The 113,114-nt window shown below is 59.5% G+C and overlaps 5 protein-coding genes across 19 annotated transcripts; 3 read left to right on the forward strand and 2 right to left on the reverse strand.

The window, feature by feature from the left end:
* The first annotated feature begins 296 nt into the window (after window positions 1-296).
* Window positions 297-37,901, forward strand: NFYC (nuclear transcription factor Y subunit gamma). 10 transcript variants are annotated; one of them, XM_076357519.1, is made up of 13 exons: window positions 4,720-4,842; window positions 7,354-7,462; window positions 8,115-8,368; window positions 9,094-9,140; window positions 19,207-19,319; window positions 23,052-23,123; window positions 24,663-24,776; window positions 27,179-27,274; window positions 31,281-31,454; window positions 31,776-31,934; window positions 35,540-35,647; window positions 36,391-36,450; window positions 36,995-37,901. In XM_076357519.1, exons 5-13 carry the CDS (start codon window positions 19,215-19,217, stop codon window positions 37,112-37,114), a joined length of 1,008 nt encoding a protein of 335 aa, XP_076213634.1. In that variant the 5' UTR covers window positions 4,720-4,842; window positions 7,354-7,462; window positions 8,115-8,368; window positions 9,094-9,140; window positions 19,207-19,214; the 3' UTR covers window positions 37,115-37,901. The 10 variants fall into 10 exon arrangements, with proteins under 10 accessions (XP_076213641.1, XP_076213636.1, XP_076213631.1 ...); XM_076357521.1 differs by lacking the exons at window positions 4,720-4,842; window positions 7,354-7,462; window positions 8,115-8,368 and adding an exon at window positions 298-442; XM_076357518.1 differs by lacking the exons at window positions 4,720-4,842; window positions 8,115-8,368 and having other exon boundaries at window positions 7,171-7,462.
* Window positions 37,902-44,136: 6,235 nt separating this feature from the next.
* Window positions 44,137-62,863, forward strand: KCNQ4 (potassium voltage-gated channel subfamily Q member 4). The gene is made up of 15 exons (XM_076357662.1): window positions 44,137-44,357; window positions 54,532-54,622; window positions 55,359-55,485; window positions 55,594-55,769; window positions 55,843-55,968; window positions 56,052-56,189; window positions 56,349-56,444; window positions 56,697-56,785; window positions 58,116-58,271; window positions 59,433-59,477; window positions 61,330-61,547; window positions 61,667-61,769; window positions 62,062-62,193; window positions 62,383-62,518; window positions 62,645-62,863. The coding sequence occupies exons 1-15, from the start codon at window positions 44,137-44,139 to the stop codon at window positions 62,861-62,863; spliced, it is 2,073 nt and encodes a 690-aa protein (XP_076213777.1).
* Window positions 62,864-67,947: 5,084 nt separating this feature from the next.
* On the forward strand, window positions 67,948-76,609 carry TINAGL1 (tubulointerstitial nephritis antigen like 1). The gene is made up of 12 exons (XM_076357364.1): window positions 67,948-67,992; window positions 68,603-68,934; window positions 69,794-69,857; window positions 71,750-71,842; window positions 71,937-72,051; window positions 73,071-73,194; window positions 73,320-73,470; window positions 73,739-73,922; window positions 74,223-74,268; window positions 74,759-74,882; window positions 75,397-75,442; window positions 75,601-76,609. Exons 2-12 carry the CDS (start codon window positions 68,634-68,636, stop codon window positions 75,739-75,741), a joined length of 1,389 nt encoding a protein of 462 aa, XP_076213479.1. The 5' UTR covers window positions 67,948-67,992; window positions 68,603-68,633; the 3' UTR covers window positions 75,742-76,609.
* A 3,857-nt stretch (window positions 76,610-80,466) lies between these two features.
* Window positions 80,467-83,900, reverse strand: PEF1 (penta-EF-hand domain containing 1). Its single transcript, XM_076357363.1, has 5 exons — window positions 83,844-83,900; window positions 83,470-83,668; window positions 82,722-82,877; window positions 82,055-82,198; window positions 80,467-81,468 (listed from the first exon to the last, which is right to left on the reverse strand). The coding sequence occupies exons 1-5, from the start codon at window positions 83,862-83,864 to the stop codon at window positions 81,239-81,241; spliced, it is 750 nt and encodes a 249-aa protein (XP_076213478.1). The 5' UTR covers window positions 83,865-83,900; the 3' UTR covers window positions 80,467-81,238.
* Window positions 83,901-84,691: 791 nt separating this feature from the next.
* Window positions 84,692-107,764, reverse strand: COL16A1 (collagen type XVI alpha 1 chain). Of its 6 annotated transcripts, none has more exons than XM_076357302.1 (71): window positions 107,709-107,764; window positions 106,506-106,618; window positions 104,322-104,384; window positions 104,059-104,176; window positions 102,088-102,211; window positions 101,724-101,999; window positions 101,552-101,632; window positions 101,097-101,228; window positions 100,578-100,631; window positions 99,528-99,563; window positions 99,051-99,077; window positions 98,808-98,870; window positions 98,585-98,626; window positions 98,449-98,493; window positions 98,165-98,200; window positions 97,946-98,017; window positions 97,762-97,806; window positions 97,587-97,682; window positions 97,372-97,410; window positions 97,044-97,088; window positions 96,743-96,778; window positions 96,430-96,546; window positions 96,301-96,336; window positions 96,146-96,181; window positions 95,947-96,057; window positions 95,797-95,841; window positions 95,631-95,666; window positions 95,472-95,525; window positions 95,164-95,280; window positions 95,053-95,088; window positions 94,808-94,915; window positions 94,566-94,688; window positions 94,436-94,489; window positions 94,324-94,365; window positions 94,214-94,249; window positions 93,928-93,981; window positions 93,791-93,859; window positions 93,615-93,668; window positions 93,397-93,423; window positions 93,256-93,321; window positions 93,121-93,174; window positions 92,967-93,020; window positions 92,812-92,865; window positions 92,669-92,713; window positions 92,457-92,573; window positions 92,022-92,057; window positions 91,680-91,760; window positions 91,455-91,499; window positions 91,044-91,088; window positions 89,533-89,586; window positions 89,372-89,425; window positions 88,894-88,947; window positions 88,718-88,762; window positions 88,548-88,601; window positions 88,412-88,447; window positions 88,054-88,116; window positions 87,831-87,902; window positions 87,576-87,629; window positions 87,436-87,480; window positions 87,134-87,178; window positions 86,968-87,021; window positions 86,834-86,887; window positions 86,646-86,696; window positions 86,400-86,489; window positions 86,247-86,282; window positions 86,062-86,106; window positions 85,766-85,954; window positions 85,611-85,677; window positions 85,347-85,523; window positions 85,160-85,237; window positions 84,692-85,061 (listed from the first exon to the last, which is right to left on the reverse strand). In XM_076357302.1, exons 2-71 carry the CDS (start codon window positions 106,579-106,581, stop codon window positions 84,859-84,861), a joined length of 4,878 nt encoding a protein of 1,625 aa, XP_076213417.1. In that variant the 5' UTR covers window positions 106,582-106,618; window positions 107,709-107,764; the 3' UTR covers window positions 84,692-84,858. The 6 variants fall into 6 exon arrangements, with proteins under 6 accessions (XP_076213417.1, XP_076213419.1, XP_076213418.1 ...); XM_076357304.1 differs by lacking the exon at window positions 107,709-107,764 and adding an exon at window positions 107,507-107,523; XM_076357303.1 differs by lacking the exon at window positions 107,709-107,764 and adding an exon at window positions 106,742-106,818.
* Between the last annotated feature and the right edge of the window lie 5,350 nt (window positions 107,765-113,114).

The raw sequence follows: 113,114 nt of genomic DNA on the forward strand, positions 1-113,114 counted from the left end.
GGCCGGGGACGACCTGGGTCAGGCCCTGCTGCACCCAGGGGCGCGGCTCACCCCCCTCCTCCTCCTCCTCCCCCGAGGCACGGCCGGCCCCCCGCGGCCCCTCACGCCGAGGCCTGGGCCCCCGCTCCGGCCCGCCCGGCCCCCGCCCGGCGGGTCCTCCCCCGCCCCGGCTGACGGCACGTCCCTCCCCGCCTCTCCCCAGCGGAGGTCTCGCGAGATCAGCCCCGGGTCATGCGCCTGCGCAGCGCCGCGGCCCAGGGGAAAGGGGCGGAGCCTCCGCACCGCCGCCTCACGGATCCGCCGCCATCTTGTTTCTCGGCCGCTGGGCGCTCGCTCTGCTCCGGGCGACCCCCTCCCCCTCCTTCCCGCCTCCCGCCGGTCGGGCCGGAGGCAGCGCGGGCGCCGGCCGGAGGAGGCGGAGGTCGCGGCGCCGGCCGCCCCGGTGAGTGCGCGGGGAGCGGGCGGAACGCGGCGGGGGGAGTCGGCGGCCCGTGAGGGGGCGCGGGGCGGGGGCGGCCCGAGGGGTTCCCCCCCCCCCCCGCCTCCGGCAGCCCCGCTCCGATTGGCAGAGCCGCACCGCGCCCGCTGATTGGCCCGCGCCGGGGGAGGCGGGCGAGGGAAGCTGCGCGCTGATTGGCCGCCGGGGAGCGGACCGGGGAGAGGACAGGAAACCGAACGGTTTCCCCGCGCGGCCCGGGGTGGGGGAGGGGCGCGCTCGAGGCTCGCCCCGCGGGGCGGGGGGGCGGCCGGGCCCAGGCGGGAGGGAGGGAGCGAGCGAGGCCCGTGCGGTCCCGGGGCTGGCGGAGCGCCTGGGACCCGCGGGCAGCGCCCGGGGCAGGTGCTGCCTGACGGCCGGCGGGCAGGGCAGGGCGCGGAGGCCTTCCCGGGGCGCCCGGTGCTGTCCCGGGCAGCCAGCGGGCGGCGGCTGCGGCAGGCCCGATCTGCCGGGCCCCGACAGGTGATTTGCTGGGGGCGAGTTCAGTTTCACGTACCGGTGACGCTATATTTTACCGATCTTTAGGGTTTTTTTCCGCCCAAGCCTTAAGGGGCTTCTCCAGAGTCTGCCCCAACACTTGGTGGGAAGAGGGGCAGGACCCAAGCCAGGCCGTGAAGCAGTCGGGGAGAATTATTGAGCCTCTGGTAAATATCTGAGGGATTGTTTAATCTCTGCTCGAAACCCAAGGGTACTGAGAGCTGTGAAAATATCTGCGTGTAAATATGGTCTCCCTAGACTCTGCTTTTTCCTGAGCTGAGAAAATGAGAGCAAAGCCCCCCAGCAACCGGTAAAGCACTGTACGTTAAAAGCAGTGTGGATATGGCGTGGGTGAAAGCTAATTCCTTTTGGCTGGGTTGGATTTCATTCAGCTCAGTTCATTCTCCGGCCACATCATTAGCTGTGCGGGTGTTCGGGGGGTGAGGGCTGAGGGGTGGGCGCAGGACAAGCGGGGTGGCAGGACAGCTCTTCGGTGGCAGGGCTGGCTTATGGCTTCGTGTTGGCCGAGCTGTGTCCCAGGGCCGGCTCCAGAACCCGGAGCTCTGGCAGACTTCAGGTTGCTCACAGAAGGAGAAACAATAGCGCTGGCCACTTCTTCTGGAATGTGACTCTTCATGTCGCCTTTTGAGACACTTGTCTTGTTGAGTAAAGTATTCTCCGCGTACTTAAGAATAAATACTTCTTGTCTGTCTCAGTAGCTGTCTGAGTACGTGCAATTAAAAGGAACGTCTCAACTGGCTTCACTTGCGACGCAGAGCAAACAGTCTGCGAGCACGTGGTTAGCTTTTCCTCTAGTCCTACATCCAGAAAATAGACCTCCTGGGTCATCAAGCGTCATTTGCTGCTGTTGCCCTTGGCAACGTCGCGTGTCTTTTCTTAGGCTTACCCGTGCCCTTCTTAAATTAGGTTACGTTTTTGGACTAGGCTGCTCCTGCTGGATCTGTGTTTGTCTTCAGTTGAGACGTGTTCTGGTACCAGCCTGAACTTAACCTGGGCCCGGCTTACCGTCCCTTAGGCTTTGGTCATCGCGGTGACAACCTGATGTAATCGCACGCTCCGTCATAACCACGTTGGGTTTTGTGTCACGGGCTCGTTTGAGACGCTGGCTCGTGCCGGGGCTCGTGGCCTTCGGGCCGCTGTGACCGCACCGAGTGGAGGATTCGGACAGGTTTTGGGATGAACACAGAGTTCTTGGTCAAAGCAAAAAGCGGTGCCCTGAGGTCGGACCCTTGAAACCCTCGCGCAGCAGGGAGCTGTTCGCTCTGAGCGAGGACCGAGAGTCGGGTGTAATCCCGCCGGTTCTCGGGTCGCTGCGGGTTGGCTGGGTGACCTCGAGCCGGTCGTTTATCCTGCACGCCCAACCTGTTCCCTCTCATTATTTTGTACTTCGTACAGATAAGTCGCATTTGTCAGTGCACGTTCTCATGCCATACGTGAATAACGTGCGGTGACGCTTCCTTAGAAGTGCCGCAACCTGCAAAATGCAGCGACAGATGACAGTTACTGGGTTAAGAGCATTCCTTTCTCCTTACGCCTTCCCAGTAGCTTTGTAGTTAAATCTTTCAAGTGGGATTTTGGCAATTCCTGAGTGTTAGCTCAACTGCCCCGCGTGATTTCAGAGCGAGAACAGCTGCAACGATTGAAATAAACCCTTTACCGCAGGGGTTCCCAAAACTAATTTCTTTTTTCCGCTGTCATGAAGGGTTATCAAATACTCTGAGAGCAGTAGCTGTTCCCGCGGCCGTGCTGGGTCGCGCCCAGGCGCGGGGAGAGGGGCTCTCGGCCTGTAGGTGACAGGGGGTCGCGTCGCGGTGCGAGAAGGCAGGTGGGGATGTGTTTGGGCAGTCGTTGCCACTCGAAATACCAGCGAGGCATTCCTCTTCTCTGCAGGAAAGGTGTGGGGGGGCTGTTTTGGGTTTGTTTTGCATACCGCCCAAATACCTCTAATAGTAAGCATACCGCAGCTCGGAGGCCCTCGCTTTTGTCTGAGGAATGACACAGGAAGAGAGCAGAGCATTGCAAAGTACTATTTTTTTTTTTTTTTTTAACCGATTATATTTAATAAATCACCAGCAAGGTCTATTTTTAAATTAATCTCTCCTTGCTACCCAATTCAAACTCATTTAATCAAGCGGGACTAGTAAAGCGTTGGCTGCGCTCCGTGATCCGTTCGGCTGTTGTCGGTGACCTGCTGGAAGCTGTGTGTCTGCGTAGGTCGAAATGCCACCTGCGCTCCCTAAACACGCCGTTCCCAACTGTCAGCCCGATCCCAGAGCCACCGCGGCGTTCTCCGGGGGGGAGCTCCCAGAACCCCGTCGCCAGGCGGAGCGAGGCCGGCGGGATGTGGCGTGCGCGGTTAAAGCTGCGACGGGGAACCTTCGGCGTACGCGGCCGAGAGGCGAGAGCTCTGCCAGCGCCCGCTTCGCTTCCCGGGGCGTTCCGCGAGGGGGAAGGTCGGAGGTGGTCGGCCTACCGAGGGGGCTCGGGGTCTGCGCCAGGAGGGCGTCTGTTTGGGCGGCCGCCGGCTAAACCGGGGAGCCCATCTGTCTGAAAAGCAGACTGTCTGGGGTTTTTTTCCCCACCCCTGGGTTATTTTTTCAGTCTCTACGTGTACGTCGGACGCGTGTGCGCGTTCGACACGCAGATGTTCTCGGTGGATTCGGGGTGGGAAACGCCACCGGGTGGGTGTTCGCTGCGGGTCTCCCGGGGTGCTCCTGTCCCCGGAGGCGCCGCTTGCACCGTCCCCGCCCGCGGGGCGGTCCCCGACCCGGCGGTCAGCGAGCCCTTCGCTGGGAACAGGTCTGCAAAAGCGCTGGGCGGAGGGCGCCGTCCGACAACGAACGGGAGCGCGTTTAGCTGTCGGCGTGCAAGGCAGAGGGAGGGATCTCCGCCAGCGGCGGCGGCGGCGGCGCGCTGCCCGCCCGGGGGTCTCCGCGCTCCTTTCCAGGCCGGGCCGTGCCCTCTCCCAGCCGGGTCCGCTGCGCCGTGCGCGCTCCGCCAGCAGCAGAGCGCGGCCCTCGCCTTGCCCCGCAGGGGTAACGGCCCGAGAGGGGACGCGCTTGTTGCAGCCGGGAGGGCGGGCGGCGCTGCCGGGAGGCGCCGGGAGGCCCCGGCCCGGTCCCCGGCCCGGTCCCCGCCCCGCCGCGGGACGCTGGTGCTGGGTGTGCATCCCCCCCCCGTCCCCGTGTGGGAGCGCGGGCGCCCCGCGTGCACGCGCCCCCGTCCGTGCGCACGTGCCGCCCGGCCGCAGCCCACGCGCTACCCCGTGACCCGCCGGTGCGCTCGGCGCCCCGTGACGCGGCGGCGGCGTGGGGTGGGTGGTGCTGCTGCTGCTGGAGTGACAGGCGCGCGGGCCAATCGGCAGCCGCCCCACGACCCCCCCCCCCCCCCCCACTCCCCCCCCGTTTGACTAGGAGCCGAGCGGCCAATAGGGGCCGCCGGGGCGGGCGATGAGGGCCCGGCCGCCGCGTTGCGGAGGGGGCCGCGGGCGGGGAGCGGGGCGGGCGGGCGCCGCTCTGACCCCTGCGCCGCCTCTCAAGGTAACTTTAAAACAGGAAGTGGACGGCGAGGTTGCGCCGCCGGCGGCAGCCAATGGGCGCGCGGGGCCGCGCCCCCCCACGGCGGCGCGCAGCCAATAGGCGCGGGCGGGCCGGGCCGGGCGGGGGCAGCAGGGTAGGCTGAGCGGTGGCTGTTAAAGGGGCCGGTGGCCCGGTCCGGCGGGGACGCGGAGTCCCGGCAGGCAGCGGTCAGCTCAAAGACAAAGGGATGGCGGGGAGGCCCGGGGGCCGCCGCCCCCCGCCGCAGCCGCCCCTCGACCGGCGGGCAGGGCCTGCGGCGGCCGCGGCCCGGTAAGTTGATCGCGGCGGCCGGAGCCGCGCTGGCTGGGGCGGGGGGCGGCCGCGGCCCGGTAACGGGGGTGCAGCCCCGGCGGCGGGGGCCGCCCGCCCGGCCTCGGGGTGTCCCGGCCTCGTCCGGCGGGAGGAGGGGGAGGCGGCGGGAGGGGTCCAGCCCGGGGGCTCCGGGGGGCGGCGGGAGCCGCCCGGGTCGCGGCGGCTGTTGGGGCCCGGGGCTGAGCCCCCGGCGCTGCCCGGGGCGGCGGGTACGGCTGGGCGCACCCGCGGCGCCGCGCTCTGCGGGGGGCGCCGCGCCGGGGCCGGTAACCGGAGGGTGTGGGGGGGTGGGTGTTGTGCAGAAAATGGCAGCGCCCCCCCCCCTTCTCCGGGGCTGCCGCCGAGCCGCGGGGGGGGGTGGGTGGGGTGTCTCCCCCGGCCGCCCTTGGCGGGGGCTGCCTGGCTGGCTGGGAGCTGGCCCGCCGGCACCGGTCAGAAACTCGGCTCCTGGGGGGCACCGGAGCCCCCATCACCCCCGAACCGCCAGCCAAACTCCTGCCAAGCATAAGCAGCCCTTTGTTTTCCTTTTTATTTGCGAATAAGCACTGAAGGTCATCGGAGCCCCGCAGCCCGGCGGTGACAGGCGGGGGGACAGGGTGAGAGTGCATCGTAGCTTAGAAGTTTTCCAGCGTAAAGGGCTTTCTCGGCTCTCCCGGTGACACCCCGAACTCGGGCTGGGCTGGGCTCTTGCACGGCTCTCGCCGTCAGAGCGGTGCTGCAGCTAAAGTTACTGGAGCTAGGCCTTCCTCTGCTAGCACGAGTGACCTTGAAATACCACTGCTCCGAGTTTCGAGACTGAAGGACAAAGTTTGTTTACGGCACTTTGCACTGAAGAAAAAGAACCAAAGTTGAAAAATGAAGCTGCTCCTGATGGCCGAGGGCATCGAGGACGCGGAGAATAGTTTGTAGATTGGAATTAAAGTTAGTTTTCGGCGAGGAGTCGAATCACATTGCAGACATTCCTTCTCTCTTCCTACCGAGAGATGCTAAACGTTGCTATTGCCGTCCTTGCCTTCTCAGGGGTGAACTGGGTGACACGGCTCGAGTGTTCTCAGTCCTGCTCTTATCCCCCCCCCCCCCCCCCCCCCCGATTGCTAATTGTTGACCTTAAAAGTACCGTTTTGAAAATTAGAGGTAATTACATGGTGCAACTTATTTTTGTGGGGATGTTAGAAAAGTGGGCCCTGGCACGTGAACCTGATCTGCACGTTGGTGTCGGCTGCTAACAAAGGACTGTGTCTTGGGGTTGAACTTCAACCTGAATGGTCTTTGAATTGTTACAGCCTTCGAGTATTATTTTGGGTATTTTAATTTAAATTAAGACTGGTGAATAGCATCACCTTGTCTCAGGCAAAGCTTATTCAACTTTCCGTGGTGTCTGGCATGTCATACTAGTTTCAATCCGAGAAGGGGGCAGAATGAGAAACGTCACCATAAGTCATCTATTAATAATGGTGGCTGCTCCGCTATGTTAGTGGAATAGCAGTAACTTCTGTAGCAGGCTGTCGGCCAGAATCGGGGGATTTACCGTGAGTGTGAAGGTCATTGGTAGCATCTTTAAGCAAAAATTAGACATTTTAAGATTTTTTTTTTTTTTTGCCTTGAAATTAGGATGCGTTCAGCTGCTACGTGCTTTTGAGGGGTGGCAGGAGGCGAGGGAATCTGCAGCTACTGTAAGATGAAATAAGAAATCCTGCAGAGGTCTTCGTTACGCCCAATGTTTATCATATTTCGTTGCTTAAGCTTGCAAGAGGTTGTAGCTGCGTAAGAATAGGTGCTGCTTGATCTTTCTAGGTCAAGAGCAGCAGGAAGAACCTAAACCTTTTGGTAGCGCTGTAAAGGGATTTATTAACACATTATACCAGTTCCTGACTTCTTCTTGCAGCACCGTAAGGGAAAGGAAGGTCCTTGGGTCCCATTTTACGCTGCTCAGTGAAATTAGTTGTGTCCTCTGTGCCCCAAAGCTCCCCCCAGGTAGTTTTACCTGCTGGAAGCGCAGGCTCCGAAAACAGGCTCATATTTTTCTTTAAGGGACTTTTCCACGCGTCTTTCTTGTACTGACTTAACTGGCAGTGCAAGTAGTGAAGGTTTAAAGGACAAGTTTATTGTGGAAAATCGCTGTCCCTGGGTTGAGCACCTCGGTGGCGGGGCGGGGGGGAGGAGGGGGAGGAGGATGCGTGTGTGCCTCGCTGTGAGGGTGGTGGATGCCCGCAGGAGGTCACCTTTCAAGCCAGTGTGTTTGGGTTTGGTTTTGATTATTTTTTTTTTTTTTAATCGGACTAGTATCTTGCATTTATATAATGTAGCGTGACATCTGTATTTTAATAGTGTGGGCACATGAAGCGGGTTCTTAATTTCAGGGCTTAGCAGTCTGCCCATGTTGTAAGTGAATTAAATTTGTATGGTTGTTAATTTAAATTCTTTAATTATTATGTTTTGATGAAGAAGACCATTTACCTTATGTTTCAGAGGGTCAAAAAACGTAGCAACTGTTACAAGGGGCACTGACAGCAAGATCAAACTTCAGGATGCCTGCCAAAGCTTCCCAGGAGTTCCAGGAAGTTCTCAAAAACTTAAGGTTTTCTACATGCTGAGATCTCACTGGGGGGATTTTCTTCCGTTGTCTGTTTATAACTTGCTCTGCTATTTGGTCACTTCCTGATAAATCAAAATGGGTCACTTTCAGTTGTCTTTTCTCATTCACTGAAGGTGACCCAGAAGAGTATAGATTTGCATGTTTATAATACAGGATCATTTCTTAAAAATAAAAAAAAAAAAGAGAAAGGCCTGATTAGACCATCCTGTCTGCCTGTTGAGCAGTACAGGTTGTACTTCATTTAAGTAAGATCTGCTGATCTCGGGAGGCAAAAGGCTTATGGTTGTTCCTATGAAAAGAATTATTTTTAACTTTTGCAAGATGCTATTTGATAATTTAACTTATAAAAGCGAGTAAAGAAAGTAATAGGAACATTGAATATTAGAATAATCCCTAGAGAAAACCCTGCAGCCCCCCAAAAGCAGTACGTTTATTTCACTTTTCTACCTGGAATAACAAAGTTTGCAGAAGACATGCCCAGTTAGAGGCTGGTACAGCCCTTCACTCGGCTTTAAAACCATCACAAGTTCTCGTGAATAACTCGTATTTGTCATTCACCGTTTTCTAGGTTGTATCTGCTGCTGTCCTCCTGTGGTTTGAATCATTCTTTCTGTCTTTCCCTCTTCCCCTCTAGCAGCACGGTGGTGGTTGAGCCTAAAAATGCAGCAGAAGAGCAAAGAAACACGCGACACTTATGCTTTCATTTTAATGCGGCCTTAACTTTGCCCTAAATGCGCTGCAGCGTCTGTGTGTGAGCGCAGGATCGTATGACGGCTGGCTGCTCCGGCTGCTGCCTGGGTCCCGGTGTAACCAGGAGGTTAATAGCGAGCGCCCAATTTAGCTTCTTCAGCCAGTTAAACTGTGTGGCTATCAGAAGGATGAGAAAATGTGAGGGCACTCATAGGACTTCTTATATAGAAACTCTTAATTTAATGCAAAATTATTTATAAATAATTCAAAATATCAAGGACTAACATTTTAAAAAAAAAAAAAAAAATTCCCCAGGCTGACTGTGTGTTTAATCCCTACTGTCTTAACAGGCGTTTCACTTGTGCTCCAGGGCAGTAAATGTGTATGTTGCATGATTGGAACTTCTGCTGCCTAAAACACAAAATAAAAGAAAAGGGCAAACCAACCCAAGTGCTGGTCAGACCCCTCTGGCACTGCCGCTCTTGCTTTTGTGAGCTGTTGGGGATGGCAGTCCGAGGTGGTCTCCGCGATGGGTGCCTGGGTGTTGGTAGATACCAAATAGATACCACCAAAGCTGAAAACTGTCATTGGGGTTTGAAATATTTGAAGCACTTTCTGAATAAATGAAGCCTATCACTTGGCTAACGCTGCTGCTTGGTGATGCCAAAATAGTGCCTGTGGCCCTGAAAATATTTTTGTCCGAGTTCAACTTTGACTTTATTAATATGCCACATGCTGCATGTATTGTATACATTCAGGGTACGTGACAAGTACTTTTGTTTTGTGAGTACCTGATGTCACTACAGTTGTGAAATTTCATTCCCATATGGTACGAGTCTGGGTGAGATGCCTCCTGCCTCTGAGAGCGAGGCACCGCCTTAATGTTTCTCACTAGATTTTTTTTTTTCTCCTTTCTATAAAAGTGCAAGCACACAACTATTCAAGACTGAGACCGTGTAAATTTGTGAAGGTGAGTTTGGTATCACTTCTTCTCTTGTTATCCTCATGAAGGCTACTGTTAAAGGGAAGCGAGTAAAATGCATGTATGGCAGGACTGGGAAATACGTTGTGAGGTGTGTGGCATGTATTTCTTTTAAATTTATAAAGCTGCAGTTCATAACATCAATGTTGGGCTAGGTTGGTTGAGATCAAAGTTTGTAAGGCGAGGTACACAATATGCAGTATTGTTTTGGTATGTGCCAACTGTTTTATCGTGTGAAGTAGACTTGACTAACTTGAACACACTTTACTTAAAAGAGCTCTTCCATTTCTGCTGGGTGTTTAATTTAGGAGCTGGAGAGGCAGCACGATTCATCTTAGACACTTGTTGTTATTTGTCTGGGAATTTTCTTCCTCTACTTCTTGCTCTGTGTGCTTGCCTGCCAAAATTGCACTGCAAAGAGCCACTATTTAATAATGTTTAACTGTTGAAACACCAAATATCAAGTGGGACCCTTGTGCTCATTCATTCAAAGAAGAAAGGAAAGTAAAATAACTGGTACAAACAACAATTCAGACTATTTCATTTGCTTTACCTTTTTAAAAAAACTAGCCCTGTGCTACTTTTTTTTGTGGTGTTCTAATATTTGCAGCCTCATTTTTGACTTGGTGCCGCACTGTGGGGAGGTCGGTTCTCTATTCTGTAGCGTGGTTTCTGGTGCCGTGCTGTGCTTCTGGTGGGTTTCTGATGCCAGCCTCTAGTGTATTTATGTGCGCTCCCAAAACCCTGCCTGGCATTAAATATCGTCCACGTGTATCTTCAGTCTTTCTGTGCACAAACTGATGTGGACTGCTACTGGACAGAGAACTCCTAACAGTGCTGTTAGGTACAGAAACTCAATGCTTCTGTAAAAGTAGGCATGGCATTATTCCTGACTTTTTTTCTCCTGAAGGAGTAAAGCCAACTGACAATCACCTGCCTGAGACTGCAGCGTACCATTGTCTGCACTAACAATTGCCTTTAACTGCTAAGTCATGCTGTCTTCTGTATTAAGGTATGAAACTCCACACAGTTTCTCTGGGTGCTTGTGTGTGCGTTCAGTAAAATGCCTTTGCTGTGCATTGTCTGTGCTGTAGGATATTCTCTTGTCCTGTGCAACTGAAGCCGCTTTGGAGACTCGGTTCTCGTTCCTGCCGGGCACGTGGCACATGCCTTCCTGCGAGGCCATTCCCAGCTCAGTGCCCAGTGAAAGGTACTGGCTTGCTTGGAGTTTTATGCAGCTCTCTGCAAGATCAGGGCTGTATTTCATAATAAACTCAGTATCGGGAAGGTTATCGGGCCAATTTCTGCTTTGCATGAATGAAGTCGGGGTGGTTACTCTGGCCCTGCCACCTCCCCTCCAGAGGAGCCGGGATCAGCTCTGCTGCTTTGCACTCTCTCCCTGTTGAGTGGGTATGGAGAGGCAGCTCTTACCCCAGCGTGCCGAAACCCAGCTGCCGAGTGTCCGGGGATGGGAGAAGGGAGGAACAGAATTCCTGCTGTAGGTACTGGGGTGGAGAGGGGGAGAGTAAGAGGCATGCCTGTGTGTGTGATCCAGCAAAACATTGATTGCAACGCTCCTAGGAGCAGATCAGCAATGGGAGTGGTGCAAAGCAGATTTGGCCCTGCTAGCTGCTGAAACCAAACTTCGCTGGTTTAACGAGTTGTCTGTTGTTGGAAGCGGTAACCCAGATCCCTCTCTCTGACTTGGCGGCTGATTTGGGCTTAAATCAAATGCTGTACCTGGCATGAATGAAAACAGAAGTAATGCATTAGAGGTATTAGGGGGCTAATGTTCAAACAGTGCTTTGAAGATAGAATAATCTACTGCTAAATTTTCATAGAAAAAAGGGCTAGAAGGCACCTGAAGAGGTCATCTTGTTTGGTTTTTCTGCCCAAAGCAAGATCAACTCAACTTAAACACCGTTTTGCAACCTTCTCTTAAAAACCTTTAGCAGTAAGTACTCGATATCCTCCGGAGGTAATTTAGTGCAGCATTTAACTAGCCCATTACGTTCAATTTTAATTTTATCGGACAAGAGAAATCTGCAAATACGCACCTTATGCAACAGCCTAGAATGATTCTCCCATCAGCTGAAATCAACCATTATGGTGCCAGGTACATGCTTAGAGGATTGTGTGTATGTAATACCGCAGGAGGGAACGGATAAAAATAAAATTGAGGAATTGCAAAAGTTTCTTATAATAGCACATTGGAAGGACGCGCTTGTGTTTTGAATTATATTGGTTTTACTGTGAAAGCCTCTTGAAATTGTTTTTGAAAAGTTGAAAGGTTATGTTTTCATCAAGAGCAGAACTTCAGACTTTCCTAAGTCTGTGATCATCACCTTTTGCCCCTACCTGAAAGGCTGCCTTAGATTTTATAGCGCTATTTTATAGAAATTGAAGAGAGTTCCCATATCTTTTGGATAAATAACTTTTGTATTAAGCTTAAAGTCTAAGACTTCTTATTTTGGCCTATAGTTTAGCTATAACTTTATTCATAATTTGTTGCCTGTACATAATGATAGAAGTTTTTATGCTTTGATAACAGCATCATTACTGCTGTGATGTGCTGAAATAATTGCGCTGTATATGTAGTGCTATGGATTATATAGTCAATTATGTTTCATCTTTGAAGTGTTCCTGCTTCCTTTTTATTATGATGTGGAGTATGGGGTTTTGTTCAAAGCTGATCTTGTGTCCAAAAAAAACATTGTATAAATCTCTTTAAATGTGGTGTTCCCCCTCCTCCCCCCGGCGCTTGTTCGGGTAATGTTTTATAGGCAAAGCCTTGTCTGTGCTGTCTCGTTGAAATACCAAAAGTGGAAATGAGTCTCAATGGGATGTGTGCATTGAAGCGACTCCTCCTTTCGGAAGGCGTTTGGCACATGTAGAGACAGCAGCACATGCCAGCCTGGGTCTTTCCAAGCCCCATTCCCATTCACTGAATGATTCCATGAGAAGAAAACATCAAGAGCCAAAGGCTCGTGTGTCGTAACCCCGGATCCTTGCGTGCTACGGCTTGTCTCTTTCCTTTTGCTTCAGCGGGGCCAGGCACAAATCTTCTTAGTGGTTCTTCGGTCTGCCACGGTGCTTTGTGCCACGCTGTGGCAGCATCTTATTTTTTTTAGACCTCTGTAGCATTATTTCAGACTTGTTCAGCTCTTGCCACTGGTGGCAGCTACTGATTCTTCATCGGTCCAGAAATGTGCCATGGAGACAGGGTTTGTGTACAGTTTTGGTGGGACTTGTAACTGGGGTGCCTCGTTTCATAGCTAGGAAACCTTCTGCAGAGGATGATACACTAGTTGTGTGCCCACCGAAGATTGTGTTCCCAGTTGCCATGTGGAGACCACCTTTGCGTGCTCTCTTGTTGCTGTCTCGGAAGTCAGGTGAGTTCCCTTGGCAAGTCTGAATAGCTCTTACCGCTTTCCTGATCAAAGCTAGAGCTGCGATGAACAGCAGGTGCAGAAAACGCATACGACACAAAGTCCATGGCACTGGTTTGGAAGAAATATCTGTCTGTTTGCAGTGCCAGCTCTGCTGCCAACATGACTCAAGTTTCTGAATTGCATTATTGGCTTAAAAAATTTACATAATTGAGCGGGCAAGGCCTGAATATTAAGGTAGAAGAAGAAACCATTGATCTCAAACACAATTAAGAACTATTTTTACACCACCACTGCCACCCCCCAAAGCAAGTAAAAGTAATTCTTGGCTGTGGTTCTGGCACCTTTGTATTTCCAGCCGTGCTGTGCGCTTGCGCTGCTTGGCCTTCACCTAGCCAACATGTAGTTTGGAACTGTAATTGAAACAAATTTGATTTTATTTCATGAAAGGAGACTCGGCTGAAAATACCTGTGTTGACTTGAGTAGATCTGGAAGCAGAGAAAATGTACAGTGAATCGAGGCATGACGTCTCTGGAAGCAATTTTAGACCATTAACATGACTTCTCAAAGGTTTGTTTTAAAATAAGGTAGAATAGGGCATAATGTCATGCAAAGGAGGTGCCGTTGATCTGCAGCACAGAGACAGCCTTTCAGTACGGCTTCAACCATTGCGATTGCTGCTGAGGCCAAAGATTGCTGTCGCAGTCCATTTCAAACTCGGTGTATGTTCTGCATTTGATATTCTGCCGCTCCCTCAAGACAGTACTGCAGACTGCTCTAATTGAAGTAATGAGAGCAGCGTCTCGCAAAGGGTGCTGGTATGTGGCTTCCTCTCATACATCGAAGGCTCCTCCTTTGCTCGCATTTAAAGAAATGTGTTACAAATTCATATAAAACCGTATTTATTCCTCTTGTGAAACTAGTTCTTGGTTGCTAGATTGTTCCTGCTGATTCTGGCAGGATCAGGTGTCTGGTGCTTATTGCTACACAGAGCTCATTCTTTAGATATGCAAGTGTGGCTCCGCACATTTTACTTTTAAATCAAAGGACAGGCTCCCAAAACAGAACACTACAGTCTTGAGAGTTAGTGCATCAGACTGGAACTATCACAGAATGCCGGGATTAGTATTTATTCTAAATATTCACTTTTCAGCTCTGTGGATCTCTTTTTAATTCTTCAGACTTCCAGAGTTTTTGCTAGGTGCTGTGGCATTGGTTTTTATTCTTTGCTAGTAAAGATGGTGTATTTCTTTTTTTAAGAAAAAAATAAAAGGAACTGCATTGCTTGTTTTCTCCTGTTCTGTTACACTACTTCCTAATAATTAACTTGCGGGTTTTGTGGGATAATGGATGTTGTAAAACCAACAGCATCTTAAGAAGGGGGGGGTGGGGGGTGTCTTCTAAACACTGTCGATGTGGAGGTGTTAAATCTGTATTTGTATGGTGGTGGCATCTGGCAGGGGGAATTTGGTTCTTGCAATGGCAGTTTTCAGAAATATTTGTGCGTTGTCCTTATTTGTAGCTATAAACGAAGGATGTTGAGGCAAAATGTTTGCCTGAGCTTCTGTTTAATTTCTTTTTAGCCTCCCTCTTACTTCAGATTTAGCTGTCTTTTTAAGACGTTTGGATGGAATATGCTTCTACTGCCATGTAATACAATGCTGTGTAAAACGGGCTCTTTCTCATAACGTAAGTCATGGGAATGTGACTGTACAACATGCAAAGAACCTGACATTTCTGATACCACCAGGTTCTGTGGTACTTCATGATGTTGCTGAGTTAATGCCTCCTTCATCGAGAGCCTCGAGGCTTTTCAGCGCTTCCTTCAGCATTCGCCGTTTGCATATCCCTTCAGATATTTGGATAAATTTCATTTAGATCTGCTCTCCACCCAGCTGACTTCGGCTGACTTCTTAGTGAAGACCAGCTTTGGAGTAACTTAAAAGTAGGCAGGCTAGAAGCTGTGACACGACCCTCGCTGTCCGGGGAGGTTGTTCCCAAGCTCACTTGGCGAGCGGCACCAGCGATGCCCGGGAATGTCCTGTGGCCGTGGCTGGCAGCTGCTGCTCTGCTGGGTCTGGTGGGCTGTTCCTGGCCGTTCGTTTTCCAGCTGAAGAGCTCTGGGTGCCTGCTCCAGGTGGAATTGCAAGATCAGAGATCTTGGTTTTATTTGTGATTATGCTGTAGCTTGTTTTCAATAGCAGGTTCTTCCTCAAGCGCGCAGATTGTAGGCATCCAGGGTGAGACAGCTTCATTTGACTGCTTCCCCCCTCCCACGGCATTAAAGAAAGCACAAACTAGCATCTGTTTAAAAAAACAACCCACAAAAACAAACAAGCAACAAAAAAAACCCAACCACAGACACTAGAGGTGTCTTCGTGCTTGCTTTGTGCTCCTATGAAGTGAAGCTCTTAAGCGTTTGTCAGCTGCCACAGGATTTTCTAAGTTTAATGTTTGTAAAAGGTGTTCTGCTCCAGTGAGCAGAAAAGCTCTAATTGCAAAGTGTTGATGTTGTGGTTCTCAAGATGTGCTTGCTAATCTGCTCTGTAATCACCTCCAGGCATTTTATGCGTAGGCCTCAGCTTTTTGGCCTTCAGTTTCTTTTTCCCTTAGCCTGGAAACAAAATGTTTGCCTTCATGGAGCATATTCCAGGCTGTGTGGACTGGATTGGCTGTTGTGAAGCAGGTGTATCCCAGTCTCTCTTGTTCTTACACCCTTATTTCTTGCTGTGTGTGGTTTTATTTGGGGGGATGTGTGTGGTGTGTGGGTGTTTGCTTGCTTGTATCTAATTCAGTCATGTGTCCATGTTGTGAGTTAAGTGTGTTTTGTGTGCGTGAACCTCCTCATCTAGATTCTTCTGCAAGAGCATCTCTGAATAGCATCTCTGCGTAGCCTGGTTTTTAGGTTGCAGGCTCCTGGGACTCACGCTGGTAGTTCAGCTAATCCGAGGTCAGCGTAGCACCCCTGTTTGCTTTGATGCCGCGTCAGGCACACCAGTGAGATGACGGCTTTTGTTAAGTAGGTGTTGTGCAGAGCAGAAGCGTGTCAAGCTTGCAAGGTACTCGCCCAGCTTCTGTATGGAGACGCGGCGTTGCTGGAATTGGCAAGTTCTCTCTGGTTTGCGGTCAGGCTTTGTGGCAACCAGGTGACATGGGAGATGGAGTTTAACTTCTATTATTCAGCAACAAGATGGTGTCGGAGTAGCCAGTTTGCTCTTAAAACTTCTGAGAGACCGTACCCTGCGTTACGTGAGTGCAATACGGGGAGCACAGGGATCCTCGGAGCACCTCTCCCCTTCTGCATGGGGTTGTGGAGGAAATCTTTAGAGGAGGAAAGATGAGGTATAATGAAGCTTTAAAATGTCCCTGCAAACTGCATATCAAAAAAGACAAACAGGTTTAGACCCTGATACTGTGAAATCAGAGGAACTGCCTCCCTGTTAGCTTTGGTGGGCTTATCTTCCCTTGTGTGCTTTGGGGTTTTTTGTTGGTTGGTTTTTGGTTTTTGTTGGTTGTTTTGTTTTTTTTTTTGGTTGGCACTAATCCTGGTATGAGGCATTCTTAAAAGAAGAGAACACAGCTTCCCCTTGGGTGAAGGAACTTACCTAATTGCGCAGGAATGGTTCCATTAGTAAAGTTTGTCTCACCGAGCCAACGCTGTAGGTTTGCGTGACAGTTTGGGTTTTTCTCTCTTCCTTACAATCCTCCTCTAATGCTTGCAAGCACCTTCAACGCCGCTTATGTATCTATATTTTAATGGGAAGAAATTACTGTAGTAATGTTCTGAGGAGTTTTAACCTGCTTAGGCTTTTATTTTGGAGTTTATAGTGATTTCATTCTATAAGTTTTTCAGAAAATCAGCCTGTTGGTGACTCTTGTTTCTACTCTTACTCAATTTCCTAACAATTATCCTAAACAGTCACTTAAAGTAGCAATTGTCCCTTGGGTCGAGCGTCAGGCTGTTCATTTCGCATTCTGAAATCAGTCCTATCTTCATCTTGAAGATAGGAATTTTTTTGTATTCATCAACAGGACTTTTTAAATTATAGATGACTGGAGTAAACCATTTCTAGCTCTTCCTGAAATTTGGATGAATACCACAGAGGCTTATATTTAATGCAAGAAACTTACTTTCGCGTGCGGTAGGGCGTAGAGCGGTGGTGGTGGAATTTTCTTCCTCTTTGCTCCTTTAGCTTTTTTTTTTCTTTAACCTGTTGTTTCTCAGGGTTATGTGGAGCATTATATTCCAGTACAGCATTTAAGTGGGTTGAATGCAAGTAATTTGTATTTTTAAATAAAGCCTTGAAAAGTGATTTGGCTTGTCTTCAAGGTGAGTTGCGTCTCCAGTTGCAGAAAAGACCCCGTTTAGTGTTAGTGTTGAAATATTGCCAGTACAGGGCAGATTTCAAGGATTAGCTTTTATTTATGTGTCTAAACTATTTTTTGTCTACAGTCGACAATGCAGATCAAGGGGGGGAAGAATCAAATGCCAATTTAAGACTCGTTAGAATATTCATCTCTCTGTATTTTCTTATAAATACTTGAAATATCTTAGTTTGCAGGCAGATAGTATTATAATGCAAATAGTTGTTGAAGAGTCATCAAGTAACTTGTCAGTCGCTTATTTCCATAGGTTCCTTACCTGGAGTTCTTTCTGTCTTGAACTCTTGCTTTGAGACTGAAAATATGATCTTCTGACCTCCGCTTTGTCATCCCCTGTCAAAATCCCCTTCGGCTCTTCCCACGCCTCCTGTGTCCCCTTCTCAGGTTGTTGAAAGCAAAACGCGACTGTTCACAGAGTCTGCCTTGGAAAGTGTAGGCTGCAGGAGGTAATAAACTAATTGTCTGACACTCATCTCTTTGATCTGTTAATAAGATTTTATGGATCGTCGTTGCTTTGGAATAGTAGATTTTGAAATTATTGGCAATTGGCCGCTGCCTCCCATCAGTATTTTGGTGTGTTGTACAGTGCTACCGTGCTTCCCTTCGGCTTGAGGAGGGACTGAAATAAACCTTTACACGGTGGATCAAAAGCAAACGGGGATTGTGAGTGTTTGTCAGAGCTAAATCTGCTCTTGTGTCTTTTTCCATTACATGGCAACACACAGATATCTCTGTGTACCTTGAGATCTTTCCCTATAGAAAATGTAACACCCTTTCTCTCTTGCTCTAAGTTAAGAGGCACAGAGACTTATTGTTTGTACATGGTGAGTGCGTGTCATTCATGGAAACTTTAAAGCTGCTCTGGGTGACCCTGAGAGCATTTAACGTCAGTAACTCGCTGGCATCCTCTGCTTTGCTCACTTGAGAAGCGAGCGGTGACTCTTTGGCATTCACCAAGATGCTTTCAGTGCATGGGAAGCACCGAGTCCCGTCCTGCTGGGTTGTGTCTCGGCAGGTCCTACGTGCGCCTGTGCTTTTGGCACGTCTCCCTCGTCCTTCCAGGCTGCAATCCCTGTTGGGAATCCTGCTGGAGCCAGGCGCTCCTGTCGCACAAAGGAAGCCGGCAAGGCTGGTCATGGTGTTCCAAGAGAATCCCGAGTTGTGCATCTGACTTCATTTTAATATTCACTAGAGCTGTCTTCAGAGTTCCTCATCAAAAAGGCAGGACTTGATCTAGCATTTTATGGGGGGAAAAGAATTGTCTCAGCTGGAATGTGAAGTGTGCCTGGACAGTGCTGCACGGGCTGGCACCGTCTCGGTCACCCGAGGACAAGGTGGATCGATGCTGTGTGTCCTGACCTCTTCACCATCTTCACTGCAGCGCAGCATGGTTATAGGGGAAAGTCTGAACCCAGTTATTGTCCCTTTGTTCTCTCCACAGAAGTTCCTGATGACTACTGGTACATACTGTAAATAAAGCCATTTGCAAAGATACAAGTCTTAATGAATGCACAGGCAATGTCCAGTATCAATTTAATAATAGCCAGGCTTACTTACATCCTGCAGTTGCAGAACACTAAATGACAGGCATGGGGCTTTTTAAAAATTGTTTCAATTAAGATTTGAATTTTAAATCTCACTTTGTGCTTTTAACACTCTGCATTATACAGACTGTTAATTTCTCCTGTTGATTATACCCAAGGAGAAGAGGTATTTTAAAAATGGTGTAAAGCCACAAAAATTGACACCTTTCAAATAGGCACGGAAGCAATTGTTTCATTACTCTTTCTAGAAATAATAATGGGCTGACATTGACATTCTGATTTCAACTTGGGGGGGGTTGCTGCCATATCCTGCACTCTTGTTGGCTGTAACAAGCAAGAGAAAAAATGATTTTATAATAGGCGCACACTGGAGTGTGAACTGTGACTGGGCATCAGTTATGTTTTGTAATTCCTTGTGAAAAGGCAGAGCTCTAATAGGGATAAGGAGACTATTTTTGCTTTCAGTTCCTTCCCCCCCCCCCCCCCCCCCCAATGTTCTTTTTCAATCTTTGGGAAAAATACATAAAATTTAAAAAAAACAGTCCTAGAGGCTGTGAGTATCTGTACATTGTTGCTGTGAGACCTGGACCGGCATATCTTATTTTGACAGTTTTCCAGAGTGATTAGCCAGGCTGGCTTCTTCCTGTAGTCCTGGGACTTGTAGGGAATCTCTGGGAGCCTTTGACTCCTGCCTGCCTCCCTCCCTCATTGCTAACGCTTGTTTTTGTTTCTCCCAGCTACCAGAATGTCCACGGATGGTGGCTTTGGCACAGCTAGCAATAGCGATGCCCAGCAAAGCCTCCAGTCCTTCTGGCCACGAGTCATGGAGGAGATACGCAACCTCACGGTGGTGAGTGTCCTCACTGGTTGTGTTATTTCTGAAGAACTGACAGTGAAAAGTGCCTGGTAATGTCTGGCAGCAGGATGAACCTCAGCTTGAACATATTCCTGCTGCTTATAGGATCCAGCAGAGTTGGCTATTTACACACTGCAAGGTGGCCTAAAGAGCTGATAAATAATCAGACAGCCAGGCTTGTGACTATTGGCTACAACTGCCAGAACTTGAGATATAAACTGAATACAGCTGATTCATAGCATAATGAGATGTAATAGTCGTACCTTCAGCTCTTTCTGGACTAAACAAGAAGACAGAGTTGATTCAAAGGTTCTTTTAACAGGCTAAATGATGACTGTGGCTGCTTTCTAGAGAATTGCAGAGGAATTATCTTCTGTTTGGGGGGGAAAAGGAAGTGATTCTAAAATAACTACAGGTATAAATGTAGCTGCCGTAAGCTGTTTCAGCTCACAGAAGACTGAGGGATTTGAGAGTATACCTCACATTGTACTTCATGGACTGTTTAGCTACTGTTCGAATTCTGTAACATAAAATGTGTGACCAGCATGTGAGGGAACCCTTATCCACGCCAAAGGACAGGCCACATCAGTACACCCTGGGAGATGCTACTGTCCAAAATGTGAGTCTCCGTCTTTCTCCCCCCCGTCATAAATTCAAACACCTGGCTTTTGGCAGACAGTTACAATTTTGTGAATGAATTTTTGGGTTTAGGCTTTTGTATAGAACTATTATGCCCTCTTTCAGAACCATCTCCTTTGACAAGCCTGAAGTTTGGAAAATCACTTGAATGCCAAGTGCATCGTTATCACATACTTTATTAATTTAAAGACATTTGATTAAAAGAATCATGCATAGACTGAGAATAAGAATCGGACTAACTAGCTTCTATTTTTTTCCATCCCCAAAAGAGATGTGCCTGAGAACAAGGGCATATAATAAAAATGACTTTTCAAGAGAGATTGATAGATTACTGTGATACAGTGGTCCTGAAAGCACATTCCTGTGCTTTTAATGTAACTGAAAACAAAAGAACTCCAGTCAAAGACGGGCTGTTCAAAGTGAAAACCCCAATCCAGTAGTATGAAGATAAGCTTTTTTCAGCCTGTGTGCAGATAGTTGATTAAAGAAACAGATGTAGAAATTTGTATGCATAACCAGAATTAATTACTTTCCTCTTCCAGCGCAGTGAATTCTTGTGTTCAAGAGCTGTAGTTTGTCTTCATCCCCACATGAAAGGGGTTTATTCTGCAGCTTATCAAGTATGGGCAGCTTAATTTTTAACTGTTGTATGAATCTATTTATTGCATTGCAAGCCAGTAAGTCATTGAAAATTTAACTGAGGACAGTGAAGGGGAGTAGGAAAGGAAAAGGCATAATTGCAAAACATTCCTATGCAGTTGTCCCCTGCACAGTCAAATCCTGAAATTTGTTGTGCATCTTACTGAAAGTGCTTCCATGGATGTGGACGTAAGTAAACTTTAAAGCTCATCTGTGTGTACTGCATAGCAGAGGTCAGAGCAGCTGTTTGACGGAAAGCCTGCTTTGGTTGCCTGCTTTTCGGGGCTATTTTTGCCTGGTTTTGTGTGTTTGCCACGTGCCACCAGTAGCTAAAATTCAGGGGAAAAAAACAAGGGAGCTGCTTTAGAAGAACAAACCAGAGCTCCCTGTTCTCTGCCCCGTATAACAGAAAGGACTGTAGCCTAGTCTTGGAGAAATGGGAAAGAGGACTAGGCTGAAACTTGCATTTCAGCTCCACAGTGAGTTAGAAGAGGCCTGTGAAAACAGTGAGACCTAATTTGGAAAAAAGAAAAGATGAAGAATTGGTGTCTAAAGTTTGTTCTGCTGGGTAGTAGCCAGTAGTGGTCATGCTTCCCTTCACCATGGTACTTGCGTATTAATTTTGATTTATGTGATGTTTGCCTATCTGCCTTAAAGGAATAAAGGAGCTTTCATTTTTTTCTAATTTCTCCCACTGTCTCTTCTCTAAAGATTTTAATAGCATTGTAGCTATGCATGTCTACCTGCAGTTCTGCTGTTCATAGAAGTTAATATACTTAAAAGACTGTTAAGAGTTTCACAAATTGGGAATTTTGTCCTCGTCTTTCTTTGAGGCTTGCTCAAAGCTCACGAGGCTCTTTAAAAAGGAACAAGCTTTTAAACAAACAAACAAAAAAAACCCCCAAAACCAGAAAACAACCACCAAAAAAACCAACTCAAAAAAACCTTTGGGATATTTTTCCATGCCCTAGCAACTTCTTAACTTGTTTATATGGCGGTTACTGGTTGAAAATGCCACCCTGAGCATAGTGTGTTCCAGCACAGGTCCCAGCACTGGCTGCCCTCTTCTCCCATTGCCCAAAATGCCGCATTCATCAGCGGGATGCAACGGCCCTCGGCACTCCTTGCAAGGACACCCCCCCACACCAAATTAGTTCTGATTTGCAGTATATTACTGGGAGCACCAGGAGCATGACATTCACGTTTCCAGAATGAGGGCACAGAATGCTTTTTTAATATATACGCATATAAAATAATATATATAAATATATATAAATTAAATAAAATGCCCCCGCTGGAGCGCTGGCTGGACCACGCACAACCTCCATATTTTGCCTCAATAGAAAACAGCATTTTCAGCTTTTTTTCCCCTCTTTTGTTTCACTAACACGTCTTGCAGTGCCTTCTTCCCTAGAGAAATGAGTTTCCTTTTATTTTCAATGACATTTTTGTTAAGAAGGGAAGATGTTTTTTTAGAAGCCCTTTGTGGGTAGGGATTCTGCATTCCTGGTGCGATGGTACGGAGCCTCAGCCTTTCTCCCTTTTTAAGAGGCTCCTGGTAGCAACACGCTGTGGACTCTTTCTTTTTCTTTTTTTTTTTTTTTTTTTTTTTTTTTTTTTTAATTCCCCTTTCTATCTTCAGAGAAGGGAGACCGCTGTTTGTAGTGAAGCTCCGCAGTTTCCCTAACCCCAAGAGCTCTCTGCGGAGAGGATCTCTCCAAGGGACACGTTAGTGCCTCCCCTCATGCAGATAGCGGCTTGGTGGTGTCTCTGCTGCTGCTCACGTCGGGTACATGCGAACAGCAGGATGAGTCAGTACAATGACAGCGCTCGCTCTCTGTCTCCTAAACCGTCATTACACCATTTTGAGTCAGCAGTTCTCTTTGCTGGAAAATAGCGAGAAATCCATCTAAAAACAGGAATAGAGGAAATTTTTTGAACAAGATTCTTGCAAGGATTTTAACACCAAAATTGGTATTGGGCAACAGGGAAGTACAAATAAAGCAAAGAAGATTTCATCCTGTGGCCCCACATAGCTCTTGTTTGCCTTTACTTTCTCTTGTGACTTTTTGTAAATTCCAATGGTTTCTGGGTCTCGAGACACCTAATTGAATTAGTGGCTTCAAATATAAATAGATGCAGAAATGTATAACATTAGAAACATTCTCTTCTGCAGAATGACTTCAACTTTAAGGTGAAATAGTAGATACAAGTGTCTGGCAGAAGATTTAAGTAGAATTTTATCAGTATAAAATACAGAAAAGCAGATGAGAATTCTCGGGCCCGAGAAGAAGCTGCCATACCCCAAAGAAAATAAGTTATTTTTATAAATGTAATTTTAGCCAGTTTAGTTCTAGACAATACAGACTTGTTTTAACATTTCTTATCTTACCTTTGTTTTCAGTTAAGTATAAGTAAAGAGTCTCTCAAATGTGAATCTCTCTGCAGAAAGACTTCAGAGTTCAAGAACTCCCTCTGGCTCGTATTAAGAAGATAATGAAACTAGATGAAGATGTGAAGGTACACTCATGGGGTTTTTTTCTTAAGTATTAGTGGATATTGTGGCTATAACTCCTTGCAATTCATTACTTCTTATTATCATTATTTATTACTATTTTTAAAGCACATTTTAACAGTTGCCTTAAATGCAATATTAGCTGGCCTTGTATAATTATGCTGAGCTGGGAAAGCAAAATCATTTGGGATCTTTGCTGAAGACTTTTGCAGTTTTGCTTTCTTCTGGTAAATACCAGTCTGCTGTATAATTCTGTGTATTTCCTGTTTTTTCTAGCGCTTAACTGTCTTTTTTCATGTTTCCTCCTTGTTTCTCTCGACTCTTCCTTTCGCAAAGCTATAGTGTGTTTCGTATGAAGAGTGATATCACTTAAATGTGTGCTATGCTGTTTCAAGTTTTATGGAAAAAATAGGTAATATTTTAGGTGGATAACATGGGTTTGATACTGGTATTTGAGCTGAACCCTTGACGTGTGACTGATGACGATAACACATGAATTGACTGATGAAAACTTGCTGACATAAAAGGAAGGAGAAAGGAATCACCTGCAGGGTTTGACTCTTGTGCTGCTCCAGTCCTCCCTGTTTTTTAAGTTGGAAAACTGTCGGACACTTAACTCCTAAGAGAAAAGAGAATGGTTTGCACTTTCTTCCTGTTTTTCTCAATGTGACACCATCCTTGTGTTAGGACAACCTTTAACATTCAAATGAGATCCTGAAAAAGGTGTGTGTTGTCTTCCTATACAAGGGAGCTATTCATTCAGCCTGGAAGGGGAATGAACCCAGGCCTCTGAGGTCCCAGTTCAGTGTCTGAACCAGATGAGTGCCAAATTTTTGATGATGAAGGGATGAGATTTTAGGGTAGGGCAGGGGGAAGTCTCTGGCCTGCCTGGAACATTATTTAACAAGAAGACTGTACTAGGGAGTAAGCATTAATGCCAAGACAGCTAGTAATGAAACTGCTTAATTTGAGTAAAACTTGAGCTACGTACTTTTTAAGGAAAAGGAATTTGGTGAGGCAGAGTCTTTACTCAGGCCTCCAAACCTCCTTTGCAATTTCAGCATTCACTTCAAATTATATAAATGTTATAACTGTAAAGTAAGGGCTAGGTTTTAAAGTGAGCCCTCAACGTGTCCTCTTCAGTTTCCAAATCGTTTATGCACGTGCCAAGGCACTGCCAGGAGAAGCTGCCGGTTGATACCCTCTAGGTGAATGTGCACGGATGCCATTTGCTGGCCCACCATAATCCAGCACAATATGGAGCGGACATCTGACTGGTCATGGAGGAAACAGACTTTCGAGACAAATTTTAGATGCCCAGCACTCTTAACACTGAGTTTAACTTGAGGCTGGTACCTCTTTGGACTGTCAGACCCATAGATATTCTGTTGTGGAAATTCCCCCAACTTCACTGTTAAACAATGCAACCATTCAGATTTGACTAGCCTGATAAAGTTACTCTGACTACCACTCTGCAGTAATAGAATACTAATGGTAAACTTTAAAAAAAAAAAAAAAAATAAAAATTGTAAATTTAATTGCAGATGATTAGTGCAGAAGCTCCCGTGTTGTTCGCCAAGGCAGCTCAGATATTCATAACAGAATTGACTTTGCGAGCATGGATACACACAGAAGATAACAAGCGCAGGACTCTGCAGGTAACGGAGCTGCTCCTACCTAGCCTTCAGCTGCTTCGTAAGCTGTTTCCAACTCTTTGTTTCCATAATATGAGGCATGTTTTGTAGACAGTAACTTTAGTACCTGTGGTTATCGCTACAAACCTGTGTACAAAGCACAGTGCGCAGTATAACTGTGCAACTGAAATGCTTTTTTCTTAATTTGTTTAAAAAAAAAAAAACACAAACAGCAAAAAAAAAAACCCAAAACTAAAGCTGCAGCTAATTGTGACCTGCTATAATGACTCAGGATAGCTGTAGCTGTTGAACTTCTAGCTGATTTGTTTTTCAGTAGTAGTTCTAATGTAAGCTTGTAGATGTTAGTTTGTGTCAATAAATGTGTAGAGATGAAAACAAAAATACCCTCCTCCAGAACAGATGACTGTTTCTTCTGGATTGAGAGGCCCTCGATAATAGTAATTTTTTAGTGATTCAAGAGTAAACTGTAACTCTTTAGGGTCTTTTTTTTTGGGGGGGGGGGGGGGAATTGGCATTCACTTTTAGTCTTGACCAGAACTACTTGAAACTATGATAACCATCAGTTCGGGCCCTCAGATCAGAGGTGAGAGATTGTGATATTTAGGACCGTGTCAGCTCTCCTGTACCCTGGTGCAGAGATTGCTGTACTGGCAAGGAGACATGTCTGATTTCAGTCCAAAGCTGTTCTATTGAATGGGCATCCAGCCACTCAGTCGCCACTAAGTTGGGCTAATGCTACTTGCTTAACCCAGGTTTTAATGCAGTTACCGTGGGAAGGATGTATTTGATGTACATACCATGAACAAGATGCTTCATAAGCACAAGTGCTGACTCAGGCATGTCCTGTTAACAGTTTTCAAGCTTGGATGGATCCGTTTATTTGAGAATCATACTTAAATCCTGATCCTAATGTATAAGACCTTGAATTGACTCAGGTTTTATTTCTGACTGCCTTGCATTCCACAGCAGCTGCCATCCTGGAGCAGCTGCTCTCTGCATGGACAGTGCAGCTGGAGAAATGCAGTCTCTGCTTATCAAGTATTTGGGAAGAAAATTTTGAGTGGAGAGGTCTGAGTTATGGAAGTCTATTCCTGAGGAAATTGGATTGAACCCAATCCTCAGCATGGAGAATGAAATATGAGATACATCTGTTCAGTAAAGGTTTTCTTCCTGGTGAAGATACTTTTATAATACACGCTGCCTGCAGAACAAAAGAAATGTCTCTCTTGTGCTTTCTACGTGATCATTGTTTGGCAATTAAATGCTAAGACAGCATAAGGTTTAGAAATGTCAACTAGCCTGAAATGAGAGGATTGATAGTCTTTTAAATTTTACCTACTCGTTAGGCAGCGTAGGCATCTTTGTCTCAAATCTTGTTCATATGTATGTTTTACAAATTTATCTTCAGCTAATGAGAATGAGACTTTTAATAGCTTCTTGAATTAGCCCTACTTTTTAAGATGGCTTGCAAGAATTTTAAAACGACAGAGTACATTTTATTTTCTTTAAGAAATTCAACTTTGTTTATCTTCGGGTTGTTTCAGATCTTAAATGTATTTGCTTAAGTGATGACTTACTGCTGGGTAATTCTTTATTCAGGTCTTTAATGCTTTGGCCTAATGCTGTTCTTTGGATTTCTTTTTCAGGCAAGGTATAAAAGTAAAGTTATAAGCTGTTCTGAGAAGATACTTACCTTGCCAGTTTTTCATAGAAGCTCGTTGGCTCTTGCACATCCTTTTTCTGACACATGTTTGGCCAGTTTGCTGAGTATATGTTTTAATCTTCATGCTTTCTTTTAACCATTTTGCCCTTCCACATGCTGAAGCTTGTTCTCTCAACATCTCTTGGGATTCCCCTGCCCTAAATAAGATCCTGTGATACTTTACTTTTTCTTTTTCCTTTTTTTTTTTTTAATCCCATCCCCAACTCGCAGATTCCGCATATGTTGCTACTAATACATGGAGCAGTCATCCTGGTCTTTCTGCAAAGCTTCTTTTCAGATATCTTTAGGATTTTTAATGGTTGGTTGGTTTTTTTTTTTAGAAGAAGAATTCCTTTTTTTTTTTTTTTTTAAATGTGCTAAAAGGCTTATGGTGATTGTCATGAGCCCTCTGTAGTGAATTACAGCGGTACCATTGTGGAGAGCCTGATTAGGCCTGGTTGGTGAGTAGATGACTGTAAAAGCCCGAGTTTGATAAGCACCTTCTTACTGCGCATCTTGGAGGCGTCACTCAGCACGAGACGTTGTTGTTGGTACTGAAACAGTTCTCGCCACCTGGCTTGACCGCTTGGGATCTGGAGAAGATACTCTCCCTTGACTCGATTAAAAAGCTCTAACTTTATTTATCCGGTGACAAAACAGACTTCTAAAGCTGAAGAATGGTTTTCTCTTTTTGTTGTTGTAGAGGAATGACATTGCCATGGCAATTACAAAGTTTGATCAGTTTGACTTTCTTATTGATATTGTTCCAAGAGATGAACTGAAGCCTCCAAAGCGGCAGGTGAGACATAAAAATGATTGCCTTATTGTCTGTCCTTTCCTTGGTGTGATTTCAGTCGCTAATTAAGAGAGAGTTGATAAAGCAATACAGAATCAGATTTAAACATGAGGTTTGTGCCCCTCTCTCTCTCATGTTTATTTACAGTAGTTTTCAGGTTCTTAATTTTTTTTAATGGAAATAGAGCTTGAGTGGAGACTTACAGAAGTCTGACTTGGGGATTTACCTAAGTGACAAATACATGACTAAATAGGTCTGATACCAAATGTCACCCACATTAAAAATTTAACTTTAAAAAGTGTGCTGAGTCTGCATCCTTTGACTTGTAAAGGGAGAAACAGGCTTCTTTGCTTAGAAGTACCACCCCCTGCATCCTTTGGGGCAGTCATTGCTACTGTAAACATCCTTGACTGGAAGCTGTAAGGTGTTAGAAGGAGCTTTCAGTCGGATGTTTACAGCAGCAGGCTGCTGCGGTCATCTGAGCACAAGATCTTTGAAACTTAACAGGCTTGTGTTTTACAAAGCACTTGTTTCCCTCCATGTTTGAGACGGTGCTGAAAATGCAGTGAGGTGGGGTTGAAGCTCAGTCTTGCAGCTTCAAATGCACGAAGAAACAGATCCAGCTCCTGGTAGACTAATTTATCTCCTTCACCTAAAAGGTGTTTTGCTGCTAAAAGTTCACCAGTTCAGTAATTGCTTATCTCTCTTTGTTACGAGTTGCCTGGTAGGTAAAATGGCTGGGCTACCATCAGTACACCTCTGCTAGGGAACAGCTCCACTCGGACAGTGCTGCACCTTGTTCAGCAACTCCTGGAATCGTTGCCCATGACTCAACTGGAGCAATTTCTTCTCTGAACAGTAAATTTCAGTAGTTTATAACAACTTATAGCTATTCCTTCAACTGGTTTTCTGATACTTTTGAAGGTTTGCAGTGTGTTAGCCTTTGAAAAAATCCAAGGTGGTCCTTAAAACAGCTTCTCTAGTGAGTGCTGCTGGAGAGGCTGGCATACTTCAAAACATCCTTCTGGCAGGTGTTTTACTTGGAAGTTTTTCTTTGACTTTTTTTTTTGTATTCCAGTATAAATCTGGGTAACATGCAAAAAGATACCTGCTTTGAGTGTAGAGACCAGCGGTTCCATTGTCTTTTTGGACTTGACTTTTTGTCTTCAAGTCCTCGTGGTGCTACTGAAGTGATGGCCAAAGGGAGGAAATACACGCTTCATCCTTTCTGATGATGTCCTGAGTTGAGTTTAACCTCGCATTCTGATTTCCAGAAGCAGCGTGACTTTCTAGTAAATGAGGAAAATACCTTTCCTTGTCACAATATATGCAGGAGAGTCCATCCTACTGCTGCAGTCAGCTATGGTTAAAATTAGCAGCATCCCAGGGCTTCGTTACAGGTGTGCTGGGAACTCTGTGTTCTGTACACATGGTGAGCGTCACTTGTGGGAGCGTGGCACAGCTCCTTCCATTCCTTCACTGAGTTCCCTGCTTTATCCCTGCAGCAGTGCAGCAGAGATGATTTATCCAAAGATCATTAGTTCAGTATTAAATAAAAAGCCAGAGCAGCAGCCTGCACAGCCGCTCTCGATGCTTTGCTTAACTGTGGGAAGGAAAACCGACATTTCGGTTTGTTCAGCTTGATAAGCTGAAACGAGTTGGCTGCAGCCTGAAGTAACGCAGGTTAATTCTGGCATTTACAAGTTCAGTTATTTTTCTTTTAGGTGCCTCATTCAGTTATTCTACTTTGTGGTGCTATTTTTAGACACTCCATGTTTGGGAGGGAGAACATCGCCCATATCTTTTCCTTGCTGGAGCCTTTTGATTCACATCAGAATGTTTTGATTACAGAACATTCAAGTTCTATAATCAAATGAATGCCTGAAGCATTTTAATAGTGTGTTAGATGCATATGGGTTGCTAGGTTAATGTGTCTTGATGCATCACACCAGAGCTGTGTCTTTTGGATTGCACAGCATCAGCAGTGAAACCCTGTCGGTTTTGGTTTGAAGTAGGCTTTAGAGATCTGTCTCTCACCGATATATCCACTGCCTGTGAACACTGCTGAATCACTAGAAATACTTCTTATGGCAAGAGAAGTTTAATGGAGAAATAGCTGCCCGATAAGAATGTAGGTTAGGACTTTGCAGTGGAAAACACTCCTTTGATTCAACAGTGTTGAAAAGTGGCTGCCTGTAGGCTGACAGCCTGCACTTTTTGGCTGGGGGTACAATCTGTATTTTATCTCCACCACGGAAAAGACTGTTTGACAAGTTAGTGTTGGTTACGTGGAAGAGCTGGGAATGAAACCATGACTGTTATGTTGCTCTGGTAACTAAAGCTATGGCTTGAAAATAAAAGATGGCAAACGATGTGATATAACCTAGTTCAAGCACATTTGGATTTAAAGCCATTTTTGCCTGTAGCAAATGCAACTTAACCTGGAATAGATACTTACAGAAGTACTCAGTTGCCTTAATTGTTTCAGGATTCGGCTAGGAATTGAGGATTGGAGTGCTCTAGAAATAACATATCTAAGGACTGGGCTTTACAGAAACAGCCACAGCTCTTCTATGTGTGTGGTTCTGTGATTCTGTGTCCTGTTGAATATATATTTTAAATTTGTTATTAATCCCTCCTCCAAAGGATTTGATGAACTGAGTAGGAATAATCAGTGAACTACCATGTGTAGGAAGTATTGTAGGTATTTGATTGCAGCGGTTTGCAGCACTGTGGGATAGTGCTAATGTTTGCTCTGAGAGCCAGGCTTGGAAGTCGCTTCTTGATCACAGCCAACTGTGAACAGCTTAATCTTTGCGGGGTGATTTTCTGGTGGGTTACTGAGAAACCTCCCAATAGTAAGTCTCGTCTTTAGTTGCTGTCCCTCTGTGAGGCTAGCATCTGAGCAAAAGGGCTCTCTTACTCCAGCCTGATGCCCATCTAGACAACATACATTGATCTTGTTTAATGTGAATTTTTCTTCTCCTGTTCAGTTGGATGCACTGAAGGTAGCCCATGAGCAAGCCTCATTTAATGCAGGGGAGTCAAGCAGACTTGTGTAAGTGAGAATCTACCATGTTGTAGCACGTGTAAACATCCTACACTCTCAGCTGTGAACTCGAGGTGGCTGGGAGAGGATTGTTTACGCCTTCTGCCATGGAGTGAACATCTGGTGAGCTGCATCTTCCGTAAGGTGCAAGATCCAACTGCTCCTCTGGGGAGCTTAAGAATTTTGATTCTTGAGTGTTAACGGCTTGCCACTTAACGTAATCTCTGAAAATCTAGTTCTTTGCCTAAAATATCATTAATCATAAGGGGCTTTTCTCTCCTAAAGACATGCTTAGATAAAACAAAACAGCAGTATTACAGCCTGTGCTTCTGACAGTGAGCTAGAGCAGAGCCTTTTGTTTCTTCACACTGTTGAGATATTCCTGCTACCAGCAGAATCAGGCTGTTAAGCCACGGTACCAGATGAAATTGTTATAATTCTGGAAAAACTGGAATTAAATAAATAAATAAAGGCACAACAATATACATCAAGTCTGTGACTTTTATTCCCAGGGGTTTAACATTGGAGCTAGATTGAGATTTGTGTTGGGCACGTAGGCTAAGAGGGTTTTGTTGACAGATGAGGCTTTGTAAGTCTTCCTGGTGCATTTGCAATTCATTCTGTGTTAAGATAACAGGCAGTGATGGAATTTACTGATGAGGAGTTGCGTGGATTTCAGCTATGGTAATTTTACTCATTTGCTTCTCATAATAAGATCGGTGACTACATTATTATACACAGGGTATTGGAAATGTTTTTGATTTCCATATAGCTGAATAAATGAGGAAACCCGTTTTGATTTATCGCTTCAGATTTACTTAGTTAAACTGTTATGAACAAGGTATTAAAGATACTTTCCCATGGAGCATGCTTATGGGGGGGGATGTTTCAGCTGTGCTCGGGGTGTTTGGATGCTGATCTGTTCCCTCCCCGTTTACCTGTCTTTTACCTGTGCTGCAGGAAGAGGTGCGTCAGGCTGTGACCCCAGCTGAGCCTGTACAGTATTATTTCACACTTGCTCAGCAGCCTGCTGCAGTGCAGGTTCAGGGGCAGCAGCAAGGACAACAGACCACCACGTCTACAACTACTATCCAGCCAGGACAGATCATCATCGCCCAGCCTCAGCAAGGGCAGGTGAGCGGTGAGCAGCGTTCAGGGGCTTTGCAGTTCAGTGGAGCCAGTGAAACCCTCAACTCGCCCGTGTGTAATGTATTGTAGTATCCTGTTCTCACTGCTCAGAACAGGCAATGGCAATATAGAAATGTGTTTTCTGGTTGTGACCAGGTGTTCAGATACCTTAGTAACAAGGGTCGTCGAGGTCCTGGGTTCCCTTCATGGTGATTTAAGCATCAACAAGTAACAGCGGGCCTAGGAAGCAGTCTGTCAATTACTATCTTGTGGCTGTTTCACCTGTGTTCAGTCCTTGCTCGGTCCTTATCCCTGTTTTGAACGCAGAGCACCCCCGTGACGATGCAGGTTGGAGAAGGCCAGCAGGTACAGATAGTGCAGGCCCAGCCGCAAGGACAGACCCAGCAGGCTCAGAGTGGAACTGGGCAGACCATGCAAGTCATGCAGCAGATCATCACCAATACAGGAGAAATCCAGCAAATACCGGTAAGACTTTACCAGTAGAAATGTGTAAGAGTCTTGTGAGCAAACTGTCCGCTGGTGTTCTGGCATGAGGCTGTATATGTATGCTTTTTTAACTGTAAGAGGAAGTTTGGGTTGAGTGGTGTGTTTCCTGCACTTAGAGAGGAAAACTAACCAGGTGTGACACGAAGGAGGAAATAAATCTAACCCATCTAGTGTTAGATTGCTCATTGCCCACCCCTAACACTTTCCCCTGAGTGAAATAGTTACGATTAGGAAGCAATAAATAAAGCATTTCCTGGACAAACCTTAGTTCTTTACTACAGCATGGTTTCAATAAAGCATAATGTAACTTCTTTTGCCTTTACTTGGTTCTGCCTCTGCAATCTGAAGTCATGACCTGGCAGACTGAGTGGGAAGGGTGCCATCTATGAGTTATTAATAAACTTTTACGTTATAAGAAATATTTCTACAAAATACTTTGAGCTGGTTGGAGGAATGGCTTTGCGGAACCAGAAGGTACCTCCTCGCTTTCACATCAATGTAGACCTGCTGTGGCCTTAAGAATGGGATTTTGAGTACCCAGCATCAGCAGTAACATTCTGGCATGTGTCCTAGGTAAACACGTGGGTCAAAAAAATGTCACCTTCCCCCCCCCCCCCCAGTAACTTACAATCACAACAACGCTGGGTCTTTTGGTTCCCATCTGGAAAATTTCACACCTCTTAAAGAAGAAAAAAAAAAAATCTGTCCAGTTCTGTGTACTTAACCAGCAACCCAGAGGTCAGACCAAGTGACGAAGACAAGCATTTCACTTCATCTTTGATTTCTGTTATTAAGTGTCCCCACAGCTGTGGCAAAACTGATCTTTCACACAAGTTTTGCTTTTCAAGATTTGCTAAGCTTCCCTCTATACGTCTGGCAAATGTTCGTGCTTTGACATAGCATCTTGAAAAAGGTTTGGATTGTGGGTGTTGCCAGATTTTTCCAGTTCACTTCCCAATTCTTTTCATCTCTTAAGTCTTCAGCTGATTCTTACTGCTTGGCTTAAGGTGTTGGTCAGAAAGGAAGTGAATTGCTTGTCAAATACGGTGTTTTACTACAAGCAACCTTTTTTCTTCTCTGCATTCTCCACTACCTTTCTTTTACATTCTCTTTTTTTTTTCCCCTTCCTTTCCTTACAAAAGTCTCTCCAACATACTTGTTCTTCAAAGCATTTTGGAAGGAGATCTCCGCCTCCAGCCTCAGTGAATCCATTACAACAGTACTGAAAGTTGCAGCATCCTCCTTTGGTTCAGCAATAAAAGAACAGTTCAGACTTGTTTTCCAATTGTCTCCAGTGAATGCTGTAACTTCCTACAAGAAGAGGGCTCAGAGATCTGCTAGGAGAAAGAATTCTTTATAAAGTAGCTGTGAGGGGGCCATAACCTTCTGCAGAAAGTACTGTTCTCCACCTAGGTGGATCCTGTTGCAAGTGGTCCTGTGTTCTAGGAGTGTGAGACTGGAGGCTTTTTAATTAGTGTCTGGTTTTGGCCGAGCATGTGCTTCTACCTTCCTCTTGCCTGGGAGCGTCTAAGAACAGGTGGCTGTGACTGGTCCTCAGCAGCTTCTTATGCTGCAGATGTAAGACAGAAACTGCCAAGTGCCAGAGTGTGGTATCTTTTGTCTTTGGGAGCAGTTGGGTCTCTAACAAGTGTAAGACTGCAAAACAGAGCAACCTAGGAGCAGTGTTTTAATGAAATAGTCACAATTCGCACTTCTGTATCTAGAAGAGATCCTGTTTTGACTGTAATTAAGAGGATTCTTCTTAATCACAGTGTGTTGAAGAATCACAGTTCGTGCTGAAGGAACTCGCTCACTTTCAGCAAGTGAAGTAAAATAGAACATGGAGCCATGCACTCGCTGCAAGAGCTTTTTAGTGCCCTAACCTGGAAAGCCCTTTTTGTTTGGTGTCACAGAACTTACAGTCCTTGGTCTCTTCAGTGCTGCTGTCTGTTCTGCTCTCTTTCTGCTGTGCTTTTATTATTTTTCCGTTGAGTTTTCCTTCTCTCTTGATATAGTTAGTGCTGTTTTCTGATAGTTCTTTTTCACTCTGGTATCTGTTAGGGTTCAGCAGAGAATCTTTCATAACACAAATACGACAGTTTGAAACACTCTTATAAAACTGGTAGTGCCTCTGGCGATTGCAGGAGTGTTGAGAGAATCTTGCTAACGTTCTCTGCTGCTTTTCCACGTGCTCCTGATGCTGTGTACACTTCTCTACTCCGATTTACTGTTAATATTCTAGGACCACGGGTTGCCTGTGGAAAGGTGACTTTTATTTTTTATAAACTGAAAAACTGGAAGGAAGTGTATACATCAATTAAATGGTAATTATTTGTTTGTCTGCATTAATTTTGTGTTAAATTTAATCTGTGTCTTAGCTAGGCCTCACAGGCCAGGTTCTTTGGAGCTTACTCTCATTTCTGGAAGAACGCTCTTTCTTAATTGCTTTCACCCATTCAGTTAGTAGTGTAGTTAAAATCAAAGCAGGAAGCCTCCAGTGTGGAAAACATGATCTGCCGGCAGATCTCAGTGCAGGAACAAATTCTTTATTGAAATGTTTATGCTCTTGTGGAGTTTATTTGCTCTTGAAATAATACTGGAGCTTTTAGATACAGCTGGTGAAGTCAGCGGCACTTGTGTAAATGCCAAGACCATGTTCTAGGCACTTGAACCTTTGTCAGTGAGCAGTTTTTAAAGTATTTCGTGTGTCCTTCTTTCCCCTTCTCAAAAAGAAGAAAACTCAAAACATTTTTTTTGTATATAATTAACCTTAAGACTGTGAATCTAAATGTTCTAAAGTTAAATAATAGAAAATGAAAAATTCAACAGTAGTATCAATCATACCGTGCCCTTTTAGTGTCTCTCAGATGTGTATTAGCTGTTTATATCGTAGGTTACGATGATGACGTTGTCTTCGTATCCCACACCCCCAAGCATCTAACCTTGCAAGATCAGGGTTGTAGGAAATAAATTTGTGTTTGAATGTTATACACGAAGTATTGACACAGAAAGTATCGGCCTTTGCCAGGTGGGAATTGACACATATTGGCAGAGAGTTGCATTAAAAGCTTCCAAATGTTACCTTGCAGTATTCCTGGGTTTTGTCATCTCTGCTGTCTTTATGTGAAAATTTCCCATATATTCTTTTATATTTTTTGGCAGGATATAATAGGAGTGTCATTATGTGCAGCTAGCTCATAACAATTTTCTTCATGTGAAATGATACATCAAAGTAGTAACTCGATTCTCGTAACCAGAAAGAAAAATAAGTGTTCTCAAAGCTCTCTGAAATTTAGCAATTAATATGCTTGAGCTACTAACTGACCACTCCCGTTCTGGAGAAAGAAGTAATGTTGTGCTTCCTCGGGGTTTTACTTCAAGAACCTGCAGGAGTTCTGTGGACTCGCTCTTGCTTTGGCAGGGTCTGTGATAGTTACTCATCTCAACCGGTAATCAACTGAAGCTTCCCGGTGTCATCTATTACTCTGGCTTGTGTTGTGGAAACAAGAAGGCAAGTTTGTGTGTTTCAGGTTACACAGTTATCTGTTTAATTTTCTTTCCCTGCCCCCTCCGCTTGTCTCCAGGTTCAGTTGAATGCTGGCCAGCTGCAGTATATCCGCTTAGCCCAACCTGTGTCAGGCACCCAGGTAGTCCAGGGGCAGATCCAGACGCTTGCAACCAATGCACAGCAGGTATGCACTGTAACAGCAGGGCTGACATGAACCGGTAAAGTGTTGTTCCCTAGCTCCTGAAACTGCAAATTCCAGTTGAATTTACCAACTCTTGGGCTAGGATTCCTGCATTTCTTTTCTTCCTGTTACTTTCATCAGAATAATAAAGCAAGGAGCGTAGCGGAAGCCTCCTTTACCTATACGTGAAAGGTGCATGCATATATGTGTGTGTGTGTGTCTCACTGTATAAAGCTCATGCTGCTTCTGAGCTGACTGCAGGTAAAACTTCAGTTCATCAGCCTTCTCTTTACTTCTCCTTCTGGCTGGGTGAGGGAGGAGCAGCCGTGCAACCTCTCAGGAAAGCTGTTGCAGAGGTGAAAACATCAAGACCAGCGTTGCTGCCAGCAGGTTGTCTCATGTTCTTGTTGAGACTGGTCGCTAAGGGATTCTTCTCTGCCTTCAGAGGATAGGAAGGCTGCTGCTTTTCTGTGATCCTGGAGGCCGCATTCTCCTCACGAAAGTCAGGGAGGACATGCTTGTGTTTTTGGTTTGGAACGGCTGAATCCCATGTCCTTTGTTCTTGACTTGCGGTTAGCACCAGCATGACTGCGGGCTGGCGGCGTAAGCCGTGTCTTACCACATGGTGGGGTAACGGAGTTTGAGAGTGTCTAAAAGCTCTTGAAAGGCAGCAGCAGAATATTGTTAGTGGGGTTCTGACCCTCTCCAGAGTGCTGTCGGTGATCATCCTCCCCTTACCCTTGTAGATAACGCAGACAGAAGTCCAGCAGGGACAGCAGCAGTTCAGCCAGTTCACGGACGGACAGGTAAGGGCTTGGACTTTGGTGGTGCTACATCCCTTTGAAGTCAAGGGCTAGAAAGACCGTCTTAAAGTCTGCATGTTCTAGCAAATCTGCTCCTCCCGATAAAACGCTGCTAGGGCTACCAAACCTTAACCAGGAGCAGGATGAGTGGATGTTGTGCTGCTTTTAATTCAGGTGGATTCTTTGTGTTCTGCTGCGCTCGCTCCAAATTAATCCAGCCCCTTGCACTCTGGGTGGGATCTGTTTTAGCTCTAACCAGTTTAGGAATAAAGGTCTTAACATCTAGCTGTTGGCTGTTGCGTAGGTAGCCTGAGCTCAGTATGGGCATCAGAAATTCACAGAATTACTTGGTTACGATTTAGCAACAAATGTCTAGCGGCAATTCGGGCTCTGCTTTTGGGACAGATTTTATTTGGACCTGAGAGTTGCTGTTAATACCAGCACTAAACGCGTAGGGTTAATGCACGGCGTTGTGCTTAGAGGGAGCTGGTGCTGAGCGTGATGAGAACTGACGGTCGTTTCTTTCCCCTTCTTCTGTCTCTGCCAGCAACTTTATCAGATCCAGCAAGTGACCATGCCTGCGGGCCAGGACATCACCCAGCCCATGTTCATTCAGTCTACCAACCAAACCTCAGACGGGCAAGCCACACAAGTGACGGGGGACTGAACGGGGACGTTGTAGCAAGTCGTCTCTCTGCGTGGAAACGAACACGTACCAGCTTGACGTTTGCCATACCAACCTGGTCTGATGAATACATCTGCTTCTGTGTATCTGTACTTGATATTAAGCCTATAGTAGGCTGCAATCTCCGGTGCACTATACACCTTCCTCTGGTGGGTATGAGAGAATATCCAACAGACACTGACAAGAATGCAATATTTTTATTTTTATTTTTAGAAATCGGTATTTCCGTGTATTCAGCTGCTTGTTCAGACGCATAAAACTGAAAGAGAACTAATCAAAAGGAATTTGTAGCATCTTACTGAACAATGTGTAAAACGTTTTATCTAGTAAAATTATTAAAGGGTACTGCATCTGGTTTGTTGTAAGAGCTTTATTCCTGGTATTCTGTTTGTATTTTTTTCTCTGAATAGAGCTAGATTCAGTCCTCCCATCTCAATGGTTTATTAGGAGTGTATGGAGGGAGTGTGTGTGTGTGTGTTAGATTTTTCCTCTCCTTCCTCCTTTTTTGGTAAGCCAGAGCATTGGCTATATGCAGCTCGAGGGTAGGGAGTAGGGGAGGAGTAATTAAAGTGAAAACAAAAAAAACATTCCTTGTATTATGACTGTATCTTCTAAGGGCAAAAGGTTCTTTAATTTGGCCTGGTTTATTCCAGAAACACTAATGGAAATCTGGACAAACCCCAGCCCTGCTGTTAACTGTTGTACTAGCTTCAGTCGATGCATGTAATATAAGCTTCATAAAATGAAATAAATTTCCTTTATAAGATAATGCGTGTGCTTTCTTTGCGATCCAATGCCCAGTCTCAACCTGCCAAGCAAAGAGCATCCTGAATCCCTGAAAAATTATTACACCTGAAGTAGTGAAACTACCAACGGGGCTTAAGGGTGGCCTGGAGAAGGGGTTGGACGAGTGACATGAGTGGTGAGACTGGAGGTCTGTGGATGCCTGCCCCGCCAAGGGGCTCTCCACCCCCATGTCGTACAGCGATTAATTCCCCAGAGCGCGGCCCTCCGACTGTGGGTACCAAGGCTGCACCGCCTCTCCCGGCAGCTTCTGCGTCCAGGATCCAGCTGAGCCCGCGGGGAGGAGTTTGGGGCAGGTTTGAGCGAACTCCAGAGGTCGGGTTTAACTGAACGTGCTGCAAGGATCCTGGCAGCCAGAGGCCGAGTTTAGGTCTTAGCTAAAAGTGGGGTGCGGGTTTATAACCGAGGACCTTTGTGTGTCTGACGTCAAGCAGTTTGACATAGTTGGCACCTTGTCCAGGAGAGGCTCCGCAGCTTTGTGCAGCGCTTGGCAGAGCCGGGGGACAGCGCCAGCGCTGCCGCTTGTTTTTTCACTGGCTTCAGTGAAAAAAAAGCGCTTTCACTGGCGCTTTCAGAAGTGCCGAGTTTGCCACGGTTTTGCAATGAGAGGCTGGCTGCTCCCGCGTGTTGCACGTAACCCGGTGCCCGGGCGCAGGCTGCTTAGCCTGGTGCGAGTGCTTTCCCGGCTGTGCGGGACGCGGGGCGAGAAGCGCCCTGGTGCGGGTGCCTGCCTTGCCCTGCCCGCGTGAGAACGGCGGGGGGTAGCTGCTGCTGGGGAAGGAAAACTCCACTTCAGCATTTGGCTGGTGCAAACTACTAAACCTGGGCCAGGTTGTTCCAGTCAGGCAGGGGAGCTTTGCCGCATGACCTGCACCTCCTGGGCTTTCTAAATGTCAGTTTTCTTATTTTTTTTTTAAATTTTCCCAATCCTGCAGTGCCTGGGAGGCAGCGGCATGCCGCAGCAGCCGAGCGGTGCAGCCCGGCGCCTTCCTGAGCGTCAGCCCCTTGCGCGGGCAGAGCGAAGGGGTCGTTGGCGGAGCCGGGGTGGGCCCCGGAGGAGCACCTCCCGTGCACCGAAAAGATGAAGGCGGGGGGGGGGGGGAGAGGAAAAGCACCTCGCGTGAAAAGCTCCGCCTGTGGGACCGGCCACGAGAGGGCACCCGTGGGCGGCTGCTGCCCGGGAAGGGCCGGAGCGTGGCCGGGGGAGCCGGGCTGGCTGGGTCGGAGGTACCTTCCCCCGGAGCCGGGGCCCGGCGTGCGGCCGGTGGCTCCGGTCCCCCGGCAGCCTGATCCTCTCTGTCCTCTGGTCCAAGCCGCCGTCGGTCCCCGGCAGCCGCGTCCCGCCACAGCAAAGGTGCCGTGGCCGGGCTGGTGCTTCCCACCAGCCCCCCGCGCCGCAGCGAGAAGAGCTGGGTTGCCTCCCAAGCAGCTCTGTTGGCAAAGCATCCTTTTTGCTTACGGCAGGGAGCAGAGCCGGGGAATCGGCTCCTAAGGATGGAGAGAGACGTGTGGCTCCTGGAAGGGGGAGCCGGGCCGCCGGAGCAGGCAGCTGCCTTGCCTTACCAGCTGCTGGCAGAGGCAGCAAGCGAGGCTCTTCCGAAGGAAAGCTCTTTACCCAAAGCAGTTGCGCTTGCTTGAAATAGTTTAAATTTGAATGGGAATAAATTGCTTAAAGGACAGAAAATGAGAGTGACACGCTGCTCCTGAAAGGAGAGTAGTTTCCAGCGAAAGCCGGGGATGCTGGTTTCCACGGGCCCAGTATCGTCTCGATGGTCGCCCAAAGTCTCATCTCATCCAGGAGTGTGGGAACTTAACGGACAGCTAATACTGAAGCTGAGCATGTTAATATTTAGCTCATAATGGAGATAAGACTTCAGAGGAATGCCCTAGCTGACTTGAACAGGAAAGGTATTTTGAAGAGAGCTGACATCGTTTGTCTGTCACAGGTACTATAAACCTCAGGCATTAATAAGAGCCAAATCTTCCATATAAGGACACGCGCCTTCGTTTGATCTTCCGAGGCAGCGTGATGACAAGCTGAGCGGCGTGGGGCGATGCAGAAGGAAACACACGTTACCCGAGAGGCTCAGCGAGCTGCGGCACCCCTGGGGAGGGACGCTGGAACCTCTGCGGGCAGCTCGGCAAGCGCGACCAGGCTGTGCAGCAAGTGCTGTGGGTGACAATGTATGAAGGTGGCAGAAGTAATCACACCTGCAGGGACCCGGGGGATGAAAGCCGATGAGGAAGCAGTGCTTTCCTCCCAAGGAGCGGTTTGAGTTTCCGTTTCTCCTCGGGGGTGATGAGCTAAGCACAACCCCCGTGCGAGCAAGCGCCGGCCGCTGGTGCTCGGGAACTGGCATGCTCGGTTTACTGCGGGGTTTGCTGCTGACTGCTGCCCTTCCCTGGGGCTGCCGCGTCCGGCCACCCTCTTCCAAGGAAAAACTCGCTGCAGTGAAGGTCACGCTGCTGCCGTGGGGACCGGGAGCCCCGAGAGCCACCAGGTGCGAAAGCCACCAGGCACGTAGGGAAAAGTGCTCAGGTGAAGCTGCCCCACACGCAGCCTCTCCCGGCGCGGGCTCTGGGTTCACCACCTGCAGTGAGCGTCGGCAAACCCTGTTTCCTCGGGGAGCGGCGCTGGCTATTCTCTGCTGCCACTGCTGTGGGACTGTCCTCCATCTTCACAGGGACCTGACGCTGCTGGAGGGATTCAGCTGTGAACCATCCCGAGGCTGCCGAGCCAGCGCCAGAGAGCCCAGGGGTGCAAAGCTCTCTTGAAGTCCTTGTCCGTTCTTCCTTCCTCGCCTTCAGAGCTGGGAAAAGGAGCCGGGTCCCTGACCCGTCCCACTCCCCGCACAGGCAGCGTTGCGGCAGAACAGGGTGGAAGCGTCCCTGTTCCTCCCGCGAGGCTGCTCTGGGACGCGCCCCAGCTCCCAGCAATGCTGGCGTCGCTCCGAGCTCGGGGTCAGGACAGGCGAGCACTGACGTGGCCCCACAGCAGCGCTGGGACCCAGGCTGGGGCTTTGCCCTGACTTTGGGGCAGTGCAGGCCCCCAGCCCCCAGCCCGGAGGGGTCCCCATCCCACGCCTGGCGGCAGGAGGGAGGGAGCCCTCTGAAGCGAGGCCGGGGCGTCCCAGCCGCTTGTTTGTCAGAGCGTGTGCGAGCAGCGAAGCCAGGAGCTAATTGCCCTGGGCCAAGGCCAAGCCGTCAGCAGAAGCAGGTGCTCTGCAGCTCTCCCCGCGCCGCTGCCGGCGCTGCCAGCTGTCCCCAGTGCTCGCCCAGCTCCCGGGGCAATGCCAGCCCTGGGTCCCCTGAGGCCACCTGCCCCCAGCTGTGCCTTTCCCCGTCACCGAGCGCCAAATCAGGCTCCCTCGTGCAGAGGGAGCTGGTTGCGTCCTGCCCTCCATGATGCCGCCCCAGCTCTGCCCAGGACTCCCCAGCATCCCCCTATCCAGGGAGCCAGGCTGGGACTTCGCGGGGGTCCCCATGCCCAGCCAAGGAGTCCTGGCTCCCCCCGGTCCCGCCTGCCCCTCTCCCCAGCCCGCAGCCCTGCAGCTGCATACCAGGGCTGCAAAACTTACTGGAAATCCTGTAGATGCAAATCCTGGCCTCCCGTCCGTGCCAGGAACTTGAGCTGCAATCCCAAGAGGGCAGCAGGCTCCAAGCACACAGGCCTCCCCACTCATCATCACCCGGCCTCGGAAATCCTCTTTAAAGTTTCGTCAGGGCCAGAGGACGCGAGCGGCTCTGTGGGACTCCCATGGCCGGGGGGCGAAGCCGGCAGAGCCCGGGACGGCTTCCCGAAACCTCTGCTGGTTCTGATGGATGGGTCAGTACCGTGTTGATTCAGAGTCCCTGGCTCTATCCCAAAACCTCCCAGCTCCAGGATCGATGGAGGGTCCCAGGGTCTGGGCAGGTGACAAGGTGCGGGTGGGAACTGGCCCTTCCCCGCATGCGGTGACCCACAGCACCAGCTCAGCGCCAGCTCCGTGTCCCCGTTAACCCACCCCGGGGTGCTCAGCCCAGACGGGAGCGACTGGTGTCGCTGGCCCCGGATGGCTGCACCTGCAACCTTGCAAAGTTTCATTTGCTACCAGGGGGCTGCTCGGGGTCTAACCTGCAAAAGCAAAACTGCAGGAGGCCAGAAAGCGACAGTAACGGAGAGGGTGGCTGGTGGGTGGTGGTAGCATGCCTTCTCCCCTAATTTATTAGCAGCTTGCTGATTCCAGCAAACAATTTACAGAAGTGATGTCTTTGTTTAAAAAAACCAGCAGTCCTTCACCACTTACAAACACAGCTCTGCCGAGGCTTCCCTGGCAAGCCTGGGACATCAGCCTGGATATTCCCCATCCAGCTGCAAAGCAGCAGCAGGAATAAAACAACTCCCCACCTCCTCCGACTCCTCTCAAGCAAGCGCCCACCTTGGCCGAAGTCCTTTCCAGGTCACCTTAACTCTGCCCCCTCCACAGCCCGGAGGCTTTAATCAATCGCCAGGTGAAACCTAAACCTTGCGACCGAGGGGAATACGCTGAACCAAACGGCAGCCGGATGAAGGTCAGGGTGCTCCCGCCACGGCGGCTCGGCTGCGGGGAGTGTCTGCCGGGGGGGCGAGACATGCTGGGGGGACCCTGTGAGCAGCTGGGGCCACGCTCCAGGGGCTGTGTCCCCTTGGGGAGCACGTTCAGAGGGGGCTGCAGGGGTTAGGGCTGGAGGGGAGCGCGGAGAAGACACCACGGATTCACTGGGGAGAATTTGGTTCGGATTTACAGGATTTCAGCCTCCACGGACATGGCTCTCGTCCCCATCTCGCTGCCGTGGAGTTTGCGTGGCGGCGGGAGGGAGAGGCATCCTTGGAGGGGGGGGTTTGCAGGCTGGCTCCTGGGGTGGGTTTTACCAGCACCATTTCCCCCGTGCCCGAGTAAATAAAATTGTCTGTTTATTGTGCATGTTTCCTGAGACCTACCAAATACCGCAGTGCTCACGAGGGCCCGCATGGGTGCCAGGATCTCCAACTGCCACGTTAAATAATTCACTGACCAAAGCCTTTAACTTGCTCTCCTCTCCAGGAGCACAGGCCCTGGGCACCCGTGCCGGGCAGGGGGGGACCCGGCTTCTGCAAAGTTGCGGAGAGCGTGTGGTTACAGGTGGGATGGGGCACCTCTGACCCCGGCTTGCGTGGAAAGGGGATTCCCAGCAGCGTGCCTCAGTTTCCTGATCTGTTAGTGGGAGGTTGTGTGGAGCCGAGGGGAATAAGGTGGAAGAGCTAAGAGCTGTGGGTGTTGGCTGGGAAATACACTTGGACCCAGGCTCAAAGCTGGGTCTGCAGAGGACGGATAGGTATGGGTGTGGGTGAGCTGTGCCTGCTGCAGGGACCCTGGGGGGAACGGGCTCCGGCAGGGCTCCTGGCCTGGGAGGGGGAGGACGAGGATGTGCCCTTCCCTTCCCAAGCAACGTGAAGTCTCTTCGTAGGTATTCGGTGTCCCTCTAAACCTCGGTGCCTCCAGCAATTCCTGGACCTAGAGCAAAGGAGAGGAAGGGGGGGATGCCCTGGGCCGGGGTGCTCGCTGCCAGATGGCCTGGGAGGTTTGATGCTGGCTGGCTTGGGAAGCTCGTGCCTGGGATGCTCCATGCCTGGTGGCCAGGGACACTCGCTCCAGAGACGCTCCCTCCAGAGATGCTCGACACCGTGTGGTTTGGGAGGCTCACTCCCAGGATGCTCCACACCCCGCGGTTTGGGATGCTCGCTCGCGGGGACGCTCCACATCCCGCGGCCGGGGCACTCTGTGCCCGGTGCTGCGGAGTCCCCAGGGACCTCGCGGGGAAAAGTCCCCCCAGCCGGGCCGGGGGTGACCGCGGGGGAGCCGGCAGCGCCCCTGCCCCTCCGCCCCCCGGGGGGCTGCTGCTGCTGCCGCCGTGGGCGGCCCCGCGTCCCCCCCTTCTCCACCCGCCCCGTCCCGGCGGAGCCCCGGGGGCGGAGGCCAGGTACGGCGGGGCGGGCCGGCCCCGGCGGGGCGGCGGCGGGGGAGGGCCCGGAGGCGGCGGCGGGCAGCTAAAGGCAGGTGGCAGCGGGGAGCGGTACCGGGCTGCTGGGGGGCGGTGCGAGCCGCCGTCCGGCGGAGCGGGAGCGGGGGGGGGTCCCGGCGGCGGCAGGGCCCGGCGGGGCCATGCGGCGGGCGGCGGCGCCCTGAGCGGGGCGGCGCGCCATGGCCGGGGCGGCGGCGCTGACGGCGGTGCGCACCGAGGGCGCGGGGCCGTCCGGCGGGACCCCCCCGCCCCGCCGCCGGGGGCTGCTGGCGGGACCGCGCCCCGGGGCCGCCGCCCGCCCCCCCGGACCCCTGCGCTGCTGCCGCCGCCGCCTGCAGAACTGCCTCTACAACGTGCTGGAGCGGCCCCGCGGGTGGGCCTTCGTCTACCACGTCTTCATGTGAGTACCGGGGGGGTCCCGGGGCGGCTGCCGCCTGCAGCATCCCGCCGCCCGGGGGCTGGTCCCGGTGGTCGCGGGGCGGCTGGTCGCGGTGGGACGGCGGGGGCCGGGCGCTGCCGGTGCCCGCGGGGGAGGGAGCGCGCTCGGAGTAACGAGGAGCCGCGGGGCAGCCGTCGCTCCGAGCGAGCCCCGGCGCCGGGCACCGGCCCCCCGGGCTCCGCCGGAGAAGTTTCTCCGTGAGCGTCTGGCGGGGGGGGACGCGCCGGCGGTGCCCGCTCCTTGCCGCCGCTCCCGGTCCCGGCCCGGCAGCGGGGCCGGTGCGATGGGAGCAGCGCGCTGGGGGAGCTCCGTCACCGGCTGGACCGGGGCGGGGGGCGAGCGGGGAGCCCGGGGGGGCGAGCGGCGGGGCCGCGGCGGGAGCTGAGTCCAGCGGCGGATTCGTGCCAGCAGCTCCGGTGCGAGGAGGCGAGCGCGTCCCCGGGGGATGGGACTTGGTCCCCGGGTGGCCCCGGTGCAGTGAGCCCCTTCCTGGTGGCACCTGCAACGGAGCCCGGGCCACTGTCCTGTCCTGCCCTGCCACTGTCCCCTTGCTGTATGTCGCCCCGGCTGGGGTCTCCGAGCCCGTGGGGAGCCTCAAAGGCAGGAGCGACAGGGCAGGTCGGGATGGAACTGGGGACCCTGTCCCCTCGCATACCTGTAGCAGTGTCGGGACATAGCGCTGCACCCAGATGGGATGGGGGAAAGCAGGGAATAGGTGTTCTTGTCTCTGCTAAAGGCTGCAAGCCGGCAGCAGCTGCTGTACCCCGAGAGCTGTGCCCGTTCCTGGGTCCTGGCTGCTGTTGATCCCCAGCACTAAAACATCCCTCTCCAGAGACGGAGCCCGGGATGCTCCCAGGAGCACATCTGCTCCCTGCCCTGGCTCAACGCTGTTTCCCGGGCAGTGTGGTGCTGTTCCAGCTTTCCTCGCTGGACCTGGGCATCTATGGCTTTTACAAAGCAGAAGCTTCTCCGAGATGTGCGGGCTCAGCTCGGGGCCGAATAACAAATTCAGCCCCTTGGGGTTGTTTGCTCGGAGGGCTGTAACAGGGCTTGCAGAGCTGGGGTGCCCGTAACGCACCCGGAGGCTGCGGGGAGAGAGGGAGGCTCCGTGCTGGGCGGGTTATTCTGGCTACCCTGACCCAGGACCCCCGCTCTGCTCCGGCTGCGCTGCCGGGACACTGCCAGGACACCACTGCTCCCTACCCAGCTGTAGCCATGGGGAAAGAGGTGGTTTCCCCCTCTGCCTTGTGTGTGCCAGGTGTCTGTGCTGTGCCCCACGGCCCAGCTGGGCACAGACCCTCTCTGAGAGCACGAGCCAAAAAACTACCTCTCCCTCCGCTTCCAGGAGCAGTAACGCGGTGCTGAGTTGTTAGTGTGTGTGGGGGGGCAAGCTGGAGCTCGTTAAGAGGCAGGAAAGTGGGTCTTGCCTAAGTTAGCACATTGAGATGGCAGGATGAATTTGTCACTGGATAAGAGGGCACCTGAGCTCCCTGGGGAGCCAGGAGAGGAGCCCGGGGCCCATTTGTAACGCCTGCCGACACCTCTGCAGTGTGCTTCGGCAAGAATACCTACGTTGCAAATACTGCCCTCAAAAGAGCTTTTCCTGCAAGGAATTAACAATGGCAGCCAAAACCTCCTGCTAGGGGAGGGGGATCAGACTTTTCTGTGTAGGTACTCGCTGGACTCTGGAAGAGAGATGCCCCTGCTCGTCTCATGGCCGAGATGTGTGTGCCCGAGTGTCCTCCACCAGTTCTTCCTCCTGACCTGCATGTGTTTTGCCCCAGAAACAACTGCATCGGACCAAGCAGCTCCCCTTGCAGAGCCCACCAAGCCCCAGGTCCCTCCTCTGCCACCCCAGCCATGCCCGGCCCCCAGCTCTTGGGAGATGGGCAAGACGTGCAGCAGTCGATAGCAGGAGCAAAACGTCTTAAGCATTTAGCGGGCTGGGGAGGGTTTGTGTCCATTTGCTCACTGAGTTTTACGGCTGAGGTACACTGCAGGGCAGTCAGTCCTGCCAGGGACCCCCCCGAAGCTTGTGGGAAGATGCCGCAGTGGGTGCAAGGTGTGGACGTCTGTTCCGTGTGGACGTCTGTTCCGTGAAGCCTTTCCTGTAAATATTGCTCCTTTCTGGCTTCTTCAAAGTTTTTTTTTCTTCTCTCCCGCAGCAGATGGGAGCTGCTAAGCTGTTGCAGTGCTGGGTATTGAAGTTCTCGGGAATGGTTTGTGTGCCTCAATAGTTGAGGACTAGTTTTTAAATAAGAGGAGGAAGGTGTTACTCCCGCTTTGGGGGAGACCAGGGCACAGGGGAGATGGAGCCCATGGCCCAAGGTCACCCAAGGTTGGGGCAGTGCTGGTCACAGGACCTGTCCTCTGAGTCACGGCTGTGCGCTGCCTCCCCCTGAGCAGCCTGGCTCTGAGACAGGGCTGAAAACTGCTAAAATGGAAATACTCGCTGAGAAGCAAAGCGCTTCCCGCCCCTGAGCAGTTTAGTGTCTGGGAGCACGTAGCAAGGCTGAGCTGATACCATTTATTGGACAAGTTCAGTCTCTTTCTGTCGGCAAATTGATCCCGAATAGCTTCCCGTCCCCAGCGCCCGCTCTGGGCTGGGCTGGTGCTGCTCCACCTTGCAGGATGGTCTGGTGGCTGCACTGTCTCTGCAGCCCTCGAGCTGTGCCGGGCGCCTGCCTGCAGCCCTGCCCGATGGGCTGCGGGGGCTCGGAGCCACCACTGGGCTCTGTCAGGGCTTCGCAGCCCCTTGGAGCCCCCTGTGCTGGGTGTCCCCATGGGTTCCTGTGCTCCAGCGTTTGCAGGAAGGGGACAGTGCAGAAGTGGGTGCTCGTGCAGGTGTAAAGCCGGGGCTGAGGTGTGCGGTGTTGGCCGGCTGACCCCATCCCCTCTAACCCTGTGCTGACCACGGCAGGACCGTGGAGGCATGCGCTTGGGCTTGGCCAGCTCACTGGCTTGCAAAGCTCTGCCTCGCCCTCTTGAAATGAGAATTTCTAGTCCTGGAGCTTACAGAGCAAATCTGGGAGTGTGACCAGAGCGTTAACCTAAAGGCTTTACAGCCAGAAGGCAAATAAAAACTTCCTTTTCCAATCTCCACCTCTTAAGCAAGCGGGAAGGCTGTTCTCATACCCAACTCGTGACTTTAGTTGTGTATGGCTGTCAGCGACTGCCCTGCTCCCGGGTAGAGCTGCCGCGGGCTTCTGCCCTTGGCACGGGCACCGCTGCCAGCCCAGCCCAGCTCAGAGGCTGCCCCCCTGCTCCTGGAGCTGCACCGGGGAGGTTTCCAGTTCAAGCTGTTCCTCCCCATCTGCCAGCCCCTGCACATGGCCAGTGGCTCTCAGTGCTGCTGCCCTGATGGAACGCGGGGTCTGGGAGCTCTTATCAATGGTTATGAAACTGCTGGGTGCACCAGAAGCTCAGCTCAGCACTCTTCCATTTCCTAGAGGAACACTTTAATAAAGCATAGTTTGACCTGGAGCAAATTAGGGAAGACTGAGCCAGCAGGACCAGTAACAACCTGCAACCCCCTGCCTGAAACACCATCCCCCCCCCCCCGTGCCGGGCCAGCTGGAGGCCTCCCCTGCCCGCTGCTCTTGGCAGCATCTCACCTGGGTACTGCTGAGTTGATGGGGTTTTATTTACCTTGTGAAAGTGTCGCTCTGTGCCTGGGGCAAGGAGGAGACAGGAGCGCAGAGCTCGGAGGGTGCCCATCCCTCAGGCATGTAGGGGGGCTGTCCCATGGTACCCCCACCCTTGCCCTTGCCGTGCGTTTGGTGCTGTTGGGTCCCCATGTACGTCGGGGAGGCAGAGGGGTGGCAGCTCCCGGCAGAGCCCCGGGGCAATCCCAGCACTGGGTGAGCGATGCCAGGCGCGGGCTGTCCTCCGCTCGGGGCTGGCCAGACTCCTCGGGGCCGTGGGAAATCCCCGCTGGCTCGGGGCGGCGAGATGGTGGGGGTGTGATGGGCGCAGGGCAGCAGCTGGTGGGCCCCCCCCCCATGCACCGGCCAGTTCCTGGCCAGGGACCAGGCTGCTGACAGCCGGCCTCTCCCAGAGCTTCTCTGTGCTCAGTCCCTGTTGCAGAAGAGGGCTGCGGTGGGCAGGATGGGTCTGCCACCCCCGCTGCATCCTGGCCCTGCCGCAGGGTGGGCGGTTCTGCCATGCTCCCCTATCTCGCCGCATCCCTCCATCACCACTTGGCAAGCGGGAAAGCGCTTTCCCTGCCATGCTGGGGATTGCTGCCGTGGTCGGTGCCTGCAGCAGCTCCAGCCCAAGCCCTTGCCAACCCACCCAGGGCTGTTCGATAGGCTGGAGCCCCAGAGGGTTTGCAGGGAAATTGTTTCATCCCCTGCTCGGTGCTGGCTCTCCACTGCCTGCTTGGTAAAAACCTCTTGTATTAAGCTCCGGGGTTTTAACTTGCTGTCACTGACATCTCCCACAGCGGCTGGTGTGGTGGTTTCCTATCCGGCTGCTGCGCTTGCATGGCCAAAATAAAAGGGGCCGGGGAGGCTGTGCCCCGCCGCTGCCAGAGCCGTGCCCTTCGAGCAGGGGGCTCTGCTCCCGGGGCTGGCCCCGCTCACATTGCCCGGGCTTGAAACGGGAGCTGCGTTTGGGGGAAATGCCAACGGGAAGAGAAGCCGGCACAGCACTTTCCCCAGCCTGATGCGGTGTCACCGGGGCATAAAATTAAGCGACTTTGGCGCAACATGAAACTCTGCATTGATTTTTCTTCTTTTTTTTTCCTTTCCCCTCTTGCCGCTCCCATCCGCGACCCCCCCAGCCCAGAGCAGGAGGTGTCAGTTTGGGTGCCCGAGGCTGGCCGGCCCCGATGGTAAGGACGGAGGGAAGCCCCACTGCCGGGGGGTGCAGAGGTGATGCTCGGCTGCCCTGGAGAGGCTTCGGTTATTTATCCCTCGAAGGAGCCACCCCTGGGGTGAGGGTCGGAGTGGGGCTGAGCGAGTGCCCAGACCTGGCCCCTCTGCCTGTGGGCACTGCTGCCCCCCATGCAACGTGTTTGGGGCCTCAGCCTGCTTCGCCTTCTCAGGGCCACTCATGTCCCTGTGCCCCAAAGGTCCCCGTCCGCTGGGGAGCCTCCAGGTGCTGGAGGGTGGGGACAGCCCCGATCCCTCTCCTGGGGTGCAAGGCCCATTGGGCACGGGAGGTGCATCTGAAAACACGCTGGTTTTCTTTTCCTCCCCTTAAGCCAGCTCCTTGCCAGATGATTCAAGAGTAAAACTATCTTGGCTGCTCCGTGTGAGCATCTTGGCACTGTCCACAGGAGCCTTGTGACCGTGCTCCCCGTGGGGACGGCAGGGACGGCATGCTGGGGGGCAGTGGGTGACGCGGGGGTGCAGACATGAAGTGCAAGGGTGATGTGTGATGCCATCTGCAGGCTTTGGCTCCCGCTCGACGAAGCACAAAGGTGTTGGGGCCATCGGCTCCCATGCGGTGTGGGACGTCATCTGGAGCTGCTGCCGTGGGTGCTGCTGGGTCCCTGCTGTGGGTGCCACCAGGCTGCAGGAGGTGGCATGCAGCCCGCAGATGGGCTCCTCGTCCCAGCCCTGCTTGCAGCCTGTGTCAGGGCGCTGGAAACACCCCATCCTGTCTTACCCTCCTGGTACCCCCAGGTCTGGGGGCGAGGAGGGCTCTCGGAGCAGCACCTTTCCTCTCCCGGTGCTGATAACCGGGTCCGGGCTGGGCTCTGAGCATGTGCTGGGGTTTGCGGTGCCAGTGCTGCGGCTGGGCTGGCCGGCTCCTGGCTCCAGCTCCGGTTTCCCTGACCGTGGCGAAACGCTCGGTGCTTTTCTGCTTCTCTTCTCTGCGGCGCGGGCAGGAGCGTGGCGCGGAACGGACCCTGCCATGGTTACGGGCACAAACAGGCCCGCTACACGCCCGGTTATTTATATCCCCCGGAGCAGACAGGCCGCCTGCTCCACCTCTCCTAAAGGGCTGCTGGGGCGAGGGATGGGGGATTTATAAGACACGCTGTTTATACAGCTGCAGACGGTGCTCGGGGGGATGAATCTCGCAGGCTGGGGAGGCTGGAGAGCGAAGCACCGTCCCCATCCCTGTCTCCATCCCCCCCCGGAGCTGGGCTCGGGCAGTTTTGGCCCAAACAGCCATTTCCCGCGGTGGCACAGCCTGGGAGGGCAGCCCGGCTGGGCACCCAGCGCTGCTGCCCAGAACCGTGGGGACCTGGCAGTGTCGCAATGGGGCCAGGCTTGGCCGGGGAAGGGAGCCGTGCCGTTCGGCAGAGGCTGTTTGCTCGCTCGTCCCCTGGCTGAGCTGTTTATCCTACGGCGCGTGGTATTTTCCTTCCGCTGAGTTATTGCCGGGCTGTCAGCGCAAGCCTCCCTGACTCTGCCTGTGCTCCCGGCTCGGGGCTTCCTCACAGCGGGAGAGTGAAGCAGGGTCCGGGACAGCCCCGCTGGGGCACGGGGGTACAGCATCACCCCCCCTTCCAAGCCTGGACACCGGCTGCTTGCTGGGGCTGTGGGACGCAGCCCGGCCAGGCTGTGCCGTCCCGCTGCACAGGCTCCGAGCATCGCGGTCCCATTGGCACTGGCTGCACCGGGGTGCCACGGTACAGCTTTGCCCAGGTTATACCAGGGTGCAGCCTGTTTGCCCGGGGGTGTTTGGCCAGGCACTGGGTGCTGGCTGGTGCCCCCTTGCCCGGCGCTGCTCCTTGCTGGCTGGGGCCGACCTGGCCCCGCTTCCCCTGAGCTCAGCAGCTTTCCCGGCTCACCTGTTCCTCCGCCGGCACTGCGCTGCCGGTGTGGGCAGGAGCATATGGCAAAGTCCGCTCTAATGAAGATTAATGTGGGGAGATTCACCTTCTCCAACCTGGACCCCCTCCAGGTTTTAATTATTATTTTGGGGTGGAGCGTTCCTGTGGACAGGCTTTGCTCCTGCAGGGGTGAGAGCAGCCGGAGGGGTCCCGTCCCTGCGCCCAGGCTGCCGGCAACGTGTCCCCTCCCGCGCGGGGATGCATGCCGGCAGGGAGGTGTGCGGGCGGCAGCAGGAGCCCCTTGGGGAAGGGGCTGCCGGCTGGCGGGGGCTGGCAATGGAAAGTTTATTGGGGAGAGCTGATGCACCGGCTCAGCAACAACAGCATCTGCTCCCTCCATCCCCCGGGACCCCAGCTAAGGGGAGCGGGGAGGCAGCGAGGCTCCTGCTGGGTCCTGCCCCCGCCGTCTCTGCCCCATCCCTGCTTTCCCTGGCAGCACTCCTTTTTTTTCTGGCCCTGCTTGGTGGGTGGAAAGAGCGGTGAATTCGGGAGGGGGAGCGCACCGGCGGGGAGCCTGGCAGTGCTGGCACTGTGCGGCATTTGATGGAGAGATCGGCCGAGCCCTCGGTGCGGGGCAGAGCTGCTGAGAGCAGCACTTCTGCCCCAGAGGGCTGCCCGCCCCGAGGGGGGACTGGGGGGGACAGCCGGTTCCTGGCTCGCCGAGCTGCCTTCAGGCATCTGACCCTTTCCCTAAGCCGCTTAGGCACAGCCGGGACAGGGCGTTTGCCCAGGCTTTACAAGTTAATTCCTAGCAGGTGATATGTTCCCAGAAAGTTTCTTTCCCAGCCAGCCCCGTGGGGCCTCTCATGCCTGTATCCTTCACCAAATCCTGTAGGATGCCGGGGGGGCTGGGCGGGAGGCATCCCCAACCCGGGGAGTGCAGGTTTCCATCACTGCTCCTCGTTGCTCACGGTGCTGCTGCGGGGATGGGTGACGAGCGGGGCTCCGGCTCGGTGCAAAGGCACCGTGACTCACCGCTGCCTGAGGCAGGGCCACCCGCAGCATGTCCCTGTGGGAGCAACGTGTGCCCAGGCGCCGGAGACCCCCCTCCCTGCTCCCCGGCCGGGGCGAGAGGCACAAATCTTTGCAGGCTGGAAGATTTCTGCCTTCTCTTCTGCTTTGTGCTTCGCTGCCCATGTAATTGCCTGCTAAATCCTGATTGTATAATCTTTATTGCTGATGATGCACAAAGCAGAAAGGCTCTGCCCTGGGCTGCTCAGCCAGGTCTTGTTTTGCTCCTCAGACCAAGTGCTGTGGCCAGGAGGCCAGCAGCCTGCTCGGTGCTCCCTGCCCGCGGCACCGCTGCCCTCTGTGCTGGAGCGGGCAGGACGGGGGAACCGCTGTGCCCGGCTGTGCTGTCGGCTGCCGGAGGAGTTAACGGCAGAACTGCTGTGCCGGAGGAAAGGGGCTCGATTAATAATTCAGAGGGAGAAGGAACTGGCTCCAGCCTTCTGCCTTGCAGATGGGGAGTGCCTAGGAGAGGAGCATCGTCCTCTGCAGTGAGGGCAGGGCGGTGTCGAGGCTGCGACACCCCCGGCCCCTTCATTCCTGTAGCTGGCACATGGTGTGTCGCTCCAGCTCTCCCTTCTCCGTACTCTGGATCCAGCCCTTCTCCCGTTCCCTGGGGTTTCTCTGCCACCAGTCCCATCTCCAGTTTCCCCTTGTGGCGGTTTCGGGGAAGGGGACCTGCCTGTCCCCTTTAGGCTGTGTTTTGAGCTGGGTGCTACCCCCCCTTGCCCCACTGTGGGCATGGGGCACTCAGCAGCACCCTCATGCCATGACCAGGTTTGCAGAGCCCCCAGCTCTACACGGCGCAAACTGTGGGTTCGGTGGGTGGGTGCGTGTGTCCCCGGGTCATGCTCAGCCTTGGGGGGGCCCGTGGTTCCCCCCACCCCAAGTGCTCAGTGTCTGCACCGGGTCCCCTTGGCCCGGGTGGTCCCGCAGAGGGCACAGAGCATCGTCCCCTCTCCCTGGCTGCCTCCCTGCCAGTGCTGGGGCAGGCGTGCGGGTTGGGTCTGGTTTCTGCCCTGGGTAGCCGGTTCGGCTCTAAAGCTCCACGTCAGCAACAAGAGGAGACAGGAAAGTACCCCCGAGCGGGTGTCAGGCAGCATCTCCTCAAGCCGAGCCCCCTGCACTCTCTGGAGCACCATTGGTGGGTCCCACAGGCATTGCTCACCATGGGGAGATGGTGCTGGGGGGCAAGATGGATGCCCACCAGCTCGGGGACAGGGTGCCAGGGCCACCTTGCTTGCGCTGCTGGCCTCAGCCTGGCCGTCCCGGTGCTGCTGGCGGTGCCTCCCCGCAGTGCCGTGGCACCGTGTGCCCAGTGGGTGCCCGGAGCACCCCATGCCATTACGGAGCCAGCTCCGGCAGAGCGGTGGCCCTTTGCACGCCGTCACGTGGGCTGGTGGCACAAGCCCTCCGCTTTCCATTTTTAGAATAGCTGGATCAGGGGAAAAAATGTATTTTTGGAGTTTCATTTGCTTCAGCTTCAGAATCTATTTTTTTTTCCCTCCTTATTTTAAATGGGCCAAAGCCCCTTGTGTCTTAACCCAGCTCTTGGGGACAAATAGCCCCAGAGCAGCTCCCTGTTAACTCTTCCCCCGGGTCCCCGGCAAGTCCCCATGGTGGCAGTGATGCTGGGGACAGTCAGGAGAAGCTCTTGTCCCCTTTCTGCAGCAGCAGCAGCACCCTGTCGCAGCGCGGGACCCCTCGTCTCCCTCCCTGCCTTTAATTAGCAGTTGTTTTGCCCAGGCAGAGGCTGCAGGGCTGCGACGGAGCCTGGCACTGAGCCCCGTGGCCGCTGGAGCCTGGTCCTCCTCGGTGCCTGTGGGGCAGCCCGGGGACGTGCTGTGCCACCAGCCCGGGCTGGCATACGGGTGCCATGCAGGGCTGGTCCCCATCACAGGGGGGACCAGTGGGAGCGATGTTCCCTCTGGGCACAGGGCTTGGGGGGTACCACGCGACCCCGGGCCCTGCCTGAGGCTGGGCAGAGAGCCCATCCTGAGTGTGCCGGAGGGATGCACGGGGAACGGAGGGGTCCCGCCATGGGCTTGGTGCCGTGGCCCAGGGAGGTGCTGCCTGCAGTGGGCATCCCAGTGCCATGGGCAGCCTCGGGGTGGGCAGGCTTTAGGCACAGCCCTGCCTCCGCACCCACGGGCAGCTGCTCGTGGGCTCCCGAATTGCTCCATGCCACCATCTAGGGGCAAGCCGTGTCCCCGGTGGCTCAGCCGCGGCCGTGGAGGTCTTGGCTGGGGCGGGTCAGGCTACGAGCGGGGGCCAGCACTGCAGGCTGGGCTCCCCCCGGCCGGCCCCGACGCCTGCACCGACATGCTCTCGTTCCAGATTCCTCCTTGTCTTCAGCTGCCTGGTGCTGTCGGTCTTCTCCACCATCCAGGAGCACCAGAAATTGGCCAACCAGTGCCTCTTCATCCTGGTAAGTGGGGAGCAGGGCTGTCACTCAGACTCCCCCTCCCCACGTTACACCCTAAAAGACTCGGACAAAATCATGGACAAAACTCCTCCGACCCTTTCCCCAGCCCAGATGTCACTATTGATCGTTGGTGTTAATGATGGCAGCCTCTCCGGCATGTTGGGGAGAAGCTGCAGGGTGGCCTCGCTGCTGCGGGTGTCCCTGCGGCTCGGGGTGGCCCGTCACTGCAGGTGGACCTCTGTGGTGCAGAAAGGCATAAACTGCTGGAAAAGGCAGGGCAGGAGGGGCTAAAAAAGGCAACTTTCCCCCAAACTGTCAGAAACAGCTGACGCTGGAGTTCTTCCGAGTGATGGAGACTAAATTGGGAAGGTCCTTGTGACTTTCCCACAAGTAAGCAGAACGGGGGCTTGTTTGTGCGAGAGGTAGGAGGACAATGCTGACGGTGGAGGAAAAGGACCCAGCTCGGTGTGAGCTTGGCACAGGTAGGAGAGCCAGGCTGCTCAGACAGGCTCGACGGCCACGGCTCCTGTCTCGCTGCCCTGATTCCCCTGGGATGGCTCCAGCCAGGGCTGTGTCAGCGGTTGGCCTTGGGGGGACACCACGCTCCCCCCCGCACCCTCCTCAGCACCAGCATTTCATTTTGCCCCCCCCCAAAGCCGCCCACACAGCTGAGCCCCCCACGCTGTCCTGCCCCTGCCCTCCCCACCTCACCCTCCTGCCCCTCCTCTCCCCCTGGCAGGAGTTTGTCATGATCGTGGTGTTCGGCATGGAGTACATCATCCGCGTCTGGGCAGCCGGCTGCTGCTGCCGCTACCGGGGCTGGAGGGGACGCTTCCGCTTTGCCAGGAAACCCTTCTGCGTTATAGGTACTTGTGGGCTTTGGGGCGAGCCCAGGGATTTGGGGACTTGGCAGAGTCACCCACGCCACGGGTGTTCGAGAAAAGCCCGTGCCCCTGACCCTCCCTGTCCCCTAGATTTCATCGTCTTCATTGCCTCGGTGGCCGTCATCGCCGCCGGCACCCAGGGCAACATCTTTGCCACCTCGGCGCTGCGCAGCATGCGCTTCCTGCAGATCCTGCGCATGGTGCGCATGGACCGTCGCGGCGGCACCTGGAAGCTGCTGGGCTCTGTCGTCTACGCCCACAGCAAGGTGAGGATGCAGGGTCCCAACGCAGCCCCCCACACCTCCCCCCGAGCCCCTCTCACCCCTCCTGCCCTGACAGGAGCTCATCACCGCCTGGTACATCGGCTTCCTGGTGCTCATCTTCGCCTCCTTCCTCGTCTACCTGGCTGAGAAGGATGCCAACGCCCAATTTGCCACCTACGCCGACTCCCTATGGTGGGGCACGGTAAGCTCGGCCACCGTGGCACCCCAGCCCTGGGAGGGGACGAGGAGGGTGGGATGGGGCCGTGGCGGGGGAGCTCCCTCCAGGCCTCCCCCTGCTCTGCCCCCGGGCAGGTCACCCTCACCACCATCGGCTACGGGGACAAGACGCCGCAGACGTGGCTGGGACGGATGCTGGCGGCCGGCTTCGCCCTGCTCGGCATCTCCTTCTTCGCGTTGCCCGCCGTGAGTGGGGCTGGGGAGAGGGTCCCCGCACCTCCTGCCCCGCAGAAATCGGGGAGAAAGGGGCCAAATCCACCCCTCCGGTGGGAGGGTCCCTGTCTCTCCTGGCTGGCGGTGGCAGTGTGGCTGGCCCCTGCGGACCCTGTCCCCTCCCATCCCCAGGGGATCCTGGGCTCTGGCTTCGCCCTCAAAGTGCAGGAACAGCATCGGCAGAAGCACTTTGAGAAGAGGCGGACTCCGGCAGCTAACCTGATCCAGGTAGCACAGGGCTGGCGTGTCCTGCCCCGTCCCTTCCCAGGGATGCTCCGCTGTCCCCCCCGTCGGCTCTGCTTGTCCCTGCCTGCTGCAGGCAGGACCCAAACGCCTGACCCCACGTCCGGCAGCTGGCTCCTTTGGGCCGGACTCTGCCCGTGGTGGCCAAGAGGGATGGAGGGGGCCGGCGCGGGGGGTCTCGCCTCCCGACCCCGCAGGAGCTGATCCCAATGCCCACGGGCTCTCGCTCCCGTGCAGGCTGCCTGGCGCCTGTACTCGACGGACGTCAGCCGGGCGTACCTGACGGCCACATGGTGTTACTACGACAGCCTCCTGCCCTCCTTCAGGTAGGCAGGGTGCGGGCGAGGGCTGCGGGGCTCCTGGGGGGGTCCCTGTGGGGTCCCAGGCTGAACAGCGACCGGGGCAGCCCCTGCCACGAGGGGCCATGTGGAGCCACCGAGGGCTCGGTGGGGCCGAGCAGCACAGACGCCTTGCTCAGCCCTGGAACGCTGGAGCCCCAGCACAGCATCTGCCGAAATGCCCAACACCCTCCTCCATCCTCACCATCCTCCCAGCCCACAGTGCTCAGCACCCATCCCACCCTGTCCCCTCTCACCCCATCCATAGCCTTCCTCCAGCACTGCCGCGGGGAAGAGGATGGTGCCACTGGCCACGGGGACCTCATGGCTGGGGCGATGGAGCTGCAGCCGGCTGGGAGCCGGCTCCAAGTGCAGCGGCAGAGCGGATGGACCCGGGGGTTCAGCGGGGAGCCCCATGCCCTGTCCCTGCAGCACTCTTCTCCCGTGCCCTCTGGGATGTTGCCACCATGGGTGGATCGAGGACCCTCCGAAGGTTTTCCAGATGCCCTGTGTGTTCCCATCACACCGAGCTCACCGGGGTCTGCCATGCAGTCCCCGGGCCAGCAGCGCAGCCTGCCACAGCCCTGCCCTCCTGCCTGCCTCTGCCTGTGCGTCCTGCCCCCGCTCCGGCCGTGTGTTTCTTTGCAATGACAAATTCACTGTTCCATTTCACTCTTTATTTTTTCAAAGGCAGGGCTCTTGACAGCCGCAGCAGTGAGGAGAACAGTCCCCGAGGAGATCCAGCTTCCCATGCATTGCCGCCGAGTGTGGCGCTGGGCAATCCTGGTGTGGGCATCACGGGGGGCTCTGCCGGCCCCTCCTGCTGTGTCAGGAGCTGTTTCTCCTGCAGCCTGGAGTTGGGATAGGGCCAGGCTCGATCCCTGCCGGGTCTGAGCTTCCCCCCTGCTCCGTCAGTGCCCAGACCCCCAGATCAGGTGGTGGCAGGTCCCCATGTCCCCAGCCGGCAGCAAGGGTGGCCATACTGCCTGTCCCCTGCCTGACCCATCCCATGGATCCAACCCCTCTGTTGGTGACCAGCCTCTGTGGGACCTTTTCCCAGCACCCCCCCGCCCCAGCACCGTCACCCCCAGGTGCCGGCAGCACCCGCTGCTGGCTCAACCTGCGGCTGGCAGGTGCCAGTCAGAGCTGTTAAGAAACTGTCTTTTGAAAGAAAGTGCTGGTTTTTGCTTCTTGTTTTGCTCTGGTTTTGCTTTGGTTTGCACAGAGAAGGACCCAGCTCTGCTCAGCCTTGGTTTGCTCATCTCGTTTGCTTTGGAAAGTTTAATTTCTCCATGTTTTTATTTAACCCCAACCCCAGAGAGCTGGTCCTAATGTTTGAGCATTTGCACCGAGTCCACAACGGAGGATTTAGGAATTCAGAGGTGAAAAAGTTGCCCGACGGAGCCCCACCGCCTTATCACTCCTTCACCCCTGGCCAGAAAAGCATCATCCCTGCCGCTTGTTCAGGGGAAAGGTAGGAGGGTGCAGCCCCACGGCACCGCGTTCTCCCTCCTTTCTGCCCTCTTTCCTCTGCTCGTCTGTGTCCGCCCGTGGTGCCACCGTGGTGCCCGTCATCGCCAGCCCGGACCCCAGGGGAGCAGCCCCCAGCCCTGCTCCCCACCCAGCACCGTACAGGGGCACCCGTCCCGCTCTGCCGCTGGCTGCCAGCACCGCTCCCGGCTTGCAGGTCCGGAGGGGGCACGTTTGGTCCCCATGGACAGACTCTGGGCTGTTGTACCAGTGTGAAGCCTCTTGCAATGTTCAGCTCCACCTCGCTGCCCTTTTCGATGTGGGTACGGCACCGGGACCTTGCGTGGGGGAACCAAGTGCGGCGGAAAACGACCCCGTGAAGGCAGCGCTGCAAGCCTGGCGGGGCTGGAGCTGCACAGCCCTGCTGCAGAGCTGGGCAAGGAGCAAAACCCAGTTCCTGCGGTCCGAGATGGGTTTTCTGCGCCCGTGGCGGTGGGGAGCAGCAATGCTGAGCCTCCCCGGTGCTGCCAAGAAGAGACAAGAGGGTTCGGCCGCTCCGTGCGGGGCTGCCCTACTGCTGGTGGTGGCTGCTTGTGCACCGTGTCCCCGGTCCCCTCCGGCTGAAGAGCATCCCGGAGACCCTGGCATGGCCACCATGGCTGCTGGCCTGCCACCCAGGACATCGGCACGGTGTGGGGCCCTGAGCCAGTGTCAGGGTTAGGTGGAGAGAGGGAGCGCTGCTCCTTTGCAGTGCACCTCAGTTTCCCCTGTGATGCCGGAGACGGGGCTGCGGGAGGTCTGGCGCGGCGTGGGGATGTGCCGAGCCGTGGGGCTGTGGCTGTCCTGCTGAGGGCGTGGGGCCGAGGGGGACCTGCTCCCCCCCCACCGGCCCCGAGGTGAGTATGGGCTTGGGGGGCTCCTCCCTGTGGCAGCACCGGCCTGTGCTCACCCGGTTCCCGGTGAACAGCAGGGAGCTGACAGGAGAGGGACTGCAACCCCCTGGCCATCCCACCCGGGGGGCCCGAGCCTCCCCCCATCTCCTCCGCGAGCATCACCTCTCATAACATCTCATCTTCTCTCTCTCCTCCCCTCTCCTGTTCACCCTCCTCCTCTCCGTCCCCCCAACCTCCCCCCAAACCTTCTGTGCCCCCCATTCACCCCCAAGCTGGAAGGAGGAGGACGTGCAGCCCCACAAGTGCTTACGCCTCAGGTAACATTTGCCCCCGGCCGCTGCTCACTGCCCGTCCCGTCCCATCCTCCCGCAGTGAGCGGGCAGGGGCCGGGGGTCCACAGATCCCCGGCGGTGTTTGCAGGGTTGCCACCGTTCAGCTGCTCGGCATCACGTGCCGTCACCGAATCGCTTTTTTCCAGAGCTCTGCTGCTGAGAAACCGGACTTTCCTCTGCGGGGCAGGCGTTAGCGTTTATGCAGGACCTACGCAAACAACTTTGCTCGTGCTTCTTGCCTCCGCAGCAGAGGGGGGGTACTGTGGTTGGGTCTGGTGCAGCGGGAGATGCTCACCAGCGGCGGGCAGAGACCCTGCACCCACATGCTGGGGTGCGGACATGCCCAGGGGATCGGGGACACGGTGTCCCCGGGTGCTCTGCTCGCTCCTGGCCACGGGCTAACTCTTCGTTTTCTCCTGTGTCTCTGCCCTGACCCTCCAGCCCGATCTTTAGTGGTAAGAGGAGGCTCTTGCAGACGTGGGGCACATGGAGATGGAGGTACTGCGTCCCGGCTGTCTGCCCGTCCCGGCTGCCTGCGCTGGGCAGCCGCGCGGGGTGGGGGAGCACCAGGGGTGCATGGTGCTCCGTGCCGGGCTGCCTGCTGGCTGCGGGGCGGAGGGAATTGGGGGAGGGTGAGGCAGAGGGAGTAGAGGCTGAAGGGTGATCCTTCTGCAGGGCAGAGGGGTCTGTGCATGGCCTGGGCTGAGCCGGCTGTCCCCACCGTCCCCCACTGGCTCCCACAGCTAGCCCTGCCTCAGTTTCCCACTCCGTGCGGCACGGATGAGCCTGGTCCGTTGGCTGTGCTGGGCTTGCCAGGTCCAACAACAGCAAATGGAGGCACTTGGATAAACCCCATCCCACATCTGCCCTGCAGCCTGGTCCCCGGGGGCACAGCCCTTCCCGTCCTCCAGCACAGCCCGGCAGCACCGCATGCCGCCGGCTGCAGGGGCTTGTGGCAGCCAGCAACCTGCATGGGGAGGGGCTGGGAGCCCGGTGCCCTGCCTGTACCCCTGCCTTGCCCTGTGACTCCTGGCCCAGGAAATCCACGAGGCTCCCCGAACACCGGGGTTTCCTGGAGCTTGTTGTGTGGCAGGTGCGGGGTTTGCGTCCTCCACGGCTTCGGCTTCCTCCGCTCGGGGGGCTGTGTGTCTGCTTGGCCTCCTTGCATGTCCCAAGGCGTGCTTGTGGTCCCACGTCACACAAAAGGCAGCACCAGATGGTGTTTTTGTGTAGGTCCTACATAAATGATGCCTGTTGCCCCCCCCCCCCCAACCCAGCAGAGCAGCAGGTTTCAGGAGCAGAGCTCGTGTTAGGGCAGGAGGGGGGCGGCTCCGCTCGCCCGCCGGAGCAGAGCCTGAATTAGGTGGTGCAGCCTGCAGGAAGAGGAGGATGAAGGGGCCTGGCCAGGTGCCTCAGGATGCCCCATGCCAGCGGGGATGGGGCAGGAGCAAGGCTGCTCCCTGCAGGGCCAGGGCCAGTTGCTCTGCCGGCGGCTCTGCTGCGTGTCCTCCCCACTGCCGTACCTGTCTCTCCCCGCTCTCTGTCTCCTCCTTTCTCTGCTCTCGGGGGAAAAAAAGGTGTTTAAAGGAGTAACCCCAGAGCTGCTCCTGCACGGGCATGTGGTACCGCCTGCTCCTGGCCTGGCTCGCACGCGAGCTCATGCCCATTGCGTGCCGGGGGCTCTCTGTGAGCTCGGCACAGCCACCCCTGTCCTCACCCCCACCGTGGTGGGCACCATGTGTGCCCGCAGTGGGGTTCTGCTCCCCTCCCTGTCCCCATCCCCGTCCCCCTGGCGCCTGCTCACCTCTGACGCTGCCCACCCCGCTCTCCCGTGCAGCAACAAGATGGGCATCAAGGACCGCATCCGGCTGAGCAGCTCGCAGCGGCAGGGCAGCCGGGGCAGGCAGCACCTGGGGCCCCCCCTGCACCGCTCCCCCAGCACTGAGGACATCCCCAAGGCCTCCAGCCCCACCAGGGTGCAGAAGAGCTGGAGCTTCAATGACCGGACCCGTTTCCGTGCATCCCTGAGGCTCAAGCCGCGGACCCCAGTCGAGGGTAAGTCCTGGGGACTGGTGGGGTCCGGCTGTGGGGTCACGTTGGGGGGATGCAGGCATTTTGGGGGGCACAGGGGGACAGCCCTTGGTCTCTGCCACCCACCCACTCGACACCCACAGCCGACTGCCTGCCGGAAGACAGCAGTGAGGAGAAGGCCTCCCACTGTGACCTGACCTTCGAGGACATCATGCCAGCAGTGAAGACCCTCATCCGGGCTGTTAGGTGAGACTGTCCCCTCCTGCGTCCCCCAGCATACGTGCTGCTGTCCCCAGCTCCTCCACAGCTCTCGGCCCTCGGGGATGAGCAGACATGTCCGGAGAGCCCCAGTCCAGCCCATGGCGGTGGCCAAGCCAGGCAGGGAGCAGGGACAGCTCCTGGCTCAGCCCCCTGTGGGGACAGGGATCAGGACCTCGGTGCTTTGCATGTGTCCCCCCCCTTGCCCACACCGGCGTGGAGCCCCCAGGCACCCCCGGTCCTCCCCAGTGCCCTGCAGCCAGCCCGGGTGTCCCTGCAGGATCCTGAAGTTCCTGGTGGCCAAGAGGAAGTTCAAGGAGACCTTGCGTCCCTACGATGTCAAGGACGTCATCGAGCAGTACTCGGCCGGCCACCTGGACATGCTGGGCAGGATCAAGAGCCTGCAGATGCGGTGAGCTGCCCCAAAGGTGGCGGGGGGCTCTGGGCTCCCCTGGGTCTCCCACCACTAGCCATGCCCACTGGGAGGGGTACTGGCCCATCGTGATGGGCGGGACATGTTCCCATGCCCACATCCCTTGTGGTCTCACATGCCCTCTGGTCCGCTGGGAGTGATGGGCTGTGTCCCTTCCCTCCCTGCCAGCGTGGACCAGATTGTGGGCAGGGGGGCCCTCGCTGCGGACAAGAAGATGCGGGAGAAGGGGGAGAAGCCGGCGCTGGAGACGGAGCTGGTGGACGAGCTCAGCATGATGGGTCGCGTGGTCAAAGTGGAGAGGCAGGTCAGGAGGGGACGGCCACCAGGGAACATGTCACTGTCCCTTCGGCGCCTGCAGGATGGGAGAGCTGGGACCCCCGGGTCCCCTCCCCACAGGGAGGGACCCGCTCAGCACTGCCCGCCCCTGCAGGTGCAGTCCATCGAGCACAAGCTGGACCTGCTGCTCGGCCTCTACTCCCAGTGCCTCCGCAAGGGCTCCATGAACTCCTTCAGCCTGGCTGCCGTGCAGGTGCCCCCCTGCGAGCCTGACATCACCTCCGACTACCACAGCCCCGTGGACCACGAGGACATCTCGGTCTCTGCCCAGACCCTGAGCATCTCCAGGTCGGCCAGCGCCAACATGGACTGAGCGGGGAGGCAGCGGGACGGATCCTGCCAGCATGCAGCCAGTGGGGCGGGATGCCAGGACATGGGAGCAGCGTGGCACCGCCTGGCCCCATCTAGCCGCGTCCCTTGCCCTCTTACTTGAACCAAGTCTTCCTTTGTGAGGGCGCGGCTGCAGCGGGGTGCCCGCTCTGGGGATGGGGTGGGAGCCCGTGGCACTGCAGCATGGCCAGACCACACTCCTGGAATGCTCCTGCCCTTCCCGGGGGGGGGGGAGACCCCCCCAGCTCCTGGGGCCTTGAGTGCTCCCCAGCCATGGTGGGGGGATGCTCCAGGTTGGCCCCATCCCCTGGGGTTTGGCTTGTACCCCCAGCCCCAGTCCTCAGGACATGTCCAGCTCCCCAGTGGTGTCCTGCATAGTTCCCCGGAGCCAAGCCAGGGCCACCACCAGCTATGCAAGGCTCCATCTCCCTTCCGCTGCCAGTGCCGAGCAGGGGCGTTGGGGCGCAACCCGGTGTGGTTTTACCTGCGTCGCTCCAGGTCGGGGCAGCAGCAGGGGCCCCCCCGGGCAGGAGAGCAGGGGTCTGTTCCCCCTCACCTTCTTCTGCCTGGGTTGTTTCCCTGCTCGCAGGGCTGCAGCGCTGCAGCCGCGGCTGCACCTCTAGAAGCACAGCAGAGCCTTCTGCCTGCCCGTGCATGCTCCCAAGGGCAATATATATATAGGAGAGAGATATATATATATATATTTATGCAATAATGTCTTAATATGCAACACCCTCGGGAAGAGCAACCCGTGGGGACATAGGCAATAAGCAACCCCCCCTACCAGCACACAGGGCTGGATCCTGCTACCCGTGGGGGCCCGCCTGGGTGCCCCAGGGGCTCGGGACTGGGTGACAAATCACCACCTGAGGGTGGCCCTGGGGCCATGGGGCTGGGCAGGGGTTGCAGAGGAGGGAGGGATGGAGGGACAGACGATGGGGACAGTGGTCCCCAAGGAGCATCCCTCCCTCTCGTGTCCCAGCCCCTGCTCTTGCTTAGAGGACTCCTTTCCTGCTGGGTCCTGTGGTGCTCAGTTTGTCCCTCCCCATGTCCCCGGCCCCTCCGTGGCTCGGGGACCACAGGCTGGGCCTGGGGGGGTGACTACCCGATGGGGACAGAGAGGGACCATGCCTCCTTGCATGCTGCTTGCGGCAGAGCCATGGCAGCTCCTGCGCTGCCCCACTCCCCTTTGCTGCCCTGACCCCAGTCCTGGGGCCAGTTTCCAGTCCCGCAGTGCTGGGCTGAGCCAGGCTGGAAACGATCGTGGTAGTGCCAAAGTTTGCCAAGCTGGGGGTCCCAGGGGTCTCGGTGCTCTGTGGGGATCAGCAGTGACACCTGCGTAGCCGTGGTGCCGGGATCTGACCTGGGCTGGGGAGGACTCACCGATCTCGCTGCCGGCATGGCCCCTCTCTGGGCTTCGGACCGTGGGATTTGCACCCTCCCCCTTCCCAAGCCCCCCTGTGCCTCTGCTCCCGGCAGCGGGGACCCTTCCCCTGCTTCTTTTTCTTGCCTTGTTAGTGCATGTGGCCAGTGCGGGCCGTGCCAGAGCCACTCGCAGCCTCCCCCCTGCTCCTGCACCACCCCGGCCTCCTCTCCTCGCCCCGGGGGTGCCCGTGCCCCCAACCGGGCCGTGGGGCAACGGTGTTACGGGGGCACGAGGGGACGGCCGGGTGCCGTGGGTGGGCAGGCGGTGGGTTGGTGCGTGGGTGCCCAGCCGTGGGGCGAGGGTGCATGCGAGAGCTTTGCCCGCAGCCGCACGCAGGAACTAACTCGTAGGACCCTCCCCAAGGCTGGCTGGTCCCCGCAGACCTCCCCAGCCAGCGGTAGTTACCTCACTTGATTAACTTATTAACTTATTTGTTTCATTAAAATTTGGAGTAGAGGCTGCCTGCCTGCCTGCTGTCTCTCTCCCGGCTCTCCCGAGAGGTGGCACTCCAGCCCTGCCGCCGAGTGCCGCGGCTGGAGGACCCAGGCGTCCGGCCAGGGGACCCAGGCGTCCGGCCACCTCCCTGCCCCCCCCTCCCAGGCTCCTCTCGAACCATAGTTGCCCCCCCAACGTGGGAGCAGGGTCCCAGCTCTGGCTCGATCGCCCTCCCCGGCTCCATGGTGCCGTGCGCCTGGGGGCTGGAGGCCTGATGCCGCTGCAGAGGGGCCCGTACCCTGCGTTTAGAGCCCGGGGCTGGCAGGGAGGGTCGCTGTCCCGGGAAGGGCCGTGCCCCATCTGCCTCTTTAGAAGTGTCACGGTGTGTCCCCAAGCGGGGGTGACGCTGCGATGGCCCCGGGGCCATCACAGGGAAGGCAGGGGTGTGAGCTCCCTTCCCCAGGAGACCACAACCCCTCGAGGGACGGCAAAGCCTTCGCCCCAGCCCCGTGTGCTGGCACCCCATGGGGATGATGTGTCCCCCAGCCTGCAAATGTCGGGGGGGCAAGGGTGGCCCCTTTCCACGCTGCCCTGCCCCAGCACTGGCTGGGGAGGAAGCTGGGGCTCGCCACAGGTCGGTCCCCGCCTTTCCTGGCTGCCTCTCGCCAACAAACCCATTCCTGGCTCGTCCCAGAGCACTGGGCTGCGCTGAGCACCGCGGGGGCCAGCACCTCCCTGCCCCAGCTGCACCGGCCCCGCTGCCCCCGGAGCTGCCCCGGCCTGCTGGGACAGGGGTCTCGGGATGACTCCGGTCCCCTGGCCCTACCGAGCATCTGGCCTGCAGGGCATGACCCCTGGGGAGCCTTGGCCACCCCCGGTGCCGCGCACATCCGGCTCACATGCAGCCCCGGGGCTGCTTTGAAGCAGAAGCTTTGAAGGGGGAGCCAGGACGCGGCAGCACTCGGAAAGCCCCGTGTGAGCAAGCTGTGCCGGGGCAGCACTGCACCGGCCTCTGCCCGGCTCCCCCGGCCGGCTGGGTGGCTTTCTGGGGTGGGTTTGGAGGGATGCGTCTCTGCAACAGCGGGGTCTTCACCCTGCCGTGGGGTTGTGCATCACCGGGGGTGCTCACCCTGCACCCCACGGGGATGACAGCGCTGTGCAATGGGTGCAGCTCAGCAGAGCCCATGTGTGTGTCCCTGCCGTGCAAGGGGGGCAGCTGGGGACGACCCACCTGGGTCTGGGCTCTTTGCAGGACTCCATGCGGTGGGGCCCAGGGGCACTGGGACCTTCTCCCTCCCCCAGAGCAGCTGCAGGCAGTGGCGGTGAGGGCAGGGCAGGCGTGCGTGCCAGCCCGCGGCACTCGGCTCTGCTTCCTGTGGCCACGTGGGCCCAAGGTGCCCCGGCTGGACTTTGCCCCGCTCCACCTTGGCTCCCCCATGTGTGCGAGAGGCCGCCACTCCCCAGAGCGGGGACAGGCCTGGACGGCGGGCACACGCAGGGGGGGAAAATGCCAGCATCAGAGGGACGCAGCGAGCCGTGACCCCGCAGTGCCGGCTCACCGCATCCCGCCGAGAGCGACACTTGGCACGCTGAGCACAGCTGCAGGAAGGGGGTGAGGGGGGGGGGTGCTTGCAAGCGCTTGGGCTGTTGCCACTCCCGCCTCTACACACAAGCCCTTATCGGCCGGGGGGGGCCGGGGTCTGCAACGGGAACGGGAAGGGGCCAGCTTTGCCGGCAGCGTCCCACGGCATCCTCAGCCGCTGCCAGGGATCTGCCTGGCAGGAGCACAAGGACCGGGAGCAGAAGCTGGGGATGTCCTTTTCACCAGTGGCTTTGCTTTGTCCCCTGAGGGTCTTGAGGAATTCGTGACTCACTCTGGATTCCTGTCAGTCCAGTCATGGAGAAAGTACGTGTGGTTGGAGACAGTTGGACTCCGGGCCGGACCCAGTTCCTTCCTGAGGCGCTCAGCAGCCCTCCAGCTCAGCGCGCTCTGCCCAAGGCCGTGCTTGCAGGAAAAGGCCCTTCCAAGAGTGCTGGCGTGGGGGTCCCGGTGGGTGGGGCTCTTACAAGACCCTGGTTTGGGCACCCAGAACGCCCTGGGGTCCCTGGGAGCAAGGCAGCCCTCACGCCCAGTGGGATACAGTGCTCCCTGCCCATGGGCACCGGGGTGCAAGCACACCCTGACTGGCTGCAGCGTCCTCCCCACAGGCTGCAGCCGGGAGCCGGGAGCCCTCCAGCCCATGGCCCCGGGCTCAGCCCCTGCCCTGGCTCCCGCGGCCACCCAGGGAACCCCGCTCCCTCCTGCCACCCATGGTGCCTCCCGTCCTGGCTGCCATGAGGCATCTTCAAGGGTCGCTGTCCCGGGAAGGGCCGTGCCCCATCTGCCTCTTTAGAAGTGTCACGGTGTGTCCCCAAGCGGGGGTGACGCTGAGATGGCCCCGGGGCCATCACAGGGAAGGCGGGGGTGTGAGCCCCCTTCCCCAGGAGACCACAACCCCTCGAGGGACGGTGGTCCAGGAGATGCTCCTCGCGGGCCAGAGGCAAGCAGGAGCCCCCAGGGCAGGCAGCTGAAGCCCTACAGTGAGTACTGGTGCTGCAGAGGGAACCAGAGCCTGCAGGGCGGCCAAGACCCCCCTCCCCGGGTCCTGAGCACCTGGCTGGATGCTGGCGCTGGCAGTGGGGACACGGGCCTGACTCCATGTGATGGTGGCTCCGTGTCGTGGGCTGTGATGGGATGTCCCTGTCTCGCTTGCATCCAGCTGCCCACACTGCAGCCAGGGTGCTGGGATGGGGGAGTCACGCAGCCCCCCTTCTCCTCTCCTTTCCTCTCCTCATCTCCCTACACCCTGCCCCGGGCAGCAGTGGGGAACCCCCTGGATGGAGCGGGGGGGGGTGCTGGCAGAGCTGCCGGGACCCCCCAGTTTGTGAAGGCACGGGGTGGGGGGCACGGGGAGCAGGAGCCGGAGCCGGGGAGACCCCCGGCCCCGCGGGGGAGGGAGGTGCCACCGGGGACCCCGGCTGGGGGGCGTCGGGGCCGCGGTTCTCCCGCCCGCCCCGACGGGAGCCCTGGGCCCGACCCCCGCCCCGTCCCGCTCCGCTCCGCTCCGCCCGGGGAGGGGCAGCGCGGCCCGGCCGGATCGCGGCTGCCCCCGGCGCCTCCCCGCGCCCCCCCGGCCGGGGCGCGGCTATAAGGAGCGGCGGGGCCGGAGGAGGTGCTCGGCGGCGGCGGCGCGGAGCGGCGGGCGCGGCAGGTACGGGGCGGGGAGGGACGGGCGGGGGTCGTGCCCCGTGGGTTCCCCGTGGGTTTCCCGGACCGGTCCCCCCCTCCCCTTCTCCCCCGGTCCCCAGCGCCCCCCCCAGCCCCGCGGGCTGAGACCTGGGAGCTCATCGCACTCCCCGCGCCTCCGCGGCGGCGGGGACCGGGGCCAGGGCTGGGGCTGGGGCTGGGACCGGGGCCGGGGCGGGGGCCCGGGCAGCACCCCTGGGGGTCCCCGTCTCGCTGCGGTTTTGCTTCTGGAGCAGGGGAGTGAGCTGTGGGTGGGCACGGGGCCCCCCGTCCGCCCGGGGAGTGAGCACCCAGGGGGGAGCCGGTGTTTTGGGTCATCGCGCTGCGGCTGCGGGTCCCCGGAGCCAGGATGGTCACAAGGGGAGTTAAGAAACCTGAAGATTTTGAGCGTCCCGGCAGAAGGCAGGGAGGGGGCGAGGTGCCCCGGGACGGGGCTCGGCGTGCGGCGTGCTGGGTGCTGGCCAGGGTGGGCGACCCAGCGGGACGGGGCTGGCGTAGGCTGCGGAGCTGCCCTGTGCCCACAGGACCTCCGGCCCCGGGCTGCCCCCCGCCCGCTCACTGCCCTCCCTCTGCAGCGGCTGCAGGTCTGGGGACATTGCCGACAACATGCGCCTGCTGCAGGCCCTGCTCTGCCTCTGGCTGCTGGCCGAGGTGGCCCTGGCTTCCCGGGTGCGCACCCGCCGGGAGCTGGCCCCCGGCTTGTACGAGCACGGGGTCTACGATGCTGGCGGGTCCTACTGCCAGCAAGGGGACGTCTGCTGTCACGGCCGCGACGACGGCTGCACCGTGCCCTACCATGACACCCTCTGCTACTGCGACCTCTTCTGCAACCGCACCATCTCCGACTGCTGCCCTGACTTCTGGGAGTACTGCCTGGGCATCCCGGCCCCCTTCCCCAAAGCCCCAGGTGAGGCAGCCCCCAGCCCGGCCAGGCAGGGGTCCGTGGGTGCCAGGGGCCAGCCCTGGGGTGCCCGACATGCTGTGTGATGCCGCTGGTGCCCCTCTGGATAATGGATACAGCCGTACGCGGCACCCCACAGCCCTGCCCTCGCTGCAGAGCCACTCCAGACCCCTCGGAGCTGCAGAAACTCGTGCAAAGTGGCTGGGCTGGGGCTGGGCTCCCAAAAACAGGGCTGGGAGCAGCCCGCAGCCCCGCAGCCCATCCCCTGCGCCTCCCCACGGACAGGGCTGCGGGGGACAGGAGGGCAGAGGGGGAACTCCAGCGGCGCGTACCTGTGGGGCAGAGCAGGGGTGGATGGTGCTCCATCCTGGCTTCCCCGGTCATGTCTGGGGCAGGCGGATGCTGGCCCTGACTCAACCCGCCCAGCAGCTGGGGCGGGCAGGGCAGACGGGGGCAAGCGGGGGGCACGGGCAGCCCCCGCCGCGCAGCACAAGGCTCTCTAAGAAGTCCCTGCAGAGCGGAGCCAGCTCCCGGGTACAACTGGCCCTTTTATCCTGGTCCTGCCAGCCTGTGCATGCAAGGCCGGCTCTGCTCAGCAGCCCCACGCGCAGCCCCACGGTTAACCCTCCCGGCGCCGAGCCAGCCCTGCTCCCACCCTGCGCTGTGGGGCACAAGCTGGTCCCCATCGTGCCCTGGCTGGATGGGAATGCAGCTCTGGAAGTGCCGAGCTCCAGCCAGGCACCTGCCTGGCTTTAAGGACCACATTTATTTTCCCCTTTGTATTTACCCCCTGGGGCCATGGGGGTGCTGGCGGGACCCCAGATGCAACCGGGCGCTCACCGGGGCTCTTCCCTCTCCCATCCAGGCTGTGCCCGTGCCGGCCGCGGCTACCCCACTGGAGCCACATACCGGGAGAACTGCAACCTATGGTGAGTGCCTCCGCGCTTCCTGTGCCATGCGGGCAGCGCCGGCGCGGCGCCGGCACACTGCCTGCCGGCATCGGAAAGGCATCGGGGGGCCTGCAAGCGGCAGGGCTGCCCGCAGCCGGCTCAGCGGGAACGGGAGCACAGGGCCCGAGCTGGGTGGCGGAGGCCGGTGCCAAATGCCTTTGCTCTGGCATATTTGGAGCAGAGAGCCCGGGGCCTTGAGCCGCGCCCAAGTTTCAGCACATGCCTTTGTGGGAGCCGCTTGCTCCACCGCGTTAGCGCATGGCCGGGCTGGCTGCCGGCTGCCGACGCGGGCCCGGCACTGCTGGGTTTTTTCTGGCCGTGCTGGTCCAAGCCCAGCTTGCCCAAGCCTGACGGGACGTGTCTGCAGCTGGCAGTTGCCGCGGCTCCATGCCAGGCGGCCAGAGTCCATCCCTGCCACCTGCTTGGGTGCAAGCAGCCCGTCTGTGCTGCACGCCAGGAGCTTGCTGTTTGCATTAGCGAGCAGCGTGGGGTTTATCTGGAAACGGCTGCGGTGGTATTAATGGCATCCCTGAGGTGGGGGATAGGGGAACCTGCGGGCACAGATCTGCCCACAGACAAGGAGCAAACGCAGCGGGGCTGGCTGGATCGCAACGATGCGACAGATAAGGGAAATCATAGGCTCTGTCTGGAGCGTGTGCAAGGGCATGAGCACGTGTGTGTGCACGTGTGTGCAGGCATGTGCACTGGAGCTGGAGGTGAAAAGCCAGCCCGACCCCTCTCCGAAGCCCCAGTGCTGCCCGGCATTTCTCCGGAACTGTGGCACAGAGGCATGCGGGGCTGGAGGATGTCCCCGAGCTCTGGGGAAGGTTGAGGTCCCCAAGCCGTGCACTTGGATGACTGGTCCCTGCTGCTGGGAAAGCATGCCTTCCCCAACAGCATTGGCCCTTGGGGGCTGAGGCTCTTCTGCCAAAACCCTCTTCCCCCACACTTGGCGCCTGGAGAGCAGCAATTCCTGCAGTGCTTCACCCCAGACCTTGTCCCTACCCGGCTCCTGCGGGGCCTGGGGGGGTTGGCAGGGGGCGATCGCAATGCCTGGGTGAAGCAGAGGGGGCTGCTGCGGGCACCCAGCTGGCTGCACCCTGAGGTGCTTGTGGGAGTCCCCGAGGAGTTAACAGCCAGCTGCGGGGTCACCAGCGCAGCACCGGGAGCACTCAGGGGTGGGTGCCTGGGGTGCAGGTGCCGCCGGCAGGATTGGGGCCGGGCTGGCAGGACACGGCTCTGGCCTCGCATGGCTCCTTAAAAGGGAAGAGTGTGCCGGGAGCTTGGCTGGCAGGCAGGAGGGAGCATGCCAAGCATTGCTCGCCGTGCAGGGGGGAGCACAGGCCAGGGCTCCCCAGGGGGACCTGGACCCGGCACATCCTCCCCAGCCACCCCCTGCCCCGGGTCTCCCCGTGGGTGCTGCAGGGCTCCCAGCTAACCTGGCCAGAGTGGCTTGGTGGCTTGCCCCGGAGGGGGACAGCCAGCCCCGAATCCCTCCCTGGGCTGGCTTCCAAGCCCCGCTCTGAAGTCTGCAGGCCTGGCTGCTTTTCAGCTGATTTTCTGTCCCATGCTCTGTCTGCCCTTTGGGCTCCTGCAGGGACCGGGGCCGGGGCGGGGGGGACAGCCCCCAGGGCCATGCAGAGGGCTGCCCGCCGGCTCCTGGCCCAGCTTCACCCTGTCCTGAGGTGCCAAGCTGCGGTGCAACCCCCAGACCCCGGTGCAGAAGCAGCCCCAGCCCCACGCTGGCTGCCCATGACAGCAGGGGGTCCCCAGCTGGGGGTGGGCAGCACCTGCCCGGGGTCCCCCCGGTCACCCCAGGGACACCATTCCTCCCCGGCTGACTGTCCCCTCCGGTGCCGTTCCCCCTGCAGCACTTGCGGCCCCAGCGGGCAGTGGCAGTGCGAGGACCACGCCTGCCTGATGGACGGGGAGCTGATTGATGCCGTCAACAGGGGCAATTACGGGTAAGAACGGGGCACCGGGAGGATGGGGAAGGGATGCTTTGCTCCTCGGTGCTTTTTGGGGCGCCCCTGACCCGTGCCCCTTCCTGCTGCACAGCTGGAGAGCTGCCAACTACAGCCAGTTTTGGGGCATGACGCTGGAGGACGGGATCCGGCACCGCCTGGGCACCTTCCGGCCCTCTCCCACCGTCATGAACATGAATGAGATGCACGTGAGTCACCCCCTCCCCAGATGCAAGGGGAAACTGAGGCAACGCTGAGGGTTGAGCCTGCCTGTCCCATGGCTTCACCCAATGCTTCACCATCCCCTCGGCTAGCGATGTCCCCACAGTGTCCCCGACCCCGGAAGGGGCCGTGCCGGGTGGGTGCCGCGGGCAGACCTTGTGTTTGGAGACAGCAGCTCAGCAAATTCCCCCTGACAATCCCCGGGCTGCCGGTGTTGTTTTTTCCCCCACTCCTCCGTGCCGATTTCCCATCGGAAAGCCGGCCCCACAGCTGCTGAGTCGGCAGAGCCAGCTGCACCAGCGCTTTGCAAGCGGGGTGCCTCTGCCTGCCCCCGGGCTGCACCCGAAACTGGCCCCCCATTCGGGGTGGGCAGTGGCTGGGGGTCCCGTGGGTGCTGGTGGGGAGCGAGCGATGTGCACGCCCAGCGCCGTGGCCTTGACTCCCGGTGAGGTTTAATTTTAGAGGCGCTTCCTGCACTGGGATAAGCTGGGTGTCGCGGCCGCGTCCAGGAAGGCTGAGCTGTGTGCGGCTGGGGCGGGGGCACTGTTCTCCCCCCCCCCCCCCCCCCGCGAAGCGGAAAGGCTGGACGTGAGTCAGCGGCCGGGCGAGAGCAGGCCGGAGGCCACAATGAGGGGCTCGAGGCATCCGGTGCTGTGCACTTGCGGCCGGGCAGTGCCGCCCTTGCTGGCATCCAAGACTGGGCACTTGGTGCTGTCATTGCCTAAGGAACTGCTGGGGCTGAGGAGCCCAAATTTAGGGAAGGTTGAGGGATCCGGCTCCTCTGGGACAAGGGGGCACCCAAATCCTGGTCACATTCAGCCAGGGCTACGGGTGTCCCCGTCCCGAGGGGCCCTGCAGCGGGGCTGGGGGATGCTAACGCTGGCTGGGGACCATGGCTCCGAGGATGCCCCGGGAGCTGCTGGGGATGGGCTGCTGCGGGCGGGGGGAAGGAGCTGAGGGTCCCTGTGCAGTGAGCACCCCTCATACCTCAGCTCTGCCTCCTCAGATGAACATGGACTCCAACGAGGTGCTGCCCCGCCACTTTGATGCAGCCGCGAAGTGGCCTGGGATGATCCATGAGCCCCTGGACCAGGGCAACTGCGCCGGTTCCTGGGCCTTCTCCACGGCGGGTGAGATGGGACGGGCCAGGATGGGGTGGCCACTGGGGACAGGGACTAAACCTGCTGCTGCAGGGCTGGGGAGCGGGGCAGGAGGGAGAGCAGCCACCACTCCCTGACTCCCTGCTCGCTCCCAGCCGTCGCCTCGGACCGCATCTCCATCCACTCCATGGGACACATGACGCCCTCCCTGTCGCCCCAAAACCTCCTGTCCTGCGACACCCGCAACCAGCGGGGCTGCAGTGGGGGTCGGCTGGACGGCGCCTGGTGGTACCTCCGCAGGCGAGGGTGAGTGGGGACGGGACAGGGGGGGGGCAGAGGCTGCCCCGGTGCTGGGGTGGGATAAGGGGGTTCGAGGTTGGGGTTACCCAGGGAGAGCCCGGGATCGGCGCCCCCAGTGCCCCATGCGCATCCTGTCCCCAGGGCTGTCCCTTGGGCAGGTGGGGACCGTGGGCTGCCAGCCCAGGTGGGATGGAGAGTGGGGTTTTGGGGAGGGGGTTTTGGGGATGGAGCGGGGTGGTCGTTCCCCTCCCCATGTCCTTGTCCCTCTGCCCAGGGTGGTGACGGACGAGTGCTACCCCTTCACCAGCCAGGAGAGCCAGCCGGTGGCACAGCCCTGCATGATGCACAGCCGCTCCACGGGCAGGGGCAAGCGGCAGGCGACGGCGCGCTGCCCCAACCCCCAGACCCACGCCAACGAGATCTACCAGTCCACCCCCGCCTACCGCCTCTCCTCCAGCGTGAGTGCCCGCGGGACGGGGCCGGGACGGGCAGGGCCGCCAGCGTGGGCGAAGCAGGAGCCGTTTGGTGTGGGGAGCGGGAAGGGGCTTGGCTCGGGGTGGTTTGCCTGAGAAAGCCAAGTTTGGAAATGAAGCTGGGAAAAACCTGCCACGGAACCCCCAGGGGAGCTGCTCCTCCACCTGGCATCTCCACAACACCCACCCGTGGGTGCTGAAACGGCCTCTGGCTGCATCCCCGGGGGGCGGGGAGGGCAGTGCCGGGGGTCCTGGCCCCGGTACCACCCGGCTCTGTGCTTGCAGGAGAAGGAGATCATGAAGGAGCTGCTGGAGAACGGCCCTGTGCAAGGTAGGGAGCCAGCATGGGCACCCCACCCGCATACCCCGAAGCTGGGTGCTGCAATGGCCGGGGGTGTGAGGTGGGTGGGGGAAGCTGCCCTGCCTGCGGCCGGGGGCCGGTGTGGGAACCGGGACCCCCCACCTCGGCTGCTCTCCCTGCTTAATGTTTAGCCGCATGCCCGGGCAGCGCCGTGCTCTCGCCAGCCCCAGGGTGCCCGTCACGCTGCCCACACCAGCGGGCACTTGTTGCTCATTAACTCCTGAGATTTAATCTCCGTCTCGGCAGTCGGTTTTGTTTTACTTTATTTTTTTTAATCCTCCTCCGAGTCTTGTCACATCGCCTGGGGGAGGATCTGGCTGCCACCTTCCCCCTCCTGGGTGATGCCCCATGTCCCCGGTGCCCGTATCCTCTGCTGTGGGGGTCGAGGAGCCCCAGGAGCTCTGCACCCCGTCCCCTGGGGCATGGCCGGCATCCCCAGACCCTCTCCCCCTGCCCGCAGCCATCCTGGAGGTGCACGAGGATTTCTTCATGTACAAGAGTGGGATCTATCGGCACACGCCGGTGGCTGAGGGGAAGGGGCCGAAGCACCAGAGACACGGGACCCACTCGGTCAAAATCACCGGGTAAGTGGGGGGTGGCGTGGGGGGCTCAGGGGGGCTCAGGGGGTGTGGAGAGCCCTGCTCCGGGCGGGAGAAGCGTTTTCTTCGGGGGAGGAAAGGCGTCCCCTTCCTCTGGGCAGGGAGAGGAAGCGGGGAGGGAAGGAGGGTGCGGGGTGCGATGCAGGGGAGCCCTGCCTCGGGGCTGCAGATACAAGTGACACGAGTGCATGGTGCTCAGCCCCCCCAGTGGAGGGAGGCAGGTTGGAGGTGCAGAGCCCGAGGAGGGGAGTGGCGCTGGCTGCCCTGTGCCAGCAGCTTCCTTCCTCTTCCCCACGGCTAAATATACCTGCCTGTATTTTGGGAGCGGACATAAACACCTCGGCCTGGCCCTTGGGGAGGTGCCGGGACCAGGAAACAGGCAGGGTCAACACCGCACCCCGCTATCGCGGTGCTGGGCGGGGTGATGCCCACAGTACGGGGTGCAGCCCAAGGGGGTGCCCTGGGACTCCCGCTCACTGCCCTTGCCCTTCCAACGCAGGTGGGGAGAAGAGCAGCTGCCTGATGGCCAGACCCAAAAATACTGGGTGAGTGTTGGTGGGTGTCACGAGTTTGTTGGGGCTCAGTCATTGGGGTGGGTGGGTGCCAGTGCTGCTTTCCCATGCCCAGGTGCAATCCAGCTCGGGGAGGGGGGGGTTCAGCTGGGCCACACAGCCCTGAGTCGTGTCCCATGTCCCCTCCGCAGACCGCGGCCAACTCCTGGGGCACGGCGTGGGGCGAGGGCGGCCACTTCCGCATCGCCCGCGGCGTCAACGAGTGCGAGGTGGAGACCTTCGTGGTGGGCGTCTGGGGCCGCATCAGCATGGAGGACATGACCCATAAGTGAGCACCCCCCTGCCCACGGCCCCCCCATCACGGGGCCCCCCAGCCCCACAGATGTCCTTGTCCCCACGATGACCCTGCCCAGCACCACAGCCCCTCCGTCCCCTCCTGGAGGCACCCGTGGGGTGGGACCCCCACACAGCCCCGTGCCGCTGGGCAGGGGGATGGGACTGTCCCCTCGATCCCCATCCCCGGGGGCCATGTGCCCCCGCTGTGCTGACGCGGCGGCTGGGTGCAGTGGTGCGTGCACGGGGCATGCGGCCGGGGGTGCCCCGGGGGCCCGTCCTGTGTCCCATGGGATTTACCCACTAATCCCCCCGCCCTGGGCTCGGCTGAGCTTCAGTGGCAGCCGGGTGCTCTTCAAAGGTGGCCGCCCCCCGCCCTGGCCGGTGCTGGCGCCTTCACCGCCCTCTTCCCACTGCTCAGCGCCGGCAGGCACGTGCACGGGGCTGGGGGAGCGCTGCAGCGGGACCCCCGGTGCTCCTGCACCCCCATATCTGCCCCCCCCAGCTCCCCCTCGCCCTGGGCAGCCCTGGAACTGGTGGGGTAAAAGACCCCAGCGGTGCCCAGGGTGGTGGTCCATGCCCCCGGGGCAGGCTGGAGGAGCCCCGAGGCTGGGTGTTGCCAGCTGGGGATGAGGGTGGGGTCCCCACCATCACCCCTGCCCGTCCCTATGGTGCTATGGCTCCTGCCACCCCCCTGGGGACTGTGGGGACAGCCCCACGGTGCCCCCGTCCTGGTGGGGCCACAATCGGGGACCACGCAGCAGCACAGCCTGGGTCCCCCTGCCCTTTCACCCCCAGGGCTGTACTTTTAAGACTTTTTGTATTTATTTTGCTTTTTATTATTTGTAAATAAACTTGTTGAAGCCTCACTGCCAGGAGCGTCTGCTCCTTCCCCAGCCCTGCTCTGGGGGCAGGGCGCATGGCCCCGCTGCCCCCTGCCTGCCCCGTCCCCGGGGAGGGGGGGGGATGACCTAGCCGTGGCCCCGGGAAGGGCTGCGGGGCGAGATAAGGCCCCGCTCATTGTGCGCCTTCTGGCCCTGCCAGATCCCCGTGGCCGCGGCCAGCGCCGGCGGCCAGTGCTGGACCCGCCACGGGCATGTGCAGCCACATGGGCCACCGCAGCCAGGAGTGCCACTGCAGCCAGGCGTGCCACCACAGCTACGCAGCAGCCAGGCGTGCCACCATAGCCAGGCGTGCCACCATAGCCAGGCGTGCCAGTGCAGCCAGGCGTGCCACCGCAGCCAGGAGTGCCACCACAGCTACTCAGCAGCCAGGCATGCCACTGCAGCCAGGCGTGGCAGTGCAGCCAGGCGTGCCACCACAGCCAGGAGTGCCACCACAGCCACTCAGCAGCCAGGCGTGCCAGTGCAGCCAGGCGTGCCAGTGCAGCCAGGAGTGCCACCGCAGCCAGGAGTGCCACCACAGCTACTCAGCAGCCAGGCGTGCCACCATAGCCAGGAGTGCCAGTGCAGCCAGGCGTGCCACCACAGCCACCCCGGCCACCGCGGCGGGGCCACGGGAGGGGTGGGGAAGCTGAGCAGGCCCGTGGGGTGGGTGGTGTTGCTTTTTAAAAATTTATTTATTCCTTGCGTTTTCCTCCCTCTCCCCCCCCCCCCCTCCGGGGAGGGGGGGGCACCCACAGTGTGGAGTGGGGTGCCACCTGGTGGTGACAGCCCGCACCCGCGCACGCGCTGTTGACACCTATACAGGGTAGATACCTATATATATATATATATATATATATATATATATACACATATACATACACATATACACAGAAGGAGAGACAGGCACAGGCCGTGTGTACGTACAGACGCTGACAGCCCCCTGTGTGCGCACAGACGGTGCCGTGTTTACACCGACATACAGACTGACAGCCCTGTGGCTGTCGACGCACAGGTGTCGCAGTTTAGGTACATACATACCCCCCCCAACAGGCAGCATTGCATAGGCACCTGTAGTCACACACAGGCACGCGCACACACACACACACTCTCTCTCCTTGTGTATGCGCATGCAGACACCCCGTGTATGTACATACAGCTGTACACAGACACCCCGCTCTGTGTGTATGTGCACACACAGACACTGCTGTTCTTATACACACACACACACACACACACACACACACACACACACAGGCTGAGCGAGCCCACTGTTTATACACATACACACTAACAGACACAGCGGTCTGTGTGTGTGTGTGCGCGCGCACACATACACGTCTAAACAGCAGTGTCTGTTGGGGGTGTATATATATTATATATATATATACACATACACTTTTTTTTTTAATACGCACACACACACACACAGAGAGAGCACTGTCCTTTAGTGTGTATCTATTATAAACAGCTCTGTGTGTGTGTGTGTGTGTGTGTGTGTGTGGCATATAGTAGAAATAGCAGTGTGTGTCTGTCTCTGTGTATATGTGTGTGTGTGCGCACGCGCGTGTGGTGTATATACAAAAAAACCAGCAGAGTGTGTGTGGGATAGATATAAAAACAGTGGTGTCTGTTAGAGAGTGTGTATGTGTGCGCACACACACACACACAATCAGACCACTGTTTGTTTTTTTTTTTTTTAAATGTATATGTCCCCACACATGCTGACACTGCTGTTTATACACCACCACCCCCCACTGTTCACACACAAACAGACACGGCTGTTTATAATATACGCACACACTAAAGGACACTGCTCTGTGTGTGTGTTTATTTAAAACAAAGTATATATACACCCCCCCCCAACAGGCACTGCTGTTTAGATGTGTATGTACACACACGCTAACAAAGCCTGCTGTGTGCGCAAACAGCGGTGTCTGTTAGTCTGTGTGTGTATAAAAACACAGCAGTGTCTGTCAGTGTGCGTGTGTGTGTGTGTGTGTGTGTGTGCAAACAGCGGTGTCTGTCTGTGTATATATATATATAAAAACAGCAGTGTTGGGGGGTGGGGGGTGAGGGGTGTGTGTGTATAAAAAAAAACCCCCCCACAAACACCCCCAGCAGTGTCTGTCAGCGTACGTGTGTGCGTATGTATATATAAAAGCAGCGGTGCCTGTGAGTGTATATAGATAGATGGCTAGATAGATAAACAGCAGTGTCTGTGTGTGCACATACACACAGAGCAGGGTGTCTGTGTGTAGCTGTATGTACGTACACGGGGTGTCTGCGTGTGCTTGTGTGTGTGTATATATATGTATATATAAATGTATATATGCAGTGGTGTCTGTTGGTGTGTGTATATCTATCTGTACATAAACTGTGGTGCCTGTTAGTGTCTGTGTGTCTATAGACACACACAGGGTGTCTGTACGTACGCACACGGTATCTGTTACGATGTGTGTATACCTGTATATACTGGGGGGGGGGGGGGTGTGGGGGGTGTGTGTGCGCGCACATGTGTGTGTGTGTCTACACGGGGGTGCCTGTGTCTATGTAGATAAACACGGGGTATCTGTTAGTCCGTGTGTATATACACACATTGGGGTGTCAGTAACTGTGTGTGTGCGCGTGTGCGTGCACGCGTGCGGTGCGGTGTGTGGTTACATCAGCATCAGTGTCTGTTAGTGTGTGTGTGTGTGTATACGTAGATACACAGGGGAGCCTGTTAGTGTGTGTGTGTGTGTATGTATATATACACAGGGGGCGTCTGTTACTCTGTGTCTGCATATATATACACACACATATATATATACCCTATATATATATGTAGTTATGTGTGTATACATATACATACACATATACGTACACACACAGAGGGGTGTCAGTAAGTGTGTGTGCGTGCAGTGTGGCGTTTGTGTATCTATGTATATACACAGGGTTATCTCTGTGTGTTTGTGTATTTATATATGCACAGGAGTGTCTTACTCTGTGTGTGTCTATACAGGGGTGTCTACATATACACACAGAGCAGCGTCTGCGAGTACACACACACACACACACTGACAGACTTCCCTGGGTATTATATACAGCTCTATACACACACCCCTACACACATCCTCACTCACCCCCAGCTGGGATCACAACCCCCCCCCCCCCCCCAGTCATCCCTGCTGCTGCGCAACAGCCCTGGCCAGGAGGGGTGACAGCCCGCACAGGCAGCGACAGCCACAGCGCGGGTGACAGCGCAGGAGGGGGGCCCCCCCACCGCCTCTGCTTTAAACCTCTCCGAGAGGTTGGGCAGCTCTGACTCAACAGAAGACGAAAAATATTGTTGGAACGATTAGCGATGCGCTAGGACACAAAGTCCTGCCTTCGGCTGAAGCTGAGAACACTGACATCTGGTTATGGCTTCTAAAAGCACCAGGTAAATTACTCGGCGTTTTAAATACTTTCTTTTATAAAAACTCCTTCAAATATATAATAGCAACGTGTCTCTCAAAAAGCATCTCTGAGATTTCCCATCAAGGCCAATTAAAGGATAACCACCTGGACACCACTTTAAAACCACGGGAAAGAGAACCTTTGTGTTGGTCAAATCTTTACTTGTCTCTCAGCAGAAGACCCTGGCACCTTATTTTCTGGAAGTTGACGTGAAACGTGCAGGAACCAACTTCAGGAAAGTGCATCGAGCCCTGGAAGCAGCACCCAGAGCAGGGCTGCGGGCGCAGGAGGAGGGCAAGTCCCCTCCCCGCACCCAGAGCCGCTGCTGGCCCCGCGGGGAGTGACATGGGGCAGGGCAGCGTCCCCGCGAGCTGCTCTGCAAACACAAACCGCTCGGCAGCCGGTGCACATTGCCTTTTATTCAAAAGCTGTAAAAATAAGCTCTAAACCGTTTCCGAGTTCGGCTTTGGCAGACAGAGATGAATCAAAACAGACATTGGCAACAAGGGGAGGTCGATGATCCCGCGTGTGACTGCAGCAACGTGGCCCGTTCCAGCAGCTCGGAGAGAAACAGGGCTCACACCCCCAGGAAGGCTGGAGCATTTCCAGCACAGCCGAGAGGCTGGACGTGCTCCCGGCAAGGAAGGGCCGTCTGCGAGGCAAGCAAGGATGAGCGCAGCCGGCCACAAGCGCTGCCATGGCTTGTGCCCTTCTTGCTGCTTTTCAAATGAAGGCTCAGCTTTTGGTCACCGGAGAGTCCCCAAAAGCGTGCCAAGACAGGGATGTTCCACTGCAGACATCCTGCCAAGCAGAGGGACAGTGCAGATGGGGTTTAAGTATAATTTTGTGTCTGGCGAGGGAAGATCTAAGCACTCCCTGGGAGGCATGGCACAGGCTCACTACTGGTTGGGCTGTCCCACCCCGCGGCACGGCCCCAGAACCGGGCTCCAATTTGGCGTGGAGGCACCCACTGCCATTGAGTGGGGACAAGGAATTGAAGCCGGGAGGGCCCCAGCAGGGCTCGGGGCTTCTCGGGTGGAGCAGGCTGGAAAGCCAGCCCCGGGGAAACAGCTCGCTCTTCGGGAGGCTCGGCCACATCCCAGCACGAGGCCGAAGATGGCTGCTGCTTCCCGAGAGCCCCCGGCTGGCTCGCAGCCCTCGGCTGAGGGCGTCACATCATACGAGTCACGACCATCGTGAGGAAGTCCTCGTAGCTCAGCCGCACGTTGCCCACCAGCCCCGTGTCCTTCTCGCGGAAGGCGTCGGTCGTGCTCTGGAGCTGCATGCAGATCTGAATGAAGCGGTCGAGCTGGATGCTGGGGTTGGAGGACCGCTGGGCGTAGCGGGCCAGCAGCAGCTGGCTAAACTGGGGGCTCAGGTTATAGCCCATCTGGGAGAAAGCTGGGAGCAAGAAACACTCGGATCAAACACTTCTAACGGGAGGAAGAGCGACTATGCCTTCCCTCCCACGTGCTGGCACGCACCCCATCTCCCACCGCCCCGTGATGTTCGCTTCTGATGGTGGGTGTGCTTGGGCAGGGCTCTCCGGACGGAGGAACCAAACCAAGGCACGAATTCCAGACGTTCTTCCCCTCCCCTCCATCAGACACACACGCCCAAGAGCTCCTCTCAGAAAACAGGCTTTAGCCACATGCCATTTGGGGGGTGGGGGTGGCATTTTGGGTTTCCTTAAGGAACGAGTTCATGCCACAGCCCCGCTGCGGCTCCTCGTCTCCTGCCCCATGGGAGGGCTCAGCTCCAGCTCTGCCACAGCCGGTTTAGCCAGCCCAGCGTGTCCCAGCTCAGCAACAGGCGTGGACTGCAGCCACGGCTGCATGGGAGGCACCCGGGAGCTCAGAGACACCCAGCCCTGCTGCAGGGATGGCACCAGGAAGAGTCACCGGGCCGGGCTGGAGATAGCAGAGCCAGGCAGCGGTCCCCGGGGAGCTCGGTAAGGGCCAGGTTGATGTCTCTGCCCCTCGCCCACCTTGTTGGAGCTCGTTGAAGCTGATGGAGCCCGACTGGTCCCTGTCGTACTGCTGGAACAGGTTCTTCCACTGATGGATGAAGCGCAGCAAGGCTGAGAAGCCGTACACGTCTATGTGTCCCGACCTGGTCTTATCGAACATGTCTGGGGAGGAAGGAGCAAAGAGCAGGAGCAGGGCAGTGACGAGTGGAGCAAGGACACGCTGCAGAAACTCCCAGAGAGCTCAGGATCTGCGCCACGGCTCGCCAGCACCCCGCTGTGGCCCCAAAAGCCCTCCCTCACCAGGACCGCGATCAACCGGGACCATTCAATCCCCAAGAGGCTGGTAGGAAACGGCACCAAAACCCGATGCCGGGGCAAGCAGGGGAACGGGGCGACTCTGGCTCGCTACTGGAGCTCTCGCTCTCTGGGAGCAGGGGCTCGCTCGGCCTCGTGCAGAGCTGGGTTCCCCTTCCCAAGCAGTCTTTCGGGCCCCTGACTCGTGTCCTCCACCGAAAGGGCGCTTGGAGCTGCTCGGTTTGCCCAGCTCTCGCTCCAGAGAGCGCTTACAGGCCAGCTGCTCGGGTAAGCGATGCTCAGGTAACGGGAACGCAGGCTGGGCTGGGCTTCACCCCTCAAAGAGATCAGAACAAAAAGCAGGGGGAGGGCAGGGAGAGCCCAGACTCACTTATCATCAGCAGGCAGGTCTCATCGTTGAACGTCGACCAGTTGGAGTTGACCAGCGCCTGCTTCAGCTCCTTCACGGAGATGTACCCGCTGCGGTCGGCATCGACCGCCTGGAACCAGGAGGCAGCCTCCGGGTCCACGCCCGGGGGGGCACTACCTGCGTGGGGAGAGGCCATCAGCGGCTCTCACCTCTCCTCGGAGAGGGACCGCTGGCTGGTCCCTCCCCGGGGACGGCTCACAGAGACGCAGCCGACACCCAGGGACCAGTCAGCACTTCTGCTCCACGCAGCTTTTCGCAGCCGTAGGGTCCTGGGAAAACAGGTTAGCAAGGCCCGGGGCTCGGCACGTAGCGTCCGGCGGCAGGGAAAGGGAAGCAAATCAGACCCCTCGCGTGGCTCGGGACCGGAGAGCGAACCACGGAGCGCCCGCCCCGTAAACCCGGCGGCACCGGGAGCCAGAGGCACGTCTGTAAAGTTTTATCGCTGGTGCTCAGGGCTGGGGCCTCTTCGGCACTTTCCTCCTCCTCCTCCTCGGGATTTTGAAATAATAAACCGGGACTTTGCGATTTCATTCATAAGGGTGAATTCCGCTGACCTGGCGAGGGGCGCCGAGCCAACCCCTCCTGGCACGGAGCGGGGCCGGGACACGGGCGGGACCGGGCTGGGGAGCAGCCGCCCACCCCCGCGACCCGGGGCGGACCCAGGGTACCCGCCGCGGGAGGGACCGCTCAGACCCGCGGCCTCACTCACCTCCGGGAGCCGCCCCTCCGTAGGGCCCGGGCTGGGGGCCGCCGTAGGGGCCGCTGCCAGGCTGTCCGTAGGGCCCTCCCGGCGCGGCGCCGCCTCCGTAGGGTCCCCCGGGCGGGGGCTGTCCGTAGGGCGCCCCGGGCGCGGGCGGCGGCCCTCCGCCGTAGGGAGCGCCGGGGGCCTGTCCTGCGCCGGGGAAGCCCTGGGGGGGGGGACACGGAGCCCGGTGTGCGGCCGGCACCGGGCCCCGGGCCCCGGGCCCCGCGCCGCCGCCGCCGCCGCCGCCGCCGCCGCCTCCCGCTCGCTCGCTCGCTCCCCCCCGCCCCTCACCCCGGCGCCCCCTCCGCGCCCCCCGCCCCGCCGGCCCCCGGCCCCACCTGCCCCGGGTACGCCGCCATGGCGCCGCTACCGCCCCCGCTGGCCCCGCCCCGCTGGCGTCACGGGCGGCGCGCGCGCCCGTTGGCGGCGGCGCGCGGGTGCGCGGAGGCTTCGCCCCCGCGGAGCGGCGGAGCGGGGCGGGGCGGGGCGGAGCGGGGCGGGGCGATGACGCGCGGGAAGGGCGCGCCCGCGGGGGGCTTAAGGCGGCAACGACCCCCTGGGCGGGGTGGGGCCCACCGAGCCCGGCAGCGTCCCCCCGGGGGGAACAGAGTCGGGATCTACACGGGAGCAGGGCTGGGATTTCTCCGGGAGCCGGTCCGGGATCAGCCCAGGACCGGGGGCGGGATCCTCTGGGAGCAGGGCCAGGATCAGCCTGGGAGTGGAGCTGGCATCCCCTCCAAGATCGGGGCTGGCATCCCCCTGGGAGCGAGACCAGGATCCCTCTAGGAGCAGGACTGGGATCTCCCCGGGAGCTGGTCCGGGATCCCCCCAGAGGCAGGGCCAGAATCAGCCCAAGAGCAGGGCCGGGATCAGCCCCGGAGCAGGGCTGGGATCCCCCCAAAATCAGAGCTGGGATCCCCCCAGGAGGCAGGAATTCCACCTGAGGCAGGGCCGGGATCCCCTGGGCCGGGATCTCCCCAGGATTCCCCCCCCCCCCCAAATCAGGCCCAGGGCCACAGGGCAGGAGGGGGCTCAGGGGCACTCTGCCCCCAGCGGGGGTGGCCTCAGCCCCGTGTGCTGGGCTGGGGCTCCAGGACTGGGCAGAGCAGCGTCCCTCGGGGACAGGGATGGGGACGAGGCAGAGATCCAGCCGGCAACCGATCAAGGAGGCGGGAGGCGGGAGGCGTGGGGGCACCAGCACCGGTGTATTTAGCCGGGCAGGATCCACCTGCCCTCACAATCGCGACGGAGCTGTACAACACCTGCACCCCCCCCGCCCCGCCGGACAGGCACAGCCCCCGGCACAGCGGGGAAACAATATTAACAGCAAAGGCGGGGGGCGCGGGGGTCCCCTCAGCCGAAAGGGCCCTTGACGTTTTTGGGCTGGAAGAGGGGCTGCTCCAGGGGCATGGCGCCCAGGCACTCCGCCGGGCTGCAGTGCCCCGTCTTGCCCGGCTGCCCCGTGGCGCCCGGGGGGCCGGGGATGCCGGGGATGCCCTGCTGTCCCACGGGGCCTGGGGGGCCCATTTTCCCGTAGCCTGGTGGCCCTTGGGGACCTGGAAAAGACGGAGAGAAAGAGGGTGGTGGCAGGGTGCGGGGCTGGCAGCGAGCCCCACCATGGGGGCTGGTGGCCACGCGGAGGGAGGGGGCTCACCTGGGGGTCCCGGGGGGCCGCTGTCCCCCATCACCCCCACGCCTTTCTCTCCTTTCTCTCCTTTGGCGCCTGGCTCACCTGGAGGAGAGGTGGATGGAGAGGGGTGAGACCCCGGCACGAAGGTGGTGCTCGGGGACACCAGGAATGCCTCGGGGACACCGGGAACGCCCCGGGGAACAGCACGTACCCCGCATGCCCGGCACACCCTGCCGCCCCTCTCTGCCAATCTGCCCCGGCATCCCCGGGGAGCCAGGGGGTCCCGGCCGGCCAGGCAGCCCGTCCTTCCCTGGAGGACCGGGTCTCCCTGGGGATGCCACCATCTCCACCGGGAAGTGCAGCCGGGAGGTGTAGTACGCCATCCGCTCTGCGGGGAGAGGTGGCCGCGCTCAGCACCGGCGGGGACAAGGCAATGCCGGGGTGCAGCCGGCCCTCGCCCCCGCCGCCCCGTTACCGTCAAACATCTTGCTCAGCTCCTGCTGGATGAACCTCTTGATCTCGTCGTAATTCACCACGTCTCCCTGGGGGGACACACAAGGGGCCATCGCCACTGGGCCTCGCGGCAGGACAGGCCACTGGGCCCCGGCCGGCACAGCCGCCCCTCCTTACCATCATCCCCGGGGGTCCTGGCAGCCCAGGGCTGCCCACAGGTCCTGGCGAGCCGGGGGGGCCCCTCTCTCCCGCAGGCCCCCGCGGCCCCACAAGGCCCATGGAGCCACTCTTCCCCGGCCCCCCGGGCATGCCGGCTCTGCCCTTCTCCCCGGGGTAGCCTCTCTCACCAGGGGATCCAGCTTCGCCCTATAGAGACATGGAGAGGCAAGGCTCAGCCCCGGCACCCCCGGCCCCACACGGGGCTGCAGGGTGCCGGGGATGGCCGCAATGGCACAGCCGGGCTCTCCCCTCACCTTCTGGCCAGCCGGTCCCACGATGCCAGGTTTTCCTGGGGGACCCTGGGGAGACACAGAGGAGCGGGGTGGCAGGGATGTCCCCTGTGCAGGCACCCTGGGGACACCATAGCCAGGCCAGAGGATGCCATGGTCCAGCCCCGGGTCCTGCCGGGCAGGAGAGCCGCAGAGCCCCCTGCTCGTACCTCTTTACCGACGGGTCCGTCTGGTCCCTGCTCCCCCTGTGAAATCAAAGCGGGACAGCGTGAGAGGGCGACCGGTGCGGTACCGGTCTCAAGGTGTGCACTGCTTGAGGGTGCAGGGGTCTGCACTGCCCCCCCGCACCCCGCTGCACTCACCGGCGGTCCCGGGTGGCCCGGGGGTCCCGGCTGTCCTGGCATCCCTGGCAGACCTCGCTCCCCCGTAGAGCCCCGCTCGCCCTTCAGACCCTGCGGGGAGGCAGGAAGGAGCCCAGAGCATCGGAGTCAGCGCAGGATGGGGACAGTGACCCCCAAACCCACCCTCCGAGGCACCCACCCGACCCCATCCCAGCCCCCGCATCGGGGGCTGTGACGGGGCAGGGTCTGGCCCCAGGCAGTACTCACCACTCCGGCGAGGCCGGCGGGACCCGGCTGCCCTGGGCTGCCGGGGGGGCCCTGGGAGGCAGAGAGAGGGGTGTCAGCTGGCGGGGGGCCATGGTGATGCTCCCACTCCCTGCGCCGGAGGGAGGCCCCGCCATGCTCCCTGCCACGGGCACCGTCCTGGTATGCCGTGGGGGGCAGGTCCAACTTACGATGTGCCCTGGGGGTCCCTGACGACCTTGGGGTCCCATGGGTCCAGGGTCACCCTGAGGAAGGCAGTGTGATGAGGGGCAGCATGGGGTCCATCCAGCTCAGGGCTCCTGTGCCCACCCAGCCCCTTGCTCACCTCTGCTCCCGGCCGGCCTGTGCTCCCCGGGGGGCCGGGTTTGCCACAGTCACCCTAAGAGGAGGAAAGGACACCATGGGCAGCGCAGTGTGTGGAGACCCTGGCCCAGGACCGAGGTCCCCGGGGCTGTTACCACCAAGTGTCCCCCAGCGCCACCATCGCTCACCTTCGGTCCTGGGAGACCCGGGTGCCCTGTTTTCCCCTTGAAGCCCTGGAGGGAGAAAAGAGCTGGGTGGGGGTCCCGGCTCCCGCAAGCAGACCGAAGCAGGCGACCCCAATCCCAGTCTCCGCTGGGGACCCCGACTTGCAGTGCCGGGCCAGGGGGGATGCCTACCCACCCCCTCAGGCTCAGCGTCCCCAGGAGCACGCGGTGGGACAGTCCCGGCTCAGGGGACACCCGGTCCTGGCTGCAGGGACATGCCAGGCACAGAGCACCAGGGAGAGGTGACAAGGAAAGCTGTCACTCACCGGAGGACCCATCATCCCTGGTGGCCCGGGGGGGCCGGGGTCACCCTGGGGAGAAAGAGACATGGGTTGGGGCTGTCCTGGGGGGGTTGCAGGGTGTTTGCCCCCCCCTGCCAGCACCTGGGAGAGCCCTGGAGCCTCACCCGCAGCCCCGGCTTGCCATCCTTGCCGTCCAGTCCTTCCAAGCCAGCAGGGCCCTACAGGGACAAGGTGAGGATGTCAGAGGGTGGTTTGCACTGAGGGGCTCTGGGGGTCCCTGAGGGACCTGCTCTGGGCACCCCACAGCATGGGAACAGGTCCCTGGGGAGTGGATCCAGCCAGCAGTGCTCCCGAGGAGCACAATGATACCGGTGGTCCTGTCCCCTCTGCCCCCAGGGGTGGCATAGAAGATGTCTTACCTGGATGCCTGGGGGTCCGGGGGGTCCGGGTGGCCCTGGCATTCCCGTGGGCCCACGCATGCCCTCACTGCCCTGCAAGAGCCACAGGAGGTCACGGGAGCAGCCTGGGCCAGGCACCCCTCTGCCACCCTGCAGAGGAGGGGCCAAACGCGGCCACCAGCCCGAGGGATGAGTGGTGCCACCACGCAGCCAGGTCCCGGTGGCACTCACCCACGGCACTCACCTTCTCAGCTGTGGGCCCCGGTGGCCCGGCCGGACCGACCTTCCCCGGGAAGCCGGGGGGGCCCTAAAGAGAAGAGAGATGTTGAGGTGGGGGGGGACGTCATGGCGGGAGAGCCCCACTCCACCCAGCCTGTCGTCTCCAAACTAATTTTAACGGGTTTGCTCTGTGGCTGCTCTCCACACCCTGTCCTGCGGGACATGCCTGTGTCTGTCTAGGAGAAACCCCTGTCCCCATCCCTGGCTGGCTCCCCAGCCCCGTGGGGACAGGGGGACACACAGCTGGGGCTGAGCATCATCTCCTGGGGACACCCCACTGTGCCGGAGCATTGCTCCCCACAGCCCCGGTGGGACGTACTCACCGGCGGCCCCGGGAAGCCGGGCTGGCCCTGGAAACCCTGTGGAGAGATGAGAGCTGAGCCGGACCCCGATGGCCACATCCTGCCCGACGGGGGTCCTGGGGATCCCCGTCCCCACAGACCCCTCGCGGATGCTCACCTGGTCCCCCTTCTCGCCGGCGCTGCCCGGGAGCCCACGCTCACCCCTTGGCCCCTGCGGAGAGAAGGGGCGAGGTGGGTGGGGAGCACCTTCCTGCACCCGCAGCCACCACGGCCGCCCCCGCTAACCCCCCCACAGCCCACCGGGAGGTGATCAGGGTGGGCACCTACCGCTGGTCCCGTGGGACCGGGGAGGCCGTCCAAGCCAGGGGGGCCCTGGGAAGGGGAGGAACAGGGTCAGATGGATGTGGCTGGAAGGACCTCAGCCCTGGTGCCCGTGACGAGGGGGGGCACCTCGGAGAGCCCCAGCCCCTCTGCCCCCGGCAGCATGGCCCTGAGGGACTCACCAATTCCCCCTTCTCCCCAGGGGGGCCCACGTAGCCTCGCTCGCCTTTGATGCCCTGGGGAAGGAAGGAGGTGAAGGCCCCGTGCAGGACAGGGGACGAGCTGGGACATGGGGCACGGACAGGACATGGGGCATGGAGGAGAGGTGGGGGGACAGGTGGGGCACAGATGGGGCATGGGGATGGATGGATGGGGAAGGATGGGGCACAGACAGGGCATGCACAGGGCACAGATGGATGGGGCATGGGTGGAGTGAACAGATGGGCAATGGATATGGCACCGGGAACATGTGGGACAGCGGATGGATGGGATAGGGATGAACCCTGCCAGGGACATGGTGCTCGGTGCCTGCTGGGGTCCCCCGACTGCCTGCCCGTCCCTGGCAGCAAGGGGGGCCTCAGTGAGCACCAGGGAGAGATGTGGGGACACACAAGGTGGCTGGGGGCTGGCAGACGCTGCCTGGCTCCCCACGGTACTCACGGGAAGGCCGGGGGGGCCTGTCGCACCGGGGTAGCCGGGCTGCCCTGGAGGTCCCTGTGCAGGAGGAGGACGATGCTGAGCCACCTGCAATGCCCCAGCCAGGTGCCCAAAGCCCACGAGGCACTAGGGTGTCCCCCGTCCCCTCAACCCACACCACTCACCGGCTCCCCTTTGGCTCCGGCAAGCCCTGTGGGGCCACGTTCCCCCTGAAGACCCTTTGGAGGGAGAAGAGAGGAGCTGCAGGGGATCTGCTTCGGCCCCTGCCCAGGGCTGTGCCCACCTGGCAGCACGGCCGGGCAGAGCCCAGGGCCTGAGGACCCGGGCACGGCCCATGGGGTCTGTGATCTCCGCCAGCCTGCACCGGCCCCAGCCTGCCCGGCACCTCCAGGCACAGGGGAGGACCCGCTCGGCACCCGGCTGGGCTCCCTCCACCCATGGCACCAGCCAGGTGCACCGGGCTCAACGCCCAAGCATGGCCAGGTACGCTCACACCCAGACACAGGTCACCGCTGCCTGTGCCCCCCACGCCATGGCCCGCAGGTAGGAGCCACGAGCAGCCCCGGTGCCACAGGGCCGTGGAAAGCTCAGCCCTGAGGGGTGCGGCGCGGGGTGCCCAGCTCCCAGCACCCAGGCCACTGCCCAGAACACGCTTCAGACCACAGCTCCAGCCTGGTGCCACCCGCTGCCTCCCCGTCCTCCCAGGGTGTGACAGGCACGGGTGACTCGGGTGACAGCCGGGAGCCCCTGGGCTCCATGTCACGGGACCGTTGGGGGCAGGTTAGTGGGGTGACGTGGTGCCGAGGCGGCGGAGGCTGGACAGGATACACTGGCACACCGCAGAGCAACGACCCACAGAGACCCACAGAGACCCACACAGACTGTGGTGTTACGGTGACATTAGTGGATGAGGGGACAGGAGCAGGACATGGCTGGCACGGGCGAGGGAGGGCAGGATCCTCCGAGAGCCACCAGCGCAGCCCCACTGCCACCTCGTGCTAGGAGGGAGCACGGGTGGGAGCAGGAGCATGAAGATGAAGATGAGGATGAAGATGAAGATGGAGATGAAGATCAAGATGGAGATGGTGGTGGAGGCTGGCTGACCCCAGAGGAGCCAGGGACCAGGGGAGGAGGAGGATGCGCCCAGGCAGCACTGGCTGCACGGGGCGATCCTCCCGGTGCCCACGAGGGGAGTCCCCAGGGGCAGCCGGGGAAGGGGCAGCAGCTGGGTGCCATCTGGTGCACCCAGCGTGCCCCATGGGAGCTGTGACGAGCCATGGGCACCAAGCCAGGGCAGCAGGTCCTTGGCACACCAAGCACAGCCAGGCAGCTGAGCCGAGCCAGCCCGGGGGCTGTGGCCATCCCCTGCACACCCGGGTCCTGCAGCGGTGAAGGGCCCCAACACAGGGCACCAGAGGCAGCTGCACCGGGGCCGGCGAGTACCAGCGCCAGGTCCCTGAGCTTAGGAAGAGCATTCCTGAGCCTGCAGACCCCGGGTCCACTGAGACCCCCTGCATGGGGATGGAGGAGGTGAAAATGGGAGGATGGAGATGGGGTGGAAAGGGAGCAGGGCAGCTGGGCTGCGGCTGCTCCCACGGGGGACAGGGACGGGGGACACAGCCAAACCAAGCGGCAGCGACAGAGGGCACAGAGTAGAGCCGTGCTGGGTCCTTACGGGCAGTCCGGGTGCGCCAGGCGTTCCAGGAAAGCCTGGGGGGCCCTGAGGGGAGAAACAGGGAGGTCACAGCCTGGAAATGGTACCCAGGAGCCTGGGCTGAGCCCTCAGGGCACTGCAGAGCAGCTGGGCGCGGGCCGGCTCGGCCTCAGCCTCCCACCAAGCCGGGCTCCTGCTCCATCTCCAGGCTGCCAGCGCTTTCGCCTCCATCTCCAGACTCGCCGGGGGACAGCCATGCCGTGCTGCACCTCTGCCTCACCATGGCCCCGGCCCTCTGCCCATCACCATGGCCTCAGGGCAGGGCACCGGGTCCCCTCGGCAACTTGCAGTGGGGGGCTCCAAGCCCCCCCAGGACCATAACGTGATGCCCGTGCAGCCCGGCAGCCCCCCGCCCCGGGCAGGGGTACTTACGATGGGCCCAGGTGGCCCCGGGGGTCCCCGCAGTCCCGGTGAGCCCTGGGGAGAGACGGGTGCATTAGGCGTGACCACGGCAGGGGGGGACAGGGACCTGACCCCGCTCCAGCTCCAAGGGGCACTGAGGGACCAGTCATGGCCCCCACGGCTGCTGGGAAGGGCTGGGATGGCGGGGAGGGCTCGGAGGAGCGGGACAGCGCCGCAGACGGGGAGCGCACCCACCTGCTCTCCTCTCTCGCCAGGGATGCCCGGGGCACCCGGCAGCCCGGGATCACCCACACAGTCCGAGTCAGGGCTGTCACCCTGCAGGGAGCGGGAATGTATCAGGAGCCGGGGCCAGCTCTGGCTGCTGCCCGCGGCTGAGCCCTGCCAAGGCCCGCCAAGTGCCCCCGAAGCAACCTCCGCTCCCCAAAGCCCCAGCTGCTCCCGCAAGGTGGGTACGGTGCCATGTCCTGCCCCAGTTGGGACCATCCCTGCAGCATCCTGGGGACCAGGGAGCCAGACCGGGGTAGCAGCTCAGCCCCAGGGGCAGGGAGAGGGTGCCAGGCAGCACAGTTCACTCACCCGAGCCGCCTCTGCTCTCGGGAACTGGGCAAAGCACTGGAAGAAAACCCAGGAATCACCCAGAGATCCCCTGCAGGGGTGTACTGGAGGAGCCGCGGGGCACCGTGGGGCACGGAGCCCTGCATCCTGCACCCCTCGGGTGCTCAGCACCCACTGCTCCAGCCCGCACCGGCCCCTGCACAAGACAAACCTGCCACCCTCCCCGCGGACCCCATCGGGGCAGGTGGGAGCTGTGCATGGGAGCCTGCCTGCATGCCGGGTAGGACCAGTGTGCCCAGAGCGTGCCCAGCCCTGCAAGCGCCTGCTGCTTTGCGTGACTGCCACGTGAGCTGATGCCTGGGGGCTCGGGAGCATCTCTGCACTTCACGCCAAGACCCAGCAGGACCAGGGGTTTTTGGGCACCGGGATTCCCACCTGGAGGTGGGCAATACTCACGCGGGCGCAGCTCTCGCTGCCAGGGGCGCCCGGCATGCCCCCGTCCCCCTTCTCCCCCTTGACGCCGCTGGGTGCTTCGAAGGCTGCCTGCAGCTGGGTGCAGTCCCCGCAGAGGGTCTGGGAGGAGGCGGGGAGTCAGGGGCACCCTGAGGTGCTTGGGGTCCCCCGGGCACGACCCACAGCGGGAAGGTGCCCTGTCCCCACGCTCTCACCTTCAGCACCTCGATATTCCTCTCGGCCATGACGGCCAGTGGCCCCTGGAAGAGATGCAGGAGGGAAGGGGACGGTCCCCGCGCCGGGGGGAGCAGGACAGGCAGTGGTGGGGGGAACTGCCGCAGGCACAGCTGCTACCTACCAGGTCCCCGGCTGGTCCGGGCAGTCCCGGCAAACCGTTGTGTCCTGGCATCCCCTAAAGCCAAGGAGAGAGCTTGAATATTTAAACCCTGTGCTAAAAGCTGGGCAGGATTGGTCCCCACTCGCCCGCTGCTGCTCCCATCTCCCGGTGCTCACCTGGCGGCCCGGGGCACCGGGGGGTCCAGGGGGTCCGGGGGCTCCGGGGGGACCCTGCAACACCCCAAAACACAAATGGAGAGAGGTGGGGGGTGAGGCGGTGGGGGGTGGGGGGCTGGCGGGCGCAGCGCAGCGCAGCGGGGGCAGCACCCACCTGTGGGCCCGGCTGCGGCTGCCAGGACATCCCGGTCCACAGTCCTGGGGCTCCCTGGGGCCGAGAGAAGGGGAAGAGCGTTCAGCGGGGGCGAAGCGGAGCCAGGGGGTGCCCATGGGCACCCGTGGTGCTTACCGGCATCCCGGCGTAGCTGGGGTCCTGGCGGGAGCTAGGTGGGCAGGCACACTCCCCGGGGTCTCCCTGCAGAGAGAGGAGGTGAGGGCAGGGAGGGTGGGGGATGGCAGGGGGTACGGCTCGACCCCGACCCCAACTCACCTTCTCGCCCCGGACACCCTTCTCCCCCTGTGAGGAGGAAAGCCGGAGATGTGCATTAACAGGCAGCCCCCGCCCCCCCACCCCCCACCCCATGCCCCCCACCCATGGCCGGGCGAGCACCGGGGCATGGCAGCTCAGCACCGCGCTGCCTGCGTGCTTGGCAGTGCTGCCCGCGCTGCGCTCGCAGGCACAGCCCCTCAGCCACCCCCAATACGTACCGGCTGCCCGCTGGACCCGGGCACCCCAGGGAGCCCCCGCTGCCCTTCGGGGCCCTGTGAGGAAGAGGAGGGGGAGGAAGCTCAGCTCCGGGCTCAGACCGTGGCACAGCAGTTTTTAGCCAGTGTCAAGGGGCTGGGGGAGGACGGCGATGCCCGTCCCGGAGGGCAGGACTTACCGGTGGCCCCGTGACGCTGGTCCCTGGTGGCCCAGGGGGTCCCACGGCACCTTTGGGCCCCAGAGATCCCTGCAGAGGAAGGACAGCAGGAGTGGGGGGGCAGGGTGGGGAGGGCGGGCTGGGGGATGCTCCCTTACCTTGGCACCTTTCTCTGCCGCCATCCCCGGGGGTCCCTGGGGTCCGGGGGGGCCCTGGGGGCAGGAGAGGGCATTAGCTCCCCCCGGCAGCCCCAGCCAGCCCCCCCTGCCCACCCAGTGAGCCGCAGTGACAGCACTGTCCCCAGGGTGGTCTGGCCAGGACCCTGCTGCCACCACTCACACCGGGGGGCTGACGCTGCAGGGGTGCGATCCCCCTGCTTGCAGGAATCGGGGGGCTGGCGGCTGCCCCATCTCCCAGGGCTGGGCTGCCCAAAACGCTACTTACGGGTGTCCCGGGTGGTCCGGTGCTCCCAGGCTCTCCCTGGGAAAAACAGAGCGCATGAGAGCCGGCAGAGCTGCCCAGCACAGCACGGCACAGGCGCCCCGCACACCCACCTGCGGTCCCGGCTGGCCGATCCCCCGTGGTCCCGGCTCACCCTAGGGAGACAGAGGGGCAGTGAGCGGCCCCGAAGCCCCCCCACACTCGGCCCCCCGCGGCCCCGCTCACCTGCAGTCCCTTCAGCCCGGTGGGGCCCTGAACCCCCGGCAGTCCCGGCTTCCCCTAAAACACACCATGGTCAGCCCCGAGGGCACGATGCCACCAGGCACCGGCAGCACTGTGGGGAGGGGGCACTCACAGGTCTGCCCGGCTGGCCGATGCCTGGGGGGCCCTGGTCCCCTTTGGCCCCAGGTTTTCCCGGGATGCCGACCACATCCGAGAAGTCCCCATGCGGAGCGGGACTGGGCTCGCAGGCGTCTCCCTGCAGAGGAGGGAGCACAGGAGGGGAGGTGGGGATGGGTGAGGGATGGAGGGGGTGGGTGACGCCACGATGACAGGACGCAGGTCCCTGTACGAGCCCCTCCAGCACATGGGTCTCACCTTCTCGCCTTTGGGGCCGGCTGGACCCCTGGTGCCAGGCTCACCCGACAGCCCTGGGAGACCAGCCATGCCCGGGGTGCCTGGGTCCCCGGGGCTGCCTGTGTCCCCCTGGCAAAGAGAGGGGCAAGGCTGGCACGGGGCAGGGGGGCACACAGCACTCCCCCAGCCCCACAGCCCGAGGGGGGGGTCGCAGCCCCCTCTGCTGCCCCCAGCCCCGCCGGAGCTCCCTCCCCAGCCCCTCTCACCTTCTGTCCCTTCTGGCCAGCATCACCAGGTCTGCCCTGGGGAAACAGAGGAACGGGTCAGGCCAGAGCATCCCCCAAAATGGGCACACGCAAACACGGCGGGGCACTCACCGCTCTGCCTGGGGGGCCGCCCTGGCCCCTCTCCCCCGGCGGTCCAGGCACGGCCAGCACCGTCGCTGCCCCTTCGAGGGCCTGTGGTGCGGGAGGGCACTGCCCGCACGACTCGCCCTGTGGAGGGGACAGCCTGGTCAGAGCGTGGCTTTCGGGGCCGGAGCACTGCAGGGGGGTGCCCGCAGCCCCTGCTGCTCTCCCCATCTCAGGGCTGTCCCATGCAATGAGTTGCATGGGTCTCAGCTGGGGAGGTTTCAGGGATGGGGCAGGGAGTGGGGTCCCGGGGGGGGGCCCATCGCAGGGCTCACCTTCTCTCCTTTGAGCCCCTGTACGCCTGGATTGCCTTTGTCTCCTGGGAGCCCCTGCACCGAGAAGCCAAGGCAGAGATGAGACTACGGCCCCCAGCGCCCGGCTCCTGCACCCCTGGGCTCCCAGCACCCACCCTGAGCCCCCGCACCCCCGCTCACCGGTCTGCCCATGGGTCCCTCCTGGCCGCCATCCCCCTGCAAGACATCAGGGTCAGGGTCAGGCCCCGAAGGAAGCCAAGGCTGCCCCCACCCTGCGGGGCAATGCAGCTGTTGTTGCTCCCTTGGAGGGTGCAGAAAGGGGGGGGTGGGCCTTGGGGTCACTCACCTTCTCGCCCTTGATGCCAGCCAGCCTGGGGAGCCCCGCTTCACCCTGCCGAACGCCCTGTGCAGTCACACACCCAGCACCCACACAGTCCCGGGGCGGCCAGGGTGCCCCTCCAGCACGGGAGAGGAGGGCTCAGCCCCACGTACTCACCGGCAGCCCTGGCTGCAGCGGTGCCGGCGCCAGCACACCCTCAAGCCCCTCGGTGGGACCCCGCAGTAGCGCAGCAAGGACGCGGGGATCACAGGACAGGCAGGAGTCCCCCTGTGAGGGCAGGGAGAGGGCACGGCTCAGGGGGGCCACGGGCGCTGCCCACCGAGCAGGTGGGTGGGATGGAGGGATGGACACTCACCTTCTCCCCTTTTATCCCATGGATGCCGGGATCTCCCTGGGAAGGAAACAGAGGAGCTGGGCCAGGCGCTGCCAGCGAGGACTAGACGGTTGCTCAGTGTCCTCCTGCTCCGGCTGGGGATAAGCCAGCCCACCCCTCGGCCCCATGTCACCTACCCTGTCCCCTTTGGGTCCCGCGGGGCCGGGTCTGTCCTGGGGCGGGGGAAACAAAGAGGGAGCATTAGGGATGCTGAGATGAGACCCTGCTCTGCCCCGCTCCCGGGGCCACCCCGGGTTCAGACTCACCGAGACCCCATCCTTGCCAGGTGCTCCGGGCGCTCCCCTGGGTCCCGGCTTGCCAGGCAGCCCGGTGGCACTGACCATCCCCTCAGAGACAGTGGGACACACCTCGCACGGCTCGCCCTGCCCGCAGGGACAGTGAGATGCAGCCCTGGGCTTGGAGGTCCTCAGGGTGGCCCCCGAGATGCCCCAAGCAGCCCCGAGCCCAGGTGATGAGCACCGCAGTGGAGCTGTGCCTACAGGGGCTGCCGTGCCCGTGGCCATGGCACAGTGAGGAATGGCACAGCCCCCTGCTGAGCCACCCTGCTGCTGCACCTACCTTGTCTCCTTTCAGCCCCAGGACGCCAGGGGGTCCCTGCAGGAGGAAGGCAGGGGACAGGGCTGCTTCAGGGAGCCCTGAGACCAAGGTTTGCCCTGGCAATGCCACCCAGCACCCCCCAACCCCTGCCACCAGCCGTGGCATGGGATGGCCCCAGCCCCAAACGAGGCCGCCGGCTCTCCCAAACCCCTCTCCACACCTGGGCTCGGATCCCGCCGCTGCTCCAGCCAAGCAGCCCCGACCCCGAGCCAAGAAACCCGTCCCTGACCCCAGGCTTTGGCTCCAGGCTCACGGTACTCACGGGCATCCCAGGCGATCCTCCGGGTCCAGGAGCTCCCAAGCTGCCCTGGAGCCAGAGACAGGAGAGCCTGAGCCCAGCAAGGGAGAAACCACAGCCCTCAGCACCCCCAGCACCCTTCTCCCCCAGGGGGGTTTCCTGCCCCCGTAAGCCAAGCCCTGGGCCACCCAGCTCGGGCTTGCCCAGCTGGTGGCACCGCGAGCCAGCGCTGACTCAGCTGCGGCGGATCTGGCTCCAGCCGGGGATCCCCGGCAGGACCCACTGCCTGCTGCACCAAGCTGCCCTCAGACAGGACGGGGGGCAGTCGGGACCCCTTTCCCCCCCCCCTCACCTTTTCTCCCTTTGGACCTGGGGGGCCACCAGGGTCGCCCTGAAAGGGAGAGAGGATGGTGTTAGCCCTGCCCAAGAACCCCAGCCAGCCAGCCCCATTGTGGAGCCCTGGAGGGGGGCACCTCGCCCCCTCCTGTGGTGATGCCAACCTGCAGCCACCACGTGCCGAGCCAGGGATGCTGCCCGGGCGTAGCCCCACGGCACGGGGGTCCTTACCGGCTTCCCCGGAAAGCCGATCCCTGGAGAGCCTGGCTTCCCTGGGGGACCCGGCTCGCCGGCCAGCCCCTCGGGTCCCACGAGGCCAGGGTCACCCTGGAAGGCAAGGGCGGGTGTCAGTGCCGGCGCTGCTCCCGGGTGCCCCCACCCTCCCACTCCCCAAGCCCCCACTTACCTTCTGGCCCTTGGGGCCCACCACACAAATCTCTCCGGGCCGGCCCTGCCGGGAGGGGAGTGGGGTGTGAAGGCTCCGCACGTGCAGCACCGTGCACGCCACGGGGCGGGCTGGTTCAGCGGCCGGATCCCGCTGCCCAGGGGGTGCCCCAGGGGATGCCCAGGTACCACCCGGCACTACTCACATCGCGCCCCGGGCGCCCCGGCTTGCCCTGCAGTCCCCCGTCGCCTTTCTCGCCCTTCTCACCCTTCTGGCCCTGCAGGACAGACAGACGTCACCCGTGCCATCTCCCATGCTGCCCGGGTTGGCACCGGCAGGTTCTGGCACCTCTGCCGCCATCCCGGGACCCACAGGGCAGTTGTCCCCGCTGCAATGCCAGGACCCGCGGGCGGGCTGGACTTACCTTCTGCCCGTCAGCGCCGGCTGCCCCCGGGAGCCCCTGCATGGGAACAGCAGGGCAAAGTGGGTGCCCACGGGTGGGCTCGTGCAGGTGCCCATGGGTGGGCTCGTGCAGGTCTTCCCTCCTCCCGCTCGCGCCACCGCTCCTTTCATCCCACACCACCCACTGAGCTGTCTCCTCGGGGCCGGACCCCCGCACCTCAGCCCGGGGTACGCACAAAACGTGGAGGGAGGGGGGAGCACCGCCGGGTCCCCACACTGTGGCCCCATCCGCGAAGCATCACTTACCGCCTCTCCATGCTGCCCCTTCTCGCCCCGCGGCCCCTCGGCACACTGGGGGGGAGGAGGAGGAGGAGGAGTGAGTGGGGTGAGGGGGGTGGCAGAGCTGGGGGGGGGGGTATGCAGAGGGTGGAGGGGGTCTCACCTGCACAGGGCCGCCGGGGTGGGTGCGCACGCAGTCAGCGCCCTGCGGGAGGGGGGTAGGCTGCTCAGGGGCTCCGCCTGAACCAGCCATGGCTGAGGATGGGGGGCCATGGGGGGCAGGAGCGCTCCCCAGGGCAGCGGGACCCCCATGTGCTGGGGACCCCCGCAGGGAGCACCCCCAGGGCAGGGGGGTCCCTGCCTGGGACGCGGCTGGGGACACTCACGCGGTCGCCTTTCTCCCCCTTGCCACCAGCGGTGCCGGGCAGGCCGCGCTCGCCCTTCCCGCCCTGCAAGAGAGGGGAGGTGCAGGTGACAAGGCAGGGAATGGGTGTCCCCATGTCCACACGTGTGCCCACAGCAGGGCCCACGGCTCCCGGGCAGGGATGCTCCGGGCACAGCTGAGGGTCTGCGTGGCCCCATCCCTGCCAGAGCTGGGCTCTGCGTGTCCTGGGGGGTGACAAACCTACCTTTGGACCCGGGGGACCAAGCGTGACCTAGGGAGAGAGGAGAAAGGTGTCCCGCAGCACCCGGAGCCCCACAAGGGCACACTGCATTCAAACGGCAGCAGGAGAGAGCCTTGTCCCCGCTGCGGTCCCCATCCTCCCATCACCCTGTCCCCAAGTGCCACCCCGGGAGCCCCATGGGGCACACAGGGTCCCAAACATCCACCGTCCCCCTGCCATCAGCCCCATGACTCCAGACAGAGGTTGCCATAGGAATGGGGCCACATCTGGAAGGGATCAGAGACCTTTCCCACAACCAGATGCTGCCAAGCTGCGGGTCACAGGGGGCTGGCAGCGATGGCAGAGCTGCAGGTGACACCCCCAGGCCAGCACCCTGGTGGCTTTTGCTGGCCCCAGCTCACAGCCCAGCCCCAGCAAATGGGTCAGGGTCCCCATCTCCTCCCGCCAGCACAGCCCGGTGCTGCCCGGCAGCACACTCACATTTGCCGAGGCCGTCTGCGGTGAGCAGGGTGGGCACTGGAAGAGACAGGGATGGTGGCTTGCACCAGCTCCATTCACTGCCCGCAGCACCCGAAACCCTGCAGCACCCGCAACCCCACGGCCACCGCCCTGCTGCCCTGGGCCCTCCAAACCCACGGGGCTCACCCAGCAGCACCTCTCCCTGCCAGCCCCAGGGTGCCCGTGGGCACAGGGGGATGCCCGTGGCGGAGAAGGGAAAACCGAGGAGAGCATTTCCCCCCTGCCGCATCCCCGGGGAGGCGAGGAGAGCGGCTGGCCTGGCACCCGCCTCTCCCTGCGGCTTTGTGGCTTGACCGCAGCTCCACCGGGCCAAACCAGCTACTCCAGCGTGCTCCCACGGGACTGGGGCCGGGCATGACGGGGCTGCCCACACCCCGCGCCCAGGTGCCGGCAGGGCTGAGTGCAGCCCCCCAGGCCCCCGTTCCCCAGCCGGGGCCAGCCCCACACCTCACCCCCTTGCTGGGTGTCCCTGGCTGCCCAGGAGTCCCCTGTCACCCTGCAGGGAAGCGACACGCAGCAGAGGGTGAAAAGAAAAGCCGGGCAGGCTCGTAGCCCCAGCAGCCCCATGGCCCCCAGCCCACACTGTGGGACCTGGTCTGCACCCTGCGGATCCCCAGCAGGATCCCACTGTGGGATAGAGCAGCCCCGGGGGGACAGGGCCATGCAAGGATGGGGCATGGAGCATGCTGGAGATGCTTCCCAGCTCCGGCAGCGCTCCGGAGACGCTCAGAGGGAACAAAGAGGCCCTTGGCCACGGCTGGGATCGCTCCAGCAGCAGCAGAGAGCTAAGTGGGGCCTCAATTCCTGCTCGGGGGAGCAGAGCAGCTGCTTTTGCAGGCGTCCCTGCAGCTCTGGCAGCAGCAGAAAGTTCCCGAATGGAGCAGGGACAGACCCAGCCTGGGGAGCGAATGGACCCCTGCACGGCACCGGCACCAGCAGGAGGGGGAGTGGAGCCAGGAGTGCCGGGACTGGTGCAGCCGGGCAGGGACACCCTCTCCCACCTCCCCTCACCTTCTCCCCGTGATCTCCCTTCAGGCCAGTCCTCCCTGAGGTCCTTGCCGGCTGCTGTGGAGAGAGCAGAGCACCCATGGGTGCTACTTGCCTGTGCACCCCTGGGTGATACCTCCCCATGCGCCCTGGATTATGTTGGCTGTGCACTCCCAGGTGCTACCTCCCCATGCACCCCTAGGTTATCCTGTGTGGGGCACCCATGGGTGCGACCTGCCTTGGGCTGAGCCCCGAGCCGGTGGCTTAGCCGGTGCAGACCGGCGGCGGGGCTGCAGGAGCCCTCCCCTCCCTCAATCCCTGGCGTCTGGCTGCCGCCAACTCCCTCCCTCCCCTCGCATCGAGCCTGGCGCAGTGGAAAATGTGAGACAGGGCTTTTCCAGGAGCTGAATCAACGTGGCTGCCGGCTCGGCAGCACCAGGCACCCAGCACAGCAGCCGAGCGCTGCCCACCCTGTGGGGATAGGAGCATCCCGCACCAGGATGGGGACCTGTGCCAGGCTGCCGGAGCGATGCGGGAGCTCACCGCGCCCAGCGGCTCCTCCAGGCAGAAGCAGCGGGTGTACACCCGGCCCTCGGGCTGCGGCGAGATCTCGATGAGGTTGCTGCTCTGCATCAGCTCTGCTTGCCGACGGGTCTTGGGCACTTCCACAAGGCACTGCTGGGAGAGAGGGGGGTCATGAGAGGCTGCCGGGGTGAGAGCCAGGAGCCCCAGCCCTGCCCGAGCACCCAGTGCGATTTGGGAGAAGGATGCATCCTGCACCATGCCCTGCGCTGGCTACGGGGACACGCATCGAGTGATGTCCCAGGGCTGGTGGAGAGCTGCCCTGCGTCCCCAGCCACCGCGAGCAGGAGGTGACCCACAGGGGAGCTCTGGCTAAAGAGACCTGCCCTCGCCGTGCCTCAGTTTCCCCTCTGGGGAAACCCCTGACTGTGCAGGGCAATGCCAGGGCCCGGCTGGGACTGGAGTGGGGGACTCACCCCACTGGCTGAGATCTCGCAGCACCCCTCCTGCCTGGCCAGCTCGGCGTCACAGTAGATCTGAGCTTGCTGGATGTCGAACTGCAGTGGGAAGGGGGCGGCAGGTCAGGGGCAGGCTGGGACGGATCCTGCACCACAAGCAGAATGTGTCCGCACCCCCACAGGGACTCACCCGGATCGGGGTGCCGCGCATGGCATCCAGCCCCAGGAAGGTGTTGCCCTCCAGGGCCAGCGCCCGCCGGGGTGCCAGAGGCTTGGAGGAGATGGAGGCACAGTCGAGGTGGACGGAGATGGCGCGGCTCTGCACGGCCACCACCACCTTGTGCCACCGCCCATCGAAGAGGGACGCCACGGCCTTCCCCGCGAAGACGGCGCTGACAAACGTGGTCCCCGGCGCCCTGGCCTGAAACTCCAGGCTCTTCTCGGGGCCGTGCACGGCCAGGGAGAGCTGAGCAGAGAGGGAACAACATCATGCTCGGGGACGGCTCCCGGCTGTCCCCTTGCCGCTGGTGCGTCCCGCCGCCCCAAGGCCGTACCTGGGGGTAGCCCTGCCGGTCGGTGACCTGGAAGAGATACCAATGCTCCCCGGTGCTGTTCTTCTTCAGCAGCAAGGTGAGGACGAGGGTGAAGGCGGGGGGCAGCCCGTGGGGAAACACCTGCCTGCGGGGACAGGCATCAGGGGTGGCCGGACCCTGCACCGAGCTCCGATGCCGGCGTTTGCACCAAGGCCGGCAGCAGCACCGGCCCCAACACCCACACGGCACCCACTAGCAGCATCACCCCAACAGCCCCCATGGGTCCCGCTGGGTCTGTCCCCATCAGTGGCACCGTGGATGCCATCGGGGCGGATCCAGCCCCAGCCCTACGCGGCAGCACCTGGACCTGGAGCTGTTTGTGTCTCGGCTGAACACGCGGGCTGTGGCTGCTGGAGATGCCAGCACTTACGCAACAGGAGCTGAACATGAGGCAGACGGCAGAGACGCTTCCTCCCGTCCTGGCGAGGCACGGAGAGTTTGGACCGTTCCCCCAAAGCGCAGCCCTGCATCCCTCGCACCGGCTGGACGCCCACACGGTGGAGGGGACTGAGCATCCCCGCGCAAGCGGACAGGCCAGCCTGCCCCAGGCACCTCCAGCCGCCATCCCCATCCCTGCCCCACGGCACAGCCACTGTCTCCACCGCGCATCCCCAAACATGGCCCTCCTGGGACAGCTGCAGCACCCGGGGCCATGCACTTACCACCACAGTATTGAATTTTCTCTCCAGGCAGCCGGGAAATGTGTCCCTGATGCCACGAGCTCCGTGGGACAGATACTCCCACGCAGGCGGCGGGCTGGGGGCAGCCGTGGTGCCCACCTCCCGCCGGCAGCCTGGTTCCCCCCTCGCATGGCGGGGAGCATGGCAGCCATTCTCCAGTGGGACCGTGCCAAGCTCGCCCGCAGCCCGCTCAACCGCTAGAAATATTTGCTTCGGGCTCCGCTCAGCTCCCGGCCTCGGCTCCACCGCACCAGCAATTTTCCAAACCACCGCTCTGGAGCGGGACCAAGGCATGGGAAGCAAGCCAGACCCAGCGGTCCCCTCCGCTCTCTGTGGGGCATGGGGCTGTCCTTGTGGGGCACCAAGGAACAAGGGCCAGGGTAAAGGGGCACCCACGGGTGCTCACCCGGGGCTCGCAACCTGGCTGCTGGGGCCACCCCCGTGCTGAGCACTCCCCAGGGCTGGCTCTGGGCTGCCGCAGGCACCTGGCCAAGACCAACACCAGCCTGGAGCATCCGCCATCTCAAAGCCATCTAAGGACTTGGCTGCCCAGGTCAGGAACCAAGGCTGGGTCTCCTTCACCCTTGGGAGAGCCCCGTGCCCAGCGTAGCTGCATGCCAGCCCTGAGGCGATGTGGGGACAGGCGGGCTGGAGGAGGCAGGCGTGCAAACCGCAGCAGCTTCCTCCAGGAACAGCTTCTGAGGACATGGACCTCCTCCCACCTTGCCACGCTGCAGCATCCCTGCCAGCCCCAGCCCTGCGGGGCAGCACGACAGTGAGCACGGCTTTGGGCATAGCTGGGCAGGACGTGCCGGAGACGGTGGGGCCGAGGGCCAGTCTCCATGTGCCTCCCCCAGCAGACCCCCGTGGCCCCAGCAAACCCAGCAGTGCCTGCTTGGAGCTGTGCAGTGTTTCGAGCTTGTCTAGACCCTGGCGAGCGCCTGCCAAGCTGGGGAGAGCAGACACAGAGCAGCCACAGAGCCGCAGTTGCGTAAGGGCTGGCCGTGACCCAGCCGAGCTGCTGCAGCCCATGATTTACTTTCTAGGAGGAAGGTGGCTTGGGCATCCCTGGGGCTGCACCACCAGCACCTCTGTGTCCCCCCAGGTGCTGCGGAGCTGCCTGGACTGTCCAGCACGAGCTAAGGGCAAAGCCTAACGAGCTTCGCCCAGGCCCCATCCTTAAAACACGTGGGGACGGTGCCTGGTGGTGCTTTGGCCACCGAGGGCCACCCCACAAGCCGCCCACACTCACTGCGTGGGTTGGACCAGCGGCACGGCGCCCAGCCGCAGCACCACCGGCCCCCTCGGGTTGCGGACTTTCTTGATGGAGGAGATCTTCAGCAGGTCGAACCTTTTAATCAGGTTAAAACCTGCAGGACAGAGCGGAGGAGGTGAGACCTGGCCCTGGCACGGGTGCCGAGGGCTGATGCTCTCCAGGCAGGGTGCAGAGCCCATCCCCGGGGAGTCAGGGCTGCATGGGGTCCTCATCTGCGGGGCGAGAGGGGCTTTCCTTACCCGTTATGTTCTCATACTTGTCCCCTACCAGATCCTCGTCCCAGAGCTGCGGGCACGGCTCCCCTGCAAGGCAAATCAGCACATCACCACAGTGTCCCCGGGGGCACAGGGAGGCTGTACAAGCAGGGTCGGACCGTGCGGAGCCCCCCAAGTCCCGGTGGGTCTCGGGGTGCCGCTGGGAGCTCACCCTGGCCCCCCGGCACGCCAAGGCCGCTGGCAGCCACGGGACAGCATGGATCCAGCAAATACAGCTCCCACAGCAGCACCGGCTCCTTGCAAACAGCCCACCAGGAGCGAAGCAGCAGGTTTGGAAGGAGGGACGGGCGGTGAGCTCAGAGCTGGCCCCGGCCACCTCCCACAGCAAGTTCACCAGGTGAAATGCTTTTCCCAGTTGCTGCGTGTTTTGCCTCAAAACAGCCCCACGGCTGGAAGCAGCATCAGGAGACTTGGACAGGCACCACGGACACCCAAGGTGGGGAGACGGCACCCAGAGCTGCCGGCTGACCCTCCTGTCCCATCCTGGTGACATTTTCAGACCTGGTGGCCCCAGGGGACAGGCGCGAGAGCCAAGCCAGGGGACGGCGAGAGGTTGAGCTGCAGGAAATGCCGTGTCAGTCACGATCACGGGGATGCTGGTGCTGTTTGCAACTGCGCTGATATATTATGACTTTAGCAGCATCAATCCACCTCCGCTGGATGCTACCAGATGTTGGGAGGTGCAAGACAGAGGAGGAAACAAGGAGGTATTGAAGGAGGAATTTGTTTTGTCTCCACGCACACACCAGCCCTGGAGCAGGGATGGCCCTTGACGATTCACCTGCCTCTTCCCCGGCCCTCGGCCGTTCCCAGGCGGCAGCTCTGGCCCCCGCAGCCCCGCTGCCCACCTCCGCCTGAGAGCCAGGCACCACCACGGCGCTTCTCCCTGAGGCTGACCACTCACTCGCACACGGCCAGCAGCAGCGTGGGGAGGTGCCCCTTGCCCCCGGGACATCCGGCACAGTGGCAGCAGCGGGGGCTGCGGTACTGGAGGCGGCCCTGCAGGCACGTGTCGCGGCCAGGGGCAGAGCTCCCTCCCGCCGGCAGTGAGATCATCCGCAGCGGGGCAGGGGGCGGAAAGTGAGGCATACATCACCCCGGCTGCGATCTGCTTTGAAGCCTCTCCTGGCCCCAGTGCTGCCCCTAAGGGAAAACCTTGTCTCCCCAACCCTCGTTTCCCTAACGAAGGGCCCGGAGCCAGGCAGCCGTGCCACGCGGGACAGTGGGTGCCGGTGCCAGCCGTGGGGTCCCTTGCATGGGCAAAGCCGGGCAGCCCCCGGGGCCCCGCTGAGATGAGCCACCACTCCACCCCCGCAAAGACTGATGCAACCGCCGCTTCGCTGCCAGCAGCTCCTCCCCACCATCTGCCTTGAGCTCACCCCGAGCTGCGGCCGGCCTCACGCCGGGACCCATGCACAGCGGCCCCGCAGCCAGGGACTCCTTGGCCGGGACCCCCATGGGCTCAGTCATCGTCCCCCTGTCCCCAGCCGCATGGTGACAGCCCTGAGCCCTCCACTGTTGGCATGCACCATGGCCAAACCTCTTCCCACCTTCCAGCCGGAGGCCAAAATCCCCTTGGGAGTTCTGTGCATCCTCACTGCTGCCCCGAGTGGTCCTGGCCCACCTCACTCACTCCATGAGCAGCCCCCACTCACTCCTGCCTGGACCCGGCTCCCGCACGCGCTGCCGGACGGTGCTGCCTTCGCCGCCAGCTGGCAACAAGCGTCTCGCGGCCAGAGCGCGGCCAAGCACTCTCCCTCCATGAGCACGGCCTGGGCCGCGGGGCATTCCCGGCGCTCAGCCGCTGCGGGGGCGATGGCAGGGTGTCCCCGGGCTGGCTCCCCACAGCAGGGCTCGCTCGGCTCTCCCTGGCCCCCTGCCCGCATGGGATGCTGAGCAAAGTCCCAAAGCCGCGGCGCTCAGCAGGGAGCCAATGTCCGCAGCCATCCCTCCGGCTGCCAGCGTGCCCCTGCGTGTGGTCCTGGCACGTGGGGACCCAGCATGGCTCACGGTGTGCCCCAGCCACCTCTGCCCTGCGATCCCTGGGTCTGACCTAGCCCTCCCCTCCTCTCCCCAGGGACCCAGGAATAGGCGAGGAGGGGGTCGCTCCCAGGCAGACCCCGAGCCCTCGCTCCCGCTGCCCCTTACCTTCCGCTGGCGGCAGCTCCTTCCCCTCGCAGGTGCTGACGAGCCCTGCGAGTGCGAGGGCCCAGAGACCCCTCATGGTGCCTGCGGCAGTGGCTCGGGGCCAACACGGCTGCCTGCAAGGGAGAGAGGTCAGGCAGCAGCGGGACAGGCACATGGTGGGCACCAGCCTGTGCCCGGTGAGCTCGCCCACGCCGGGACACTGCCAGCAAAGCCACCAGCATGGAGTTGATGCTGACCCGCTTGGCCATGGCTCGGGCAGGTTTTGGGGGTCAGTGTGGCCCCCATCCACTGCTGGATCCCCCGTCTGCTCCGCACCCAGCCCAAGCACACAGGGCAAGCCCCGGCATCCCGGCATTCACGGGTTCAGTCCAATCCCAGCACCCAGATTTACTCCAAACATCCGGAAATGCGGAGGCTGAGGTGCCCCAGAGCAGAACTGGGTGCCTCCTGCGCAGACACACCCCACCCCCCCCCACCCCCCCCGGGAAGGTCTCGCTCCCTCCTGTCTTATCTCCTGGTCCTGTTTGGATCCCGGGGTGGCCCGAGGCCGGTCACCCCGGCTTGGCCTCCCTCCTGCCTGCTTCCTGCCACGAGGCAAGGCAGGGCTGCAGGCAGCCGGAGCCGGGCGTTGTGACAGACCGGACACGCTCGGCTCCGCTCACCGCTGCAAAAAGCAGGACATGCATCCCTGCGCCTTCGTCCCCGCGCACAGCGGTCGGGGACCCTTGTGACCAGCGGCCCTGCCTCTGCCCTGCCTGCACTCAGGTCTCCTGCACCCCCCGGCTCTTCCCTGCCTGCACCCCAGCTCCCCTGCCCCGAACCTCCTGCACGACTCCTGCACCTCCCGGCTCCCCCTTGCTGCCTCCCGACTCCCCTGGCCTGGCACCCCCTGGCCCCCTGCACCCACCTTGCTCCCCCTGCACCCACCCTGCTCCCCCTGCACCCACCCCTGCTCCCCACGCCCCCCTGGCTGCTCCCCGCCTGCACCCCGCTCTTCCTACCCCCGCACCCTCCGCACCGGCGGGTCCCCACGGCTCCGGGACGCCGTCCCCGGCCCGCCCGCCCCGGGGCGGTGATTAATTACGATTCATTACGGGGAATCCCCCGTTCCGCGCTCCCCCCCGACGGCGGGGCCGGGCTCTGCCCCGCTCCCCGTGCCCGGGGCCGGCAGCGGCGGGGGCGCAGGGCGGGCCCGGGGCTCACCTGCGCGGTGTTCGGCGGGGCCCGGGGCTGCCCGGGGCTGGCGGGGAGGGAGCGGGCAGCGCCGCGGGTCCGGCCGGTCCGGGGCGGTGGGAGCGCCGCGGGACACCGGGAGCTCCGCCGCGCCGCCCCCGCCGCCTTCCCCACCTCCCTCCGAGGTGGGGGGGGCCCCGAGCCGCCCCCCGGCGGCTGCCCGCCCTCCGTCCTCCCCAACCCGGGGGGGGCCCGAGCCGCCGCCCGCCTTCGCATCCCCGCCCTCCTCCTCCTCCCCCCCACCCCGGGCGCCTCCTCCGGCAGCGCCCTCCCCACCCCGCCTTCCCCCTCCCCCGGGGGCTGGACCCCCCGCCCGGAGGAGGGGACCCCCTGCCGGGGGCGAGCGGGGCTCCCCTATCCCCGGGATGGGGGTGAACCCCATTCCCTGGCTGCCATCCCTGTGGAGCAGCTCTTCCTCCCCCCAGGGACTGGGGGGGGACCCAGGTGCTGGCACCGGTGATGGCATCGCTGGCCAAAATGGTTGTCATTATGGGGAAGAGGGTGTCTCTCCAGGGATGCTCCTCCACCGGCATGGCACCGGGCCCTGGCACCCGGCCGAGGCAGGAGCAACCCCGGGCAGACCCCGTGGCATCGAGGCAGCCAGACCCCACCGTGCCATGGAGCTGATGTACCATCCCTGGTGCCTGATGACTTGGGGACAGTCTAGCCCAGGACAAGGTGCCCGGGGTCAGAGCCCTGGGATGGGGTCTCTGCCGCCATCCCTCCTGCTGGCTCCTGGCAGGGCTCCCCCCTCGTCCCCAGCAGCAGAGCTGCCGACTTTCCAGAGCTGAACCAGCCTCGCCAGCATCGCCGAGGCCCTGTCAGCCCCGCTGAGCCCTGGAAGGATCCGGCACCCGTCCCGGCTCACACCACCTCTGTGCGGCATCCGGCTCCGCGCCGCAGAGACGTGCCAGCCCCAAATGCCGCCCTGCTGCCCCCTGGGCCTGGCTGCCCAGCTCCGCTCCAGCATCCCCCGCCCACGCAAGCCGGGCCACCCCGAGCCCCCACAGGCAGGGAGCAGGCAGGGAGCAGGCCCAGCCAGGGCAGCAGCTGACCCACCCGAGTTTGGGTCTGGGGGATGCAAAGTAGCTGCGTGTGCCCCCGGGTCCTCATCCCCGCATCCCTTCTCCAAGGGATGCCCAGCATGGCACAGCACCGCCGGGCCCCTGCTCAGCTGCTTTCCTCCCAAATTGTGATGAATCTATTTACACTGAAGCTTTACAAATGTGTGTTAGGGACGCATGCATCTCAATAAACGCGCTCTAATTAACAACTGATATTTATTCAGCCCACAGTAAATAAGCTGTCGCGGGCAAACCAAGCGACGCTGCTTTTGAAGAGCGACTCGACTGCCATTTATTCAGCCGACAGCCCCCGAGATGCGGTGACAGAGCACTCGATTCTCCTGCGAGTTGCTTACTGTAGTAATTAAGGGTAATTAAAGCAAGTGGGTATGAAATATAACGAAACTTTTATAATTCCTGTTTATTGGACAATTATTCACCCTGAGCTGTTCTTTGTTTGTGGCCACCTGGCAGCAACGAACCCCGTGCATGAGCACGAGTGGGGTTTGTGCATCTCGTGGGTGGGGGCAGCTGGGGCGAGTGGGATCTGCCCTCGCCCCCAGCACCAGGCACGGCCCCACAACCCGGCCCCACAGCCCAGCCTGGCCCCACAACCCACCCCGCAGCAGAGCAGGGACAAAGGGCAGCCTCGTCCCTTCCTCTCAAGCCAGACCTCTTGCTAACACCAGCACGGCCAGCAGCTCCCAGGGCCCTCAAATTCGGCTGTGAATCGCTGTGGAGGGTCGCACCTATCCCTCCTGCTGCTCTTCCCGTGCCTCAGTTTCCCTCATTTGCCAAGGTGCGCCCACGGGTAGATTGTCCCCAGTCCAGTGACACGAAGGGACCCCACCGGCCCTGGGAGCATGGAGACGGCCACGGCGTGGAAACCTCCACTCTGTGCAGCTCCTGCTTCCCCTTGCTGTGCCAGTGCATGGGATCGGTGCCTCCGGGGGAAGGAGGCCGGATCCTGCTCCCCCAGCACTCTGCTAAGGGGGAAGCAGTTTGTCTCCAGCCTGTGCCGGCATCCCCTGGAGCGATGCCGAGCTGGGGGATGGAAAGCAGGATCCTGCGGCCCCTGCCCACAGACCCAGCACGGAAAAAGCAGAGGCAAGCTGCGCTTCCAAGAAACAGCCGCGCTGGCTGCCAAGAAACACGAGCTAGAGCAGAGCCCGGCAATTTTCGGGCTGGAGACAATTTGCCTCCGACCCCGAGCGTCATGCGGCGGCTGCGGCGGCTGGGTTACCGCGGGGCTCCCCGCCTCCCGTGCCGAGTTCAGCCCCGGCGCTGCCGGCACGGCCCCCCCCAGGGTCCCCCACTGCCAGGGGGTGAGGGCCTGGGGTAACGCCGGCCAGACCCTGCGAGCTTGCAGGCAGCTGCCGGCACGCTGGCCCGGGCAGCGCGCGGGAGGGAATTCCTGTGGTGAGGATTTCGGCGGTGCAGCATTTATTTCTGCGCCGATCTGGGCACGAACCCCCCGATTCCAGCGTTCGCTGGGAATGAAAGAGCCCGCGGGGATTCTTTCCAGCTTGACAGGGCCCGTTTGTTTCCGCAGCGTTAAAACAGCAGTTTTACCTCTTTTGGAGGAAATACTTTGCTGAAACACGAAGGGAGAAGCGGCTGGGGAGCCAAGCAGTGGAGCTCGCCGTCTCCCCGCGCTGCCGTGGGCTGCGCAGCCTCAGAGCGGTTTCTCCATCATTTCCGCCCCCCAAACCGAACATTTTTGGCAGGGGGGCGGGGGGTGGCTGGGCTCAGATGGAAGCTGTGGATGGAAAATGGCTCCAGAGCTCTCCGACCTGCTCAGACCCCCCTGCACCTCCCCAGTTGCTTCCCGGCCCCACACACCCTCTGCACACTGCAGGATTGGGGACTGGCCCCCCGTCCCCCCTTGCCGGAGCACGCCGCGAGCCTGCGCCTCTCACCCGGGCTCTGTTCCCTCACTGCATATGGCGTCTCCATGAGTAATAAAAGCCGCTAATTGCCAACAGATGCCCCAGGAAACCCTGACGCTGCCTCTCACGGCTGCGTTTGGCTGGGAAGGGAGGGGAGGGGAGCCAGAACCGGCCTCGGGTCCCCCGAAGTGCGGGGCGGGGGGATCCCAGAACGTGGCAGCTCCCAGCAGCTGGAGCGAGAGGGCGCGGTTGCTATTATTAGCAAAATTAGCAGCCAGGCCAAGGCAGCCGGGCAAGCATCCCTGGTGAGGGGCCGGTGCCCCTGACCCACATCGCCCCCGGAGCACTGCTCCAGCCTCCCACCCCACACTCTCCGTGGCGCCGGGGAGCCACGGCCGAGCCCCACCGCAGCCCCTCACCGTGCCCGGCCCTGCCACCTGCCCGCAGCCTCTCCTGCAGCCCCGTCCCACCCCCGGCATGGGCAGCCGAAGCCCCCCGTGCTCGGGCCTGGCCCCCTCCCTGTGCCATGACTCCAGCATCTGTTGCACAACTGGAGCTGGCGCCGGCAAACCCGGGGGCAGGAGGTGGCTGTGCCGGGCCTGGGCCCCCTCGTCTTCCCTTTCTGCTTTGTTTGAGGAGGCTTTAATGCGAGGGAAGAATTTGGCCCCTTCCCTCGCCTCCTCTGCGGGCGGTCGCCCCCTCCCTGCTCCCATCACTGTGCTGCAGCCCCCAGCCTGCTTCTCCCCGCACCCCAAACCCGAACTGGGTGGTGCTGGGATGAGCTGGGTTATGCAATTAGCACTTCAGCCTTAATGGGACAGCCTGGGGGGCCAAGGCAAGGCCCCCCATTCTGGGGGCTGCATCCTGCCCGCGTGCCTCAGCATGTCTGCACTGGGGCTGGAGGCAGCATCTCCTGTCCCGGCCTGTGGGGGCCCGCGGACACCCCCCCCCCGCAGCACCGCTCCGCCGTGGGCCCCATGCCAGTGGGAACCAGTGAGCTTCTGGCGAGACACTGGGAGGCCGAGGGAGCCGGCGGGAAACCGCAGGGCTGGCGCTGCCGGGCGCGGGCAGAGCGGCGGGAGCAGGGAAGGGATCGTCACGCAGCACCGGCGGCACGGCCAGGCTGAGCCGGGGCTCTGGGTGGGAGGTGTCTGCCCCCTCCCTCAGCTCTGCCTTGCCACCCCCCCACCAGATGCAGCCCCCCCCAAATGCATGGTCCTCTCCTCCAGCACCCCGGCCCAGGACTTTCCCGCACCCCTTTTTGGCTCCCATGGGGGTCCCCTCTCCCAGCTGGGCACAGGCACAGCTCACCCCTGGCAAGGGACCCCCCCCCCAGCAAGGATGTTCGTCCCTCCCGGCCGTGCCGTGCTGGTGCCCAGCCGTCGGCGCTGATTGAGTCCTTGCGGGCGCTGGCAGCTCCGCAGGCTCCTGAGGCAGGTTCGGTTAATGACGCTCCCCTTTAGCCTGCCTCATTTCATGCCTCGTCTCGCAATCACGTCTCCGTGGCCCGGGGCCTGCGTTGACGAGGACTAATTGATGCTGCAGCAGGGGAAAGCGCAGCTGCCCGGAGCGGTGGGGGCTGGCGGTGCCCCCGACTCCCAGCACCCGGGGGGCTCACAGTGCCTGGGGCTTGCAGGGTGCTCCCCGCACAGCACCACAGCACAAGCGAGGAGCAAACCAGCACCTTGGAGGCCACTGGTCCAACTGGGCAGCATCCTTTGCTCGGAGACCCTCGGCGGTGCCGGCATCCCCTGGGAGCAGGGGGTCGCTGCCGGCCCCATGGCTCCCACCAGCTTCATCCCTGCGGGAACGTCACCTGCCCAAAATGAGAGTGCTGGAGGGTGCTGCCTGCTCGCCCGCAGCCTGTCCTCGCTGAAATGAGCCCTCAGAGAAGCTCTGGAGGCTTCTCCCAGAGGGAAGCGATAGCTATGACCAGGCATGCTTCCCACCGGCGCAGTGGCCACAGAGCCCTCCCCGGTGCATTATGGCACACCGCGATGGGAAGGTTTTGGTGCCACGGTCTGGCTGAGCTGCCCAGGCACCTGATCCACACCATGGATTTAGCACTTAGCACAGACGTCGTTAAGTCCCGAGGAGTTGAGACCCACGACACAGAGGCATCCTCTCCTCCAGCGCTGCCCTGCCCCAAACTCGAGTCCTGCCCCTGCTCTCCCAACAGCTTCTGGTCCAGCACGAGCCCAGCGTTCACAGCCATGGCTGCTGGCCCCACTGCCGCAATGCCAGCCCCCCCTGTCCCAACACCCTGTCCCCACACTGGTGGCACCCGCACCGGGGCCGTGGGCAGCACACCCGCATTGCAACGCCCAGCTCCGGCTGTGCTGATGCCAGGGACGCTCCGGCAGCATGAGGCACCCCACATTACATGCCTCTGCAGATTGCATGGTAATTGCCTCCGAAGTTAC

The sequence above is a fragment of the Aptenodytes patagonicus genome, chromosome 21 (assembly GCF_965638725.1).
Source record: "Aptenodytes patagonicus chromosome 21, bAptPat1.pri.cur, whole genome shotgun sequence".
NCBI classification, from domain to species: Eukaryota; Metazoa; Chordata; class Aves; order Sphenisciformes; family Spheniscidae; genus Aptenodytes; species Aptenodytes patagonicus.

Excerpts from the sequence above, each read along its gene's own strand:
- NFYC (XM_076357521.1), top strand. The coding sequence starts at position 19,215 with ATGTCCACGGATGGTGGCTTTGGCACAGCTAGCAATAGCGATGCCCAG. Across the intron at positions 19,320-23,051 it reads AGATACGCAACCTCACGGTG|AAAGACTTCAGAGTTCAAGA; the intron begins GTGAGTGTCCTC and ends ATCTCTCTGCAG. Across the intron at positions 31,935-35,539 it reads GAGAAATCCAGCAAATACCG|GTTCAGTTGAATGCTGGCCA; the intron begins GTAAGACTTTAC and ends GCTTGTCTCCAG.
- KCNQ4 (XM_076357662.1), top strand. The coding sequence starts at position 44,137 with ATGGCCGGGGCGGCGGCGCTGACGGCGGTGCGCACCGAGGGCGCGGGG. Across the intron at positions 44,358-54,531 it reads TTCGTCTACCACGTCTTCAT|ATTCCTCCTTGTCTTCAGCT; the intron begins GTGAGTACCGGG and ends CTCTCGTTCCAG. Across the intron at positions 59,478-61,329 it reads CACAAGTGCTTACGCCTCAG|CAACAAGATGGGCATCAAGG; the intron begins GTAACATTTGCC and ends TCTCCCGTGCAG.
- TINAGL1 (XM_076357364.1), top strand. The coding sequence starts at position 68,634 with ATGCGCCTGCTGCAGGCCCTGCTCTGCCTCTGGCTGCTGGCCGAGGTG. Across the intron at positions 69,858-71,749 it reads CGGGAGAACTGCAACCTATG|CACTTGCGGCCCCAGCGGGC; the intron begins GTGAGTGCCTCC and ends TTCCCCCTGCAG. Across the intron at positions 73,923-74,222 it reads CCTACCGCCTCTCCTCCAGC|GAGAAGGAGATCATGAAGGA; the intron begins GTGAGTGCCCGC and ends CTGTGCTTGCAG.
- PEF1 (XM_076357363.1), bottom strand. The coding sequence starts at position 83,864 with ATGGCGGCGTACCCGGGGCAG. Across the intron at positions 83,669-83,843 it reads TGGCGGCGTACCCGGGGCAG|GGCTTCCCCGGCGCAGGACA; the intron begins GTGGGGCCGGGG and ends CCCCCCCCCCAG. Across the intron at positions 82,199-82,721 it reads GACCTGCCTGCTGATGATAA|ACATGTTCGATAAGACCAGG; the intron begins GTGAGTCTGGGC and ends CTTCCTCCCCAG.
- COL16A1 (XM_076357302.1), bottom strand. The coding sequence starts at position 106,581 with ATGAGGGGTCTCTGGGCCCTCGCACTCGCAGGGCTCGTCAGCACCTGC. Across the intron at positions 87,630-87,830 it reads CCGGACCCCCAGGCATCCAG|GGCCCTGCTGGCTTGGAAGG; the intron begins GTAAGACATCTT and ends TTGTCCCTGTAG. Across the intron at positions 86,697-86,833 it reads AGGGACCCCCAGGGCACATC|GGCCCCCCCGGCAGCCCAGG; the intron begins GTAAGTTGGACC and ends TCTGCCTCCCAG.